The 143,591-nt window shown below is 44.2% G+C and overlaps 8 protein-coding genes and 2 long non-coding RNA genes across 17 annotated transcripts in view; 5 read left to right on the forward strand and 5 right to left on the reverse strand.

The window, feature by feature from the left end:
• Positions 1–24,968: 24,968 nt before the first annotated feature.
• fbxl15 (F-box and leucine-rich repeat protein 15) lies at positions 24,969–29,442 on the reverse strand. The gene is made up of 6 exons (XM_055936897.1): positions 29,295–29,442; positions 28,840–28,999; positions 28,217–28,719; positions 26,539–26,686; positions 26,157–26,241; positions 24,969–25,442 (listed from the first exon to the last, which is right to left on the reverse strand). The coding sequence occupies exons 1-5, from the start codon at positions 29,318–29,320 to the stop codon at positions 26,200–26,202; spliced, it is 879 nt and encodes a 292-aa protein (XP_055792872.1). The 5' UTR covers positions 29,321–29,442; the 3' UTR covers positions 24,969–25,442; positions 26,157–26,199.
• A 126-nt stretch (positions 29,443–29,568) lies between these two features.
• Positions 29,569–32,164, forward strand: gpx9 (glutathione peroxidase 9). Its single transcript, XM_055936930.1, has 5 exons — positions 29,569–30,583; positions 30,751–30,844; positions 31,253–31,383; positions 31,499–31,629; positions 31,838–32,164. The coding sequence occupies exons 1-5, from the start codon at positions 30,449–30,451 to the stop codon at positions 31,893–31,895; spliced, it is 549 nt and encodes a 182-aa protein (XP_055792905.1). The 5' UTR covers positions 29,569–30,448; the 3' UTR covers positions 31,896–32,164.
• Positions 32,165–33,197: 1,033 nt separating this feature from the next.
• Positions 33,198–41,761, forward strand: ndufb8 (NADH:ubiquinone oxidoreductase subunit B8). Its single transcript, XM_055936919.1, has 5 exons — positions 33,198–33,352; positions 35,933–36,059; positions 36,493–36,592; positions 40,829–40,984; positions 41,596–41,761. Exons 1-5 carry the CDS (start codon positions 33,241–33,243, stop codon positions 41,686–41,688), a joined length of 588 nt encoding a protein of 195 aa, XP_055792894.1. The 5' UTR covers positions 33,198–33,240; the 3' UTR covers positions 41,689–41,761.
• A 13,679-nt stretch (positions 41,762–55,440) lies between these two features.
• On the forward strand, positions 55,441–84,347 carry sec31b (SEC31 homolog B, COPII coat complex component). 7 transcript variants are annotated; one of them, XM_055936714.1, is made up of 25 exons: positions 55,442–55,553; positions 56,717–56,831; positions 57,288–57,411; positions 57,527–57,722; positions 57,919–58,014; positions 58,504–58,644; positions 60,638–60,780; positions 61,151–61,250; positions 61,424–61,585; positions 61,942–62,130; positions 63,027–63,260; positions 64,045–64,212; positions 64,429–64,564; positions 64,804–64,982; positions 66,328–66,454; positions 66,833–66,978; positions 67,146–67,319; positions 68,089–68,274; positions 68,603–68,813; positions 71,591–72,010; positions 75,176–75,231; positions 75,578–75,763; positions 78,266–78,385; positions 78,535–78,606; positions 81,239–84,347. In XM_055936714.1, exons 2-25 carry the CDS (start codon positions 56,753–56,755, stop codon positions 81,416–81,418), a joined length of 3,825 nt encoding a protein of 1,274 aa, XP_055792689.1. In that variant the 5' UTR covers positions 55,442–55,553; positions 56,717–56,752; the 3' UTR covers positions 81,419–84,347. The 7 variants fall into 7 exon arrangements, 4 of the variants coding, with proteins under 4 accessions (XP_055792708.1, XP_055792689.1, XP_055792699.1 ...); XM_055936724.1 differs by having other exon boundaries at positions 61,978–62,130; XR_008761059.1 differs by lacking the exons at positions 75,176–75,231; positions 75,578–75,763; positions 78,266–78,385; positions 78,535–78,606; positions 81,239–84,347 and adding exons at positions 72,798–74,358; positions 74,393–75,169 and having other exon boundaries at positions 55,441–55,553.
• LOC129864246 (uncharacterized) lies at positions 64,969–65,359 on the reverse strand. 2 transcript variants are annotated; one of them, XR_008761211.1, is made up of 3 exons: positions 65,274–65,359; positions 65,143–65,226; positions 64,969–65,048 (listed from the first exon to the last, which is right to left on the reverse strand). It is a non-coding gene; the product is annotated as an uncharacterized LOC129864246 (long non-coding RNA). The 2 variants fall into 2 exon arrangements; XR_008761216.1 differs by having other exon boundaries at positions 65,024–65,095.
• LOC129864241 (uncharacterized) lies at positions 65,656–66,112 on the reverse strand. The gene is made up of 3 exons (XR_008761210.1): positions 66,049–66,112; positions 65,774–65,858; positions 65,656–65,726 (listed from the first exon to the last, which is right to left on the reverse strand). It is a non-coding gene; the product is annotated as an uncharacterized LOC129864241 (long non-coding RNA).
• A 9,245-nt stretch (positions 84,348–93,592) lies between the features above and the next one.
• Positions 93,593–107,100, forward strand: scd (stearoyl-CoA desaturase (delta-9-desaturase)). The gene is made up of 6 exons (XM_055936863.1): positions 93,593–93,775; positions 94,053–94,313; positions 94,976–95,106; positions 98,103–98,308; positions 100,969–101,201; positions 102,110–107,100. Exons 2-6 carry the CDS (start codon positions 94,082–94,084, stop codon positions 102,313–102,315), a joined length of 1,008 nt encoding a protein of 335 aa, XP_055792838.1. The 5' UTR covers positions 93,593–93,775; positions 94,053–94,081; the 3' UTR covers positions 102,316–107,100.
• Positions 107,101–112,123: 5,023 nt separating this feature from the next.
• dnajb12b (DnaJ heat shock protein family (Hsp40) member B12b) lies at positions 112,124–128,522 on the forward strand. The gene is made up of 9 exons (XM_055936817.1): positions 112,124–112,321; positions 112,809–112,980; positions 115,594–115,739; positions 115,958–116,131; positions 116,321–116,388; positions 117,953–118,062; positions 123,973–124,145; positions 127,016–127,172; positions 127,608–128,522. The coding sequence occupies exons 1-8, from the start codon at positions 112,189–112,191 to the stop codon at positions 127,135–127,137; spliced, it is 1,098 nt and encodes a 365-aa protein (XP_055792792.1). The 5' UTR covers positions 112,124–112,188; the 3' UTR covers positions 127,138–127,172; positions 127,608–128,522.
• A 962-nt stretch (positions 128,523–129,484) lies between these two features.
• Positions 129,485–131,693, reverse strand: ddit4 (DNA-damage-inducible transcript 4). Its single transcript, XM_055936910.1, has 3 exons — positions 131,538–131,693; positions 130,981–131,244; positions 129,485–130,794 (listed from the first exon to the last, which is right to left on the reverse strand). Exons 2-3 carry the CDS (start codon positions 131,186–131,188, stop codon positions 130,289–130,291), a joined length of 714 nt encoding a protein of 237 aa, XP_055792885.1. The 5' UTR covers positions 131,189–131,244; positions 131,538–131,693; the 3' UTR covers positions 129,485–130,288.
• An 11,165-nt stretch (positions 131,694–142,858) lies between these two features.
• anapc16 (anaphase promoting complex subunit 16) overlaps positions 142,859–143,591 on the reverse strand; it is a 4,144-nt gene continuing 3,411 nt past the window's right edge. Inside the window, exon 4 of the mRNA XM_055936940.1 lies at positions 142,859–143,410. Coding sequence (XP_055792915.1) covers positions 143,301–143,410 — 110 coding nt within the window. The 3' untranslated portion in view covers positions 142,859–143,300. The remainder of the gene's footprint in view (positions 143,411–143,591) is intronic.

The raw sequence follows: 143,591 nt of genomic DNA on the forward strand, positions 1-143,591 counted from the left end.
GTCTAGGTCTACATATTCTCTATACCAGTTATAGAACACTGTCTAGGTCTACATATTCTCTATACCAGTTATAGACCACTGTCTAGGTCTACATATTCTCTATACCAGTTATAGACCACTGTCTAGGTCTACATATTCTCTATACCAGTTATAGAACACTGTCTAGGTCTACATATTCTCTATACCAGTTATAGACCACTGTCTAGGTCTACATATTCTCTATACCAGTTATAGAACACTGTCTAGGTCTACATATTCTCTATACCAGTTATAGAACACTGTCTAGGTCTACATATTCTCTATACCAGTTATAGAACACTGTCTAGGTCTACATATTCTCTATACCAGTTATAGAACACTGTCTAGGTCTACATATTCTCTATACCAGTTATAGAACACTGTCTAGGTCTACATATTCTCTATACCAGTTATAGAACACTGTCTAGGTCTACATATTCTCTATACCAGTTATAGAACACTGTATAGGTCTACATATTCTCTATACCAGTTATAGACCACTGTCTAGGTCTACATATTCTCTATACCAGTTATAGACCACTGTCTAGGTCTACATATTCTCTATACCAGTTATAGGACACTGTCTAGGTCTACATATTCTCTATACCAGTTATAGACCACTGTCTAGGTCTACATATTCTCTATACCAGTTATAGAACACTGTCTAGGTCTACATATTCTCTATACCAGTTATAGAACACTGTCTAGGTCTACATATTCTCTATACCAGTTATAGAACACTGTCTAGGTCTACATATTCTCTATACCAGTTATAGAACACTGTCTAGGTCTACATATTCTCTATACCAGTTATAGAACACTGTCTAGGTCTACATATTCTCTACACCAGTTATAGAACACTGTCTAGGTCTACATATTCTCTATACCAGTTATAGAACACTGTCTAGGTCTACATATTCTCTATACCAGTTATAGAACACTGTCTAGGTCTACATATTCTCTATACCAGTTATAGAACACTGTCTAGGTCTACATATTCTCTATACCAGTTATAGAACACTGTCTAGGTCTACATATTCTCTATACCAGTTATAGAACACTGTCTAGGTCTACAGATTCTCTATACCAGTTATAGAACACTGTCTAGGTCTACATATTCTCTACACCAGTTATAGAACACTGTCTAGGTCTACATATTCTCTACACCAGTTATAGAACACTGTCTAGGTCTACATATTCTCTATACCAGTTATAGAACACTGTCTAGGTCTACATATTCTCTATACCAGTTATAGAACACTGTCTAGGTCTACATATTCTCTATACCAGTTATAGAACACTGTCTAGGTCTACATATTCTCTATACCAGTTATAGAACACTGTCTAGGTCTACATATTCTCTATACCAGTTATAGAACACTGTCTAGGTCTACATATTCTCTATACCAGTTATAGAACACTGTCTAGGTCTACATATTCTCTATACCAGTTATAGAACACTGTCTAGGTCTACATATTCTCTATACCAGTTATAGAACACTGTCTAGGTCTACATATTCTCTATACCAGTTATAGAACACTGTCTAGGTCTACATATTCTCTACACCAGTTATAGAACACTGTCTAGGTCTACCTTTTCTCTATACCAGTTATAGACCACTGTCTAGGTCTACATATTCTCTATACCAGTTATAGACCACTGTCTAGGTCTACATATTCTCTATACCAGTTATAGGACACTGTCTAGGTCTACATATTCTCTATACCAGTTATAGACCACTGTCTAGGTCTACATATTCTCTATACCAGTTATAGAACACTGTCTAGGTCTACATATTCTCTATACCAGTTATAGAACACTGTCTAGGTCTACATATTCTCTATACCAGTTATAGAACACTGTCTAGGTCTACATATTCTCTATACCAGTTATAGAACACTGTCTAGGTCTACATATTCTCTATACCAGTTATAGAACACTGTCTAGGTCTACATATTCTCTACACCAGTTATAGAACACTGTCTAGGTCTACATATTCTCTATACCAGTTATAGAACACTGTCTAGGTCTACATATTCTCTATACCAGTTATAGAACACTGTCTAGGTCTACATATTCTCTATACCAGTTATAGAACACTGTCTAGGTCTACATATTCTCTACACCAGTTATAGAACACTGTCTAGGTCTACATATTCTCTATACCAGTTATAGAACACTGTCTAGGTCTACATATTCTCTATACCAGTTATAGAACACTGTCTAGGTCTACATATTCTCTATACCAGTTATAGACCACTGTCTAGGTCTACATATTCTCTATACCAGTTATAGAACACTGTCTAGGTCTACATATTCTCTACACCAGTTATAGAACACTGTCTAGGTCTACATATTCTCTATACCAGTTATAGAACACTGTCTAGGTCTACATATTCTCTATACCAGTTATAGAACACTGTCTAGGTCTACATATTCTCTATACCAGTTATAGACCACTGTCTAGGTCTACATATTCTCTATACCAGTTATAGAACACTGTCTAGGTCTACATATTCTCTATACCAGTTATAGAACACTGTCTAGGTCTACATATTCTCTATACCAGTTATAGAACACTGTCTAGGTCTACATATTCTCTATACCAGTTATAGACCACTGTCTAGGTCTACATATTCTATGTCACGAAACGGCTCGAAGTTCGTAACAAAAAGGGAGACAACGTGGAGATAAAGAATAACTAAATATATTTATTAACTGAAGTAAACTAAATACAATTAACAATGGTGTGTGTAGTCAGTAGTGTAAGTGAGTGTTTGCGTGCATAAATGTGATAATGAGGGGTGTTGAAATGTGCCAAAGCAAACAAACTAAACAGCCACAAAAATGCCACAACCAAAATCGATCAGTGTGTCTGCATGGAGAGAGTCTCCTCAATAAATCGGGAAGAGGTGTATTTATCCCAGGACACACCCGAGCCCGGGTGGATTGCTACCTTTGGCACAGGAAGCAACCTTTAAGAGGAAAGAATTAAACGAGACCAGAAGGGAACAGACAGGAGCGATAGAACAGGACAATACCATACCTAAAATAACAGTGGTCAGTCAGTTGGACATTCAGGAACAGGGTGCACGGGAGAAGGCGTCAGCAACGACATTCAGTCCCCCTGATGTGCCGCACATCGAGACGGAATGCTTGTAGAAATAAACACCATCTCATTATCCTCTGGTTAGGACACATCATGGACCTCAAGAAGGTGAGAGGATTATGGTCAGTGTAGACCGTAATAGGTACTAATCCCGACCCGACATAGACCTTGAAGTGTTGTAGCGCCCATATGAGTGCTAGCACTTCTTTTTCCATGACTGAGTAGTTCAACTGATAATGGTTCAACTTTTTGGAAAAGAAACAGGCCTCTTAACACCAGACACATCTGCTTGCAGCAAAACTGCACCTGCCCCCATATGACTAGCATCCACCTGCAAGGTAAATGACAAATCCACACGAGGAGGAGGCAACCCCGGAGTTAAGGTAAGCAACCTATTGCATCTTCAAAAGCTTGTTGACAAAGAGAAGACCATACGTAAACAGCCTCAGCCATTTCACCGGCAGTGTACAGATGTCTCTGGAAATCACACACATGTGATAACAGGGACTGGGGGGCTCGGGAGACTTCCAGTCATCCTGGAGAACAGATAGAAGTCCACGCATCCTGTGTCCAAACACAAGGTCATTTGGACTGAAACCCGTGCTCTCCTGTGAAACCTCCCTATCGGCTAACAGTAACCAAGGTAACCCCTCCTCCCGATCCATCTCAGAACAATAAGCGCTCAAAGACTTAAGTGTTTGATGGAAACGTTCCAGCGCTCCTTGACTTTGCGCGTGATAGGTGCTAGACAAATTGTGTTAAATATGGAGCTGTTGGAGAACCTGACCAAACAGACTAGAGATGAAATTAGATCCTTGATCACTCCGAATAACCTTAGGGAATCCAAACAGTGAGAGAAACTGAGTCAAAGCTTTTAGCACAGACTTAGTTGTGATAGTCAGGAGAGGATAGGCAGCAGGAAACCTAGTGGCCTGACACATCAAAGTGAACAGGTAACTACTACCCTTTTTAGAACGAGGCAGAGGACCAACAGTTAATAATCAGATAGTCAAAAGGTTGGCTGAGTACAGGAATAGGAAACAGTGGTACCGGTTTAATAGCTTGATTAGGTTTACCAGTTAATTGACAGGTGTGACAAGTTTTGATGAACTCAGAAACATCCCTCATTAACCTAGGCCAAAAGAAATGTCTTACTATGCGATTGCAGGTTTTCCTCATAGCCATATGTCCAGCAACATCGTTGTGGGAAGTTGTCAACACCAACTCACAAAGCTTAACTGGTACAACAACCTGACTAATTGCCTCCCCCACAAAACCCACTTTCTCATCAGGACATCCTCTTGGAGAAAATAGCCATGGGCAACATCTCCCAACGGTTCCACAGGCACAATTTGGTCACGCAACTCTTTTAATGTGGGGTCAGCCCGTTGCTCCTTGCTTAGATCAGAGCGGGGTACAGATAACAGGATAACAGGAAAAGTAGTGACAGATTTCTTTGTGCCATTCTCGTTAGCGGGCGCAGTGACCAGGTCACCACGGCTCATAGAACGCGTCACTGCACACGCCGAGAACACCTCTGGGAAACTCTGCACACTCATCAGGAATCCCTACAAATGACGGCTTAGCAGAAACCACTAGAGATGGAAACACGACAGGCCACACGCTCACCAGCCAAGGTAAGGATAACGTCGATACCCTCAATAGGCAACGAAGGACACACCCCCACAACAACCTCACCTTTCACCAGCCCACAATCCAACATCGGTATGCAATGGAACTGACAGAGTGTTCAAACCTATTCCCCTAATTAGAACACTCTTCCCCGAATCATTCTCAGCAGAGAAGGGTAACACAGACTCTAACACAAACGACTCAGAAGCACCTGTGTCTCAGGATCTTCACTGGCACTAGGTCCTTACTTCCTAACATAGACACAAAACCCTCCGTAATGAAAGGTAAATAGTCTGGGTCAATAGGGACTTTCACATGCCCCTGGGCATGAGACTGTCAAGGGTGAACTGATGTGGGACAGGCGCTGCTAACGCCGTAGGCTTAGATTTAACATAAGCGCAAGTACTGAATTTACCCTTAACCCTGAGAACCGGACAGTCGTTTTTCCAATGACCTGAACCTTGACAGTAGTGACACTCTTGAACAAGGTCAACTTTACCACAGGAGTCAGGCTCAACCCTAGTTGAATGAAACACTGCCCGTGAACCAGAGTATCTCGGTGAGCAAGGCCCAAATCTCTCTGAATACAGGGCTCTGCAAAGACACGTGAGGCAAAACATACTCGTCCGCCAAAACCACAGCTTCAGCGACAGTCTTTACTTTTGGTTCGTTAATGTACGTGGCTATACGATTAGGGATTGTGTCCTTAAATTGATCTAGCATAATCAGATCCCACAGCCCTTGGAAAGTCATAACTGCAGAGGCGGAACACCATCAATTAAACTGTGTAGAGAACTCTCGCGCAAACTCAACATGAGTCTGTTTATCATCCCTTTTTAAAGTTCTCGTTGGCGGTAAGCCTCAGGAACCAATTTGTAAATCTGTAACAGCCATTTTAACCTTATCATGATTTACACTGTCGGCTACACTAAGAGCTGAATATGCTTCTTGCTCTTTACCAGTCATCACACACTGCAACATTAAAGTACGGTCAGACTCAGGCCAACTCCTAGCGTCAGCAACACACTCAAACAACGAAAATAATGTCTCAGGATCCAGGCCAACTCCTAGCGTCAGCAACACACTCAAACAACGAAAATAATGTCTCAGAGTCCAGGCCAACTCCTAGCCTCAGCAACACACTCAAACAACGAAAATAATGTCTCAGAGTCCAGGCCAACTCCTAGCCTCAGCAACACACTCAAACAACGAAAATAATGTCTCAGAGTCCAGGCCAACTCCTAGCGTCAGCAACACACTCAAACAACGAAAATAATGTCTCAGGATCCAGGCCAACTCCTAGCGTCAGCAACACACTCAAACAACGAAAATAATGTCTCAGGGTCCAGGCCAACTCCTAGCCTCAGCAACACACTCAAACAACGAAAATAATGTCTCAGAGTCCAGGCCAACTCCTAGCGCCAGCAACACGCTCAAACAACGAAAATAATGTCTCAGGGTCCAGGCCAACTCCTAGCGTCAGCAACACACTCAAACAACGGAAATAATGTCTCAGGGTCCAGGCCAACTCCTACCATCAGCAACACACTCAAACAACGAAAATAATGTCTCAGGGTCCAGGCCAACTCCTAGCGTCAGCAACACACTCAAACAACGAAAATAATGTCTCAGGGTCCATCTCATTACATTTTGGCAACAACCGTAAGTTCCCAACAATATCAAATGTGTCCGGGGCACGACCAAAAGAGGAGCGACCCCTAGGTAAATCTGGGTCACCTCCCCAGAGCAAACTCTCCCCTGAGAGCTTTCCTTCCCTAATCAACTCTAGCCGCTCTTGTTGCAGCTTGATTTTAGCACACTCCAAATCCTGTTTAAATGCCCATTCTTTTTCCTACTTAACACGATCATGCTCTAGCTGTAACAGAAGCAGTTATTTCTGCTGTTCAAAAAGACTACTAGGGCTAACAGATGGAGCGGTCATTGTAACGTTACTGGGAGACAGTGAGTCCTCGGCAGAGGCTGCCCCAGTGGGAACTTCAAGAATACCACTCTCCATCAGATTGGCCTTCAATATTGACCTAATAGAAATGTAGACGTTTATCACTAATTTCAACCATGTAGTGTTCAGCCATCTTCAGCTGTTCTTTGGTACATCATTCTAACAGTTCCTCTAATGGAAAGCGAATGAACTCATCTACGTAAGATGCCATTGTCAAAAGTAAATACAAAGAAGTAAATCCTGCTCTTCCCCTCTGCTGAGCACACCAGACCACAAGAGAAATGACAATCACTTGCCATGCGGTAGCAGAGAGAACAGTCTATGACGAGGGTGGCTGGAGTCTTTGACAATTTTTAGGGCCTTCCTCTTATTCCTCGCTTGGCCCCAGTGATGTACTGGGCCGTACGCCCTACCCTCTGTCAGAGGTGGTACCAAGTCATTGTTTTACAAGTCACAAGTAAGTCTCAAGTCTTAGCACTCAAATCCGAGTCAAGTCTCTAGTCAAGACCGTCAAGTATCAAGTCAAGACTCAAGTCCTAAACTTTGAGTTTCGAGTCCTAAAAAAGTCATAATATGCTCTTCACCAAATGTAATACCATTTGATATTTTTAACAAGAGTAATAGTTAGTATATTACATTTACGCAAATCATGAATGCTTTTAAAAATATCTCTATATTTATTACTTTCCAAATAAACGTTATTACTTTCCAAATACATGGGTAGCCATGAGAAAGACCCCCCCATAGTGATCGACTATTGAGGAAAGTCGACCGACAACGACGAGACAGCCTATAGGGAGGAGGTCAGAGACCTGGCCATGTGGTGCCAGGACAACAACATCTCCCTCAACGTGAGCAAGACAAAGGAGATGATTGTGGACTACAGGAAAAAGAGGAGGACGACCCCATTCTCATTGTCGTGCCCTCTTCACGACTGTCTTGGTGTGCTTGGACCATGTTAGTTCGTTGGTGATGTGGACACCAAGGAACTTGAAGCTCTAAACCTGCTCCACTGCAGCCCAGTCAATGAGAATGGGGGAGTGCTCAGTCCACTTTTGTGACTTGTGACTTGTCCTGGCACCACATGGCCAGGTCTCTGACCTCCTCCCTATAGGCTGTGTCGTCGTTGTCGGTGATCAGCCAACCACTGTTGTGTCATCGGCAAACTTAATGATGGTGTTGCAGTCGTGCATGGCCATGCAGTCATGAATGAACAGGGAGTACAGGAAGGGACTGAGCACGCACCCCTGAGCGGCCCCTGTGTTGAGGATCGGCGTGGCGGATGTGTTGTTACCTACCCTTACCACCTGGGGGCGAATGAATAGCATTCTCACATAGGTGTTCCTTTTATCCAGGTGGGAAAGGGCAGTGTGGAGTGTAATAGAGATTGCATCATCTGTGGATCTGTTGGGGCGGTATGCAAATTGGAGTGGGTCTAGGGTTTCTGGGATAATGGTGTTGATGTGAACATGTGGAGTGCCATTCTCTATAAGCATGCTGAAAGTCTGTTGCTAATTTGTTTACAGAGAAGTACCATTGTATTTGGTCAAACACCATTTTTTCCAACAGTTTGCTAAGAGTTGGCAGCAAGCTGATAGGTCTGTTGTTAGAACCTGTAAAGGCCGCTTTACCACTCTTGTGTAGCGGAATTACTTTGGCTTCCCTCCAGGCCTGAGGACAACAACTTTCCTCTAGGCTCAGATTAAAGATATGACAGATAGGAGTGGCTATAGAGTCAGCTACCATCCTCAGTAGCTTTCCATCATGGCGATGCCAAGAGGTTTTATTGATCGATAACAATAATTTTTCCACCTCTCCGACACTAACTTTACAAAATTCAAACTTGCAATGCTTTTCTTTCATTATTTGTATTTTTATGCATGAATACAACTGCTCACTGTTCATTGTCGTCATTTCCTGCCTAAGTTTGACCACTTTGCCAATGAAGTAATCATTAAAATAATTGGCAACATCAAATGGTTTTTTGATGAATAAGCCAACTGATTCGATGAAAGATGGAGTTGAATTTGTTTTTCTGCCCATAATTTAATTTAAAGCACTTCAAAGTTTTTTTTCTCCATAATTCTTTATGTCATTGATATTGGCTTCACTACAGTCCCGGGTTCGAATCCAGGCTGTATCACATCCGGCCCTGATTGGGAGTCCCACAGTGTGGCACACAATTGGTACAGTGTCGTCCGGGTTTGCCCGGGGTAGGCTGTCATTGTAAATGAGAATTTGTTTTTAACTGACTTGCCTAGTTAAATAAAAACAAACCAAAAAATCACAATATAGTTTCTTCTTCTTGTAGAGTTTAGTCACATCATTTCTCAATTTGCAGTAAGTCAGCCAGTCAGATGTGCAGCCAGACTTATTAGCCACTCATTTAGCCCCATCTCTTTCAACCATACAGTTTTTCAATTCCTCATCAATCCATGGAGCCTTAACAGTTCTAACAGTCAGTTTCTTAACAGGTGCATATTTATCAATCATTTATTTGATCAATTCATCAAGCGCAGTGTCTGGATGCTCCTCATTAATCACATCAAATATTTTCAACATTATCCACATATTTTGTATGATCTCTTATACACTATTTTAGGCCCAGCTGTTGGAACTTTGGCTTTCCTGGATATAGGCACTATATTGTGATCACTGCATCCAATGGGTACGGATACAGCTTTAGAACAAAGTTCTACAGTATTAGTAAAAAGGTGATCGATACATGTGGATGATCTTGTTCCTGTAGTGTCTGTAAACACCCTGGTAGGTTGATTAATAACCTGAACCAGATTACAGGCACTGGTTAGAGTGAGAAGCTTCCTCTTGAGCAGACAGTTTGATGAAAACCAGTCAATTTTCAGGGCCCCAAGAAAAGTAGATCTCTCTGTTTACATCACATACACTATCAAGCATTTCACACATATTATTTAGATACTGACTGTTAGCACTTGGTGGCCTATAGCAACACCCCAGAAGAAAAGGCTTTAGATGTGCCAAGTGAACCTGCAAACACTTCAATAACACTTGCCATAAGACCTTCTCTAAGCATTACAGGAATATGGCTCTGAATACAGCAACACCTCCCCCATAAGAATTTCTGTCTCTTCTATAGATGCTATATCCTTGTATTGCTACTGCTGTATTAAATGAACTATATAAGTGACTCTCAGAAATGGCTAATATATGAATGTTCTCTGATGTCAGCAAGTCATTGATATCAGGAACCTTATTTCTAAGGCTACGTATAATACTATGGGCTATTTTCAGCCCTTTCCTGGGGAGCTTATCAGAGATAGACATAATACTGAAGAGCAAACAAAGCAAAACATAGACATTCAGCAGTCCATTAATCAGTTGGTGTGTGTGTGTGTGTGTGTGTGTGTGTGTGTGTGTGTGTGTGTGTGTGTGTGTGTGTGTGTGTGTGTGTGTGTGTGTGTGTGTGTGTGTGTGTGTGTGTGTGTGTGTGTGTGTGCGTGCTGCGGGGTTGAAGCTACGACCCCATAGGCTTGACTCGCTCATCCCTTCCAGCATCCTGGGAGGGAGGATGGACAATGAGCCTGTCATAGCGGATGTAAGCAATGTCCCCACGCACTCTGGCAGCTTTCATGGCTGGGATCAGATCTTTCCTCTTCTGGCGCACAGCTTCAGGATAGTCTTTGTTGAGGAAGATATACGCTCCTCTCAAGATCTTGGCTCTTTCCAGAAAAGCTACCTTGTACTTGAACCTCAGGAACTTGACCACTATCGGCCTGGGTCTATCACCTGGGCCAGTGGTGGGTTTTCAAGTCCTGTGGGCACGCTCCACATCAATCTTCCTGTGGTCCATACGGTGCATTTAGCATGTATTCAGACCCCTTGACTTTTTCCACATTTTGTTATGTTACAGCCTAATTCTAAAATGGAGTTAATAGTTTTTTTGTCTCATCAATCCACACACAATACCCCATAATGACACCACAATACCCCATAATGACACCACAATACCCCATAATGACAAAGCAAAAACACGAAATTGTTGAACATTTATTTAAAAAATACAAAAAATCAAATATCACATTTACATAAGTATTCAGACTCTTTACTCAGTACATTGTTGAAGCACCTTTGGCACCGATTACAGCCTTGAGTCTTCTTGGGTATGACGCTACAAGCTTGGCACACCTGTATTTGGGGAGTTTGTCCCAATCTTCTCTGCAGATTCTCTCAAGCTCTGTCAGGTTGGATGGGGAGCGTTGTGGCACAGCTATTTCCGGTCTCTCCAGAGATGTTCAATCGGGTTAAAGTCTGGTCTCTGGCTGGGCCACTCAAGGACATTCAGAGACCTGTCCCGAAGCCACATCTGCATTGTCTTGGCTGAGTGTTTAGGGTCGTTGTCCTGTTGGAAGGTTTAACCTTCACCCCAGTCTGAGGTCCTGAGCGCCCTGGAGGAAACATGCACCATCCCTATGATGAAGCATGGTGGTGGCAGCATCATGCTGTGGGGATGTTTTTCAGTGGCAGGGACTGAGAGACTAGTCAGGATTGAGGGAAAGGTGAACAGAGCAAAGTACAGAGAGATCCTTGATGAAAACCTGTTCCAGAGTGCTCAGGTTGTCAGACTGCTCATGATGCATTTGTAAGATATTTTATTGGAGAATCAATGGATATAACATTCATTTATAAGTCCAAAACTGTATGTAGCAACTAAGGATTTTAACTTGAAAGTGAAAGTTTATTAATTAAGTCATCGGATGAATCCCGGAAACCAAAGATGTAACTACAATTCATGTCCACAAGGTAGACTCAGAGCAGAGATAGTGAAATGTTTTCTGTTGGCCAGTGTCTAATTCCCCTAATGTGACCTTTGATCTTCCTTTTGCTCAGTGTCTAGATCCCCCAATGTGACCTTTGATCTATAAAGTCAGCAGGAAGTACATGATAGACTGCATTCCAAATGGTACCACATTCTCTATGCAGTGCACTACTTTAGACCAGAGACCACGGGGTTCTGGACAGAATAGAGTGCCATTTAGGACACATGCAGAGTGTGTAAAGTAGCATATCACCCTACTCTACCTAGCAACATGATGACAACTACTGATCTGTCAATCAGATGAGCAAAGAGAGGGAGGCTTCTACAACCCCTGAACAGCCAATCAGATGAGCAAAGAGAGGGAGGCTTCTACAACCCCTGAACAGCCAATCAGATGAGCAAAGAGAGGGAGGTTTTGACATATTCGGCAGATCTTAAAATCACAGCTAACAAATGTATGATGCTTAATATAGATTTATTGAAGGATTACAGTTAAACAGGTGAGCCATACAACGTTTCCACCATGAAATCACATCGTCATCGTTTATCAATCACATCATTAATACTGATGTACAATCAGAAGATTTGGACGGTACATTCAGAAGATATGGACGGTACATTCAGAAGATATGGATGGTACATTCAGAAGATATGGATGGTACAATGGATGGATATATTGTGATGTGCAGATCTGCATCCGTTGGTAATAATGGCAGGTGATGTCAGGTGACGTGTGAGTTCCATAGTGGTCCATTCAATATACCTTATGGCAACACACACACACATATATATATATTACTGTAACTTTTTATAATGCTATAATACTAATTTGTACAAACACTTGTTTCTAATTGGTTGTTGTATCAGTGGAGGCAGGATTAAAGAACCCAGGTGGTGGATGCAGATCAGATGTCCAGGATGTGATGTCATAAAGTCAGGAGGGAAGGTAAATACATGACTTTACTTTCAGATGTCCAGGATGTGATGTATTTACCCTCCCTCCTGACTTTATGACATATACTTTACTTTCAGATATCCAGGTCACACAGACATCTCACCTCTCAAAGAAAGAGTAGGACTTGCAGGTGCTTATCCACAATGCTGATGGCGCCACCATCTACGACTCATGATACGTTTGAGACGTCGGAGACGCCTGATCAGCCGCTGGTTGATACGTCTGAGATTCCAGTAAATCCTGTGAAATCTGTAACGCCATCCCCAAAACAGATTTTGCAACTTCTCTGATTTGGGTGTCCCCTGCATCTCCTGTAGTAATCCTACGGCAGCTGCCTCTGTACATATGAAATATTCATATCAATATCAGCTGTCATACTGTACATAGTATAAGAGACATCATTATCTGGTAGTGTGTCAGGACATGTACACACTAGTTCCAGCTAGGTATTGACTGCTCAGCAAGCTACATTATTATCATTACAGGTAGTAGTAAAGTTAGTATCAATGTACTATGTTGTAGAGAGATTAACTTACCGTCATTTTGAGCCTCTAGTTCTTCTTGAGGCAAAGAGTCTTTTCAGAGAAAGATTAAACAAAAGTTATTAAAAATGAAACACAAGTGTCTACTTTCAATATTATTTGTAGACAGACAGACAGACAGACAGACAGACAGACAGACAGACAGACAGACAGACAGACAGACAGACAGACAGACAGACAGACAGACAGACAGACAGACAGACAGACAGACAGACAGACAGACAGACAGACAGACAGACAGACAGACAGACAGACAGACAGACAGACAGACAGACAGACAGACAGACAGACAGACAGACAGACAGACAGACAGACAGACAGACAGACAGACAGACAGATAGATAGATAGATAGATAGATAGATAGATAGATAGATAGATAGATAGATAGATAGATAGATAGATAGATAGATACAGACTCCGTGAGCATAGCCTTGCTATTGAGAAAGGCCGCCGTAGGCAGACATGGCTCTCAAGAGAAGACAGGCTATGTGCTCACTGCCCACAAAATGAGGTGGAAACTGAGCTGCACTTCCTAACCTCCTGCCCAATGTATGACCATATTAGAGAGACATATTTCCCTCAGATTACACAGATCCACAAAGAATTCGAAAACAAATCCAAATTTGATAAACTCCCATATCTACTGGGTGAAATTCCACAGTGTGCCATCACAGCAGCAAGATTTGTGACCTGTTGCCACAAGAAAAGGGCAACCAGTGAAGAACAAACACCATTGTAAATACAACCCATATTTATGCTTATTTATTTTCCATTGTGTACTTTAACCATTTGTACATTGTTACAACACTGTATCAATGTACTATGTTGTAGAGAGATTAACTTACCGTCATTTTGAGCCTCTGGTTCTTCTTGAGGCAAAGAGTCTTTTCAGAGAAAGATTAAACAAAAGTTATTAAAAATGAAACACAGGTGTCTACTTTCAATATCAGCTGTCATACTGTACATAGTATAAGAGACATCGTTATCGGGGAGTGTGTCAGGACATGTACACACTAGTTCCAGCTAGGTATTGACTGCTCAGCAAGCTACATTATTATCATTACTGGTAGTAGTAAAGTTAGTATCAATGTACTATGTTGTAGAGAGATTAACTTACCGTCATTTTGAGCCTCTAGTTCTTCTTGAGGCAAAGAGTCTTTTCAGAGAAAGATTAAACAAAAGTTATTAAAAATGAAACACAAGTGTCTATCATTATTATTTGTAGATAGATAGATAGATAGATAGATAGATAGATAGATAGATAGATAGATAGATAGATAGATAGATAGATAGATAGATAGATAGATAGATAGATAGATAGATAGAAAACCAAGAGAAACATACACACTTACCCTGCTTGTCAGCAATAGATAGATAGATAGATAGATAGATAGATAGATAGATAGATAGATAGATAGATAGATAGATAGATAGATAGATAGAAAACCAAAAGAAACATACACACTTACCCTGCTTGTCAGCAATAGGATCAATCTCTGCAGAATCCAGTTTCCCGGGCCCACTGACAGCCACATCTGTCAGAGAGGACATACAGTACATTTTTTATTTTATTTTTATTTCACCTTTATTTAACCAGGTAGGCTAGTTGAGAACAAGTTCTCATTTGCAACTGCGACCTGGCCAAGATAAAGCATAGCAGTGTGAACAGACAACAACACAGAGTTACACATGGAGTAAACAATAAACAAGTCAATAACATGGTAGGAAAAAGATAATCTATATACAATGTGTGCAAAAGGCATGAGGTAGGCAATAAATCGAATAATTACAATAATTACATATTATTGAACTGTATTAAAACGATGCATCTTCTACATACTCATAAACACCCTTCTCTTTAAAACACACAAACAGCTTTGTTTTCGTGCATTTTCAGGACTTTTTGTGGAGTACAAATGTATTCCCATTCAAAATCTTATTTTTCCTAAGACTAAACCTAACCCTGACCCTAACCTTAATCTTAACCCCAACTCTAACCTTAACCTCAAACCCTAAACCTAACCCTTAAACCTAAAATAGCATTTAAACAAATTCAGGACATGAAAAAAGTTCTGACGTTTCAACATTTTTCTTGTTCTCCTACCTTGTCGGGACATTCTAGTGACTTGTCGGGACATTCTAGTGACTTGTCGGGACATTCTAGTGACTTGTCGGGACATTCTAGTGACTTGTCGGGACATTCTAGTGACTTGTCGGGACATTCTAGTGACTTGTCGGGATATTCTAGTGACTTGTCGGGATATTCTAGTGACTTGTCGGGACATTCTAGTGACTTGTCGGGACATTCTAGTGACTTGTCGGGACATTCTAGTGACTTGTCGGGACATTCTAGTGACTTGTCGGGACATTCTAGTGACTTGTCGGGACATTTTAGTGACTTGTCGGGACATTCTAGTGACTTGTCGGGACATTCTAGTGACTTGTCAGGAAATTCTAGTGACTTGTCAGGAGATTGTGGTCCTGATAAGGTAGGAAAAAATGTACACAGACAACACACACACTAGACATACCTTCCTTAGCGTTAACCTGGTTGAGCTGGTTTGCCAACAGGAAAGCCAGCAGAGTGACCAGCACTAACACACCCTGGTGCGTCATCCTTTCCTACACAAAAAAACACCCCCATCCAGGTTGGACAATAAGTCAATCAATTAACACACCAATCAACCAATCAATTAATCAAATTAATTTCTAAATCCTTTTTTTACATCAGCATTTGTCACAAAGACATTTTACAGTAACCCGGGCGTTCCAGACTCCAAAGAACACGCAAAGCAGAAGCGGACACACATTGTCTAGAAAACCCTTCCTCCTAGGACAACAATAATAATGAAGTTCAACTAACCTGGAGATTCTGGAGTTGGTAGAAGCAGACTGCGATGTGGTCCAGAGAATGAGTTGCCTCTCTGCTGTTACGTCTTTTATCCTACCTGTCCAGGTCATTTCCATTACCCCAACCCACTAAGCATTTCCCTAAGAACACATGATTTTGGCTAATCTTGGTACAAAAACATGATGTAAATTGATTCTTCAGAAAACCTATGCAAACTCGCTCCAGGTCATCAAATAAGTCAACACTCAATGCACACAATGTCACTCCCTATACGCTTAGAAAATAATATCTAGATACAACTTAAAGGGGTTTTATTGCATTCTTAATATACGAGACCCCTAAAAGATCTACATAGAACCATTTTAGCTAAACAACAACTGTAACAATGTCTTTTAAAGACAACAAGTGCTTATTGGGCAAATGTATTAATGTTTTCAATAAACATTTTCAGATGAAATATATCTTAATTGTTTAATTGCCTGTTACGTGAACAGTGTTTCAGAGGGTTGGGTGCTGTCTGTGGCAGGAAATATACACATTTCCACTGACAATAAAGGTCTGTTTGAGGGGATGTTAAATTTGAGACAGACACAACACCCTTGACCTTGATGGTGAAGAACAAAAGATGCCAATGGCTGGGACATATAGTATGCAGACTATCACCAAAACACAGCCTGCAATTATCCTATACACAGTACACCGGATGGGAAGAGAAATCCAGGACGTCCAAAAGAGACGTTCTGAAGAACGACCTGGTGTAACTGTTATATCAGACCTGCAGTGTCTTCTGGTCCAGACAACCTGGTGTAACTGTTATATCAGACCTGCAGTGTCTTCTGGTCCAGACAACCTGGTGTAACTGTTATATCAGACCTGCAGTGTCTTCTGGTCCAGACAACCTGGTGTAACTGTTATATCAGACCTGCAGTGTCTTCTGGTCCAGACAACCTGGTGTAACTGCTACATCAGGCCTGCAGTGTCTTCTGGTCCAGACAACCTGGTGTAACTGTTATATCAGGCCTGCAGTGTATTCTGGTCCAGACAACCTGGTGTAACTGCTACATCAGGCCTGCAGTGTCTTCTGGTCCAGACAACCTGGTGTAACTGTTATATCAGACCTGCAGTGTATTCTGGTCCAGACAACCTGGTGTAACTGTTATATCAGACCTGCAGTGTGTTCTGGTCCAGACAACCTGGTGTAACTGTTATATCAGGCCTGCAGTGTCTTCTGGTCCAGACAACCTGGTGTAACTGTTATATCAGACCTGCAGTGTGTTCTGGTCCAGACAACCTGGTGTAACTGTTATATCAGGCCTGCAGTGTCTTCTGGTCCAGACAACCTGGTGTAACTGTTATATCAGGCCTGCAGTGTGTTCTGGTCCAGACAACCTGGTGTAACTGTTATATCAGGCCTGCAGTGTCTTCTGGTCCAGACAACCTGGTGTAACTGTCTTTTTTTTCACCTTTATTTAACCAGGTAAGCCAGTTGAGAACAAGTTCTCATTTGCAACTGCGACCTGGCTAAGATAAAGCAAAGCATTTGACACATACAACAACACATGGAATAAAAAAACATACAATCAATAATACAGTAGGAAAATCTATATACAGCATGTGCAAATGAGGTAGGATAAGAGAGGTAAGGCAATAAATAAGCCATGGTGGCAAAGTAATTACTATATAGCAATTAAACACTGGAATGGTAGGATGTGCAGAGGATGAATGTGCAAGTTGAGATTCTGGGGTGCAAAGGCGCAAGATAAATAAATACACTGCTCAAAAAAATAAAGGGAACACTTAAACAACACAATGTAACTCCAAGTCAATCACACTTCTGTGAAATCAAACTGTCCACTTAGGAAGCAACACTGATTGACAATAAATTTCACATGCTGTTGTGCAAATGGAATAGACAAAAGGTGGAAATTATAGGGAATTAGCAAGACACCCCCCAAAACAGGAGTGATTTTGCAGGTGGTGACCACAGACCACTTCTCAGTTCCTATGCTTCCTGGCTGATGTTTTGGTCACTTTTGAATGCTGGCGGTGCTCTCACTCTAGTGGTAGCATGAGACGGAGTCTACAACCCACACAAGTGGCTCAGGTAGTGCAGTTCATCCAGGATGGCACATCAATGCGAACTGTGGCAAAAAGGCGGAGGTACCGGTCCTGCTGCTGGGTTGTTGCCCTCCTACGGCCTCCTCCACGTCTCCTGATGTACTGGCCTGTCTCCTGGTAGGGCCTCCATGCTCTGGACACTGCGCTGACAGACACAGCAAACCTTTTTGCCACAGTTCGCATTGATGTGCCATCCTGGATGAACTGCACTACCTGAGCCACTTGTGTGGGTTGTAGACTCCGTCTCATGCTACCACTAGAGTGAGAGCACCACCAGCATTCAAAAGTGACCAAAACATCAGCCAGGAAGCATAAGAACTGAGAAGTGGTCTGTGGTCACCACCTGCAGAATCACTCCTGTTTTGGGGGGTGTCTTGCTAATTGCCTATAATTTCCACTTTTTGTCTATTCCATTTGCACAACAGCATGTGAAATTTATTGTCAATCAGTGTTGCTTCCTAAGTGGACAGTTTGATTTCACAGAAGTGTGATTGACTTGGAGTTCCATTGTGTTGTTTAAGTGTTCCCTTTATTTTTTTGAGCAGTGTACATACAGTATGGGGATGAGGTAGATTGGATGGGCTATTTACAGATGAGCTATGTACAGGTGCAGTGATCTGTGAGCTGCTCTGACAGCTGGTGCTTAAAGCTAGTGAGGGAGGTAAGAGTCTCCAGCTTCAGAGATTTTTGCAGTTCGTTCCAGTCATTGGCAGCAGAGAACTGGAAGGAGAGGCGGCCAAAGGAAGAATTGGCTTTGGGGGTGACCAGTGAGATATACCTGCTGGAGCGCGTACTACAGGTCGGTGCTGCTATGGTGACCAGTGAGCTGAGATAAGGCGGGGCTTTACCTAGCAGAGACTTGTAGATGACCTGGAGCCAGTGGGTTTGGCAACGAGTATGAAGCGAGGGCCAGCCAACGAGAGCATACAGGTCGCGGTGGTGGGTAGTATATGGGGTTTTGGTGACAAAACGGATGGCACTGTGATAAACTGCATCCAATTTGTTGAGTGGAGTGTCGGAGGCTATTTTGTAAATGACATCGCCGAAGTCGAGGATCAGTAGGATGGTCAGTTTTACGAGGGTATGTTTGGCAGCATGAGTGAAGGATGCTTTGTTGCAAAATAGGAAGACGATTCTAGATTTAATTTTGGATTGGAGATGTTTATTGTGAGTCTGGAAGGAGAGTTTACAGTTTAACCAAACACCTGGGTATTTGTAGTTGTCCACAAAATCTAAGTCAGAACCGTCCAGAGAAGTGATGCTGGACGGGTGGGCAGGTGCGGGCAGCGATCGGTTGAAGAGCATGCATTTAGTTTTACTTGCATTTAAGAACAGTTGTAGGCCACGGAAGGAGAGTTGTATGGCATTGAAGCTTGTCTGGAGGTTAGTTAACACAGTGTCCAATGAAGGGCCAGAGATAAACAGAATGGGGTCGTCTGCGTAGAGGTGGATCAAAGAATCACCAGCTGCGAGAGCTACATCATTGATAGATACAGAGATGAGAGTCGTCCCGAGAATTGAACCCTGTGGCACCCCCATAGAGACTTGTCCAGATGTGCGAGTGCCTTTTTGAATTTGTACCCCCAAGAGACTGCCAGAGGTCCGGACAACAGGCCCACCGATTTGACATTCTGAACTCTATCGGAGAAGTAGTTGTTGAACCAAGCGAGGCAATCATTTGAGAAACCAAGGCTGTTGAGTCTGCCAATGTTGTGATTGACAGAGTTGAAAGCCTTAGCCAGGTCGATGAATACGGCTGCACAGTAATGTCTCTTATCGATGGCGGTTATGATATCGTTTAGGACCCAGAGCGTGGCTGAGGTGCACCCATGACCAGCTCTGAAACCAGATTGCATAGCGGAGAAGGTACGGTGGGATTCAAAATGGTCAGTAATCTGTTAACTTGGCTTTCAAAGACCTTAGAAAGGCAGGGTAGAATAGATATAGGTCTGTAGCAGTTTGGGTCTAGAGTGTCTCCCCCTTTGAAGAGGGGGATGACCACGGCAGCTTTCCAATCTATGGGAATCTCAGACGATACAAAAGAGAGGTTGAACAGGCTAGTAATAGGGGTTGCAACAATTTTGGCAGATCATTTTAGAAAGAGAGGGTCCAGATTGTCTAGCCCGGCTGATTTGTAGGGGTCCAGATTTTGCAGCTCTTTCAGAACATCAGCTATCTGGATTTGGGTGAAGGAGAAGTGGGGGAGGTTTGGGTGAGTTGCTGTGGGGAGCGCAGGGCTGTTGACCGAGGTAGGGGTAGCCAGGTGGAAAGCATGGCCAGCCGTAGAAAAATGCTTATTGAAATTCTCAATTATTGTGGATTTATCGGTCGTGACAGTGTTTCCTAGCCTTAGTGCAGTGGGCAGCTGGGAGGAGGTGCTCTTATTCTCCATATACTTTACAGTGTCCCAAAACTTTTTGGAGTTTGTACTACAGGATGCAAATTTCTGTTTGAAAAAGCTAGTCTTAGCTTTCCTAACTGCCTGTGTATATTGGTTCCTGACTTCCCTGAAAAGTTGCATATCACAGGGGGTATTCGATGATAATGCAGAACGCCACAGGATGTTTTTGTGCTGGTCAAGGGCAGACAGGTCTGGAGTGAAACAAGGACTATATCTATTCCTGGTTCTACATTTTTTGAATGGAGCATGCTTATTTAAGATGGTGAGGAAGGCACTTTTAAAGAATAACCAGGCATCCTCTACTGACAGAATGAGGTCAATGTCATTCCAGGATACCCCGGCCAGGTCGATTAGAAAGGCCTGTTCGCTGAAGTGTTTTAGGGAGCGTTTGGCAGTGATGAAGGTTGGTCGTTTGACCGCAGACCCATTACGGATGCAGGCAATGAGGCAGTGATTGCTGAGATCTTGGCTGAAAATAGCAGAAGTGTATTTGGAGGGCGAGTTAGTTAGGATGACATCTATGAGGGTGCCCGTTTTGACGGATTCTGGGTTGTACCTGGTAGGTTCATAGATAATTTGTGTGAGATTGAGGGCATCAAGCTTAGATTGTAGGATGGACGGGGTGTTAAACATGTCCCAGTTTAGGTCATCTAGCAGCATGAGCTCAGAAGATAGATGGGGGGGCAATCAATTCACATATGGTGTCGAGGGCACAGCTGGGGGCAGAGGGTGGTCTATAGCAAGCGACAACGGTGAGAGACTTGTCTCTGGAAAGATGAATTTTTAGAATTAGAAGCTCGAATTGTTTTGGTACAGACCTGGATAGTAAGACAGAACTCTGCAGGCTATCTTTGCAGTAGATTGCAACACCGCCCCCTTTGGCAGTTCTATCTTAGCGGAAAATTGTATAGTTAGGGATAGAAATTTCAGGGTTTTTGGTGGTTTTCCTAAGACAGGATTCAGACACAGCTAAGACATTGGGGTTGGCAGAATGTGCTAAAGCAGTGAATAAAGCAAACTCAGGGAGTAGGCTTCTAATGTCAACATGCATGAAACCAATGCTTTTACGGTTACATAAGTCAACAAATGAGAGCACCTGGGGAGTGGGAGTGGAGCTAGGCACTGCAGGTCCTGGATTAACCTCTACATCACCAGAGGAACAGAGGAGAAGTAGGATAAGGGTACGGCTAAAGGCTATACGAACTGGCCGTCTAGCATGTTTGGAACAGAGAGTAAAGGGAGCAGGTTTCTGGGCACGATAGCATAGATTCAAGGCATAATGTACAGACAAAGTTATGGTAGTAACTGTTATATCAGACCTGCAGTGTGTTCTCTGACAAGATAAACCAATATAAGACAATATCATTAGTTCCCAGTAAACCACCAACCTGGTAAGATGAACAAAGTGATGAATAAATAAATGAGTTAACGTCACAACAGGTCTTTAATTGACCGTGTTCCCAGCACACTGAAGACCACACAGCTTTATGACCACAGCCTCTGTCATCACAACCCTAGAAGACTGTTATGACCCAGATGAATCCACATCCATATGCAAAACAACATGTCAAACAGGCGTGTTCTGGCCTGTAGCACATAGAATAAACATACGTTACAATCACCTTTGGCAGCGATTACAGCCGCGGGTCTTTCTGGGTAAGTCTTAAGAGCCTTGGATTGTACAATATTTACCCATTATTCTTTTTTCAAAATTCTCCAAGCTCTGTCAAGTTGGTTGTTGATCAATGCTAGATGGACACTTTCAAGTCTTGCCATATATTTTCAAGCCAAACCTTTAACTAGGCCCCTCAGGAACATTCAATGTCGTCTTGGTATAGAACTCCAGTGTAGATGTGTGTTTTAGGTTATTTTAGGTCCAGCTCAAAGGTGAAGTCATCTCCCAGTGTCTGGTGGAAAGCAGACTGAACCAGGTTGTCCTCTGACTTTGGCTGTGCTTAGCTCCTTTCTGTTCATTTTTTTATCCTGAAAAACTCCACAATCTAGGCAAGTCAGTTAAGAACAAATTCTTATTTACAATGACAGCCTAGGAACAGTGGGTTAACTGCCTTGTTCAGGGGCAGAACGACAGATTTTTATTCTTGTCAGCTCGGGGATTCAATCCAGCAACTTTTCGGATACTGGTCCAATGCTCTAACCTCTAGGCTACCTGCCGACCCCAAAATCAAGGAAGATCATCAGGCAATAAATATGTATGATGTTCTATGTGCTTTCAATGATGATGTTCTCCCCGTCATTTCGTGCTGATTTGATGCCTGATCCCAGACAGCACACAAACCTCTGCCCAACGTAGGCACGATGTAACCTATATACATTACGCATTGGGAAGATGCAGTTTAGACATACATCATTTCTACATCGTCCAGGCATCAACATTCTATTCTCAAAAGCATAATAGGTTACTCTGCCTCGGGCATTAAGCCTTAGCCAACCCACAAGAACACCTCAAAATACACAACATTGTTCATATACAGTATTTGGTTACCTCGGGAGTGTCTCTGTATGTTTGTGCATTTGCCTTCAGATATTTACTGGCATAATATTACTGTGAGGAGGTGTAACACTGGATCCTCCAGCTAGTCAGAGAGCTGTCAGCATGTGAGGGTTCCTGAAGTAGGACCAACAGTATTAAAGTTCAAGTTGATTTCATTCAGCCTGTTGCTTGAGCCTGTCTGGAGTGCCAGATGGGTGAGTGGGGTTTGCACTTTTGGGACTATTCCATTGCACCAGGCAAGCTAAATCAAGCACAGCATTTAAAAGACAACAGGCACAGGGCTGGTGCCATCCCCTACTGCCATTGTGGCCTTGAGCAAGGCATTTAACCCCTAAACTGTTACACGGGTAAGGCTGTAATACTGACCCTGTGTTGCTCCCAGCCTGGTGCATTAACAATCAGGAGATTGAGTACTGTGACATTAAAAATACCCACTTCTCAATTCGCAGTGAAGCATTGTGGGATAATTAGAAGTACAGTGGCACCTTCCATGCCTGAATTTAAGTACGTTTTCAAACCATTTCACTTGAAGTTCACCGATGTGCACATGCATATGTTTGTTACAGGCAGAGAACATTCCTTCTGGTTGTAATGTTATGTTTACACAAAGAGAAGTCCTGTTCCTTCCAACTGCCACCCAGAGATAATGTAGTACGATAGCAAGACAAAGCTCATAGGTTATAGATAGAACTTTATATTCTCAGATAGACATGATTGGATGGTCCTCATTACACATAGAATACAACCGTTTTCAATACTGCAACTCAGTGAAACAATACAATGTGGGGTGATCAGCCAATCACATTAAAATGTACTTTACACTGCAAGTTCTTCTCATGTTTCTTCCAAGATGTAAAACTGGGATTGTAATATATGACTATTGAAAAAAAAAAAAAAGAAATGTGTCCTTCTTCATAGCCTACCATATGACAAAACTTATTGAACTAATGTCGTTTTACAACTAGTCCTACATGTTTTCAGACGTTCAAAATGGAAAACCAGATTTCCTGAAGTAAACAGGCAAAAGGAGGATTTCAAGATCATGGTATTGTCACGTTCTGACCTTTAGTTCCTTTGTTTTTGTCTTTATTTAGTATGATCAGGGCGTGAGTTGGGCAGTCTATGTTTGTTTATCTATGTTTTTCTATTTCTGTGTTTGGCCTGATATGGTTCTCAATCAGAGGCAGGTGTTAGTCATTGTCTCTGATTGGGAACCATATTTAGGTAGCCTGTTTTGTATTGTGGGTGATTGTCTATGTTTAGTGTCAGCACTATTTGTTATTTAGCTTCACGGTCGTCGTTTATTGTTTTTGTATTAGTTTCGTTAAGTGTTCTCTGTCTATTAAAATCAAGATGAACACATACCAAGCTGCATATTGGTCCTCCGATCCTTCAAACTTTTCCTCCTCACACGAGGAGGAGGAGGACAGCCGTGACAGGTATCCAGATTCTTACAACATGTTAAAATGACATTTTAACAAAATGGTGGGCCAGGCCTGAACTGATCAGCTCAACTACCATTAAAAAGGATATTGTAAGAGCATAGTTTCAGTCAATGTAAGGTCAATGACTCCCGGGTGGCGCAGTGGTCTAGGGCACTGAATCGCAGTGCTAACTGCGCCACCAGAGTCTCTGGGTTGGCGCCCAGGCTCTGTCGCAGCCGGCCGCGACCAGGAGGTCCGTGGGGCGACGCACAATTGGCATAGCGTCGTCCGGGGTAGGGAGGGTTTGGCCGGTAGGGATATCCTTGTCTCATCGCGCTCCAGTGACTCCTGTGGCGGGCCGGGCGCAGTGCGCGCCAGCCAAGGGGGCCAGGTACACGGTGTTTCCTCCGACACATTGGTGCGGCTGGCTTCCGGGTTGGAGGCACGCTGTGTTAAGAAGTAGAGCGGCTGGTTGGGTTGTGCTTCGGAGGACGCATGGCTTTCGACCTTCGTCTCTCCCGAGCCCGTACGGAAGTTGTAGCGATGAGACAAGGTAGTAATTACTAGCGATTGGATACCACGAAAATTGGGGAGAAAATGGGATAAAAAAAATTAAATTTAAATTTAAAAAAAAAGGTCAATGCAAACACACAATATAAAACGTTTATTTACCTAATATAAAAAGTTCACCTAGCTAATCTGAATGGAACATTTAGAGGTGTATGTATCATACATTTAGCAGAGTAACATGTCAATAAACACACAAAAACTCAACAATATGCTCTTATAGTTACGTCTTCTCCTTTGGTTGGAATGGTCCTTTTCTAAAGCTATAGATCACAAGAACATCTAAAGTGTTGTTAGGGTGTGATGAAATACAAATAAATACTGCAGGAATCTTTTGGACTCATGACGGCGTTACTGAAAAGTGCATGGCTTCCTTCAGTCTTTTCCTAAGTGCATAATTATAATCTGCAACATCACTGTAATAAATAAGAGACAAGTTCTACAATATATTTCCCATATACATCCGTTTTTGTTTGTCCTTGAATTGCTTAAGTGACGTCCCAGCACACAGGGTGTGTTTCAATTGAAACAGGTCATTCTCCTCGTGGAGGAAAACCTGCAAAAAAACAATACCGCTGGTTACATAGACTGCAGAACATTAGAGTCCAATATTCTGTCCTTTGTCCCTAAGTATGCACTGCATTTACTGGTAATTACTGGTATAATAAACATTGTGGAAACTGTCTAGCCCGTACCTTCACCTATCCAATACTTTATATGGGGAGTGGTGAACAAGTGCACACTTCAGGAGATTTGTAGTTACATAACATTGATACTGCATGAATACATAGGATTACACACCTAAACAGGTATTTAGAGCAAAAAGATTCAAATATTTAGCTGATTTTGAGAAGCGTCAGCTAGCGAGCTAGCCTACCTGTTTTCAGTTGGTTGGATGAGTAATACAGATGTTCCTTTAGCCTAGCTAGCCTACCTGTTTCCAGTTGGTTGATGAGTAATACAGATGTTCCTTTAGCCTAGCTAGCCTACCTGTTTCCAATTGGTTGGATGAGTAATACAGATGTCATTTAGCCTAGCTAGCCTACCTGTTTCCAGTTGGTTGGATGAGTAATACAGATGTCATTTAGCCTAGCTAGCCTACCTGTTTCCAGTTGGTTGGATGAGTAATACAGATGTCATTTAGCCTAGCTAGCCTACCTGTTTCCAGTTGGTTGGATGAGTAATACAGATGTCATTTAGCCTAGCTAGCCTACCTGTTTCCAGTTGGTTGGATGAGTAATACAGATGTCATTTAGCCTAGCTAGCCTACCTGTTTCCAATTGGTTGGATGAGTAATACAGATGTACTTTAGCCTAGATCTGGAGGTTGATGAAGGGAGCGAACCCCACCACATCCTGCAGTATCACCAGGGAAATAGACAGAGAACAACAATACATTATAGATGATACTTCAAATCCTTTCAGATGGACATTTTGTTTTGTATGGTCCTTACAGTACAATTGCTTCCATCAATGCCTCAGTGAAACAATACAAGACGCTGTGTGTTCAGCCCTTCACATTAAATGTATAGGACGCCGGATGTTCTTAAGTGTTAAAACTGGGGGGGTGATATGTGATTATTCAAATACACTAATTGTTGTGTTATTAATGACAGTAATAATTGTACATGAGTGTGTCCTTCGCCCTCATACCTGCAGCAGCACAAGGGCCCTCTGTAGTGGTGGCGCCACGTCAATCTCAACGTTCCTCTTCCGCAGGGGGTCCAGGCTGGACTCAGTCACGTTGTGACAGTGGTTCACCTTCAGAGACTGCAGCTTGGGGCAATACTCTGCAACAGTCCTGCACGCACGCACATACACACACAGCAGGACCAAAAGGTGTAAGGACAGGTTAACCAGTGAATATCAAAGTAGGAGTGCCAGTCTCCCCTTCATCCAAAGCAAGCTGGAGCAGGACATACTCTGCAACCGTCCTGGACACAGCACGAAGAGGGTTCTTACAGGTGTGCCATTTCAGATCTAAAACATGTGTCATGACGTTACCCTGTTGGGTGAGGTTTATGACCCCCCACCATAAATACCTTTTCCCCTTTTCTCTCTCACTACTCTACAGAATAGACTCTTGGGAAGCCTTTCTGTAACAGAGATAGCATGGTAACATCAAAAGGTTGGGGAATGGAACAATATTTCTGTAATCCAACTAGTTGAAAATGTCCGTTGTTACTTAAAGAATATGATGTCAGATCAGTTGTCTTCTGAGACATTATTACTGATGATAGGACGGCATAAATTATATCTTGAAAAGTCTACACATTCTAGTCATCAGATTCACATGGAATTGTTATGCAATTTAAATGTTTAAATATGAAACTATTTGTGAAAATATTAAATGTAATTTTATCTTTCTAAATGAGAGAATTGTTTTCATAAGTCATTTTATGCTCACTCGGTGGCCACGCCCAACTGAACAGACATTGGTTGGATGGAGAGGGATGAAACATGCCCTTCTCTTCCCCAGTATAAAGCCCCCGTGACACAATTCACATGAGACTAAGCAAACCCCAGCGTGAGCTGTGGTTGAGAATGGTTGAATATTCACTCTACATAACGAAATGTACATGAGACCAGATCCCGCTCTTTCATTCAAACCCAAGCCCCTTTCTTTGTGTAACCAGCCGTCATATCGGTTTCGTCCACTAGGGACTTTTTCTTTTATGACATGATTAGTAATCGACGTATGATCCATCCTATGTAATTCTGTGTGATTATTTAGGTATTTAGTAAATAAATAATTTAGCCAATTACTGTATTGCTGATTCAACTTGTTAGCCAGGGTTCGTGAAGATAACCAAGAATTTTATGATGTTGAGATGAGACTGAATAAGGTAACGATTAATAATTGACTGCTATTGATATAAAAGATCTTCAGACCTTTAAGAGTTTATTCATCAAACGTTAGGTAATCGATTTGATAAAATAGCCTGTCATCTCATTTAATTATACTAGAGACACGACAAATGTCACTGTAAAATGTCAGCCCAGAGCGAGACATACAGGTGGAACATGACTAGAACCCGACTAGTATATGAACCTGACTAAGTATATGAACCTGACTAGAACCTGACTAGTATAAGAACCTGACTAGTATAAGAACCTGACTAGAACCTAAATAGTATATTAACCTGACTCGTATACAGACCTGACTAGTATACGAGCCTGACTAAGTAAATGAACCTGACTAGAACCTAAATAGTATATAATCCTGACTAGTATATAGCTAACGCATATTAGCAAAATACAAACAAACAAACACACAGAGAGAGAGAGGATACCAATGATTTGAGCAGTCAGTGTATCAAAACAACAATACCTGATGGAGTCGTTCCTAACCCTCAGGCAGCCTGTCAGGTCCAGCTGTTCCAGCTCCCTGCAGTTCTTGGCCACTTCCTCCACAGACACGTCTGTAATGTTGGCGTTGACCGCCACAGACAGCGACCTCATCTTCAGACACTTCTTGGATAAATAGCAGATGGCCTCGTCTTTGAGCTGGCGGCAGGCGGTCAGGTCGATGGACCTCAGGCCCCCACAGTGGTCAGCCAGGCTGCGTATGGACAGGCTGTCCACCCATTCACAGTGGGCCAGGCCCAGGTGCTGCAGGTGTGTGCAGCTCAACGACACGGCTACTAAGGAGTGACGGGTCAGCCGGTCACACCCCCTCATGTCTACTCTCAGCAGGTGCTGGTTCTGGCCAATCACAGGCAGCAGCTCCGTGTCTGTCACCCAATCGGAGCAGTTCTGGACGGACAGGTTCTGTAGGACTTTGTTGTCGCTTAGTATGTTGCAGAATGCCTCCTTGGGAAGGCTATGCCCTATCTGTGAACATTACAGGAGTGTGATCTTACACTATTTAGCCTAATACCCAGTTTGAGCATTTAAGTACAAGAAACTGTAAGGAAATCCTGAAATAAATAGAATGGATCATGTGTGGCCTACCTGTGTGAGGTCAAAGGTGCGACAGTTGGCCAGGTACACCTGGATGAGGGCATAGAACTGCTTGCTCACTCTCTGTAGCCGCACCAGCTGGCGTAATGGCAGGTAACAGAAGATGTGTGTTACCAACACATCCTCCCAGGGCAAATCCAAAAGGTGACATCTGCCAACAGACATTTCAAACTTGATCAACAAGTTATTAATGGACAAATTTAGCACAGTCACACATCAACGTCTGCCTCGCGTTCGAACTAGCTCTACAAAGATTGATAGCTAGCTAGCTCAACCGTAAAGCATAATGTGATGATTCTGCAAGACAGCGCAGGACATGCATTCTCCAACTGCCGCAGCAAGCTACAGTAGTAAGAATAGGTAACTAACGGTTAGCTAGCTAGTTCTGCTGACGTTTTTTTTGTAACGTTAAAACAAAAATACATGTGTGCTTACAAAATACATACTTGCAACACTCTGTTTCCGCATCCATTTTGAATCAGCAGAAATATGCGAGATAGCCAACAAACTGTCGTTGTACATGTAGCTATTTTATGAGCCTTGGTTGAAGCTTTCTGGCTCAACGACAGCTTTTATGGCTGTTTTCCCAAACTTCCGGGTTCGTACACTGGGTACGTTCCAGAACGCAGAGTCAACCTCTCTGCGTAGGAATAGGGAATCTATATCTCAGTAAATGTGTTTGTTTTGGGAGAAATAAAGCTGAGAAAAATAATACATTGGAGTAATTATTGATGGTCTTTGACAAGTATGTGCGATGTTTTGGTAAAAATATACGACCGCGCGTTAGGATCCAGGTGACATTCGACGCCTGTGGATTTTACCGATACGCACCCCCGGTCAATGTCTGTAACACGAGAGGAATAATATATTTGCTGTAACCGCTCCAAATAAGGAAAAGCATTGCTTTTCTTTTGTCATATTGGCAACTGTAGGAATGACTTGATCAGTTCTTTATCAGAGGGAATAATTTTTATTATCCAATGGTTGCTCACAATGTGAAGAGCTTTGATTCATGTCAGAAAAATGGAAAGTGTTCTACAAATGCAATGTATTATGTATGGCAAACAAAAGGTATAGGCCAAGCTTTGACACAGCAATAACCAACAGGCTCAATTAATTAAATATTAAATTCCATCTAAGCTTTGGCTATGTTGATCATTCTTAATTCTCTACCATGTAAAAAATAATCAATAATCTGACGATATAGTACTTTCTTTTTATTGTAAAATAGATCACATGTCCTATAGTGACCCCAGGAACAGCACCAATATTAGTTTACTATGGTTCTACAGTATTTCCAATATATGCATAGATTTTTTTTACATACCTGTCAAGTGAATAATGAGAGATAACCGATGACTAACTGTCACTAACATGATCTGCATACCCATGCAAACTGCTGAACAAATAACCATCCAGTCAATTCATCTCTTAGCATGCAGTGACACAATGGAGTCAACCATGCTGAACAATTGCTGAGCCTATAGTTATGGTTCTCTGAATGAGGAGGACCAACAGGGTGGCTAGGTGAATACCCACCGCTGACTGACTGCTCTGCTCTGGATATAGGCTACAAGCTAAAGAAGAAGTATAACCTCTAATGGCGTGCGTTAAATCAATCTATGATTTCAGCGCTGAGACCTTGGACGGTCAGAGCGTTCCTCTCAGTATCTACAGGGGCAAGGTGCTCCTCATTGTCAACCTGGCCACCTTCTGAGGGTCAACAATAGAGGAGGTAGGCTAACGATGATTCATGGTGCTAGCCTATACAGGCTAAAAGCCTCATGCTGGTCAGCTGCCATTGGCCGAACTTTTGATTGTGTTGTAGTATTAGAGATATTCTACAGTCAGCCCAAGGTGGAATGTTTAGGTGGTGTTCTAATTGTATGTGTCATCTAACAGTACCACAGAATGAATGCACTCATGGAAATGTTTGGTGACCACAACTTCACTGTCCTGGGATTCTCCTGCAATCAGTTTGGTCTTCAGGCACCTGGTAAGAGAGTCTTTTTGAAATAACAATAAAGGTTTTTTATCTGTTGTAATTTATAGGCCTACTTTGTCTCTAGGAGTAATGCTAAGTATCAAAGCGCTCATGTGTGGGCTCCCGAGTGGCGCAGCGGTCTAAAGCACTGCATCTCACTACAGACCCTGGTTCAATTCCAGGCTGTATCACAACCAGCCGTGATTGGGAGTCCCATAGGGCGGCGAACAATTGGCCCATTGTCGTCCGGGTTAGGGGTAGGCCGTCATTGTAAATAAGAATTTGTTCTTCACTGACTTGCCAAGTTAAATAGTCTGCTTGTTAGTCATGCGTGATGAAGAGACCAGTCTGTTTTATGAATGCCTCTGTTTCAGAACTAATAAGCTCACTGGTCTGTTACATTGGTTGTTGTTTCTTCAGAGGTAAATCATGAAACCCTCAACCTTCTCAAGTATGTAAGGCCAGGTGGGGGGTTTGTCCCCAAGTTCCCTGTGTTTGGCAAGATCGAGGTCAACGGGTTGAACGAAGAACCTCTTTTCGCCTATCTCAAGGTAGTATATTTGACATGTCCTCATGCACTATTATGTACTGCACTCTGGGGGCAAGTTGAATACCTTATGGACATTAGACCTCACTAATAGCATTTGTTCATGTCTTGTACAACAGGAGTCTTTGCCCTATGTGAACCCTGTCATAGGAGATATAAAGAGGCTCTACTGGTCACCCATCAAAGTCAATGACATTCGCTGGAACTTTGAGAAGTTTCTAATCGATTCTGATGGGGCGCCTTTCAGGCGGTAAGTTAAACACATGAATGAAAAATGACTTGACAGTGTGTGTATATATATATATATATATATATATATATATATATATATATATATATATATATATAAAATGTATCAATCATTCATGCATTCATTCATATAATTCATTCATTCATTTACAAATAAGATTTGAAAATACTTAATGTCCTATTCTATAATAGCCTCTCCTTTTCCCCAGTTATGAACTTCATGGCCCTACTGAGAACGTGGAGAAAGACATCGCAGGCCTACTATAAATGGAGTCATCTGTTCCCTTTATGGTTGTCAAGAAAGTGGGTCCTTCACCAGCAGAGGCAGAGTGACGATCCCTCAGTAAATGCAGACTAAATGCAGCTGAGCTGGATCTGATGAGGAAGGGAGAAGGACTCTGAGTTTCAGTGCATTCACTCAGAATATCAGATCCCTCCAGCCCCTGTTGGTGATCAGTAGGCCTATCACTATGGTCTCAATATAACTAATTACTCCCTTTTGTTATTGTTGCAAAACAGAGGAAGTGAATAAATCTTTTGGCTGAAATCTTAAAATGTGTTGTCCATTTAATTGTTTAACATTGTTAAAACAACATTTGTAGGCTACAGTAGGAGAAACCCAAGTCTCCAGCTGCATAGAAACTCAAACCTACTTGTATGGAAGGATATACAATATCCAAAGAATATACACAATTTAACTGAGCACTGTGGATGTTTGAGGATAAAATACAATTCACTATTTGGATTGTTTTATGTTTGACGTTTCTATACTTTGACGTTTTTCTGATCAAAGAGACTGCTATTCTGAAAGAATACTCCCTTTTTTAAGGTGGTAAGATGGCAGACAAGAAAGAAAAGTGAAATATGTTTTGAGTGAATATAGAATGGAGGATTTCACAGAACCTTTGGAAAAGCTACAGAAGGAAATTGAACGTGACGAGAGTGAGGTTGAATTAACTGTGGTGGCAGGTGGTGTGGTGATGGAGCTTGGCATCATGTGTAAAAGGGATACGGATATGTCCTCCAGTAGGGATACGTCCTCCAGTAGGGATCCGTCCTCCAGTAGCTCAGAGATGGAACCTGAGAGTGAGGATGCAGTATGGTGAGGACCGCCGACTTTGAATAAAGAAGAATCTGGTCCAGTAGGAGTCACATTTTTGGAGAAAGTGGACGCTTGCCTTTTGGCGGATCCATTTGTATTTTCAGGGTGGGTGAGAAAGGATGAAATAAACTAGTAGTGGACTTGTGATATTTTTGTGTTTCTTCTGATCAGAGGGAGCAGACGCTCCGTGTCACGCAACTTGAGTCAAGATCTGTTTCTTGATTTGCTCTTAGGAACAGGACACCATTGAAAGGAGTGATTTCTGGGGTAGCGTTAAGTGTGGAGATAGAGCGGTTGAAGATTCCTGGTGTTTGTGACGCCCGTCGTGTAGGTAGGCTGTGACTGGCTTCACACTCCAGTACAATAGATGGCAGTGTATGCAACTTCAAGTTGGATGCAATCCACCAACCAAATCCCAAAGAAGAAGAAGAGTCGACGAGAAAAAATGAGAAAAAACAAACATTGGATTTCCCGTAGTTATCACCGGACGCATGCGTATTTCACCGTTCAATGTCACCGCAACAATTGAACATGGCTGCCGTGGGTTTCAGAAATTGGGCTCGAGCTCTTTCCAAGGGGAAACAGCCAGGCTTCTCGGCGCTTTTCTCTCAAGTCAGAGCAGGTTGGTTCATGGATCGTTATGGTTTTTGCGATATCGTTGTACAAATGTAAAATGCCTGCATCAAGTTGGAATGGAAGTTAGAACATGCTAGGCAAAGTGTCGCTAACCTTGAGCTAGCCTACAACAGAGCCTCATCTCGTTCAGTGGTTTACTAACGTTAGTAAAAGCGTCATTCAGTAGTATGTAGTTAGCTGTCTACGATCAAATATTAAGCTTGATCTCATACCCGGCTACCTGGCCAGCCAACGTTACTGTCTTTGGATAACGTGTGTGTGTGTGTGTGTGTGTGTGTGTGTGTGTGTGTGTGTGTGTGTGTGTGTGCGCGTGTGCGTGTGTGCGTGCGTGCGCGAGAGAGATATCTATATATATATATATATATATATCTGTCGTGGCCAAAAGTTTTGAGAATGACACAAATATACATTTTCACCAAGTCTGCTGCCTCAGTTTGTATGATGGCAATTTGCATATACTCCAGAATGTTATGAAGAGTGATCAGATGAATTGCAATTAATTGCAAAGTCCCTCTTTACCATGCAAATGAACTGAATCCCCCAAAAAACATTTCCTCTGCATTTCAGCCCTGCCACAAAAGGACCCGCTGACATCATGTCAGTGATTCTCTCGTTAACACAGGTGTGAGTGTTGACGAGGACAAGGCTGGAGATCACTCTGTCATGCTGATTGAGTTCGAATAACAGACTGGAAGCTTCAAAAGGAGGATGGTGCTTGGAAGCATTGTTCTTCCTTGGAAGCATTGTTCTTCCTGTCAAACATGGTTACCAAGTGTAACAGTATAACTTTAGTACATCCCCTCGCCCCGACGCGAACCAGGGACCCTCTGCACACATCAACAACTGACATCCACGAAGCGTCGTTACCCATCGCTCCACAAAGGCCACGGCAACACTACTTCTAGGTTTCAGAGCAAGTGACGTAACTGATTGAAACGCTAGTAGCGCGTACCCGCTAACTAGCTAGCCATTTCACATCTGTTACACTCACCCCCCTTTCAACCTCCTTTTCCACAGCAACCAGGGTCAACAGCATCAATGTAACAGTATAACTTTAGTACGTCCCCTCGCCCCGACCTCGGGCGCGAACCAGGGACCCTCTGCACACATCAACAACTGACACCCACGAAGCGTCGTTACCCATCGCTCCACAAAGGCCACGGCAACACTACTTCTAGGTTTCAGAGCAAGTGACGTAACTCATTGAAACGCTAGTAGCGCGTACCCGCTAACTAGCTAGCCATTTCACATCCGTTACACTAGGAAACACGTGCTGTCATCATTGCTTTGCACAAAAAGGGCTTCACAGGCAAGGATATTGCTGCCAGTAAGATTGCACCTAAATCAACCATTTATCGGATCATCAAGAACTTCAAGTAGAGCGTTTCCATTGTTGTGAAGAAGGCTTCAGGGCGCCCAAAAAAGTCCAGCAAGCGCCAGGACCGTCTCCTAAAAATGATTCAGCTGCGGGATCGGGGCACCACCAGTACAGAGCTTGCTCTGGAATGGCAGCAGGCAGGTGTGAGTGCATCTGCACGCGAAGTGAGGTGAAGACTTTTGGAGGATGGCCTGGTGTCAAGAAGAGCAGCAAAGAAGCCGCTTCTCTCCAGGATAAACATCAGGGACAGACTGATATTCTGCAAAAGGTACAGAGATTGAACTGCTGAGGACTGGGGTAAAGTCATTTTCTCTGATTAATCCCCTTTCCGATTGTTTGGGGCATCCGGAAAAAAAGCTTGTCCGGAGAAGACGAGGTGAGCGCTACCATCAGTCCTGTGTCATGCCAACAGTAAAGCATCCTGAGACCATTCATGTGTGGGGTTGCTTCTCAGCCAAGGGAGTGGGCTCACTCACAATTTGGCCTAAGAACACAGCCATGAATAAAGAGTGGTATCAACACATCCTCCGAGAGCAACTTCTCCCAACCATCCAGGAACAGTTTGGTGACGGACAATGCCTTTTCCAGCATGATGGAGCACCTTGCCATAAGGCAAAAGTGATAACTAAGTGGCTCGGGGAACAAAACATCGATATTTTGGGTCCATGGCCAGGAAACTCCCCAGACCTTAATCCCATTGAGAACTTGTGGTCAATCCTCAAGAGGCGGGTGGACAAACAAAAACCCACAAATTCTGACAAACTCCAAGCATTGATTATGCAAGAATAGGCTGCCATCAGTCAGGATGTGGCCCAGAAGTTAATTGACAGCATGTCAGGGCGGATTGCAGAGGTCTTGAAAAAGAAGGGTCAACACTGCAAATATTCACTCTTTGCATCAACTTCATGTAATTGTCAATAAAAGCCTTTGACACTTATGAAATGCTTGTAATTATACTTCAGTATTCCATAGTAACATCTGACAAAAATATCTAAAGACACTGAAGCAGCAAACTTTGTGAAAATTAATATTTGTGTCATTCTCAAAACCTTTGGCCACGACTGTGATATATATATTTTTAAGCAATTCCTAACGTTACTCTCAAACGGCTAGTTAGCCTACAATCACACTCTCCGGTTGATCATGGGGATAAATGGTGCTGTATTGACTTCTTTTAATGTTGTATAGCCTCTGGACCTTCCAAGGGCATGCTGCCAGGGCCATACCCCAAGACGCCCGAGGAGAGAGCAGCTGCAGCAAAGAAGTACAACATGAGGGTGGAGGATTATGAACCAATCCCGGATAATGGCGAGGGGTAAGGACGCGGGGTACCATGGGATAAGGAAGTACAACATGAGGGTGGAGGATTATGAACCAACCCCGGATAATGGCGAGGGGTAAGGAAGCGGGGTACCATGGATAAGGAAGGACACACATGCCATTGTTTTCCTGTCATCTATACACCACCCCATTACAGCAGGAGCTATGTTCCTTTACCAGACAACTAGCAAATTGATTTGGTAATTCAACCTGTGGGTTGGACTCACTGAAATGACTGAGGCTCTGCATCCCAAACGGTATACAATTCCCTACATAGTGCACTAGTTTTGACCAGAGCCCTATGGGATGCACTATATATAGGGTATGAGAGCAAATATTGGACCGCAATGGGAGTTGAACGTTTCAGGATTTGTGCATTACCTAACGTAATTCACCCACACACTTTGTTTCCTGTTGTGTTTCTGTAGGTATGGAGACTACCCACAATTGCCAGACAGATCCCAGCATGAGAGAGACCCCTGGTATTCCTGGGACCATCCAGACCTGAGGAGGAACTGGGGAGAGACGGTAAGATAGAGGAGGAACTGGGGAGAGACGGTAAGATAGAGGAGGAACTGGGGAGAGACGGTAAAATAGAGGAGGAACTGGGGAGAGACGGTAAGATAGAGGAGGAACTGGGGAGAGACGGTAAGATAGAGGAGGAACTGGGGAGAGACGGTGAGATAGAGGAGGAACTGGGGAGAGACGGTAAGATAGAGGAGGAACTGGGGAGAGACGGTAAAATAGAGGAGGAACTGGGGAGAGACGGTAAGATAGAGGACGAACTGGGGAGAGACGGTAAGATAGAGGACGAACTGGGGAGAGACGGTAAAATAGAGGAGGAACTGGGGAGAGACGGTAAGATAGAGGAGGAACTGGGGAGAGACGGTAAGATAGAGGAGGAACTGGGGAGAGACGGTAAGATAGAGGACGAACTGGGGAGAGACGGTAAGATAGAGGACGAACTGGGGAGAGACGGTAAGATAGAGGACGAACTGGGGAGAGACGGTGAGATAGAGGAGGAACTGGGGAGAGACGGTGAGATAGAGGAGGAACTGGGGAGAGACGGTGAGATAGAGGAGGAACTGGGGAGAGACGGTAAAATAGAGGAGGAACTGGGGAGAGACGGTAAGATAGAGGAGGAACTGGGGAGAGACGGTAAGATAGAGGAGGAACTGGGGAGAGACGGTAAAATAGAGGAGGAACTGGGGAGAGACGGTAAAATAGAGGAGGAACTGGGGAGAGCCGGTGAGATAGAGGAGGAACTGGGGAGAGACGGTAAGATAGAGGAGGAACTGGGGAGAGACGGTAAGATAGAGGAGGAACTGGGGAGAGACGGTGAGATAGAGGAGGAACTGGGGAGAGACGGTGAGATAGAGGACGAACTGGGGAGAGACGGTGAGATAGAGGAGGAACTGGGGAGAGACGGTAAGATAGAGGAGGAACTGGGGAGAGACGGTAAAATAGAGGAGGAACTGGGGAGAGACGGTAAGATAGAGGAGGAACTGGGGAGAGACGGTAAGATAGAGGAGGAACTGGGGAGAGACGGTAAGATAGAGGAGGAACTGGGGAGAGACGGTAAAATAGAGGAGGAACTGGGGAGAGACGGTAAAATAGAGGAGGAACTGGGGAGAGACGGTAAGATAGAGAAGGAACTGGGGAGAGACGGTAAGATAGAGAAGGAACTGGGGAGAGACGGTAAAATAGAGGAGGAACTGGGGAGAGCCGGTAAGATAGAGGAGGAACTGGGGAGAGACGGTGAGATAGAGGAGGAACTGGGGAGAGACGGTAAAATAGAGGAGGAACTGGGGAGAGACGGTAAGATAGAGGAGGAACTGGGGAGAGACGGTGAGATAGAGGAGGAACTGGGGAGAGACGGTGAGATAGAGAAGGAACTGGGGAGAGACGGTGAGATAGAGAAGGAACTGGGGAGAGACGGTAAAATAGAGGAGGAACTGGGGAGAGACGGTGAGATAGAGGAGGAACTGGGGAGAGACGGTGAGATAGAGGAGGAACTGGGGAGAGACGGTAAAATAGAGGAGGAACTGGGGAGAGACGGTAAGATAGAGGAGGAACTGGGGAGAGACGGTAAAATAGAGGAGGAACTGGGGAGAGACGGTAAGATAGAGGGCGAACTGGGGAGAGACGGTGAGATAGAGGGCGAACTGGGGAGAGACGGTGAGATAGAGGAGGAACTGGGGAGAGACGGTGAGATAGAGGAGGAACTGGGGAGAGACGGTGAGATAGAGGAGGAACTGGGGAGAGACGGTGAGATAGAGGAGGAACTGGGGAGAGACGGTGAGATAGAGGAGGAACTGGGGAGAGACGGTGAGATAGAGGAGGAACTGGGGAGAGACGGTGAGATAGAGGAGGAACTGGGGAGAGACGGTAAGATAGAGGAGGAACTGGGGAGAGACGGTAAGATAGAGGAGGAACTGGGGAGAGACGGTAAGATAGAGGAGGAACTGGGGAGAGACGGTAAGATAGAGGAGGAACTGGGGAGAGACGGTAAGATAGAGGAGGAACTGGGGAGAGACGGTAAGATAGAGGGCGAACTGGGGAGAGACGGTAAGATAGAGGGCGAACTGGGGAGAGACGGTAAAATAGAGGAGGAACTGGGGAGAGACGGTAAAATAGAGGAGGAACTGGGGAGAGCCGGTAAGATAGAGGAGGAACTGGGGAGAGACGGTAAGATAGAGGACGAACTGGGGAGAGATGGTAAGATAGACGTGGGGTATATTTCTACACACTGACTGACTAATAGGGTTGTCAAGATACAGTATCAGATCTCACAATACTTACACTGAACAAAAATATAATGTTGGTTTCATTAGCTGAAATAAAATATCACAGAAATGTTTAATATGCACAAAAAGTGTATTTCTTTCCAATTCTGATACATTTGTTTACATCTCTGTCAGTGAGCATTTCTTCTTTTCCAATATAATCCATCCACCTGATAGGTGCGGCATAGCAAGATGCTGATTAAACAGCATGATCATTACAAAGGTGCACCTTGTGCTGGGGACATTAAAAGGTCACCAAAATGTAAAGTATTTTCACACAACACAATGTCACAGATGTCTCCATTTTTGAGGGAGTGTGCAGTTGGTATGCTGACTGCAGGAATGTCCACCATAGTTATGTAAATTTCTCTACCATAAGCCGCTTCAATGTCATTTTAGAGAATTTTGCAGTACTTCCAACCGGGCTCACAACCGCAGACCACGTGTAACCACGCAAGCCCAGGACCTCCACATCCGGCCTCTTCACCTGCGGAATCGTCTGAGACCAGCCACCCGTACAGCTGATGAAACTATGGGTTTGCACAAACAAAGAATTTCTGCACAAGCTGTCAGAAACCATCTCAGGGAAGCTCATCTTTGTGCTTGTTGTCCTCACCAGGGTCTTGACCTGACTGCAGTTTGGTGTCGTAACTGACTTCAGTGGGCAGATGGCCCCTGGGAAAGAGGGGGTGGTGTGCTCTTCAAGGGTGAATATTGGTTTCAACTGTCCTGGGCAGATGGCAGACAGCGTGTATGGCGTTGTGTGGGCGAGCGGTTTTCTGTTGTGAACAGAGTGCCCCACGGTGGTGATGTGGTTATGGTATAGGCAGGCAGGCATAAGCTACGGATAATGACCACAATTGCATTTAATCAATGGCCATTTTGAATGCACAGAGATACCGTGATGTTATCCTGAGGTCCATTGTCGTGCCATTCATCCGCCGCCATCACCTCATGTTTCAGCATGATAATGCACAGCCCCATGTCACAAGGATCTGTACACAATTCCTGGAAGCTGAAAATGTCCCAGTTCTTCCATTGCCTGCATATTCACAAGACATGTCACCCATTGAGCATGTTTGGGATGCTCTGGATCCACGTGTACGACAGAGTTTTCCAGTTCCTGCCAATATCTAGCAACTTCCCCCAGCCATTGAAGAGGAGTGGGACAACATTCCATAGGCCACAATAAACAGCCTGATCAACTCTATGCGAAGGAGATGTGTCGCGCTGCATGAGTCAAATTGTGGTCACACCAGATACTGACTGGTTTTCTGATCCACACACCAACCTTTTTTCGTTAAAGGTGTTTGTGACCAACAGATGTATATCTGTATTCCCAGTCATGTGAAATCCATAGATCACGGCCTAATGAATTTATTTCAATGACAGATTTCCTCATGAACGGTAACTCAGTCAAATCTTTGCATGTTTGGTTTATTTATTTTTCCAGTGAATATTAAAAATAAAAGACATTACCTACAAGTATCGTGACTACACAACTGACTAATAAGACTATATATTAGGTCTGGGACAATACCAGTATCCCGATACTTGTTTAGTATCGTGACAAGAAAACAACACAAAGCGGATTAACTAATTTAGGAAAACAGCGTTAATGTTGGAAACAGACATGTTACCCAGAGTCACATTTTGTATTTATTTTCCAAGCTATAGCACACAACCTTTGACACAAAGCAGGTTTTCTAAAAGAACCAAAGAGTTGGCGCTGCTTCGTGTAAATGTTTTGCCATGGGGAAAATATTACAATACTGGTATCGTTACAGCCCTACTGTATATTGTTCACAGTACGCCACTTGTTTACTGTAAAGTATTGTGTACATGTATGTACGTAGACATTTGAAATGGCAGGGCGTGAATGTGTGTGAGTTATGAATCATTGTTTGCTCATGTATTTCCCCCCCCCCCGGACTCATTTACAGTGGGTTCTCGCCCCTGTTGCATGTTTTCGTTCCAGATCCACTGGGATTTTGACATGTTCATCAGGAATCGGGTGGACACGTCGCCCAGCCCTGTGGACTGGCACACCATGTGCAAACATCTGTTTGGTTTCCTTGGATTCATGCTGCTGATGTTCTACCTTGGAGAGAAGTTTCCATCTTACCAGCCTGTGGTAAGTATTGCATTGAGCAAAGCATCAGTCTTTTGTCTCCGTTGTAATCGCTGTTGTAACCCCTAAGATGTCACAGACCAGAAGATAATGTAATTATATGCTTTCCTGTTGTATTTAAACCCTTTCCCATTTTGGTATGTCAAGACCTTTTTTACTATGACATCTGGATTTGAAAAGGACTTATCCAATAACAGCCTTTGGGTCTACCCCTCATATGTGTCCCGTGGACACTAATATTGGATTTTACAGTTGGAGCAACAGATCTGATCCCTGAATACAGTTTAATGACGGGTGTACACGGAGTCGGAGATGAGGCTACTGCTGTTAGTGTTCTCATTTGTTTCCTTGCCCTGCTACCAATTCAATAGAGTGAAGACATGCATTGGTAACTGAAGCGCAATTATCATATTCCACTATATTTTGCCATTTCATTTCCTATCTTATGATAGCTTTCTGGTATTTATTGAAGACCATTGAGCACCTCACACACTCACCAAACACCTGTTTTTAAAAAGTAAAAAAGGTCTTCAAATGTCCTCTTCTGTAGGAAAGGTGAACAGGTACATCCTGTCTGATACCCTCTGTTAGGTCATCACTGTTCTCTATTCCAGGCACCCAAACAGTATCCTTACAGCAACCTGCACCTAGAGAGAGGAGGGGATCCCGAGAAACAGCCTGAAGAAGTCAAACATTTTAACATTTAAATATCTGCTTCTCTAAATGTGTATATTTCTGTCTAATAAAGAGATTTTAGTGTGACTTCAGTCACATTCCTGATCTTTGACCTATATGTAACAGTTTAACTTTATGGCGTCCCGACCCGGGCGCGAACCAGGGACCCTCTGCACACATCAACAACAGTCACCCACGAAGCATTGTTACACATCACTCCACAAAAGCCGCGGCCTTTGCAGAGCAAGGGGAACCACTACTTCAAGGTCTCAGAGCAAGTGACGTCACCGATTGAAAGGCTATTAGCGCGCACCACCGCTAACTAGTTAGCCATTTCACATCCGTTACATATATCTTATTCTTTGGAAAGCTACTCCTTCTAAATCCTTTTTAAGATTGAATGGCTTTTCAAACTTTAAAACGTGCAGACAACTCTGGAATAGGTTGCTTGCGTACAACTTTTTGATATCACTTATCCGTGTCGTCGCCTGCTTCCCGTGGCTCTCCTTTCCTCGAGAGACAGAGAGAGAGAAAACACACTAATGCAGCAGAGGAAAGATGCAGAGGGAGAGAGAGCTTAGTGGGACTGGAGATCAGTGGATAGTCCTACAGCCAATTGACATGGTAAATACATGGCTAATTAATTAGGCTACATGGTAAATAGTCAATTACTTGTTTGTGTATTTAAATGAAGTCCTTTATATCATAGTGCATTATGGGGCTACGTTATATTTAATTTAGGGTGACTATCATTTAAAGGATACTATCCCACTACTGTAAAACGCTGCGCTGTGGAGTCATCGTACGTCTGGGTCTTGTCCCCTTAATGTTTTTGATGGGTTTGACAATTAAAAATACAATGTGAAAACAAGGCTGTTTAGGATATCAAATTATATTTTGTGTGAATGAATTTACTTCTGCCAAATATTTTTTCTACATTGAAGACCATTCAAAAAGCCTACAAAAATTATAAGATTACATCCTTAAATGCTGCGTCACTTTCATAGTGCATACAGTCACTACTACGCTCAATTTCAACTTCTAAACTTCTTTGACTAACATAAAAATAGTGACTTCAGAATGTATTCACACCCCTTGACTTTTCCCACGTTGTTAGACTGAATTTAGATTGTGTCACGAGCGTACAAGCAATATCCCATAATGTCACAGTGGAATTATGCATAACGAGTCATAAGTTGCATGGATTCCTTCTGTGTGCAATAATAGGGGTTAACATGATTTTGTAATGACTATTTCATCTCTGTACCCCACACATACAATTATCTGTAAGGTATCAGTCGAGCATTTGAATTTCAAGCACAGATTCAAACAGATACCCATCTACCAATAGGTGCAAAGGGCACCTATTGGTAGATGGGTAAAATTAAAAAAGCAGACATTTGAATATCCCTTTAAGCATGGAGAAGTAATTAATTACACTTTGGAAGGTGTATCAATACACCCAGTCACTGCAAAGATACAGGCCTCCTTCCTTACGCCGTTGCCGGAGAGGAAGGAAACCACTCAGGGATTTCACCATGAGGTCAATGGTGACTTTAAAACAGAGTTTAATGACTGTGATAGAAAACAGGATGGATCTACAACATTGTAGCTATGACAGACGGAAAAGAAGGACAGAATGTACAGATTAAATATATTCCATAACATGCATCCTGTTTGCAATAAGGCACTAAAGTAAAACAGCAAATAAATGAACCTTATGTCCTGAATACAAACTGTTATGTTTTTCTCAAATCCATCACTGAGTACTGTAGCGAAAAGTAAAAGAGATCAGACCCCTCCCCTAGAAATCGGGCCAGGGAACTGCCACAACGGAAATCAACCAGCAGGGGGAGCCAAATGAACAAGACCTAAAAGAGCTATACATAAAACAAGAACCAATCAGCATGAAGACTGAGGGAGCGTGGTATGAACCGCTCGACCAAACCGAAGCCCCAGCGGAAGAAGACTTTTGGGCATCAGTGCTGAAAGACTTGACATTGGACTGAGTCCCACCAAACTTTGGGTATATTGCAAGAGAAGTCGTAGTGGCAACTACAAGAGAAGTAGTAGTGGCACAATGTGACAAATTGATTGCACTCCCAAGTGTCTTCCCCCAAACTGAGTGTCTAAGAGAGGTATAAAAAGAAGGAGAGGTCAGTGCCTAGGGCATGATCCTCGCTCTACATGATTTGGATATCATAGAGAATCATCAGACAAGGTAAACTACTCTTCGCTATACTCTGCTTGTATTGACTACTTTGACATTGAGGCACGAGCAATATATTGACTGGTATATCTTGAAAATTGTGTTGTATCCTGGAAAACCACTCCATTTAAAAAGAGTAAAAGGACACGGTTGTGTAGGAGAGAAACCTCCTGGAGAGCAACAAGTTCTATCTTTTGGAGTACCAGAGACAATTTCAGTTTAAAGGATTGAAAAAGCCTAGATATAAGTAAGCCTCGTAGAGAGCCAAGAGTCATCAAAAAGGGGTCAGTATCTAGGCAGTAGACAGTGAAAAGTGTAACCATAAGAAATTTGGAGACAATAAGAGATTTAAATATTATACACAGCAGAGGCTGCCAATATTACTCTTATAGACACCAGTTTCGGGAAGGACCAAGGGAATAGAGTTTTAAGGTAAATATATTGTTATTTGCTTTGTTTAAGAGTTATAAGAAGTGTTTAAGCTGATTGTATTTGCAATAGTATCTGGCATAGCATAACGCATTAAGGATTGATTGAGCATTATTGATGTATTAGGACTGTATAACCATTTAGCTGTAATAACGTGTATAAGACAAAAAACAGAGTGACTTAATAAAAGCTTGAAACTTTGACAACTAGGCCAGAGAAACTATCCGGAGAGTAAACGCCTTTGACACTCTCGCTAAACGGAAAGTGACCCTGGTTATAGGTTAAAGTGATAGCACTAAAGAATATTTCATTGTGTGGACAATAATATATCTTTGGAAAAGTCAAACATATAACAATACTAGTTTCCAAGTGACTACTAGCTGACGAGCATAATTACTAACGGAAGATTAGTTATTAGGCATTGATATAGAAGAGAGGAAGACACAAGGTAAGGGAGTATAGGAAGAATCTATAAAAATAAAGTACTCATCTATCCAAGGCCCCATACTAGACCGGGGAAATAAGGGAGTGACAACGTGAACGAAGGAACAAACCCAACTCACGCGAAGGACCAGTACGAATAAACAGAAGGGTTGGTAGGGCCGCACGGCTAGGCCCTCGTTACACCGAGGTAACTCAAATCCTAAAGTACTCTGCCTAGCCAGAGGACGGGATAGAGGCTTTTGCTGCAGGCTACGGGCAAAAGTCAGCACCGTGACAGTACCACTCTTCATATTTTGCTGCATTATGTTATGGCCAATGTTCCCTCAAAGCAATTTCGGCACTGAAAAAATATCAGGCCTGTTGAGCGCAAACTTGAATGTTGTGAACATTTTGTGTAACTTCCAGCACACGTTTACTGTGAACACTGAGGCTGTACCCGCTTTAAGTTACAGTTTTACTGTGAACACTGAGGCTGTACCCACTTTAAGTTACAGTTTTACTGTGAACACTGAGGCTGTACCTGCTTTTAGTTACAGTTTTACTGTGAACACTGAGGCTGTACCTGCTTTAAGTTACAGTTTTACTGTGAACACTGAGGCTGTACCTGCTTTAAGTTACAGTTTTACTGTGAACACTGAGGCTGTACCCGCTTTAAGTTACAGTTTTACTGTGAACACTGAGGCTGTACCCGCTTTAAGTTACAGTTTTACTGTGAACACTGAGGCTGTACCTGCTTTAATTACAGTTTTACTGCTTTAAGTTACAGTTTTACTGTGAACACTGAGGCTGTACCTGCTTTAAGTTACAGTTTCACTGTGAACACTGAGGCTGAACCTGCTTTAAGTTACAGTTTTACTGTGAACACTGAGGCTGTACCCGCTTTAAGTTACAGTTTTACTGTGAACACTGAGGCTGTACCTGCTTTAAGTTACAGTTTTACTGTGAACACTGAGGCTGTACCTGCATTAAGTTACAGTTTCACTGTGAACACTGAGGCTGAACCTGCTTTAAGTTACCGTTTTACTGTGAACACTGAGGCTGTACCCGCTTTAAGTTACCGTTTTACTGTAAACACTGAGGCTGTACCCGCTTTAAGTTACAGTTTCACTGTGAACACTGAGGCTGTACCCGATTTAAGTCACAGTTTTACTGTGAACACTGAGGCTGTACCCGCTTTAAGTCACAGTTTCAGACAGTGGTCAAGTAGGCTACTGTGGCTATTTGATCATAATGTAGGCCTACCAGAATGGCCTACCATCAAAAACAATGAAGAAAATGCATTCCATAACATTTTAACATGGAAATAGCTGTTCTATAATTGTGTACGGTACCAACCAATGTGTGGTGTCCAATGTAGGCCTACATTCCATCAGACTTTTGAAAAAATATACAGGGCTTGACATTAACCTGTTTATCCACTTGTATTTCAGATGAGGTGACTGAAAATGTTGTGTTTGATGCAAGAAATTACTTTACAAAATAAAATGCATTATTATTCTCATTCCATTATTACAAAGAATCAAACAAATTATGCTACTCTCTGCCTATTGGCTACTTAGCTTATTTAAGCATGCCTCAAAATACAACACTGCCCCTTTAAGACATAACAAAGCTCTTTACCAGACTGGCTTTTCAAAGATGTCTAGAAATGCACAAGTTTTGTGCTCTTGTAGGGAGCAATCACTGCCTCATTGTTAACTATAAATGATCTATAAATGAGCTAATAAATCACTAACTAGCAAAGGATATAAACAAATGTACACACATGCAGCTCTCGCTTTGATCTCAAAACAAGCGCATCTACTCAAGACCACTCATGCTGTAAACACAGTCCAGTTCAAAGTGAACGGCACAGATATGGCAATGGTCTATTTGCATATAGGCCTACTGCAGCTCTGATTGGTTAGGCCTCACCGGTCTGTGTGTAGAGTATGGGCTGAGTGGTGCTTGTCTGTAACGGCTGGTGCTCTCCTCATCCTCGGATGAGGTGAGGAGAGAAGGATCTTCAGACCAAAACGCAGCTTGCGGGAAATAAGCCATCTTTTTATTTATAACAACGATGAAGATGGCAACACGAAAACAAACACTTTAACAAACTTACAAAATAAGAAAACGACGTAGAACGAAACCTGCACATAAACTTACATAACTAAACATAAACTCACGTACAGGAAACAGACGACATCGAAACGAAACGAAACAAACAAACGCTACAGTCCCGTGTGGCACGAACATACATACTGACACGGAAGACAATCACCCACAACGAACACTGTGACAACGCCTACCTAAATATGACTCTTAATTAGAGGAACGCCAAACACCTGCCTCTAATTAAGAGCCATACCAGGTAACCCAAAACCAACACAGAAACAGAAAACATAGAATGCCCACCCAACCTCACGTCCTGACCAACTAACACACATAACAACTAACATAAATAGGTCAGGAACGTGACATTACCCCCCCCACAAGGTGCGAACTCCGGACGCACCAGCACAAAGTCTAGGGGAGGGTCTGGGTGGGCATCTAACCACGGTGGTGGCTAAGGCTCCGGGCGCGGTTCCCACCCCACCATAATCCATCCTAGCTTCCTCCCTCCAAGAATGTCCACCCTCTTTTTTCCCCCACAAAATCCTCTTAATAACATACCTAATAAGGACAACACCGGGACAGAGAGATAAATCAAGACAGAGGGATAGATAAGAATATAGAGGTAGATGAAGATAGAGAGGGAGATCAGGATAGAGGGGCAACTCCGGACTGAAAGGCAGCTCCGGACAGAGAGACAGCTCTGGACTGATGGGCAGTTCTGGGTATCTAGCCTTTTCAGGCTGAAGGGCAGCTCATGGCTGACTGACGAATCTCGACGCTCATGGCTGGCTGACGGCTCTCGACGCTCATGGCAGGCTGACGGCTCTCGACGCTCATGGCAGGCTGACGGCTCTCGACGCTCATGGCAGGCTGACGGCTCTCGACGCTCATGGCAGGCTGACGGCTCTCGACGCTCATGGCAGGCTGACGACTCTCGACGCTCATGGCAGGCTGACGGCTCTGGCTGCTCATGGCGCTCTGACGGCTCTGGCTGCTCATGGCGCTCTGACGGCTCTGGCTGCTCATGGCGCTCTGACGGCTCTGGCTGCTCATGGCGCTCTGACGGCTCTGGCTGCTCATGGCTCGCTGGCGGCTCTGGCTGCTCATGGCTCGCTGGCGGCTCTGGCAGATCCTGTCTGGTTGGCGGCTCTGGCAGATCCTGTCTGGTTGGCGGCTCTGGCAGATCCTGTCTGGTTGGCGGCTCTGGCAGATCCTGTCTGGTTGGCGGCTCTGGCAGATCCTGTCTGGTTGGCGGCTCTGGCAGATCCTGTCTGGTTGGCGGCTCTGGCAGATCCTGTCCGGTTGGCGGCTCTGGCAGATCCTGTCCGGCTGACGGCTCTAGCGGCTCCTGTCTGGCTGACGGCTCTAGCGGCTCCTGTCTGGCTGACGGCTCTAGCGGCTCCTGTCTGGCTGACGGCTCTAGCGGCTCCTGTCTGGCTGACGGCTCTGTAGGCTCATGGCAGACGGGCGGCTTTGCAGGCTCATGGCAGACGGGCGGCGTTGCAGGCTCCTGGCAGACGGATGGCTCAGACGGCGCTGGGGAGACGGATGGCTCAGACGGCGCTGGGGAGACGGATGGCTCAGATGGCGCTGGGGAGACGGATGGCTCAGATGGCGCTGGGGAGACGGATGGCTCAGATGGCGCTGGGGAGACGGATGGCTCTGGCCGGATACGGTGCACTGTAGACCTGGTGCGTGGTGCCGGAACTGGAGGCACCGGGCTAAGGATAAGCACCTTCCTACTAGTGCGGGGAGCAGGGACAGGGCACACTGTATTCTCAAAGCCCACTCTATAACTGATGCGTGGTACCGGCACTGGTGACGCCGGGCTGAGGACAAGCACATCAGGATTAGTAGGGGGAGAAGATACAGTTTGTACAGGGCTCTGGAGACGCACTGGTAGCTTAGTGCGTGGGGCTGGAACTGGAGGCACCGGGCTAGATACACGCACTACAGGGAGAGTGCGTGGAGGAGGAACAGGGCTCAGGATACGCACTGGTAGCCTAGTGCGTAGTGTAGACACTGTAGGTACTAGGCTGGGGCGGGGAGGTGGTGCCGGAAATACCGGACCGTGGAGGCGTACTGGCACTCTTGAGCATTGAGCCTGCCCAACCTTACCTGGTTGAATACTCCCGGTTGCCCGACCAGTGCGGGGAGGTGGAATAACCCGCACCGGGCTATGTAGGCGAACCGGAGAAACCATGCGTAAGGCAGGTGCCATGTATGCCGGCCCGAGGAGACGCACTGGAGACCAGACGCGTTGAGCCGGCCTCATGACACCTGGCTCAATACCCAATCTAGCCCTCCCAGTGCGGGGAGGTGGAATAACCCGCACTGGGCTATGCACTCGTACAGGAGACACCGTGCGCTCTACTGCGTAACACGGCGCCTGCCCGTACTCCCGCTCTCCACGGTAAGCCTGGGAAGTGGGCGCAGGTCTCCTACCTGCCCTTGGCCCACTACCTCCTAGCCCCCCCCCCAAGAAATTTTTGGGAATTACTTACGGGCTTTTCGGGCTTCCGTGCCAGACGCGTTCCCTCATAGCTCCGGTTCCTCTCTCCGGTAGCCTCTGCACTCCCCAGTGCCTCCAGCTGCTCCCATGGCTTTTCGGGCTTCCAGCCACGTCTCCTTGCTGCCTCCTTAAACCACCGCTCCTGGGCTTTAGCTGCCTCCCTCTCTTCCTGAGAACGGCGATTTTCTCCTGCCTTAGCCCAGGGACCTTCTCCATTCATTATCTGCTCCCATGTCCAGAAATCCTTGTTTTTCTCCTGTCCCTTACTCCATTTATTTTTCCCTTGCCGCTTGGTCTTAGCGTGGTGGGTGATTCTGTAACGGCTGGTGCTCTCCTCATCCTCGGATGAGGTGAGGAGAGAAGGATCTTCAGACCAAAACGCAGCTTGCGGGAAATAAGCCATCTTTTTATTTATAACAACGATGAAGATGGCAACACGAAAACAAACACTTTAACTTACAAAATAAGAAAACGACGTAGAACGAAACCTGCACATAAACTTACATAACTAAACATAAACTCACGTACAGGAAACAGACGACATCGAAACGAAACAAACAAACGCTACAGTCCCGTGTGGCACGAACATACATACTGACACGGAAGACAATCACCCACAACGAACACTGTGACAACGCCTACCTAAATATGACTCTTAATTAGAGGAACGCCAAACACCTGCCTCTAATTAAGAGCCATACCAGGTAACCCAAAACCAACACAGAAACAGAAAACATAGAATGCCCACCCAACCTCACGTCCTGACCAACTAACACACATAACAACTAACATAAATAGGTCAGGAACGTGACATTGTCAGTGACGTAGAATCCTACACTGATGTGTTCTGCCTACAACACAATGTCTTGCCTAGTTTGTTTTGTTTCGGTATGTTGCATTGAAAGTGGCTAATTTTGTATTGATTCGATGACAATTCCCACAGTAAAGGGAAACGTTGATAGTGTTAACTAAGGGAGAAAACTTGAGGAAAGTTGAGTTTTTTAAAATTTATTTTACCGTTATTTTACCAGGTAAGTTGACTGAGAACACGTTCTCATTTGCAGCAACGACCTGGTGAAGTTCAATCTCGTGTTTCTCTGCGCAAACTGTATGGCGGGACTGGGGCGCCCGCCCACGCGCGCAGTTTAGAGGGAACATTGGTTATGGGTACGCTTGTCATTGGCAAGGACTAGGGACATTTTTTAGGATAAAAATAAATGGAATAGAGGTCAGCGCAGGCAAAATCTTAGAGAAGAACATGGTGGTCTGCTTTCTAACAGACACTGTGAAACCAATTCACCTTTCAGCAGGAGAACAAAAGCTCCCGAGTGGCGCAGCAGTCTAAGGCACTGCATCTCAGTGGTTCGATCCCGGGCTGTATCACACATCTGGCCGTGATCAGAGTCCCATAGGGCAGTGCATAATTGGCCCAGTTTCGTCCGGGTTAGGGGATGGTTTGACCGGGGTAGGCCGTCATTGTAAAATAAGAATTAGTTCTTTAACTGACTTGCCTAGGTAAATAAAAGGTCAACAATAAACTAAAACACAAGGCCAAATATATACTGGAGTTGCTTACCGAAGGTGGGAGAGTAACAGTGGAAGCAGAGGTGATGCTTGATTCTGTTGGCGCGAGTGAAGATAGAGGAAATGACTGGAATACTGTAACATCTAATGGAGCTAAAAGGCCTGAAGTTGTAAATCAAGATAAGCCTTGGTATGATAATGCCTCATTCCTTGTTCGAGTGCGATTCATGAACAAGGATGTTTTTTTTGGGGGGGGGGAACCCGTTTATGGTCACAAAGTAGGTGAAGGATGCATTGGGAGAAGTTGAGTCAGTCAGTGTGACCAGGAGTGGTGAGTTGTTGATTTCATTTGTGTAAAAAGAACAAAAGCAGAAAGTGTGAATGCTATGATTATTGGAGTAGGGCACTGATAAGCAAGATGGCGCCGATAGAGATGGCAGCTTCGCTTCAAGTCCATATAAGCATTTCGCTAACACTCGCAATAACATCTGCTACTCATGTGAATGTGACCAATAACATTTGATTTGATAATAGGTGTCATCTGGTGTGTCGATGGAGATTGAGGCTTCATGGTTTAAGATGAACATGCCAGGAAGAGTTGATTCACGTCACTTAACCCACACTGTGAATGGAAAAGAAGGAGAAATGGCTTTGTATTATTGATGTTTGATGAAGAAGTTCTCCCGACCCATGTAAAGCTGGGATTTAGGAGATATGTGGTGGGATCTGATGTACAAAAGCCACTTTAATGTCATAAATATAAAAAAGGCCACTTGTCAAGTGTTTGCAAACGGAATAGAGTCTGAGGATGCACGGTGTGGCCATTGTGATGTAAATCACGTTCCAGAGTTCCCTGAGTGCCCTGTTAGGGTGAAGGAGGTCAAAGTAGGAAGGGTCAGGGCTGTCGAGAAGGTGTCCTATGCTGAGGCAGTGAAAATTGCCGAAGCAGCGGGTAGAGATGATGAAGCTATGGCAGAGGATGATCTCCAACAGTCTGTGGATGTCAGTCAATTGAGAGATCCTGAAATACTAATCGTAGAGGAGGTGGATTTTGTTGTGTTTATTGAGCAGGTGATTAAATGTACATGACAAACTAACAAAATATCGAAGAAATTGTGAAAGCTGCTAATAGGTTCTTAGATCTCCAGGATTTCACAGCTGGCATTTCCCAGAAGGGAGTGGGATTATCCAGTGTTGACGAGTGGGAAGGATGTGGCAGTAAAAGATGAGAAGAAGGCAGAGATGATGGCCAACGCATTTGTCCAAGTGCAAAGCTCTGTAAATTTGTCAGAGGAGGCGAGAGAGAACAAGAGAGTGCTGGATAGGAGGGAGGATGTAAAGGATGTGTTGAATGCACCAGTTACCATGGCAGAGGTAGAAAGGGCAATAAGTAAGGCAGGGTTAACTTCACCTGGGAAAGATGAGATGTGCTATGTTATGTTGGCCCATCTTAGTGATGAAGCACTGGATAAGGTATTGATGTTGTACAACAGCGTGTGGGAATAGGGGAAACTACCAGACAGCTGGAAGGAGCACTAGTGGTACCAATCCGGAAGCCAGGGAAGGACAGGACATACTGGGTCAGCATTTGTAGTGCAGGAATGTGGGGTGGCAGTCAGGAAACGTATTACAGATATTTTGGCTGTATATACGGCAGAGCTGATGGCCATACTGTTGGCCTTTCAGTGGCTGGAGGAAGTCAAGCCAGACAGAGTAGCTATTTGCTCTGATTCATGTGCAGTGTTCATGAGCCTTCAGTCCTTTAGGTCATGTAGAAGACAAGACCTGCTGTATGAGGTGCTACAAACCCATGGCAGGATTAGACAGATGGGTATACAGATAAGATTTACTTGGTCCCAGCCCATGTGGGGGTGGAGGGGGACGAGGCAGTTGATGTACTGGCTAAACAAGCACTTAGTAGTGGGGATGTTGATGTTGTAGTTTCAATGAGCAAGGCAAAAAGCCTGATATGGACAGTGATGGTGCAGAGATGGCAGGAGCAGGCAAAAAGCCTGATATGGACAGTGATGGTGCAGAGATGGCAGGAGCAGGCAAAAAGCCTGATATGGACAGTGATGGTGCAGAGATGGCAGGAGCAGGTTAAAAGCCTGATATGGACAGTAATGGTGCAGAGATGGCAGGAGCAGGTTAAAAGCCTGATATGGACAGTGATGGTGCAGAGATGGCAGGAGCAGGTTAAAAGCCTGATATGGACAGTGATGGTGCAGAGATGGCAGGAGCAGGCAAAAAGCCTGATATGGACAGTGATGGTGCAGAGATGGCAGGAGCAGGTTAAAAGCCTGATATCGACAGTGATGGTGCAGAGATGGCAGGAGCAGGTTAAAAGCCTGATATGGACAGTGATGGTGCAGAGATGGCAGGAGCAGGTTAAAAGCCTGATATGGACAGTGATGGTGCAGAGATGGCAGGAGCAGGTTAAAAGCCTGATATGGACAGTGATGGTGCAGAGATGGCAGGAGCAGGTTAAAAGCCTGATATGGACAGTGATAGTGCAAAGATGGCAGGAGCAGGCAAAAAGCCTGATATGGACAGTGATGGTGCAGAGATGGCAGGAGCAGGTTAAAAGCCTGATATGGACAGTGATGGTGCAGAGATGGCAGGAGCAGGTTAAAAGCCTGATATGGACAGTGATGGTGCAAAGATGGCAGGTTAAAAGCCTGATATGGACAGTGATGGTGCAGAGATGGCAGGAGCAGGTTAAAAGCCTGATATGGACAGTGATGGTGCAGAGATGGCAGGAGCAGGTTAAAAGCCTGATATGGACAGTGATGGTGCAAAGATGGCAGGTTAAAAGCCTGATATGGACAGTGATGGTGCAGAGATGGCAGGAGCAGGTTAAAAGCCTGATATGGACAGTGATGGTGCAGAGATGGCAGGAGCAGGTTAAAAGCCTGATATGGACAGTGATAGTGCAAAGATGGCAGGTTAAAAGCCTGATATGGACAGTGATGGTGCAGAGATGGCAGGCTAAAAGTCTGATATGGACAGTGATGGTGCAGAGATGACAGGAGCAGGTTAAAAGCCTGATATGGACAGTGATGGTGCAGAGATGGCAGGAGCAGGCTAAAAGCCTGATATGGACAGTGATGGTGCAGAGATGGCAGGAGCAGGCAAAAAGCCTGATATGGACAGTGATGGTGCAGAGATGGCAGGAGCAGACTAAAAGCCTGATATGGACAGTGATTTCATTTATTTCAAGTACAGAGGAAAGTCAGAGAGGGGAGGTCGGCAGGAAGGGACAGAAAATAGGAGGCTATTTTTACAAGATTATGGATGGGATATAGCCGGTTGAATAAGACCTTAAATGTGATAGCATCCTGTTGGATGAAAGCATCCAACAGGAAAGTGTGATTATTGCCAGGAAACAGAGACTGTGGAGAATATATTGCTAGTGTGGGCAGTATCAGAGGGAAAGAGAGGCTGAGATCTAGTATGAGGGAGAAGGGGATACAGGAAATTAGTTTAAAGAGTGTATTGTGTAGAACATCATTAGATATAGTCTCAAATATTTTAGATCTTTTTTTTGTTGAGTAATGGGGCTGGCAGGTAGGGTTTAGTTTCTCCGTCTCTGGCCCACACTCCAGTACAGTAGTTGGCGGTAACGCACCATCATGTTGGATGCCAACCGTCGATAAACCCCCACAGAAGAAGAAGACAAAAAAGAAGAAGAAGAAAGGCCGTGACTGGCCTCACAGCCTTTTGCAGTACAGTAGGTGGCGGTGATGCACCTTAAAAGTTGGATGCTATCCGCCAACCCAATCTCAAAAAAGAAGAAGAAAGAGTTGCTTACCAAGACAACAATGAATCAAAGATTTTACAAGTAAACCAAGATAGACCACCTCCTCTCGTTTCCAATGGGAACAAATGAGCCAAGCATGAGCTAGCGAGATCCTATTGGCGTGTTCTTGCACACATCTGCGTTATGTCCGTTAGGGAACCCGTACTCTGTGAAGTGAGCGTATGCAATAACTCAATTCGCCTTTGCGCCGCTTCTAAACAACGCAATTTTTTTTTAACTTTTGCAAAGGGCAAAGTCTGCAAAACTTAGGCCACTCTTTTCATAACATATTATAGTTTTGGGAACAGAAAACTGTATTGAGATCAAACGTTTCATCGATAAGAAAATGTGTAGAATATCGGCTAAAATCCATCTGGTTCCATCGTATCCCGCTTCCCGCCATCGGGCTTCCTCTCACTACCATATATTGTACAGGTGTGCAAAACTCTTACAGATTTACCCAGAAAGACTCACAGCAGTAATCACGTCCAAAGGTGATTCTGACTTGTATTGACTCAGGGATGTGAAGACTTATGTAAATTAGATATCTATATTTCTATTTTCAATACATTAGTAAAAATGTCTAAAACATCTTTTCATTATGGGTATTGTGTGTAAAAAAAAAAAAAAAACACAACATGTGGACTAAATCAAGCGGTATGAATACTTTCTGAAGGTACTGTACGTTAAGAGTAGAGACAATCTTTGCTGAACTGAAAACATTGCAAAACACAGCTACAGGTCAAATCAAGATACTGACTGCTGTGATATTTGATACCATGTCGGCCACCGTAGAAGAGCATAAACATCCATGATTACGTTGGGAGTGCCCGGTGGTTTTCTACATCATTTGTAGCTAGAAAGATTGATAATCATCAATTCCGACGTATGTATTTTATATTTTTATATGAAGATATGGGGGTACTAATAATATAGTGTTAGAATATATTTATTCTAGCTTTTAGCTAGTTTACTAGATTTATAAGCTGAACGACACGTCTGCATGATTTAGCTGTCAAGCTAGCATTAGTAGCTCTAGCAGAAGCCAATGACACGTATCGGTAACTAGCCTAGCTATCTACCGTTAGCTATCTAAAGAAACTGGTTGAACCAGGGATGGTTTATAGCTAATAGCTCAACTAGCATTACCTATCTAGCTAACATTATAGAACATATACATTACGGCGAAGAAAAGCCGTTAGCAGACGTGTATTACTAGCTAACCAAATGATGGATGTTAGCTAGCTCAACGTTTTCCCATCACCCAGCAGCTATCCATCTAACGCTATCTAACGGTACGCTCGCTTCTCGTGTTGTTGATTCATGAGACGTGATTGGAATTGATTCTTCTAACGTTAGTAAATTATGTTTCATGTTATTTACCATACCCACACTGTAACGCCCTACAATATTTTGTTTTGATTATTCAGAAACGATTAACGTTTGACAGTTAGCTGTAGGTGGGTTCTTAGTGTTTAGAAGTTGCCTAGTCCCATATGACATCCATTACTGGCCAATGCAATGCGCGTACCTTGGGTTTTAAGAAGTCAACTGAGAGAGACCTACCTGAATTTTTCCGATAGAAACTCTCGTTTTCGTTGCAAAACTTTTTCAGTTTGGAGGAAAACATTTTGCAACAGAATTTACGTAATGAATGACCAGGGGTCATAACTTCAGGGGTATGTTCAACATAGCCAAAAACATTTCGAAATGTTTTCGGCTATGTTAAACGTTTTAGTCAAGGGAAACGGTGCTAAAGAGAAGAACGGTGTGATTATGGTGGCTCAGAGGGCTATTGTGTATGGTGGGCTGCACAATATTGTGCGATTAGCTACAAATGGTCACACTGGTGATGTATCTCAGTGTGTCACACCCATATTGATCAGCGTACACCCACCAAACAGCAGCAAACAGACCTCAAAAGCTGTTGAAGAATGGTGCGCACCGTTTGGTGCATACCATTGCTACACAATGTAGCAAACGTTGAACTGAACTGAATGCACCCCACTATTGAAACGTCATTAAAAGTGCTTGTTTTCCATTATTTAGGACTTTGATAGAGGCATCCTATCCCAATAGAGGAAGATGAGGCTGAAAGAGATCCAGAGGACAGCTCATCCAGCATGGAGTCCTGCCCCCCACCACCCTATCTGCCTGGCTTTAGGTAGGGCACAAATGTTACCTGTATCAGGCCTGTACATACCTGTCCTGCACTAACTCTAACTCTTCTACCTAACCTTAGGTAGGGTAGAACTGTTTTGTGTATCAGGACTGTCATGCACTTATACAGTAAATAGTTACAGATGTTTAGGCATTCTTGCCAGTAGCCTCCCAGATATGTTTATGCTATCTAGCCAACTTGCCTAACTTGGCAAGTGTGCATAAACAGATTTGGGAGCAGGCTTCTAAAATCAGGAGTGATGTTTTTTTTTGTTTTTGTTTTTTTTTCAACTTTATTTAATAACCAGGTAGGCAAGTTGAGAACAAGTTCTCATTTACAACTGTGACCTGTAACCTGTAACTGATGATAACAGGCTTCACTTTGAGTTCTGAATAACATACTCTTGAGTTCTTGTGATTTATTAGATTTCTTTCTTGGTCTGTTTGTGTTGACCAACAGGCACGTCAGCTCAGCAGCTGGATGCGTCGTTCAACACCACTGCCGCCTTGGAAATATTCCAGGTGGATTTTGCCGATCCTTCCCTGGACATGAAACTCAAGGGGTCCCTACCTACTTCTAACAGGTAAGTAACAAAATGAGCTGCTAACCCAATACTATACGAGTTATCAAGTTAATATATTATTGTATCAATACGTATGATTCAACCTATAAAATGTGATTTGATATCTGTGCCCAAGGCTGCATAGTCTGGTGTGGGTAAACTTTGGAGCAGGAGAAGACGGTTTGGGAGGGAGACTGATTGGAGGCAGTGATAATGGCACGGTAACGGTGTATAGCCCAGAAGCCATCGTAACATCAGGGGAAGAGGCAATTATAGGACAGTCTGACAAACACACTGGGCCTGTCAGAGCACTAGACTTCAACCCCTTTCAGGTAATAATGGTAGCAGCCCGTCAAGTCTTTAGCCAATTCTCACTTGTAGTTTGGCATGCAATTTAAAATAGCTACTAAATTACATTAAATGAAGCTTTTAATATGAACACTTAAAGGATATGTTCAATCCAATGTTCTGTACAGTGTCATATTCCCCTCATGTGTTGTTTTCTCATTTGAATGTACTCTCTCTCAGAGTAATCTGTTGGCGTCAGGGGCAAACGATTCAGAGATCTACATCTGGGATCTGAACAATTTCAGCAATCCAATGACACCCGGGACAAAGTCACAGGTAAATGTCTCTGGGGAAGTTTGTCCCGTTCTCTTCTGTTTCCATTGAACTTCTTCTCTAAATCAAAATGGTGGGTATTCCAGGGTGATTTAAATCCCTGGAATGAGTCTTCATTGAATTTTGAACCCTTTTCTCCATGTTTCCCCTCTTTGTAGCTTTGTGAGGTAAGAGTGAAAGCCTGTGTGTGTGTGTGTGTGTGTGTGTGGTTGTTGTGTGGTGGCTTTAACATGTGTGGGCTGGTGGGAATGTTAAATAACATAACACTTCCCCCTATCAAGATGTTACTGAAGTCTCAAAGAAATAGCCTGTGGCGATACTCTTCCACAGTGTGGCAGTGTTGGGAATTTTGGCTTTGCTTTTTGATGTGTAATAACACTTTTCTTTTTTGTTAATCTCTAAAATGTGTGCCGTGACATTCTCCAATCAATAATTCCTGGAGGAATATCTATATTTGTAACAGTGCTGTTCCTTCTCTCCCCGTCCACCTAGCCTCCTGAAGATATCAGTGTAGTGTCGTGGAACAGACAGGTCCAACACATCCTGGCCTCTGCAAACCCCAGTGGGAAAGCAGTGGTCTGGGACCTGAGGAAGAACGAGCCCATCATCAAGATTGGTGACCACAGCAACCGGGTGAGTACAGTAGATTGGTGACCACAGCAACCGGGTGAGTACAGTAGAGAGGTGACCACAGCAACCGGGTGGGTACAGTAGATAGGTGACCACAGCAACCGGGTGGGTACAGTAGATTGGTGACCACAACAACCGGGTGAGTACAGTAGTCTGGTGACCACAGCAACAGGGTGGGTACAGTAGATTGGTGACCACAGCAACAGGGTGGGTACAGTAGATTGGTGACCACAGCAACCGGGTGAGTACAGTAGATTGGTGACCACAGCAACCGGGTGAGTACAGTAGATTGGTGACCACAGCAACCGGGTGGGTACAGTAGATTGGTGACCACAGCAACCGGGTGGGTACAGTAGATTGGTGACCACAGCAACCGGGTGGGTACAGTAGATTGGTGACCACAGCAACCGGGTGGGTACAGTAGATTGGTGACCACAGCAACCGGGTGGGTACACTAGTCTGTCCTGAGGAACCACTGTGAGACTGGACTGTATCATGTTAGCTCCCCTCTCATACTGACTCTAGTCAGAAGTTAACCGTGTGACATGGATACCAGAAGTTAACACACAACATGGCATGTAGAAATGTTGAAAGGCTGTTGTGTTGTAGATGCTCTGTTCAGGGATGCTCTGGTCTGATGTTGTGTTGTAGATGCTCTGGTCTGATGTGGTGTTGTAGATACTCTGTTCAGGAATGCTCTGGTCTGATGTAGTGTTGTGTTGTAGATACTCTGTTCAGGGATGCTCTGGTCTGATGTTGTGTTGTAGATGCTCTGTTCAGGGATGCTCTGGTCTGATGTTGTGTTGTAGATGCTCTGTTCAGGGATGCTCTGGTCTGATGTTGTGTTGTAGATGCTCTGTTCAGGGATGCTCTGGTCTGATGTTGTGTTGTAGATGCTCTGGTCTGATGTGGTGTTGTAGATGCACTGTTCAGGGATGCTCTGGTCTGATGTTGTGTTGTAGATGCTCTGGTCTGATGTTGTGTTGTAGATGCACTATTCAGGGATGATCTGGTGTGGTGTAGATGCACTGTTCAGGGATGCTCTGGTCTGATGTGGTGTTGTAGATGCTCTGTTCAGGGATGCTCTGGTCTGATGTTGTGTTGTAGATGCTCTGGTCTGATGTTGTGTTGTAGATGCTCTGTTCAGGGATGCTCTGGTCTGATGTAGTGTTGTAGATGCTCTGTTCAGGGATGCTCTGGTCTGATGTTGTGTTGTAGATGCTCTGGTCTGATGTTGTGTTGTAGATGCTCTGTTCAGGGATGCTCTGGTCTGATGTAGTGTTGTAGATGCTCTGTTCAGGGATGCTCTGGTCTGATGTTGTTGTAGATGCTCTGTTCAGGGATGCTCTGGTCTGATGTAGTGTTGTAGATGCTCTGTTCAGGGATGCTCTGGTCTGATGTAGTGTTGTAGATGCTCTGGTCTGATGTTGTGTTGTAGATGCTCTGTTCAGGGATGCTCTGGTCTGATGTAGTGTTGTAGATGCTCTGTTCAGGGATGCTCTGGTGTGTTGTAGATGCTCTGTTCAGGGATGCTCTGGTCTGATGTAGTGTTGTGTTGTAGATACTCTGTTCAGGAATGCTCTGGTCTGATGTAGTGTTGTGTTGTAGATACTCTGTTCAGGGATGCTCTGGTCTGATGTTGTGTTGTGTTGTAGATGCTCTGTTCAGGGATGCTCTGGTCTGATGTAGTGTTGTAGATGCTCTGTTCAGGGATGCTCTGGTCTGATGTAGTGTTGTAGATGCTCTGTTCAGGGATGCTCTGGTCTGATGTTGTGTTGTAGATGCTCTGTTCAGGGATGCTCTGGTCTGATGTTGTGTTGTAGATGCTCTGTTCAGGGATGCTCTGGTCTGATGTAGTGTTGTAGATGCTCTGTTCAGGGATGCTCTGGTCTGATGTTGTGTTGTAGATGCTCTGTTCAGGGATGCTCTGGTCTGATGTAGTGTTGTAGATGCTCTGTTCAGGGATGTTCTGGTCTGATGTAGTGTTGTGTTGTAGATGCACTGTTCAGGGATGCTCTGGCACCCTGAGGTGGCCACACAGTTGGTCCTGGCCTCAGAAGATGACCGCATGCCAGTCATTCAGATGTGGGACCTGCGCTTTGCCACGTCCCCTCTCAAAGTTCTGGAGAACCACACAAGGTGAGCCTTTGGGACATTGTGCCACACATTGCTTTAAATGGAATTGTTATGTATGATGGTGATGATATTGTCTCTGTTATGGCAGGTGCAGCTAAATACTTCATGTTTCTACCTCCAACAGTGCAGTAATATCTAACAATAGTAATCCACATAATAATTTTTGGGGATGGGATGTGCTACTTTAATTGTCTATGTCGTTTGTTGTGTTTTTAATGGTGTATGTATTAAGTGGTTCAATCACATTTCCTTTTTAGGGATTAATAAAGTATAATTAGTTCTTCTAGCTCGGCGGCTGTTGTGTTTCATAGTTGAAGTTAAAAGAGAAAGCCTCGACTGTCGGTGATGATGGCTTGATGTTTTTCCTCCTCAGGGGACTTCTGTCCATAGCGTGGAGCCAAGCAGACCCAGAGCTGTTGCTCAGTAGTGCTAAAGACAACAGGATCCTCTGCTGGAACCCAAACACTGGAGAGGTACCTGCTTTTCGGCTCTGTTCTTAAGGCCTCCGCGTCATGTGGTGTATATGGCCTCCATCACAAGGCCCCCGCCATCTTTCCCTGCCCAGGGTTTCTTCAGATGCCTCTGTTGTCTAGGTGATCTGTCTCTACAATGTCGTGGTGATCCAATCTCTCTCCCGTCTCTCTAGGTGATCTATGAATTACCAACCACCAACCAGTGGTGCTTTGACATCCAGTGGTGTCCCAGGAACCCAGCGCTGCTGTCGGCGGCCTCGTTTGACGGGTGGATCAGTGTTTACAGCGTGATGGGAGGAAGCCTGGAGGCCCAGCAGCAGAGCAGGGCTGATCAGGTAGAGAGCCTCCATCTGTCTTACAGCTCTATCTGTGGCCATGTCTATTTACTGTCGAAAGGAAACCACCCACAATCCCATGTTGCCACTGGAAGTCGCTCTGGATAAGAGTGTCTGCTAAATGCTAAAACGTCAAAGGTTCCCTCTTTCCTGTGTAGTGCACTACTTTTGAACAGGGGCCAAAAGTAGTGCACTATTTATGGAATAGATGTGATTTGATTGTTGTAACATTTTGGCATAGGCGTCTAGCCTAGTGTTGAATGTGGTTGCTACTGCTGCTATAATGGTAGGGTATGGTTGTAGACCTCATTTAAAGACCTCTGCTCATTTCTCTTACCTTTTTATATAATATTTAGATTGGAATGCAGTCTTTGTGTGGTACTTTGCCACAGATCTCCTCGTCCTTTGACACCATGGATCCGTTTGGGACAGGCCAGGTGCTGCCCCCTCTGCAAGTTCCCCAAGCCACCCCTCAGACCACCCTGGTCGCTCCGCTGAAGAAGCCCCCCAAGTGGGTTCGTAGGCCCGTAGGAGCCTCATTCGCTGTAAGTACAATGCACTTGACTTTTTTTTGTTGCTTTTTATATCCATCTTTTGTATTTTAGAAGGTAAATAACATAAGTAAATGCCTATTGTGAGGAACCCCAATACGTTTAAGCAGTAAGGCATGACAACCTGTGGATTATGGTGTAAACACACGGTTAAAGTGTATTCTTAGGCATGACAACCTGTGGATTATGGTGGAAACACATGGTTAAAGTGTGTACTTGGGTATGACAACCTGTGGATTATGGTGGAAACACACGGATAAAGTGTGTACTTGGGCATGACAACCGGGTGGATTATGGTGGAAACACACGGTTAAAGTGTGTACTTGGGCATGATAACCTGTGGATTATGGTGGAAACACACGGTTAAAGTGTGTACTTGGGCATGACAACCTGTGGATTATGGTGGAAACACATGGTTAAAGTGTGTACTTGGGCATGACAACCTGTGGATTATGGTGGAAACACATGGTTAAAGTGTGTACTTGGGCATGACAACCTGTGGATTATGGTGGAAACACACGGTTAAAGTGTGTACTTGGGCATGACAACCTGTGGATTATGGTGGAAACACATGGTTAAAGTGTGTACTTGGGCATGACAACCTGTGGATTATGGTGGAATCACAAGGTTAAAGTGTGTACTTGGGCATGACAACCTGTGGATTATGGTGGAAACACACGGTTAAAGTCTATTCTTAGGCATGACAACCTGTGGATTATGGTGGAAACACACGGTTAAAGTGTATTCATAGGCATGACGTAAAGTGTTACTCTTCGGTCACGCTCTACTTATAAAGGGACTATATGTGCTTATGACAAGTCTTACAGTGTATTATAACGGACTGCATCATAGTAATAGTACATTTTCCCCCCATCCTCTTCTCCTTGTAGTTTGGTGGGAAGCTGATCACCTTTGAGAGTCCTAAGGCTCCGGCCCAGAGCCCACAGCCCGTCCCTGTCCCCAGGCAGGTGTTTGTGAGCCAAGTCACCACGGAAACAGAGCTCCTCCTACGTTCCAGGGAGCTGCAGGCTGCTCTGCAATCTGGATCCTTGTCAGACTACTGCCAGGCCAAGATCCACAAGGCTCCCACAGACTCTGAACAGGACATATGGAAGTTTCTCCTGGTAGGTGTTATGACACTGCACAGTGGCATGAACGGTTCATTTTAAAGGAATAATGGACGATTTTGGCAATTAAGCAACTTTTCTACATACCCCAGGGTCAAACAATGTAATATTATAGAGACAGTGTGATATTTTGGCATTTAATCCCTGTTTCTACTCACCCAGAGTCACATGATCTCATGGATACCATTTTTGCCTCTGCATGCAGTTTTGAAGGTAGTTTCGGGAGCCATTGCTAACTAGCGTTAGCACAATGACTGGAAGTCTCCTGGAACTGTTAGCATGCTAAAATGGTATCGATGAGTTCATCTGACCCTCGTTAAGTAGAAACGTTGCTTAATTGCCAAAATGTTTTTTAAAAAGTCCAGTTATCTGTGACGTCTGTGGTCCTGTCTGTCCTTCAGACTGAACAGTAGTAGGACTCACAGAACACCCATGGAGATGACTCATTTCCATGAACAGTAGTAGGACTCACAGGACACCCATGGAGATGACTCATTTCCATGAACAGTAGTAGGACTCACAGGACACCCATGGAGATGACTCATTTCCATGAACAGTAGTAGGACTCACAGGACACCCATGGAGATGACTCATTTCCATGAACAGTAGTAGGACTCACAGGACACCCATGGAGATGACTCATTTCCATGAACAGTAGGCTTCTCTGTACAATGTATTTGGGTAGAACGTCACTCAGGAGCCAAATCCCGACATATGATGAACACAAGTTCTGCAAGGGTTGTTTAGGTTCCTAATGTTGTCCACCTCCTGACGTTTGCAGGTCAACTTTGAAGATGAAGCCCGGGTCAAATTCCTGAGACTTTTGGGTTTCAGCAAAGTGGATTTAGAGAGAAAGATATCCACCTGCTTGGGGAAGAACGTGCAGCCTAACGGATATGGAGTGGATGCCAACGATCTGGCTGAGAAGATACAGCTCCTCTCTACTCAGGTCAGTCCAGGAACTACCTCTACATAGCCCGTTCTCTTTTATAGTACTCCTAATTCTAGTCTAGACTGCATATCTTCCACCGTCCACTAGAGGGCAGTGACGAGTATCAGCAGTGATATGTGCTCTCTTTTTCATAACAACATGAATCCTGTCACCTTTTTTATATTATCACCAGTAACCTTCCATAAAAGTACGTTGTCCTCGTTTTGTTTCCAGAGGTCAGAAGAATCTGGGGATGCGGTCGACTCCACCAAGACTCCGGGTTCATCCTCCCCATCTGACTTTTTCAGTCAGATCCCACCACAACCACAGGACAAGGAGAAGATCAGCTTCCAAATCCCTGTCTCAGCAGGTACTGCTTGTCTTCTGTTCAGTATCACAGCAGTTGGATGTGACTTCAGCTCTCTCTTCCTGTGAAATCTAAACAGTACGGACTGGTTTCCCGGACACATAACAAAAAACACGTTCAATGTAAAACCTTTTTAGTCCGGCGTTAGGCTTAATATGAATCTGTTGTCCTGGTAACTGGCCCTTTATATGCCTGTAACTCTCCGTATCTCATTCAGTTGCTTTATGCCTCTGTTGTGGCAGATGCAGATGGTCTGATCAGCCAGGCTCTGCTGGTGGGAAACTTTGAGGGAGCGGTGGATCTGTGTCTGAGCGACGGGCGATACGCTGAGGCCATCCTGCTGGCTATCAGTGGAGGACAGGAGCTACTGCAGAAGACCCAGCAGACATACCTGGACAAGCAGAGAAACAGCATCTCTATGGTAAGACGGGGGACATACCTGGACGAGCAGAGGAACAGCATCTCTATGGTAAGACGGAGGACATACCTGGACGAGCAGAGGAACAGCATCTCTATGGTAAGACGGGGACATACCTGGACGAGCAGAGGAACAGCATCTCTATGGTAAGACGGGGATATACCTGGACGAGCATCTCTATGGTAAGACGGGGACATACCTGGACAAGCAGAGGAACAGCATCTCTATGGTAAGACGGAGGACATACCTGGACGAGCAGAGGAACAGCATCTCTATGGTAAGACGGGGATATACCTGGACGAGCATCTCTATGGTAAGACGGGGACATACCTGGACAAGCAGAGGAACAGCATCTCTATGGTAAGACGGGGACATACCTGGACGAGCAGAGGAACAGCATCTCTATGGTAAGACGGAGGACATACCTGGACAAGCAGAGGAACAGCATCTCTATGGTAAGACGGGGGACATACCTGGACGAGCAGAGGAACAGCATCTCTATGGTAAGACGGGGATATACCTGGACGAGCATCTCTATGGTAAGACGGGGACATACCTGGACAAGCAGAGGAACAGCATCTCTATGGTAAGACGGGGACATACCTGGACGAGCAGAGGAACAGCATCTCTATGGTAAGACGGAGGACATACCTGGACAAGCAGAGGAACAGCATCTCTATGGTAAGACGGGGGACATACCTGGACGAGCAGAGGAACAGCATCTCTATGGTAAGACGGGGGACATACCTGGACGAGCAGAGGAACAGCATCTCTATGGTAAGACGGGGATATACCTGGACGAGCATCTCTATGGTAAGACGGAGGACATACCTGGACGAGCAGAGGAACAGCATCTCTATGGTAAGACGGGGGACATACCTGGACGAGCAGAGGAACAGCATCTCTATGGTAAGACGGAGGACATACCTGGACGAGCAGAGGAACAGCATCTCTATGGTAAGACGGAGGACATACCTGGACGAGCAGAGGAACAGCATCTCTATGGTAAGACGGGGACATACCTGGACGAGCAGAGGAACAGCATCTCTATGGTAAGACGAGGACATACCTGGACAAGCATCTCTATGGTAAGACGGAGGACATACCTGGACAAGCAGAGGAACAGCATCTCTATGGTAAGACGGGGAACTTTTGAACCGGTGCCAATTTGGGACTTACCCACACGACTATTTGATTTATATTATATTTGTTTGACTTGATTACTAGCTAGCAAAGTTAGTTTCGTTCAGAATATAGTAATTTTATATCAACAGTGCAAAATAATCTGATTTACTGAGTCAACATGAATAAATCCAACATGGTTAAGTCTACTATCGACCGTCCTCAGCTGATCTCATCCGTGGTGACCCAGAACTGGGGAGACATGGTGCAGAGCTGTGACTTGGATAACTGGAAGGAGGCCCTCGCTGCTCTCCTGACCTACGCTCATCCCAAACAGTTTGCTCATCTGTGTGGTAAGAACACCAGGATGTTGAGGATTGTAACAAAGGAATAAGTAAACCCTGACTTGCTTTTACCTTGAGTTCAGCACTTATTTCTGCAGTCACTAGAAATCTATTTCACAAGAGAGACTTGATTGTACCTGATGGTCTCTTCTGCTTCCTGTTCCTAACCCCTCCCTCCCTTTCTCCTGGTAGGACTATAACCGATCTCTATGCTATGTAGCTCTTCTGCTTCCTGTTCCCAACCCCTCCCTCCTTTTCTCCTATATAGACTATCTGGAGGGTGAGAGGACTCTGTCTGCAAGCATGTCTCTGTTACATCTTCTATCTAACCTCTACTACTCTCTCTCCCTCTCTTCCTTGCTCTCCCTCCCTCTCCTGGTACTGTAGAGACCCTGGGGTCGCGTCTGGAGGGGGAGAGGACAGAGAAACGCTGTCTGCAGGCATGTCTCTGTTACATTTGCTCTGGGAACATTGAAAAACTAGTGGAATGCTGGGCCCTGCAGAGGGACTGCTCATCTCCCCTGGTTTTAGAGGTAACAAATAGTTTATCTATATATTTATCCTTAATTTAACCATGGAAGTCACTTTTCCAAGTGAACCCTTAGTGTTATGATGTGATAACTGGCCACAGATACTATCTGTATTGACGTCGTAGGAACCAGGTAGTAAACGTTATGTCGTCTGTGTGATTGACCGCCAGGACTTGGTAGAGAAGATGATGGTTCTGCGTAAGTCTGTGGAGCGTCTGAGGAACAGCGAGGTGGTTGTACAGAGTCCTATCCTGGCTGACAAGCTGACTCACTATGCTGGTCTCCTAGCTTCACAAGGCAGCCTGGCTACAGCCCTGTCCTACCTGCCAGACTCCTCAGACCAGGTAAACACAACCTCCACTACTGTTCAGATACCTTATCAACTAGGACATGTTTAAACGTGTCATCATGCTTTACATTTACATTTACATTTAAGTCATTTCGCTGACGCTCTTATCCAGAGCGACTTACATTTAACCTTTTTTATTTTTATTTAACTAGGCAAGTCAGTTAAGAACAAACTCTTATTTTCAATGACGGCCTAGTGGGTTAACTGCCTTGTTCAGGGGCAGAACGACAGATTTGTACCTTGTCAGCTCGGGGATTTGAACTTGCAACCTTTCGGTTACTAGCCCAACGCTCTAACCACTAGGCTACCCTGCCGCCCCTTTAAAGACGCCATGTTTTCTCTCTCCTGGATTGTGTTCAGACCTGCATTTTAATATGGAAGTTGTGCTTCGTTGATCTTGCCTGGTGAAAGGGAACTAATGATGTAGTCCAGAAAGGGTATTTCCCACCATCTGTTACTCCAGAGGGCTGTACTGCAAAGCAGGATCAATGAGTTAGCCAGCTTACTTTGATAAACAACCAGAAATTACTACAGATTTTCTGGTTCGTTAACAAAGCTAAACGTCCATGTGTTCTTGGCTGTTGAGTCAATAAAACCATGCCCATTTCAAGTTTATTATGATAATATTTAGGCGAGTTAGCCGGCTAACTCCCTGGTTTATAATTTACCCCTCAGGCAGGCTGACGCATCAAACTGTTTGAAATATTTCAAGTACTATTATATCTGTGTTGTGGTTTTGTTCTGTGGTGTTTGTCTTCCTGCAGGCTTGCATCATGATGATGAGAGACCGGCTGTTCCACGCCCAGGGAGGGGGAGGAGCCGCGGGGGATCAACAGCCCCCACCGTTCCCTTACAACGTAGTCAGGGTGACGGGGGGCGACCCTGACCCCGCTCAGGCCCCTGCTGTCCCCGCCCAAGCACAACCACCAGCACAGACAACACAGACACCGGTATTTAGGAATTCATGCATTTTATTTGACACTTTTGCCTCAGACATGAGAATGCAACAGTACACACATAAAAATGATTGAGGATTATAAAACACAAAAGTAAACAGATGCATTTCCATTGATTTATACATTGATGAATCAAATCTCCACTTGAAGACATCGTAGCAGTTGCTAGAGTACATGTTGTGAAACATTAGCTTGGTGTATTGTTCTGCTCTCATGTATGTTTCTGTGGCTGCGTTCCATTCTACTTTTGAAGTCGTCCACTATAAAGGGAATAGGGTGCCGGTTCGGACGCCGGCTGTGTATAAATGATGTTTCTCTCCAGGGGCCCTACCAGCCTCCACTTCCTGTGATGCCAGTGGCTGGCCAGCCTCCTATGACTACAGTCTTCACTCCTCAAGCTGTTACTAACTCCAGAGGGCCACCTCCTCCTTCGTATGGTGGTCTGCCACCCTCCTCCCATGCTCCTCCACCTAGTGGGCTGCCACGTACAGGACTACGACCAGCCTACCCTCAACATCCTGCCACTGCCCCAGGTAGGCACTCGCCCTCCGTCGAGGAGGTAGGCACTCGCCCTCCGTCGAGGAGGTAGGCACTCGCCCTCCGTCGAGGAGGTAGGCACTCGCCCTCCGTCGAGGAGGTAGGCACTCGCCCTCCGTCGAGGAGGTAGGCACTCGCCCTCCGTCGAGGAGGTAGGCACTCGCCCTCCGTCGAGGAGGTAGGCACTCGCCCTCCGTCGAGGAGGTAGGCACTCGCCCTCCGTCGAGGAGGTAGGCACTCGCCCTCCGTCGAGGAGGTAGGCACTCGCCCTCCGTCGAGGAGGTAGGCACTCGCCCTCCGTCGAGGAGGTAGGCACTCGCCCTCCGTCGAGGAGGTAGGCACTCGCCCTCCGTCGAGGAGGTAGGCACTCGCCCTCCGTCGAGGAGGTAGGCACTCGCCCTCCGTCGAGGAGGTAGGCACTCGCCCTCCGTCGAGGAGGTAGGCACTCGCCCTCCGTCGAGGAGGTAGGCACTCGCCCTCCGTCGAGGAGGTAGGCACTCGCCCTCCGTCGAGGAGGTAGGCACTCGCCCTCCGTCGAGGAGGTAGGCACTCGCCCTCCGTCGAGGAGGTAGGCACTCGCCCTCCGTCGAGGAGGTAGGCACTCGCCCTCCGTCGAGGAGGTAGGCACTCGCCCTCCGTCGAGGAGGTAGGCACTCGCCCTCCGTCGAGGAGGTAGGCACTCGCCCTCCGTCGAGGAGGTAGGCACTCGCCCTCCGTCGAGGAGGTAGGCACTCGCCCTCCGTCGAGGAGGTAGGCACTCGCCCTCCGTCGAGGAGGTAGGCACTCGCCCTCCGTCGAGGAGGTAGGCACTCGCCCTCCGTCGAGGAGGTAGGCACTCGCCCTCCGTCGAGGAGGTAGGCACTCGCCCTCCGTCGAGGAGGTAGGCACTCGCCCTCCGTCGAGGAGGTAGGCACTCGCCCTCCGTCGAGGAGGTAGGCACTCGCCCTCCGTCGAGGAGGTAGGCACTCGCCCTCCGTCGAGGAGGTAGGCACTCGCCCTCCGTCGAGGAGGTAGGCACTCGCCCTCCGTCGAGGAGGTAGGCACTCGCCCTCCGTCGAGGAGGTAGGCACTCGCCCTCCGTCGAGGAGGTAGGCACTCGCCCTCCGTCGAGGAGGTAGGCACTCGCCCTCCGTCGAGGAGGTAGGCACTCGCCCTCCGTCGAGGAGGTAGGCACTCGCCCTCCGTCGAGGAGGTAGGCACTCGCCCTCCGTCGAGGAGGTAGGCACTCGCCCTCCGTCGAGGAGGTAGGCACTCGCCCTCCGTCGAGGAGGTAGGCACTCGCCCTCCGTCGAGGAGGTAGGCACTCGCCCTCCGTCGAGGAGGTAGGCACTCGCCCTCCGTCGAGGAGGTAGGCACTCGCCCTCCGTCCAGGAGGTAGGCACTCGCCCTCCGTCGAGGAGGTAGGCACTCGCCCTCCGTCCAGGAGGTAGGCACTCGCCCTCCGTCGAGGAGGTAGGCACTCGCCCTCCGTCCAGGAGGTAGGCACTCGCCCTCCGTCGAGGAGGTAGGCACTCGCCCTCCGTCGAGGAGGTAGGACTCGCCCTCCGTCGAGGAGGTAGGACTCGCCCTCCGTCGAGGAGGTAGGACTCGCCCTCCGTCGAGGAGGTAGGCACTCGCCCTCCGTCGAGGAGGTAGGCACTCGCCCTCCGTCGAGGAGGTAGGCACTCGCCCTCCGTCGAGGAGGTAGGCACTCGCCCTCCGTCGAGGAGGTAGGCACTCGCCCTCCGTCGAGGAGGTAGGCACTCGCCCTCCGTCGAGGAGGTAGGCCCTCGCCCTCCGTCGAGGAGGTAGGCCCTCGCCCTCCGTCGAGGAGGTAGGCCCTCGCCCTCCGTCGAGGAGGTAGGCCCTCGCCCTCCGTCGAGGAGGTAGGCCCTCGCCCTCCGTCGAGGAGGTAGGCCCTCGCCCTCCGTCGAGGAGGTAGGCCCTCGCCCTCCGTCGAGGAGGTAGGCCCTCGCCCTCCGTCGAGGAGGTAGGCCCTCGCCCTCCGTCGAGGAGGTAGGCCCTCGCCCTCCGTCGAGGAGGTAGGCCCTCGCCCTCCGTCGAGGAGGTAGGCCCTCGCCCTCCGTCGAGGAGGTAGGCCCTCGCCCTCCGTCGAGGAGGTAGGCCCTCGCCCTCCGTCGAGGAGGTAGGCCCTCGCCCTCCGTCGAGGAGGTAGGCCCTCGCCCTCCGTCGAGGAGGTAGGCCCTCGCCCTCCGTCGAGGAGGTAGGCCCTCGCCCTCCGTCGAGGAGGTAGGCCCTCGCCCTCCGTCGAGGAGGTAGGCCCTCGCCCTCCGTCGAGGAGGTAGGCCCTCGCCCTCCGTCGAGGAGGTAGGCCCTCGCCCTCCGTCGAGGAGGTAGGCCCTCGCCCTCCGTCGAGGAGGTAGGCCCTCGCCCTCCGTCGAGGAGGTAGGCCCTCGCCCTCCGTCGAGGAGGTAGGCCCTCGCCCTCCGTCCAGGGCCGTGTTCAGCAGCTGTCTGGAACTGACCCTGTGTTGTAGAATGCTTACTGACTTTATCTCGTTGTTTTTCTAGCCTGTGTTTTTGTTCTACCTTGTTATTTTTAGTGCTACATTGATATTGATTGCTGCATTGTTGGGTTTGGAAGCTTGTTAGAAAGGCATCTCACTGTACTTGTGTATGTGACATTTAAAACTTGAAACATGTTTGTTGTACATAATATATTTCTATCTGAACGTCATATACAAGCTGTGCCGTGCTGAACCAGGTACGACTCTGTCACCTCCCAGACACGACTCCAGACTGGTCTTGATGTAACATGTCTTCTGTCTGCTCAGGGTTCTCTCCACTCCAGCCATTCCAGCCACAACAGCAGCCCATGTCTGCAGGACTAGGTGGCCCCGGCCTCTCTGCCTTCCCTCCAGGACCTGCTATGCCAGGCTCCAACCTGTCTGGACCTCCCCTGCCTCCCTTCTCTGCCCCTGGCAGCCTCCCCACCATGCCCAGCCCAGGGCTACCTCCGTCAGGCTTCACCCCCACCTCGCTCCCTTCAGGCCCCATGCCACCCAGCTACCAGCAGCCTGGGGCCCCCGTCGGCATGTACCCACCAGGGGGGTCTCACCTTCACAGCCAGGGCCCACCTGCAGGTCCCCCCTCTGGTCCGTACCCTCCCCTGGGACCTGGGTACCCACAAGGAGGTCCTGGAGCCCCGGCCGTCAAGTCCTTCTCTGCTCCGTCGGTTGCTCCTCCTCCTACAGGTACTGACCATGATGCAAGTGGTGTGTTGCGTCCCAAATGCCATCCTATGTCTGATATAGTGCACTACTGTTGACCGGGGCTCGTACGGTCAGTAGGACCCTGACCGGGGCTCGTACGGTCAGTAGGACCCTACTGTTGACCTGGGCTCGTACGGTCAGTAGGACCCTACTGTTGACCGGGGCTCGTACGGTCAGTAGGACCCTACTGTTGACCGGGGCTCGTACGGTCAGTAGGACCCTACTGTTGACCGGGGCTCGTACGGTCAGTAGGACCCTACTGTTGACCGGGGCTCGTACGGTCAGTAGGACCCTACTGTTGACCGGGGCTCGTACGGTCAGTAGGACCCTACTGTTGACCGGGGCTCGTACGGTCAGTAGGACCCTACTGTTGACCGGGGCTCGTACGGTCAGTAGGACCCTACTGTTGACCGGGGCTCGTACGGTCAGTAGGACCCTACTGTTGACCGGGGCTCGTACGGCCAGTAGGACCCTGACCGGGGCTCGTACGGCCAGTAGGACCCTGACCGGGGCTCGTACGGCCAGTAGGACCCTGACCGGGGCTCGTACGGCCAGTAGGACCCTACTGTTGACCGGGGCTCGTACGGTCAGTAGGACGCTATAAAGGGAATGGGGTGTCATTTGGGACACAGGCGGATGGTGGATTCTTGTTTGACACTTGTCTCTCTTATAAATACTAAATCATGTGTAGTGAGATTTGAGAAGTGAATAACGTAATGTTAATTTATAAATGCTTTTGATTGAGCTGTCCCCCTTGTTTAACTTTCAGGGTACTTCCCTTGGCTGAGTACTCCCCTTGTTGACGATGATGAAGGTGACAGTGAGAGAGACAGACAGGGATAGGTTTGGATGTGGTGGGATAAGACTGTGTTAATGCAGACAGGGATAGGTTTGGATAAGACAGTGTTAATGCAGACAGGGATAGGTTTGGATGTGGTGGGATAAGACTGTTAATGCAGACAGGGATAGGTTTGGATAAGACTGTGTTAATGCAGACAGGGGTAGGTTTGGATAAGACTGTGTTAATGCAGACAGGGATAGGTTTGGATATGGTGGGATAAGACTGTTAATGCAGACAGGGATAGGTTTGGATAAGACTGTGTTAATGCAGACAGGGATGGGTTTGGGTAATACTGTGAATGCAGACAGGGATAGGTTGGGATACGACTGTTAATGGAGACAGGGATAGGTTTGGATATGGTGTGATAAGACTGTGTTAATGCAGACAGGGGGAGGTTTGGATATGGTGGGATAAGACTGTTAATGCAGACAGGGATAGGTTTGGATATGGTGGGATAAGACTGTGTTAATGCAGACAGGGATAGGTTTGGATAAGACTGTGTTAATGCAGACAGGGATAGTTTTGGATAAGACTGTTAATGCAGACAGGGATAGGTTTGGATAAGACAGGGATAGGTTTGGATAAAACTGTTAATGGAGACAGGGATAGGTTTGGATGTGGTGGGATAAGACTGTGTTAATGCAGACAGGGATAGGTTGGGATACGACTGTTAATGGAGACAGGGATAGGTTTGGATAAGACTTAATGGAGACAGGGATATGTTTGGATAAGACTGTTAATGGAGACAGGGATATGTTTGGATAGGTTGGGATAAGACAGGGATAGGTTGGGATAAGACTGTTAATGCAGACAGGGATATGGTGGGATAAGACTGTGTTAATGCAGACAGGGATAGGTTTGGATAGGTTGGGATAAGACAGGGATAGGGTGGGAAGAGACTGTTAATGCAGACAGGGATATTGTGGGATAAGACTGTGTTAATGCAGACAGGGATAGGTTGGGATAAGACTGTGTTAATGCAGACAGGGATAGTTTTGGATAAGACTGTTAATGCAGACAGGGATAGGTTTGGATAAGACAGGGATAGGTTTGGATAAAACTGTTAATGGAGACAGGGATAGGTTTGGATGTGGTGGGATAAGACTGTGTTAATGCAGACAGGGATAGGTTTGGATAAGACTGTGTTAATGCAGACAGGGATAGGTTTGGATGTGGTGGGATAAGACTGTGTTAATGCAGACAGGGATAGGTTGGGATAAGACAGGGATAGGTTGGGATAAGACTGTGTTAATGCAGACAGGGATAGGTTTGGATAAGACTGTTAATGCAGACAGGGATAGGTTTGGATAAGACAGGGATGGGTTTGGATAAGACAGGGATAGGTTTGGATAAGACAGGGATAGGTTTAGATAAGACAGGGATAGGTTTGGATAAGACTGTTAATGCAGACAGGGATAGGTTTGGATGAGACTGTTAATGCAGACAGGGATAGGTTGGGATAAGACTGTGTTAATGCAGACAGGGATAGGTTTGGATAAGACTGTTAATGCAGACAGGGATAGGTTTGGATAAGACAGGGATAGGTTTGGATAAGACAGGGATAGGTTTGGATAAGACAGGGATAGGTTTGGATAAGACAGGGATAGGTTTGGATAAGACTGTTAATGCAGACAGGGATAGGTTTGGATGAGACTGTTAATGCAGACAGGGATAGGTTGGGATAAGACTGAATGCAGACATGGATAGGTTGGGATAAGACAGGAATAGGTTTGGATAAGACTGTTAATGCAGACGTAGAAAGGTGTTTGCTTGTGCCGTCACATGATTTTACAGCAACATGTTGAACCGGTCTTTGATTTATAACAAACAATGTAACGATGTAGTGAATTAATCCATGCTAAATCACTGTTGTTGGTGATTTACATTTACTATTTTAATACCTAAGTATCTGTTTTTTAAGTTTATGATATTTGAGTACTAAAAAATGTCAATTTACCACAGTATTAGGCTATGCCAAGTAGTGAAAATAATGCAACAACAATAATGTGTTATTATTGTCAGTCCGTGTGTCCAATCTAACTGCACTGTGATGCTGCCTGGCCGTGGCCTGCTGTCTGAAGTGACCTGCTGCCTGGCCGTGGCCTGCTGTCTGAAGTGACCTGCTGCCTGGCCGTGGCCTGCTGTCTGAAGTGACCTGCTGCCTGGCCGTGGCCTGCTGTCTGAAGTGACCTGCTGCCTGGCCGTGGCCCGCTGTCTGTTGAAGTGACATGGCTTTGGCTGCTGTCTGGATTCTTAAAAAGCCACAAGTGTCTTGTAGCTGACTATTCATCTTTCACTATCTATAGGACAAGATGGCTGGAATGACCCACCAGCAGTACGAGGGGGTTCTAGGAAGAAAAAGGTATCTCCACTGGATAAATGACCTTCATACCGGATTCCCCATCCTCTCTGATAACATGGACTAGCTCAGACTGGAGAAATGTGGACCAGTTTCAATTTGTCCAACCCAGTCCAGGACCAGTAGACCATCTTGATAATGTTAATATCTACAATCTTAGTTGTATGTAAACCAGTATTCAGTGAATCTATGTTCTCCAGATGTTGGAGACTGTCTTTGGTATTTCAGTACTTTCACGTGTTTAAACATGCATTAAGATCTTAGCTGTATATTAACCAGTATAAGGTGAAGGTTTTATGTCTGTAAGAAACCTGCTAGTGTGTGAATCTGTGTTCTGTCCGTGTCTCAGGTTGCCCCAGACAACTACACCCCTCCTGCTCCCATCACCGCCCCTGTTATGGGGGGTTACCCCATGGAGGGCCATCATCAGCCCCAAGGACAGCAGGGCCACGACCCCAGTCGCACCCAGCAGGGCCACGACCCCAGCCGCACGCAGCAGTTCCCCCCAGGGGCCCCTCAGGAGCCCAGCGTACAGGTCAGTGACAACCTTGTCTCAAGCCCTTCTGTGTTTCTCCATGCCCAGTTCTGGAGCCAGAATACAGTGGGATTTCTGGTAGCATGAGACTAGTGCCAACCTAACCCAGTACCATTTACTTTCTTATTAAAGGCCTGGCAGCCTGACCTCTAACCCCTAAAGTCAGGATACCATTTACTTTCTCTAACCCCTAAGGGTCAGGATACCAATTACTTATAGGTAGGCAGATCACTAACCCCTAAGGGTCAGGATACCAATTACTTATAGGTAGGCAGACCTCTAACCCCTAAAGTCAGGATACCAGTTACTGATAGGTAGGCCGACCTCTAAGCCCTAAAGTCAGGATACCAGTTACTTATAGGTAGGCCGACCTCTAAGCCCTAAAGTCAGGATACCAATTACTTATAGGTTATACTCTTGTGAATTCATGAATGGTTTTTACTAGATTACTTGTAGTTTTTCATGTTGTCTGTCTGTCTGTAATTTTTTGTAATGACTTGGTGCTGGCTATCTTGGCCAGGACGCTCTTGAAAAAGAGATTTTAAATCTCAATGAGGCCTTCCTGGTTAAATAAATAAAATAAATAGGTAGGCAGACCTCTAAGCCCTAAAGTCAGGATACCAGTTACTTATAGGTAGGCCGACCTCTAACCCCTAAAGTCAGGATACCAGTTACTTATAGGTAGGCCGACCTCTAACCCCTAAAGTCAGGATACCAGTTACTTATAGGTAGGCCGACCTCTAACCCCTAATGTCAGGATACCAGTTACTTATAGGTAGGCCGACCTCTAACCCCTAATGTCAGGATACCAGTTACTTATAGGTAGGCAGACCTCTAACCCCTAAAGTCAGGATACCAGTTACTTATAGGTAGGCCGACCTCTAACCCCTAAAGTCAGGATACCAGTTACTTATAGGTAGGCCGACCTCTAACCCCTAAAGTCAGGATACCAGTTACTTATAGGTAGGCCGACCTCTAACCCCTAAAGTCAGGATACCAGTTACTTATAGGTAGGCAGACCTCTAACCCCTAAATTCAGGATACCAGTTACTTATAGGTAGGCCGACCTCTAACCCCTAAAGTCAGGATACCAGTTACTTATAGGTAGGCAGACCTCTAACCCCTAAATTCAGGATACCAGTTACTTATAGGTAGGCCGACCTCTAACCCCTAAAGTCAGGATACCAGTTACTTATAGGTAGGCCGACCTCTAACCCCTAAAGTCAGGATACCAGTTACTTATAGGTAGGCCGACCTCTAACCCCTAAAGTCAGGATACCAGTTACTTATAGGTAGGCAGACCTCTAACCCCTAAAGTCAGGATACCAGTTACTTATAGGTAGGCCAACCTCTAACCCCTAAAGTCAGGATACCAGTTACTTATAGGTAGGCCGACCTCTAACCCCTAAAGTCAGGATACCAGTTACTTATAGGTAGGCAGACCTCTAACCCCTAAAGTCAGGATACCAGTTACTTATAGGTAGGCCGACCTCTAACCCCTAAAGTCAGGATACCAGTTACTTATAGGTAGGCCGACCTCTAACCCCTAATGTCAGGATACCAGTTACTTATAGGTAGGCCGACCTCTAAGCCCTAAAGTCAGGATACCAGTTACTTATAGGTAGGCCGACCTCTAACCCCTAAAGTCAGGATACCAGCTACTTAGAGGTAGGCCGACCTCTAACCCCTAAAGTCAGTATACCAGTTACTTATAGGTAGGCAGACCTCTAACCCCTAAAGTCAGGATACCAGTTACTTATAGGTAGGCCGACCTCTAACCCCTAAAGTCAGGATACCAGTTACTTATAGGTAGGCCGACCTCTAACCCCTAAAGTCAGGATACCAGTTACTTATAGGTAGGCAGACCTCTAACCCCTAAATTCAGGATACCAGTTACTTATAGGTAGGCCGACCTCTAACCCCTAAAGTCAGGATACCAGTTACTTATAGGTAGGCCGACCTCTAACCCCTAAAGTCAGGATACCAGTTACTTATAGGTAGGCCGACCTCTAACCCCTAAAGTCAGGATACCAGTTACTTATAGGTAGGCAGACCTCTAACCCCTAAAGTCAGGATACCAGTTACTTATAGGTAGGCCAACCTCTAACCCCTAAAGTCAGGATACCAGTTACTTATAGGTAGGCCGACCTCTAACCCCTAAAGTCAGGATACCAGTTACTTATAGGTAGGCAGACCTCTAACCCCTAAAGTCAGGATACCAGTTACTTATAGGTAGGCCGACCTCTAACCCCTAAAGTCAGGATACCAGTTACTTATAGGTAGGCCGACCTCTAACCCCTAATGTCAGGATACCAGTTACTTATAGGTAGGCCGACCTCTAAGCCCTAAAGTCAGGATACCAGTTACTTATAGGTAGGCCGACCTCTAACCCCTAAAGTCAGGATACCAGTTACTTATAGGTAGGCCGACCTCTAACCCCTAAAGTCAGGATACCAGTTACTTATAGGTAGGCAGACCTCTAAGCCCTGTGTGTCCCTTCAGCTCCTCCAGGCGCTGCCGGCTGAGAGGGTGGAGCAGAGAGAGATCCCTGCAGAGCACATGGTCCTCAAGCAGACCTTCGACAGCCTGGTTCAACGCTGCCAGCTAGCCGCACAAGACCCAGTAAGTCTTTACACAGGACAGTAGTATCAGCTCTTGTGATTCAAAAGACAGAATTTCTACCCATTTATCTGCATAAGACACACAGAGCCATTCTGAAGGTGCTGCTGTTGGAGTCTGACATCCTAATATTCTATATATTTCTTTCTCAGCAAACAAAAAGAAAACTTGACGATGCATTGAAACGCCTTGGTTACCTGTATGACAAGCTGAGAGAGCAAACGGTGAGTACATGTAGCAGATACTCTACCACGGGGCCCAGCCTTAGAGTTCACAAATCTGCTGTTTCAAAACACACACCTTCAAAATCTGCTTTTTAAACCATTTCACCTGCGTTTTATATTCAAAGTCAGCTGAGTTTTTTTTGTGGCTTCAATAGAGTGATCAGGGATAGTTATAGTTAGCTATAGTTTTCCTTCACAGAAAATACATTAGTGCAACACATTCTGGCAGAAAAATAGCTTCATTTTCATCAGATGACAACAAAAGTGGAACGCCATTTGGCTGGCAGCCACACAAGTAAATGAGTTTACAATTAAAAAGCACTGTCTTTTTTTGCTAAAACCGATGCATGGGCATCATATTTCTGTTTAGCTTAGAAAGAATGTAGCCAGCTACATTTCCCAATGTTTTGCTTGAAGTTAATCTTGTATTTTACCAGAGAAAAGTTGGCTACACTGGTAAAAAGTGGAAAGTAGCTCCACATCAGTCAGAGCGCTATCGGCTGATAGATCGCCGTTCCTGAATTCTCATCCGAGTGGAGAAGGGCAACTGAAGCACAAAATGAGTCTGATGCCGAGCAGAAATTACAATACGAAGCGTTTTACATTTGCTGTACAAAACACAGCAAGATATTTCTTATTTGTTTTATCTTTTTTCCTGCGTGAAAATCACACCATTTTGTATTAACGCGACTCCTGTACCATGATGTCATTTTAACCCAGTCAAGTTACTCCACTACATAACAGGCCCAGTCAAGTTACTCCACTACATAACAGACCCAGTCAAGTTACTCCACTACATAACAGGCCCAGTCAAGTTACTCCACTACATAACAGACCCAGTCATGTTACTCCACTACATAACATACCCAGTCAAGTTACTCCACTACATAACATACCCAGTCAAGTTACTCCACTACATAACAGACCCAGTCAAGTTACTCCACTACATAACAGACCCAGTCATGTTACTCCACTACATAACATACCCAGTCAAGTTACTCCACTACATAACAGACCCAGTCAAGTTACTCCACTACATAACAGACCCAGTCATGTTACTCCACTACATAACATACCCAGTCAAGTTACTCCACTACATAACATACCCAGTCAAGTTACTCCACTACATAACAGACCCAGTCATGTTACTCCACTACATAACATACCCAGTCAAGTTACTCCACTACATAACATACCCAGTCAAGTTACTCCACTACATAACAGACCCAGTCAAGTTACTCCACTACATAACAGACCCAGTCATGTTACTCCACTACATAACAGACCCAGTCAAGTTACTCCACTACATAACAGACCCAGTCAAGTTATGTAGTGGAGTAACAGACCCAGTCAAGTTACTCCACTACATAACAGACCCAGTCAAGTTATGTAGTGGAGTAACAGACCCAGTCAAGTTACTCCACTACATAACAGACCCAGTCAAGTTATGTAGTGGAGTAACAGACCCAGTCAAGTTACTCCACTACATAACAGACCCAGTCAAGTTACTCCACTACATAACAGACCCAGTCAAGTTATGTAGTGGAGTAACAGACCCAGTCAAGTTACTCCACTACATAACAGACCCAGTCAAGTTATGTAGTGGAGTAACAGACCCAGTCAAGTTACTCCACTACATAACAGACCCAGTCACGTTACTCCACTACATAACAGACCCAGTCAAGTTACTCCACTACATAACAGGCCCAGTCAAGTTACTCCACTACATAACAGACCCAGTCATGTTACTCCACTACATAACATACCCAGTCAAGTTACTCCACTACATAACAGACCCAGTCAAGTTACTCCACTACATAACAGACCCAGTCAAGTTACTCCACTACATAACAGACCCAGTCAAGTTACTCCACTACATAACAGACCCAGTCAAGTTATGTAGTGGAGTAACAGACCCAGTCAAGTTACTCCACTACATAACAGACCCAGTCAAGTTATGTAGTGGAGTAACAGACCCAGTCAAGTTACTCCACTACATAACAGACCCAGTCAAGTTACTCCACTACATAACAGACCCAGTCAAGTTATGTAGTGGAGTAACAGACCCAGTCAAGTTACTCCACTACATAACAGACCCAGTCAAGTTATGTAGTGGAGTAACAGACCCAGTCAAGTTACTCCACTACATAACAGACCCAGTCACGTTACTCCACTACATAACAGACCCAGTCAAGTTACTCCACTACATAACAGACCCAGTCAAGTTATGTAGTGGAGTAACAGACCCAGTCAAGTTACTCCACTACATAACAGACCCAGTCAAGTTATGTAGTGGAGTAACAGACCCAGTCAAGTTACTCCACTACATAACAGACCCAGTCAAGTTATGTAGTGGAGTAACAGACCCAGTCAAGTTACTCCACTACATAACAGACCCAGTCAAGTTATGTAGTGGAGTAACAGACCCAGTCAAGTTACTCCACTACATAACAGACCCAGTCACGTTACTCCACTACATAACAGACCCAGTCAAGTTACTCCACTACATAACAGACCCAGTCAAGTTACTCCACTACATAACAGACCCAGTCAAGTTACTCCACTACATAACAGATTGTAAAGGAAATGTGTACATGCCTATAGTAACTTAAATTCTCCCCTCATCCTGTAGCTGTCTAACAACATCCTGGGGGGTTTACATGAGATCAGCCGCTGTGTGGCGGGCAAGAACTACCAGCGTGGCCTAGAGGTCCACACTGCTGTGGTCACCAGCAGCAACTTCAGCGAGATCCAAGCCTTCATGCCCATCCTCAAAGTGGTCATGACCATCGCCAACAAGCTGGGCGTTTGACCACTGATCCCACACCAAGGCTTCTAGAATAAACCTCATTTCCTATCATGCTCTACTTTTGAACAGATCCTATGGGCTCTTTACAGGCCCTGTGGGATCTGAGGGCACCGAGGGCCCTATGATCTATGAAGGGCCCTCGAGGGCTCTATGAGGGCCCCGAGGGCTCTTGTCAAAAGTAGTGCCCTATATAGGGAGTAGAGTGCCATTTGGAACACTCCAAAACACACCAAGATAAAATAGCCTTCAGTGTTATCATATGGGTGGATCACAATGTTATAGATTAGATATTTATTTCTCTTTCAGCTGTTGAAATGTGCTTTGATAAAAAAACATGATTGTAGATGTGTGGTTTTCGCTTGACTAAAGCCGACTGATTGAAAGGTTTCTGACTTGGCTGATGAGAGGTGTTCTTCTCTCTGAGAAGATGAGTTACTGTGGTGGTTTATCAACAGCAAAACACCCAATATTATTAAACAAGTTGAGTCCTTTAGCTTTTTGATGGGAAGATACCTGATGTTAAATATATATATATGGGGGTTACTGATGTGGGATGATGTAGATGGCTGAGGATTTAAATGTCATGTGTTTGAGAGTGGAGAAAGATACGCCATGTCTCTGAACAATGTGGGCTTGGATTCTTTGGCTGTCAGTGGGATGTGTTACCATGTTTATAACTACTGAGGGAAGACTTGGGAGAGCGAGGTTGTGTTATCCACCTTCCTACCTCATCTTTCCTTAACAAACCACACAACGTCCAGCTGCTTTTAGAATAGTTAAGAAGAGTGAATGAGTTATATACACTCTTGTTATACATACTGTACCACAGTGCTGATATTGGTACTTGTTCACTGACAGACCAGTGTGTTCTACATACCAGTGTGTTCTACATACCAGTGTGTTCTACATACCAGTGTGTTCTACAGACTAGTGTGTTCTACAGACTAGTGTGTTCTACAGACTAGTGTGTTCTACAGACTAGTGTGTTCTACAGACCGGTGTGTTCTACAGGCCGGTGTGTTCTACAGGCCGGTGTGTTCTACAGGCCGGTGTGTTCTACAGGCCGGTGTGTTCTACAGGCCGGTGTGTTCTACAGGCCGGTGTGTTCTACAGGCCGGTGTGTTCTACAGGCCGGTGTGCCATCTCTTAGTTTGTTACGTTTTCAGACCAAAGCACTGCAACAACTAGCTCTGATCCAGGGTGTTACGTGCAGCTTGTTGACTCAGAGCTGTGTCAGCACCTGCACATTACGCCCTGGTCCAGAGCTATGCAACAACAGAATGTAGTTTGATGATTCTTGTGGTGTTGCTGGATTTTTATAGTCAGTCCTCGTTAGTCACTATAGAGTGGCCCACTGCTGTCAGCTAGCTTGTGTGATTGAGAACTGTGTGTGTCCTGGTTGTTGGCTTTGCCCCCTGTTTATAGTGTGCTGGCGTCTGTTGTGTTTAAACTGTAATAACCACACCACTAAACAGCTTTGGTGTGGTTACACTTGACATTTCATGCTGATTTGAAGAACGTGGCAGTTATCGACTGAAATATGATTTATGGCAAAGAAACTCATGAATAATTCTCTTGAAATATTTTTGTGAATTGGAAGTGGTGCGTAAGCTACACTCCCCCTATTTTTTGTTGTTGTGTACGATTTCCCTGTTTAATAAAGAATTAGTATTTCCCCGTTTTTAATAATGAATTAGTAATTCCCTGTGTTTAATAAGGAATTAGCTATTCCCCCTGTTTAATAAGGAATTTAGACATTTCTTATTTGACCTGTTGCATCCTATATTTAGTTTCTAATTGTGCATCGCCATAGAAACGACCTTCTCACGCCACCTTGTTCTTTTTCGGGAGGGGGTTTGTGCCCAAACAATGATCACACCAAAGCTGATCCATTCTAGTGATCACACCAAAGCTGATCCATTCTATTGTTTTGTTCTCATTGGGAGAGGCCTATGATTACTTATGTACTAAATATGAGTCTAGATCTAATGTGCTAATTCAAATTAAATGTTTGAGAGCTGGAGCAGTGGAAACGCGTTCTCGAGTGATGAATCACGCTTCACCATCTGGCAGTCCAACGGACAAATCTGTGTTTTGTCGGATACCATGGAGAACGCTACTTGCCCGACTGCATAGTGCCAACTGTAAAGTTTGGTGGAGGAGGAATAATGGTCTGGGGCTGTTCTTCATGGTTCGGGCTAGACCCCTTAGTTCCAGTGAAGGGAAATCTTAATGCTACAGCATACAATGACATTCTAGATGATTCTGTGCTTCCAACTTTGTGGCAACAGTTTGGGGAAGGCCCTTTCCTGTTTCAGCATGACAATGCCCCTGTGCACAAAGCGAGGTCCATATAGAAATGGTTTGTCAAGATCGGTGTGGAGGAACTTGACTGGCCTGCAGAGCCCTGACCTCAACTCCATTGAACACCTTTGGGATGAGTTGGAACGCCGACCTCGAACCAGGCCCAACATCAGTGCCCGACCTCAATAAAGCTCTTGTGGCTGAATGGAAGCATGTCCCCGTATTAATATTCCAACATCTAGTGGAAAGCCTTCCCAGAAGAGTGGAGGCTGTTATAGCAGCAAAGGGGGGGGACCAACTCCATATTAATGCCCATGATTTTGCAATGAGATGTTCAACAAGCGGGTGTCTACATACTTTTGGTAATGTAATTTACTATCTGATGTGCTATGTTAAACCCTGTTGTGATTTAGTTTAATTCTGTACTATAGGTTGGTTGAAGATATGTCAGTAAAACAGGTTGGCCAGAGAGAGCAAACAGAGAACATCATGTGGCAGCAGAAGGCATTGAAGTACCTCACCCAGTGCTCATTATTTGTTGCACAAATATTTATACAATCCATTGATGCTTACATTGCCATCTTTTGCTGTATATATTTTTGTTTTGAAATAAAAACATTTGAATTCAGACTTGTATAAATAAGCAAATGTGTCAATGTTTAGTGCAGAAAGTGTATAAAGGGATGATTGTGTTAGGGTGATTCTTCAGCAGAGTAATGTACATGTGGGTCTACAGGAGAGAAGGGGAATGAATTAATGAATGGCACGAGAGACTTAACAACAGCAGTTCAGGCTGAACTGAACTGAGTGGTGAGTATGGACCAACAGCATGGAACCAACCAGTGTGGAACCGACTGGTGTGGAACCTGGCAGTGTGAGCTTAACATATAAGGAATACCTTTTTGTTAAATTTTATTTTTTTATAAAATCCCCAAAATTGACCTGAGGACATAGAAATGCCCGTAGTTGCAGAATCACCCAATTACGAGACAGTGATACTATGAATGTTCGGACTTGTCATGTTGTGTCTTGCCAGGTAGGTGACGCCAAAACTCAGCTATAGCCATACAACAAAGCTGGAGGATTTAAGGTGGGAACACGTCACCCCACTATCAAAGATTTCTATAACTAACCCAAGATATACCACAGCCTGTCCTTTCCAATGGGAGCAAATGAATCATAGTGGGCAGAACACGGAAGAAGGTGGGCAGAGCCAAGCTTGAGCTAGTGAGATCCTATTGCCGTGTTCTAGAGTTTATTTGCATATTTCTGTTAAGGGAACGCCTACTCTGAAGTGTACGTGTACAATAACAAAATTCGCCCTTGCACTCCTAAACAACGGCATTTTTAAAACATTTGGCAAAGGGTAAAATCTACAAAACATCTAATATGTTTGTTACAGACTCTAGTTTTGGAAACAGAAAACCGTATGGAGATCAAATGTTTCATCGATGAGAAAATGTGCAGATTGTAGGACAAAATCCATCTGGCTCCATCTTCTCCCACAGCCGGCTATTGGGGTTCCTCTCATCACCATATTTGGTAATGAGTGGAAACGCCAACCGGTTTCTTCACATTTATACAGCCAGTGAAATATCTGGCTCATTGTTCCATCTGTGCCACTATCATCCAAGGGGAATGTAAATGATAGGTACGGTTCGGTTTAGGGTAGGGACGTCCCAATGAGCTCATATAGGAATGACCGGAAATTATAAATTGGATATATATATATTTTTTTTACATCAGACGTGATGCCTTGCTAAGGTTTTCACTCACTTTGCAGTCATGTCGTAGGATTGGTCAGAGGGGAACACATGTTGAAGAACTGCTGCTGATTGGTTGTGTTGAATCAGACGACGTTAACTGTTGTGCGGGTGATTTTACCAGGTGAACCGCCCTAGTGCCATTATGACCTAAAGTAACCTCTTCTTGACAAGGTGATGTAACCATAACCTCCATCAAACACAATGCATATGTAATTATCCTAGATTCACCAATGGGAAATGAACACAGTTTTATTGTGTTGGTGGGGTGTGTCAGAGTCATATGGTTATATCCCAAATGGCTCCATATTCCCTATATAGTGCACTACTTTTGAATAGAGGGCCCTGGTCAAGTTAAGCACTATATCGGCAATAGAGTGCCATTTGGGAAGCATCATATATCTCCATTCATAGTCCTACCCAGACATGATTCCTAGAGCTCTAGCCAGCTTTGCATTTTAGGGAACCCTTCACTTGCAATTTACTGAGAGCTTTGGCCTCAAAGACAAAGCTAGCACAGCCATGGATCTGTTTAGTAATAAAATAAAAATGTATTTGCGCCGAATACAACAGGTGTAGACCTTGCCGTGAAATGCTTACTTGCTAGCCTAGTGGTTAGAGCATTGTGCCAGTAACCAAAAGGTTGCTGTATCGAAGTCCCGAGCTGACCAGGTAAAAATCTGTTGTTCTGCCCCTGAGCAAGGCAGTTAACCCACTGTTCCCCACTGGCGCCGAAGATGTGGATGTCGATTATGGCAGCCCCCCCGCACCTCTCTGATTCAGAGGGGTTGGGTTAAATGTGGAACCCACATTTCAGTTGAATGCATTCAGTTGTACGACTGACTAGGTCTCCCCCAATCCAGTTGAATAATAAGCCTACTCCAGTGCTTGACTTGGGATGAAAGAAGTGCAGCAGCTGTCTTTTTCCAAGTTGGTTCATTTGTTGTTGTTTTTTTTCAACTAAATTCACAAATTAAATGATGCTGTAGAGACCTTAGATTATTCACTGTTAAGGGTTCATACACATTTTCCATGACTTAACCACATTACCATTACTATTATTTAATGAAAAAGTTACCATTATTGACTCTGGAAGACTGCGGTGTCTTATCCCATGTAGACCGTTGTGCCATTGATCAAGGCACTTAACCTCCACAAAGTAGAACTGTACTCTTAGTCACATGTGGTCAACCCTCCATTTGGAGAGCTCCTGGGTGTCCAGGCTTGGCTTTTGATCTATCTCTGAAACACCCAAGTCTGCTTATCAAGGTCCTGTTGAGCAGCTGATTTTTAGGCTACAATGTGGTTAGACCAGGGCTTGAACAAAAGCCTGCACACCCAGTAGCTATCCTGCGGTGGTGCAAAGTACTTAAGTAAAAAAAATACTTTAAAGTACTACTTAAGTTGTTTTTTGGGGGTGTCTGTACTTTACTATTTATATTTTTTATAACTTTTACTTTACAAAATTCCTAAAGAAAATTATGTACTTTTTACTCCATACATTTTCCCTGACACCCAAAAGTACTCGTTACATTTTAAATGCTTAGCAGGATAGAAAATGGTCCAATTCGCACACTTATCAAGAGAACATCCCTGGTCATCCCTACTGCCTCTGATCTGGTGGACTCACTAAACACAAATGCTTTGTTTTTAAATGATGTCTGAGTGTTGGCGTTTGACCCTGGCTGTATATAAGAAATTTCTATAAAGAATTTTGTATTATTGGTACTTTTACTTTTGATACTTAAGTATATTTTAGCAATTACATTCACTTTTGATACTTAAGTATATTTAAAAATACTTTTAGACTTTTACTCAAGTAGTATTTTACTGGGTGACTTTCACTTTTACTTGAGTCATTTTCTATTAAGGTATCTTGACTTTTACTCAAGTATGAGAATTGAGTACTTTTTCCACCACTGCATCCTGGAGGATGGTTGCCACCCTTGATATAAAATATTGCAACATTACAACCAAATACTTTTGTTTGTTTCAATGAATCAGGGATCAGATGGATAGGGTAGGATACTTCAAAGCAAGGTATCTAAAGCCTTGTTCTTGCAGGCCTTAATGCTCAAATCAGTTTTGTTTTTCAAATCCGTTTTGGACTACTGACTGTCCAAACAGCGTGGCCAAATCGGATTTGTGTGTGTTCAGACAGCAGTCATTTGCAGACAAGGCTACCCTAGTCGTCATAGTAACAACAGGTGTATGCCATAGTGGTGTAGGCTGATTGGTGGTGGTGCTTGTGCTTCCTATCCCTCAGACGTCATGTAGCAAGCTAAGATTATGCAAATAAATAGGATTTGAGTCACTACAAACTGCCAATGTGAACACGGCTTAACTGTTTCTATTTAAGGCTCAAATATTCATATTTGATATCTATGCACAGCATAGGAAGCTGCTGAGGGGAGAACGGATCATAATAATGACAGGAACGGAGAAAATGGAATGGCATCGAACACCTGGAAATCATGGAAACCATGTATTTGATGTGTTTGATACCATTCCATTGATTCCACTCCAGTCATTACCATGAGCCTGTTCTCCCCAGTTAGGGTACCACCAATCTCCTGTGATGCACAGCAAGTCATTTGTCAATTCTTACCATTTTTGTTGTCGCAATTACACGGCTACGGTTTAATAGAGGGTAATCCCAGTTTTCCAACGGTGCAGATTTATTTAGGCTAGTGCCGGTGGAAAGTTGACAACGACATTAATGCTTAGTTATAATTAACTAGCGAGATAACTGCTACACGTTGTTTTGAATCTACACTGAACAAAAATATGAATGTGTAACGGATGTGAAATGGCTAGCTAGTTAGCGGTGGTGCGCGCTAATAGCCTTTCAATCGGTGACGTCACTTGCTCTGAGACCTTGAAGTAGTGGTTCCCCTTGCTCTGCCACGGCCCTTGCAGAGCAAGGGGAACCACTACTTCAAGGTCTCAGAGCAAGTGACGTCACCGATTGAAAGGCTATTAGCGCGCACCACCGCTAACGAGCTAGCCATTTCACATCCGTTACAAATGCAACATGTAAAGTGTTGGTCCCATGTTTCATGAGCTGAAATAAAAGATCCCAGAAATGTTCCATATGCACAAACATATTATTTCTCTAAAATTTTGTGCACAAATTTGTTTACATCCCCGTTAGTGAGCATTTAACCATTGCCAAGATAATCTATCCACATGACAGGTCTGGCATATCAAGAAGCTGATTAAACAGTAAGATCATTGCACAGGTGAACCTTGTGCTGGGGACAATAAAAGGCCACTCTAAAATGTGCAGTTTTGTCACACAACACAATGTCACAGATGTCTCAAGTTTTGAGGGAGTGTACAATTGGCATGCTGACTGCAGGAATGTTCACCAGAGCTGTTGCCAGAGAATCTAATGTTCTCTACCATAAGCTGCCTCCAGAATTTGGCAGTACGTCCAACTGGCCTCATAACCGCAGACCATGTGTAACCACGCCAGCCCAGGACCTCCACATTCGGCTTCTTCACCTGCGGGATCGTCTGAGACCAGCCACCCGGACAGCTGAGGAAACTGTGGGTTTGCACAACCGAAAAATGTCTGCACAAACTGTCAGAAACCGTCTCAGGGAAGCTCATCTGTGTGCTCGTCGTCCTCACCAGGGTCTTGACCTGACTGCAGTTCGGTGTCATAACTGACTTCACAGGGCAAAATGCTGTGCATAATGGATGAATCCCAGTTTCAACTGTACCGGGCAGATGTCAGACAACGTTTAGGGTGTCGTGTGGGCGAGCCGTTTGCTGATGTCAACGTTGTGAACACAGTGCACAATGGTTGTGGTAGGGTTATGGTATGGGCATGCATAAACTGTGGACAACGAACACAATTGCATTTTATCGATGGCAATTTGAATGGACACAGATAACGTGACGCGATCCTGAGGTCCATTGGCGTGCCATTCTTCTGCCGCCATCACCTCATGTTTCAGCATGATTATGCACGGCCCCATGTCACACGGATCTTTACACAATTCTTAGAAGCTGAAAATGTGTTTGTTCTTCCATAGCCTGCATTCTCACCAGACTTGTCACCCATTGAGCATGTTTGGGATGCTCTGGATCTATGTGTACAATAGCGTGTTCCAGGTCCCGCCAATATCCAGCAACTTTGCACAGCCATTAAAGAGGAGTGGGACAACATTCCACAGTCCACAATCAACAGCCTGATCAACTCCATGAGAATGAGATTCTTTACTTTATTTCTTTACTTACCTACGCACACACACACACACACACACACACCTTTTTTTCACACTATTTGTTAGAGCCTGTAAGTAAGCATTTCACTGTAAGGTCTACCTACACCTGTTGTATTCGGCGCACGTGACAAATACATTTTGATTTGATTTGAGATGTGTCTTGCTGCATTAGGTAAATGGTAGTCACACCAGATACAGGGGGCACAACTTTGGTTTTAGAAGTGGGGGGGACATACAGTTTAAGTCGGAAGTTTACATACACCTCAGCCAAATACATTTCAAATCAGTTTTTCACAATTCCTGACATTTAATCCTAGTAAAAATTCCCTGTCTTACGTCAGTTAGGATCACCACTTTATTTTAAGAACGTGAAATGTCAGAATAATAGAAGAGAGAATGATTTATTTCAGCTTTATTTCTTTCATCACATTCCCAGTGGGTCAGAAGTTTACATACACTCAATTAGTATTTGGTTGCATTGCCTTTAAATTGGTTAACTTGGGTCAAATGTTTCAGGTAGCCTTCCACAAGCTTCCAACAATAACTTGGGTGAATTTTGGCCCATTCCTCCTGACAGAACTGGTGTAACGGAGTCAGGTTTGTAGGCCTCCTTGCTCGCACACCCTTTTTCAGGTCTGCCCACAAATTTTCTATAGGATTGAGGTCAGGGCTTTGTGATGGCCACTCCAATACCTTGACTTTGTTGTCCATTTTGCCACAACTTTGGAAGTATGCTTGGGGTCATTGTCCATTTGGAAGATCCATTTGCGACCAAGCTTTAACTTCATGACTGATGTCTTGAGATGTTACTTCAATATATCCACATCATTTTCCTCCCTCATGATGTCATCTATTTTGTGAAGTGCACCAGTCCCTCCTGCAGCAAAGCACCCCCACAACATGATGCTGCCACCCCCATGCTTCACAATTGGGATGGTGTTCTTCAGTTTGCAAGCCTCCCCCTTTTTCCTCCAAACATAACAATGGTCATTATGGCCAAACAGTTCTATTTTTATTTCATCAGACCAGAGGACATTTCTCCAAAAAGTACGATCTTTGTACCCATGTGCATTTGCAAACCATAGTCTGGCTTTTTTATGGAGGTTTTGGAGCAATGGCTTCTTCCTTGCTGCGCGGCCTTTCAGGTTATGTCAATATAGGACTCGATTTACTGTGGATATAGATACTTTTGTACCTGTTTCCTCCAGCATCTTCACAATGTCCTTTGCTGTTGTTCTGGGATTGACTTGCACTTTTCGCACCAAAGTACGTTCATCTCTAGGAGACAGAACGCGTCTCCTTCCTGAGCGGTATGACGGCTGCGTGGTCCCATGGTGTTTATACAGATGAACGTGGTACCTTCAGGCATTTGGAAAATGCTCCCAAAGATGAACCAGACTTGTGGAGGTCTACAATTGTTTTCTGAGGTTTTGGCTGATTTCTTTTGATTTTCCCATGATGTAAAGAGGCACTGAGTTTGAAGCTAGGCCTTGAAATACATCCACAGGTACACCTCCAATTGACTCAAATTATTTCAATTAGCCTATCAGAAGCTTCTAAAGCAATGACATCATTTTCTGGAATTTTCCAAGCTGTTTAAAGGCACAGTCAACTTAGTGTATGTAAACTTCTGACCCACTGGAATTGTGATACAGTGAATTACAAGTGAAATAATTTGTCTGTAAACAATTGTTGGAAAAATGACTTGTGTCATGCACAAAGTAGATGTCCTAACCGACTTGGCAAAACTAGAGTTTGTTAACAAGAAATTTGTGGAGTGGTTGAAAATATAGTTTTAATGACTCCAACCTAAGTGTATGTAAACTTCCAACTTCAAATGTATATATATATTATTTATTTTTTTAATTCATTATTTTGTCAAATCCAGAGAGATAAACACTCCAAACAGCCTCCCTAACCGCTCGGATGCGTCTGCATGGTCCTAAAGCACACCTCACCAATGTTTGTATCACATTCCAAAGACACACTGGGGGAATGTGGTGGGGACATGTTGCGCCCCTGCCAGATACTGACTGGTTTTCTGATCCACACGGTATCTGTGACCAACAGTTGCATATCTGTATTCCCAGTCATGTGAAATCCATAGATTAGGGCCTAATGAATTTATTTCAATTGACTGATTTCCTTATATGAACTGTAACTCAGTAAAATCTTTGAAACTGTTGCATGTTGCGTTTATCTTTTAGTTCAGTGTAGTTAGTCTGTTGTCTGTCATTATTTGATACCTGCTGCTGAATTGCCGCGCTCTTTCTCCTCGGGCAACAGATCACTCATATTGGCACACGTGCAGCATACGCAGTCACGCAATGAATGGTCATTCCGGTAATGGCTGATATGTCGATTTTTAAGTGATTGATCACATTTAAAAGTGTGCCTTCATTAATTATATTAACAAAAATTATGAAACTAATTTAAATTACCTTTCATGACCTTAAAAACCCAAATTTGACACTTGGATCAGCGCATCATGCCATTCAGGCTGGCGCATTTTCAATCTGCACAATCTGGAACAGCCTACAGTCATGCACAGTTTCACAGACTAGCGGCAAATCAATTTAAACAACGCAGAATCAGGAAATGAATGCCCAATTTTCATTGCTATTCAATGCAGATCCCGCCCGTCATTCCGCTTTGATCACCGTGTTTTGCCTAGGCGTGTGACTCTGCGCCTGAGACATGCTACTTTGTTTTATAGAGGAGCTGGTTTGCAATTACCAAAAAATGTGAAGTCTGGGTACGGCGCTCTGGACAGCTCCGGCCCAAGTCAAGCAATCTTAGACATTATCTCTCACTGCATTCCCATCATTGCAGGGCAACGGTGTGGGTGTGGGTGTGGCTGTATCAATGGACAAAGTATTCTTCTCTTTCTTCAGTGTATGAATGAAAATGGTGATATTAAAAAAGATATGATGAATGAATCAAGCACATAAGAGATAAGCCTATTATCACAAAGCTCATGAACCACCGAAGCCACTGAAATGTGGTGTGACATTCTGAGGCTTCCTGTGGCATTCATCATATGGGTGTGGGAAGCACAGCACTAGACGTGGTAACATCACTTGGCATAGCTGAAGAAGAGAGGGGGAGAACGACTGTAGCCTACCTACTATCTAATGGCTGAAGATAGTGCCCCATCATGTTGACAGTGACGCCATCACTGATGATCCAAACCAACCGTTTGGTTCTTATAAGATGTTTTTATTCTGGGCTACTGGTATTGTCAGTATTGCATTCCATTTCTAGAGTGCCAATCCAATCAAACGTATCCAATCAAACATAAACTATTTGTGTAAACCTGTACAATAGACTATTATTGATCAATATTGTATTAATGAGATGTGACTAAAGTAGGCCTACACTTTCTCCATCCAATATTTATCTTTGAGGGGGGGGGGGGGGGGGGGGGGGGCTGTGTAATAACCCAGAACTGTACTTGTAGTCATAAATCAAATCACACTTTATTTGTCACATGCGTCGAATACAAGATGTGTAGACCTTACCGTGAAATGTGGATTTACAAGCTCTTTTAACCAACAGTGCAGTTCAAGAAAGAGTTAAACAAATATTTACCAAACTAAAGTTTTAAAAAAAGATCAAAAGTAACACAATAAAATAACAATAACGAGGCTATATACAGGGGGTACCGGTACTGAGTCAGTGTGCGATGGTACAGGTTAGTCGAGGAATTTTGTACATGTGACTATGCATAGACATGAAAACCAGACTGTCGTATATTATTATGTAAATGATGAGAATATTCTATAACAAGTTCTTATAACAACGTGAACGTCAGATAACAGGGCAACCAATGACACGTAGCGAGAAAGGTGGTATCAAACCCAGCTTGTCCAATTACAGTCTCGCAAATATCTTCTCCAAACCCGTAGCACCTAGCAAGGTAAACCGCTTCAGCAACACTGTAAGTTAGGTCATCACAGTGCCAGATATTATTTTCAATTCAGTGCCCATTTAACACCATTTGAAACTTGGTTCTGGCATATTTGTTCGCATCAATCAACACAAGTAGTCTTCATAAGGTACGTTTGCTATTTTATGTAATATAATACTGGGACTTTTCATCCACCATTAGCTAGCTAACGTACGCGGTGTCTTGATGCCAGTGTTCAGCATCACCCAGCAACAGACAGGTGTTGTTATCATCGTGCAACGTTAACCACGATTTCGAGTGACATTAGCTACAAATGCCAGTTTCTGCAGAAACGTTACATTTAATTCACATTCATGCCACTATTTTATGACTGTTGTGTTGTCTCAATATTTTGAAGGTAACAAAATGTCTGCTTTCGTTGCCAGTTTCATTCATCAACAAAATCACAGCGAAGATGACTGACACAGAGATAGAGGGTCCGGGGAGACACGGGAACGGTGATGTGCTCGCAGAATCGGCGACAAAAAGAGATGATGTGTTTGATGAAACGTACAAAGAGAAAGAAGGTCCTAAACCTTCAATGATAATCGTGTGGAAAAATATCATATTGATGACTTTCTTGCACATTGGAGCCGTGTACGGCATCTCCCTCGTCCCATCTGCTCATGTTTTGACCTGGGCTTGGTGTAAGTATGATAAAGCTAACCCACTTGTTATTTCAAATTAACTGAGTTTTACATTCAAATTGTTTCTATGGCGTAGTTAATTTTCACATCGGATTGGGCCCGCAGCACAGCTGGATTCGCCAGTCTTCAGTGCTGCGTAGCGCAAGCTCCCAGCCTCTTTCTCTCTCCCCTGCTGGTGAACACGGATGGTTGTCATTTCTCTGCAACTGTAATACTATAATAACCAGACATGTAGAAAGTTCTAGAAACAATGGTTATTATGCATTCATGAAAAAGTCCTAACCAAATATGATTATTGTAACCCGGAGATAAGCTCCAAATGAATGATTCTATGGAAAAGAGACATTCTAATCTGTGACCCTACCACTCCGTTTCACGGTGTATATTATTATTAATGTTCACTATCGCTCGTTTATACCCTGTTATGGAATAGCAGACCTTTTTTTCTGGATTAGATGGCAAACAAATGAATGAATATTTTAGGAAAAACAGAAAGTACAGGACCCATTCTTGATCTCTGCTACTTGATGCTATGCATGTTTATGATCGTGTTTCCACTGTTTATCATGCAAATGATTCTGCCCGAGGAGCTGTTGTCATGTGACCTCTAAATAGATTTTGTTCCTCTATCTTCCTTGTTCTCTCTCTCTCTTTCCACACAGCTGTGTTTTGCTTTTTAACAAGTGCTTTAGGAGTGACTGCGGGGGCTCACCGGCTATGGAGCCACAGGTCCTACAAGGCCTCGTTACCTCTCAGAATCTTTCTTGCCACTGCCAACTCCATGGCCTTTCAGGTAAAACATGTCTTTCCCACTTCACCTTTATTTAACCGGGTTGAACATCAGAAGACAGACAGTAGCGGTATACACACAAAAACCTCTTCATTTGTTATGATGAACAAACTTTCCCGGAGTATCATTCTGTTAGCCTGGTCTAGCAGACGACTGCATGCACTCAGAATGTGAGCTGTCGCGAGATCAGGCTGTAATGTAGAAAGTTCATTCAAATTATGCTAATTTACAGTGCCTTTGGGAAATATTCAGATCCCTTGACTTTATCCACATTTTGTTACGTTACAGCCTTATTCTAAAATTGATTAAATATATATGTTTTAATCCTCAGCAATTTACACACAATGCCCTATAATGACAAAGCGAAAACAGGTTTTGAGATATTTTTGCAAATGTATTTATTAAAAAATATATATATATTTGCGTAAGTATTCAGACCCTTTACTATGAGACTCGAAATTGAGCTCAGGTGCATCCTGTTTCCATTGGCCGTCCTTGATATGTTTTTACAACTTGATTGGAGTCCACCTGTGGTAAATTCAATTGATTGGGCATGATTTGGAAAGACCCACACCTCTATATAAGGTCCCACAGTTAACAGTGCATGTCAGAGCAAAAACCAAGTCATGAAGTCGAAGGAATTGTCCTTAGAGCTCCGAGACAGGATTGTGTTGAGGCTCAGATCTGGGGAAGGATACCAAAACATTTCTGCAGCATTGAAAGTCCCCAAGAACGCAGTGGCCACCATCATTCTTAAATGGAAGAAGTTTGGAACCACCAAGACTCTACTTAGAGCTAGCCTCATGGCCAAACTGAGCAATCGGGGGAGAAGGGCCTTGGTCAGAGCTGTGACGAAGAACCTGATGGTCACTCTGACAGAGCTATAGAATTCCTCTGTGGAGATGGGAGAACCTTCCAGAAGGACAACCATCTCTGCAGCACTCCACCATTAGTCCTTTATGGTAGAGTGGCCAGACGGAAGCCACTCTTCAGTAAAAGGCATATGACAGCCTTTTGTGCTGTTGTCTGTGCCCAATAAGGTTTGTACCATGTTTTGTGCTGCTACCATGTTGTGTTGCTACCATGTTGTTGTCATGTTGTGTTGCTACCATGCTGTTTTGTCATGTGTTGCTGCCTTGCTATGTTGTTGTCTTAGTTCTCTCTTTATGTAGTGTTGCGTCCTTTTGGTAGGCCTTCATTGTAAATAAGAATTTGTTCTTAACTGACTTGCCTAGTTAAATAAAGGTTAAATACAAAATAAATACATACAAACAGCCTGCTTGGAGTTTGCCAAAAGAACTTGAAGACTCAGACCATGAGAAACAAGAATCTCTGATGAAACCAAGATTAAACTCTTTGGCCTGAATAACGTCTGGAGGAAACCTGGAACCATTCCTACGGTGAAGCATGGTGGTGGCAGCATCATGTCTGGAGGAAACCTGGAACCATCCCTACGGTGAAGCATGGTGGTGGCAGCATCATGTCTGGAGGAAACCTGGAACCATCCCTACGGTGAAGCATGGTGGTGGCAGGATTATGTCTGGAGGAAACCTGGAACCATTCCTACGGTGAAGCATGGTGGTGGCAGCATCATGTCTGGAGGAAACCTGGAACCATCCCTACGGTGAAGCATGGTGGTGGCAGCATCATGTCTGGAGGAAACCAGGAACCATCCCTACGGTGAAAAATAGTGGTGGCAGCATCAGGTTGTGGGGATGTTTTTCAGTGTCAGGGACTGGGAGAATAGTCAGGATCGAGGCACAGATGAACGGAGGAAAGTACAGAGAGGTCCTTGATGAAAATCTGCTCCAGAGTGCTCAGGACCTCAGACTGCGGAGAAGGTTCACCTTCCAACAGGACAACAACCCTAAGCACAGCCAAGACAACACAGGAATGGCTTCGGGACAAGTCTCTGAATGTCCTTGAGTGGCCCAGCCAGAGCCCGGACTTGGACCCGATCGAACATCTCTGGAGAGACCTGTAAATAACTGTGCAGTGACATTCCCCCATCCAACCTGACAGGGCTTGAGAGGATCTGCAGAGAAGAATGGAAGAAACTCCCCAAATACAGGTGTGCCAAGCTTGTAGCGTCATACCCAAGAAGATTCAAGGCTGTAATCGCTGCCAAAGGTGCTTCAATAAAGTACTGAGTAAAGGGCCTGAATACTTATGTAAATGTGATATTTCCGTTGTTGTTTTTTCATACATTAGCAAAAATGTATTTTTAAAAAACATATGTTTTTGCTTTGTCATTACGGGGTATTGTGTGTAGATTGATTAGAATTATTTTTTAAATCAATTTTAGAATAAGGCTGTAACCTAACAAAAGTTTGGAAAAAGTGAATGGTTCTGAATACTTTCCCAAGGCACTGTATATGTCACATGCAATGGGATGTATTTTTGTAATGTAATTTGAGTTGACAACACAGCAAAGATTGAAAGGTACACTTCCTGTTTTTATTTCCTGGATTGGTCTAGTTTGAAGATAACAAAGTTTAGGCCAATGTAATAATTCCATGCAGAAGCGTTTGAAAATAAACAAATTCATTGGACCAGCGCCACGTTGCTGATTCTACAGGATTAGCGAGTAAAAATGACTGGAAGTGAATGTTAGCAGTACTGAAAGTTCACCTTGAAAGTGTAGATTAAACACAATCATAGTTCATTTCAGCTAACTACTCAGTAAATACAGAATAACTGTCGTTCTGGTCATTTAAACGTTTTTCAAATGATCTACATCCGCATGATGACTTGATGTCCCGACCGCTGGTCACGTGTTCAATGCTGATCCTGTAGAATCAGCAACGGTCTGGTCCAATGAATTTGTTTCTTTTCGAAACGCTCCGCATGGAATTATTCCCCTGTCTTAACCAGTATATTAACGACCTAGGCATGGGTACACTCAAAATGGCTGCCAAGTCCACCCATAATGCCATCAGGCCCATTCTATGGATTCTATGTTTAAACATTTGTCTTTGTGCTCCCCCACCCCATTACAGAATGACATCTATGAATGGGCTCGGGACCACAGAGTTCACCACAAGTTTTCAGAGACCGATGCCGACCCCCACAACGCCGTCCGAGGGTTCTTCTTCGCCCACATCGGTTGGCTCCTGGTGCGTAAACACCCGGACGTCATTGAGAAGGGGAAGAAGCTGGAGCTCAGTGACTTGAAGGCTGACAAAGTTGTCATGTTCCAGAGGAAGTATGTATTCCTTCCTGATGATCATTTTAAACCCTATTTGTTGAATTTTCTCTCTTCCATAACTGTTTCTGTTCACTCCATAATCTGTGATGACACTCCCCACTAAACCTGTCCTATTCATAGTTAGATCATCAATATGAAGGTTTGAGAAGCCTCTTCACAATGGAGATCTGGAACATCCATAACTCGCATGTTGTGTATTTATAACTGAATAATGTGATCATCTGTCAAAGAAGAGGCTGCCAGCTGAGACAGTGTTGCTGTGTTGGGTCCTGTAGAGAGAGACTGTTAGACTGACAGTCTATCTGCTGTGTTGGGCCCTGTAGAGAGAGGTCTATCTGCTGTGTTGGGCCCTGTAGAGAGAGGTCTATCTGCTGTGTTGGGCCCTGTAGAGAGAGGTCTATCTGCTGTGTTGGGCCCTGTAGAGAGAGGTCTATCTGCTGTGTTGGGCCCTGTAGAGAGAGGTCTATCTGCTGTGTTGGGCCCTGTAGAGAGAGGTCTATCTGCTGTGTTGGGCCCTGTAGAGAGAGGTCTATCTGCTGTGTTGGGCCCTGTAGAGAGAGATCTATCTGCTGTGTTGGGTCCTGTAGAGAGAGGTCTATCTGCTGTGTTGGGCCCTGTAGAGAGAGGTCTATCTGCTGTGTTGGGCCCTGTAGAGAGAGGTCTATCTGCTGTGTTGGGCCCTGTAGAGAGAGGTATATCTGCTGTGTTGGGTCCTGTAGAGAGAGGTCTATCTGCTGTGTTGGGTCCTGTAGAGAGAGGTATATCTGCTGTGTTGGGTCCTGTAGAGAGAGGTCTATCTGCTGTGTTGGGCCCTGTAGAGAGAGACTGTTAGACTGACAGTCTATCTGCTGTGTTGGGTCCTGTAGAGAGAGGTCTATCTGCTGTGTTGGGTCCTGTAGAGAGAGACTGTTAGACTGACAGTCTATCTGCTGTGTTGGGTCCTGTAGAGAGAGGTCTATCTGCTGTGTTGGGCCCTGTAGAGAGAGGTCTATCTGCTGTGTTGGGTCCTGTAGAGAGAGGTCTATCTGCTGTGTTGGGCCCTGTAGAGAGAGGTCTATCTGCTGTGTTGGGTCCTGTAGAGAGAGGTCTATCTGCTGTGTTGGGCCCTGTAGAGAGAGGTCTATCTGCTGTGTTGGGTCCTGTAGAGAGAGGTCTATCTGCTGTGTTGGGCCCTGTAGAGAGAGGTCTGTTTGTTGTAACTTTAATGTGTTACAGAGTTAATGTTTAAGTTAATTCATTGAGCTGTATCTAAAGATATTTCTTTACAGTTATTTACATATGTAATTGTATTGAATTACGCTTTTGACTGCAAGTTCCAGAATGCCTTGCGACAGGAAGTAGAGAGTGAACACGCTAGTTAAGTGCAATTAATAGGTGATTGATAGCTCCTTTGCGCTAGCAGCTTGCTGGCATTGCTCTGTAGAATCTAAAGTTGTTAAATGTAACGTGATCAAGAATTATTGCTAAAAGAAGCTTTCATATCAAACCCGACGTCCCGAGTCATTACTTTGAAGATAGTTATTCTATACTGTTAAACTGACAGTCTATCTGCACAGATACGTGGATACGTACACACATGATAACATATGCACTATACACACACGTACACATGGATTTAGCATTGTAGATATGTGGTAGTGGAGTAGGGGCCTGAGGGCACACACTTAGTGTGTTGTGAAATCTGTTATGAATGTATTGTAGTGTTTTTCATATAACTGCCTTAATGTTGCCGGACGCCACGAAGAGTAGCTGCTGTTACACTGACAGTTTGAATAGACATGTATCATCTGTGCTGCCTCCGTATGATGGGTATTACAAGATGTCATGGAGGATATGTCTCTGTACTCTGGTCTTCTCCACAGGTATTACAAGATGTCATGGAGGATATGTCTCTGTACTCTGGTCTTCTCCACAGGTATTACAAGATGTCATGGAGGATATGTCTCTGTACTCTGGTCTTCTCCACAGGTATTACAAGATGTCATGGAGGATATGTCTCTGTACTCTGGTCTTCTCCACAGGTATTACAAGATGTCATGGAGGATATGTCTCTGTACTCTGGTCTTCTCCACAGGTATTACAAGATGTCATGGAGGATATGTCTCTGAACTCTGGTCTTCTCCACAGGTATTACAAGATGTCATGGAGGATATGTCTCTGTACTCTGGTCTTCTCCACAGGTATTACAAGATGTCATGGAGGATATGTCTCTGTACTCTGGTCTTCTCCACAGGTATTACAAGATGTCATGGAGGATATGTCTCTGTACTCTGGTCTTCTCCACAGGTATTACAAGATGTCATGGAGGATATGTCTCTGTACTCTGGTCTTCTCCACAGGTATTACAAGATGTCATGGAGGATATGTCTCTGTACTCTGGTCTTCTCCACAGGTATTACAAGATGTCATGGAGGATATGTCTCTGTACTCTGGTCTTCTCCACAGGTATTACAAGATGTCATGGAGGATATGTCTCTGTACTCTGGTCTTCTCCACAGGTATTACAAGATGTCATGGAGGATATGTCTCTGAACTCTGGTCTTCTCCACAGGTATTACAAGATGTCATGGAGGATATGTCTCTGAACTCTGGTCTTCTCCACAGGTATTACAAGATGTCATGGAGGATATGTCTCTGAACTCTGGTCTTCTCCACAGGTATTACAAGATGTCAGTGGTGCTGATGTGCTTCTTCATCCCCATGTTTGTTCCTTGGTGCCTGTGGGGAGAGAGCCTGTGGTTGGGCTACTTCGTGCCAGGTCTCCTGAGATACACCCTGGTACTGAACGCTACCTGGCTGGTCAACAGTGCTGCCCACATGTGGGGCAACCGGCCCTACGACACCAACATCAACCCCAGAGAGAACAAGTTTGTCACCCTTAGTGCCATAGGTATGTTAGCTACCTCTTGCCATTTTAAAAGATCTTAAAACTTCATTAAGTCGCTCCTTTATAACATGCAGTTATATCGTAGATGACTCTATACTGGGGCCTCCTGAGTGGCGCAGTGGTCTAAGGCACTGCATCGCATTGCTAGCTGTGCCACTAGAGATTCTGGGTTTGAGACCAGGCTCTGTCGCGACCGGGAGACCCATGGGGCGGCGCACAATTGGCCCAGCGTCGTCCGGGTTAGGGGAGGGTTTGGTCGGCAGGGATGTCCTTGTCCCATCGCTCTCTAGCGACACCTGTGGCGGGCCGGGTGCAGTGCACGCTGACACGGTCGCCAGGTGTACAGTGTTTCCTTCAACACATTGGTGCGGCTGGCTTCCGGGTTAAGAGGGCATTGTGTCAAGAAGCAGTGCGGCTTGGCGGGGTCGTGTATCGGAAAACACACGGCTCTCGACCTTCGCCTCTCCCGAGTCTGTAGGGGAGTTGCAGCGATGGGACAAGACTGTAACTACCAATTGGCGAGAAAACAGGGTAAATGAATGACTCTGTACTACACAGTTATCTCAGAACAGTAGCCTAACAGAACGAGCGTTGACTTCTGCTCCTGTAATTACCTTCCTGAGTGGCATTGAACATGGAATATGTTTTTACCTGCTGTCAGTTTACTTTGATTCTACCTGTTTGTCAAAGAGATCGAAAAGGGGATTTGTTATTCATTGTAGAGCAGAGCAAGTTTATGCAGACCATGAATTTTAGGTTTTGAGTTCCCAACTCTGTGCTTGACAGAAAATAATATTTATAGTAGCTCTATATCAAACCATGTGTGGGTGTTCACATCTAACAAGATATCTTGTATATATTATTCTGTGTAGATAACGGTTAGACTAACTATGGTTTCCTGTCACTTTCAGGTGAAGGATTCCATAACTATCACCACACATTTCCTTATGATTATGCATCGAGTGAGTTTGGCTGCAACCTGAACCTGACCACCTGTTTCATCGACTTGATGTGTTTCCTCGGCCTGGCAAAGGACCGCAAGAGAGTGTCCCCTGAACTAGTGCTGGCCCGGGCTCAGCGCACTGGGGACGGAAGCACCCGGAACCGGAGTGGCTAGGAGTTTTTCCCCCAATCTCAAAAAAGCTCCAAAACAAAACCAATGTAAAAGAAAATATATATAAAACCGACAAAAGTTTTAGTTTGCAGTGTAATTTTGAGAGATGCTTCTCTAATCTTGTAGCTACAGTCAAAGCTTCACTCTTCTCCTTTGTGAGCGATACATTTCCTCAAAAGTTCTTAAAGATTCATGTTCGCTTTTAAAATAGGGACTTTAATCACCTCATGTTCTACTGTTTCATTTCAACTTCGCTTCAGCAAATAGTCTGTTGTGTGAAATGGTACAAATCTGTCTGTTGCCAAAGCTGGTATGCTGCCATTGGTCAAGCCTTCCTCAGTAGGCTGGAGGAGGTTTTCCTGAGCTGTGAATGCTTCTTCTGCTGCAATGATACATTGATGTTGCATAGGCAATCAATCCAGAGTTTCTTAAACTGCAGTCAAGTATTAAAGGAGAGATTTGAAAAATAAGAAAGCTTTAAAAAAAAATATAAGAAACATTTTAAACTTGTTGTTGTGACACCTTTAAATCTCCATCTTGAAGTGAAGCTGTCTGTCGTGTCCATAGCTTTCATGTAATGTGAGTCATGTAAGCAAAACAGATACTTTTCTAGTCTTCAAGTAACTGTCCAGTGAAAATATATATTTTAAAGTTCATATTCTGTTTACTCATACCCAAATAATGTTGCGGACTCGTCCTATACTTGTATTTGTGACCAAAGCATAAATTGTAATGAAGAAAAAAACACTTCAAAAACCACACTTCAAACTTGTATCTCAAACAGACGGTTTAAAAAATGCTTGCTATTTCCTCGTAGAGGATGATGTTCTGGCCAATCAGCGGTCTACTCGCGTTAATACTTTTAATGACCGGTATATACGGCCACCATTCCGAGGATGATGTTCTGGCCAATCAGCGGTCGACTCGCGTTAATATTTTTAAGGACCGGTATATACGGCCACACCATTCCAACACAGAAAAGCTGCTTTTTAACAGACTTAATTATTATTTTTTTAAATAGGAAGGAAAACTATTTTACTCATATTATAATTAATTACAAGTCACATTTCATAAAAATCTGGAAACAGTGGACAGTTACTTTAATACTCAATGATTACTGGATATTAATAAAGGAATAGAGTCCTGAAACGTGGAAAACCATGTTCCATTTCATAGAGTATATGAGATTTATTAGGTTTCAACTGACTTGGTTCTTATTCAACATTGTTACAGTTTACAGCAAAGTGTTTAAATTATACAGAAGGACTCTTTAGTTTATTGAGAGGGGTCACAGTGGAACTGAATAAAGCACAGATATGACGGTACTGTCACAAAAAGAGATTAGAGATTTTATACATTTTAGAAAACAAATTAAGAATACATGCTTTCCCCTCCCTAGATTTTCAACCAGGTTAGAGCTAAAAATATATATATAGTAAAATATATTTTTGAATGTGCTGTTTCTTATAGAAGCAGGGCTGACTAACCACATCTGGGGCCCTAGGCAAGAGTATCTTGAAGCCCCCTCCCCTCATGGCAGTGGAGCAAGACATTTTTAAAGCTAACTTCCTGCAGTTGTACACATTTTGCCATGGGGCAGAGATAAAAATGTACCGTTTTAAAGCTAATGGCTCAGTTGGTAATCCGGCCATGAATATTAAACAGTTCTCTGCCTATGCCATGCTACTGTAGGCTGTGTGTACCTTTTTGCAAGATATTTGTAGTCTACAGCACTTTTTAATTTAATTGACAAAAAGACAACTCAGTAAAAAATTATTAGTTGATAATAGTTAAAGGTGAATGTAAAATGTAGTTGTTAGGATTAAGGCCATAAAATCTACTTCTGAATCCCTGAAGAGGGACCTGCAGTATTTCTTTTTAACCTTTATTTAACTAGGCAAGACAGTTAAGAACAAATTCTTATTTTCAGTGACGGCCTAGTGGGTTAACTGCCTTGTTCAGGGGCAGAACGACGGAGTTGTACCTTGTCAGCTCGGGGATTTGATCTAGCAACCTTTCAGATACTGGCCCAACGTTCTAACCACTAGGCTCCCTGCCCCAGTATCCCCAGTATCATAACATTTAACTTATTGATAACACGGTTATATAAGGAGCTAATCCACATTTAGTTTAAAACATTCACCAACTACTATACGGTACATTTCTTCCATACCTTCCTCTCTGCCATAACATGAAAATGTCGGTTGATTTTCTCGTAATATTTGATAATAAATCTAACTGCCAAAATAATAACACTTGAGTAAATGAGGGATACAAAGTGTATTGAAGCAGGTGCTTCCACACAGGTGTGGTTTCCTGAGTTAATTAAGCAATTAACATCTCATTATGCTTAGGGTCATGCATAAAAATGCTGGGCAGGCCATTATTATGGTTACCATGGCTATGTCCCCATAGTATGACAATGCCCCCATCCACAGGGCACGAGTGTTTTGATGAGCATGAAAACGATGTAAACCATATACCATGGCCGTCTCAGTCACCAGATCTCAACCCAATTGAACACTTATGGGAGATTCGGGAAGCGGCACCTCGTTTTACACCACCGCCAACAAAACACCAACTGGTGGAATTTCTCCTGGAAGAAGGGTGTCGCATCCCTCCAACAGAGTTCCAGACACTTGTAGAATCTATGCCAAGGGGGAAGCTGTTCTGGCTCGTGGTGGGCCAGCGTCCTATTAAGACGATGTTGGTGTTGCTTTTATTCAGTCAGTTACCTCTATGTACCCATAATGTGCCGTTGGTTGGACATGTCTAGTGCAGCCATACCATAGAGTCATTATTACCCCCTTGTAGCTGGATAATGCTGTTTAGCAAGCTCCTTAGGTCATAAGATTGTACAAGATTTTTAAACGTTTTCAGACATTTAGCAGACGCTCTTATCCAGAGCAACTTACAGGAGCAATTAGGGTTAAGTGCCTTGCTCAAGGGCACAGAGGCATATATTTCTTTCGCCTAGTCGGGACTGGGATTTGAACCATTGACCTTTCGGTTACTGGGCCAACGCTTAAAAGTGTGGTCTTTGTCATCACCTAAACAACTGCCCTGATTTCCCTGACACTAGCTAAATAAAGTCAATTAGTTGTTACCTGAGACAGTCGTATAGCATGCAAAAGATAACATTGACAGGAAGGCATTCTTGGTGATGTGTATTCCTCAGTGAGGTAGTAACACATGCAGTAAGCCCAGGTGTTATTTGGTCAATAGAAGAACCTTTGGATGTTCTACAGAGGCTCAGATTGTGACTTAGGAGATTGTTCAGTAGGGGAGTTACTTTTCATTCAACTTGATTCTGTTTGTATGTTAACTTGACAAAAATGTTCTGTATGCATTTATTGTGTATCTTTTGCCATTGTGGTTTTCATTTACTGAAAGAAAATGGCATGAAAATGTATTGCTTTTAGTACTTTTTTCCTTTGGCAATTGCACAGGACTTCTAAAATGGACAGAATTATTTGAGCACCTTTTTAATCGATTTTAAAGGTCGAATGCAGCTATTTTTATCGCAATATCTATCATTTTTGGGTAACAATTGAGTACCTTAATGTGATTGTTTTCAATTAAAATGGTCAAAAAGAAACAACAAAAATAGCTTTGTAGCAAAGAGACATTTCTCAAGGAAATGTTTAGCTAGAATTGTCTGGAAGTGGTCTGAGTGGGGAGGGGAAAGTGAAAACTAGCTGTTATTGGCAGAGAGGTTTGGAACTCTCTTTCTTATTGGTCTATTAACAAATCATTTACTACATGGTGATGTCACCATGTAAGGCCAAAACTCCCTCTCACCAAAACAGGCTGAAATTTCAGGCAGTCTTTTCAAACAGCTCTTACACTAAAAGGAAATATATATGTAAAACACAGGAAATCACGTTGTTGACCGTACCGGACCTTTAAAAAGACTGAGTCAGGATACTCTACTACTGCCCAATGCCTTATGACTACTTCAATCCATTCCTGATCCTTTCTGTGTTCACATCCCATTTAGTTTTGTTAAAAACAGCCAAAGTGAAAGGCAGAAATTACATGTACCACAATGCAGATCTAAGTGTTTTAGTTCCATCAGATATGAATAAATTGGTGGTTTACTGTATTTAATGTACTTTAGTGGACAATGGCCGAGTCCGATAGACGTGCCAACCTGAAGGAGGGATACAGAGACAGGACATGGCATCTGCATGGAACTTTTGAACAAAAAGGGGCTTTAATGTCTGGTCCCAGTTCCAGATCGGTGTGTGCTGTATATTAAAACAGCTGTAGGAGTTGGCTATACAGCGCACATTGATCTGGGAACAGGATACTTTAATGTGAAATGCTAGTGAGAACTAATCGTAGAGTTTACTGAACTCTGAATTATTACAAGTCATTCAAATACTTCTCTTGCTGTATTATACAACGATCCCAAAATAAATATTGTTAATTCTGTCCTGTTGAGGGAAGCAAAACTGTTATCATTCTTATGTTCTGGTATATGTAAAATGTGAAATATATTCTGAAGTAAAATTCAGAGATATTTTCAATAAATGTATAATTAAATGAATTGTTGTTGCTCTACTGTTTGCAGTGCAGTTATTTTTCCAGTATTCTTGAAATGCCTTAGCAACAGTCTGACACATTTTGCGAGGAATGTTGTAATGCACTGTAAACAGAAGATTTTCTACAGGTGGGAAATATACTGTGTTGAAGATACTGTATGTTCCTGTATTTAAATGCCACATTGATATGAATTAATATATTGTTCAAATGCCCAGTCAAATAAAAATACATTGTACCTTTTGTCTAATCTGTAAGTAAAGTTGTAAATATTATATAATAATCCCAATAATAACAGATTTGATAATAAGAGAAAGCACAATCAACACTTCAAAGATGAGGGGAAATTAACTGAGTCATGTATTCACCAGGTCGCACTGTTTCAAAACCTTTTGCAACAGAAAAGGAAAACAAACGTTTCTTATTGGACAAGTTACAGTAGATCAGTGGTTCTCAAACTTTTTATAGTCCCGTACCCCTTCACACATTCAACCTCCAGCTGTACCCCCTCTAGCACCAGGGTCAGCACACTCTCAAATGTTGGTTTTTGCCATTGTAAGCCTGCCACACACATACTATACAATACATTTATTAAACATAAGAATGAGTGTGAGTTTTTGCCACAACCCGGCTTGTGGGAAGTGACAAAGAGCTCCTATAGGACCAGGGCACAAATAATAATAATCAATAATAAAACCTTATTTGTTCATCGAAAATTGTGAATAACTCACCACAGGTTAATGAGAAGGGTGTGCTTGAAAGGATGCACATAACTCTGCAATGTTGGGTTGTATTGTAGAGAGTCTCTGTCTTAAATAATTTTCCACACACAGTCTGTGCCTGTATTTAGTTTTCATGCTAGTGAGGGCCGAGAATCCACTCTCACATAGGTACATGGTTGCAAAGGGCATCAGTGTCTTAACAGCACGATTTGCCAAGGGAAGATACTCTGAGCGCAGACCAATCCAGAAATCTGGCAGTGGCTTCCGATTAAATTAAATTTTCACAGAACCGATTGTTGCAATTTCGATGAGGCTCTCTTGTTCAGATATCGATAAGTGGACTGGAGGCAGGTTATGAAAGGTGTCACGTTCCTGACCTATTTCTGTTAGTTTGTTGTATGTGTTAGTTGGTCAGGACGTGAGTTTGGGTGGGCATTCTATGTTTTCTGTTTCTATGTTGGTTTAGGGTTACCTGGTATGGCTCTTAATTAGAGGCAGGTGTTTGGCGTTCCTCTAATTGAGAGTCATATTTAGGTAGGTTGTTTCACAGTGTTCGTTGTGGGTGGTTGTCTCCTGTGTCAGTGTTTGTCGCACCATACGGGACTGTTCGGTTTGTTTTGTACATCGTCATTTTGTGTAGTCTATTTTTCCCTGTTCGTGCGTTCTTCGTGTTTATGTAAGTTCGTAGTCCAGGTCTGTCTACACCGTTTGTTGTTTTGTTAGTTTATAGTCAAGTTCGTGTTTTCGTGTTTTCTTTTAATAAATTATGTGTTCACAACCCGCTGCGCCTTGGTTCCATCACTACTCCTCCTTTTCGGTTGAAGAGGAGGAGGACCACCGTTACAAAAGGGATAATTATATAATGAATCCAGTTGTTTGTGTCATCCATTTTGGAAAGTACCTGCGTATTTGCGCACCCAACTCACTCAGGTGCTTCACTATTTATCACATTTGACATTGTCGTAAGCTTGAGTTCATTTGCACACAAAAAAATCGTACAATGATGGAAAGACCTGTGTGTCGTCCTTAATGCAGACAGAGAAGAGCTCCAACTTCTTAAAACTTCTTCGGGATCGGTGTCCCTTCCATGGGACGGTTGAGCTAACGTAGGCTAATGTGATTAGCATGAGGTTGTAAGTAACAAGAAAATTTCCTAGGACATAGACATATCTGATATTGGCAGAAAGCTTAAATTCTTGTTAATCTAACTGCACTGTCCAATTTACAGTAGCTATTACCGTGAAAGAATACCATGCTATTGTTTGAGGAGAGTGCACAATTTTGAACATGAAAAGTTATTAATAAACAAATTAGGCACATTTGGGCAGTCTTCACACAAAATGTTGAACAGAAATACAATGGTTCTTTGGATCAGTCTAAAACTTTGCACATACACTGATGTCTTCTAGTGGCCAACATCTAAATTGCACCTGGGCTAGAATAATACATTATGGCCTTTTATTTTATTATTTTTTATTTTTTTTATCCCCTTTTCTCCCCAATTTTCGTGCTATCCAATCGCTAGTAATTACTATCTTGTCTCATCGCTACAACTCCCGTACGGGCTCGGGAGAGACGAAGGTCGAAAGCCATGCGTCCTCCGAGGCACAACCCAACCAAGCCGCACTGCTTCTTTAACACAGCGTGCCTCCAACCCGGAAGCCAGCCGCACCAATGTGTCGGAGGAAACACCGTGCACCTGGCCACCTTGGTTAGCGCGCACTGCGCCCAGCCCGCCACAGGAGTCGCTGGAGCGCGATGAGACAAGGAAATCCCTACCGGCCAAACCCTCCCTAACCCGGACGATGCTAGCCCAATTGTGCGTCGCCCCACGGACCTCCCGGTCGCGGCCGGCTGCGACAGAGCCTGGGGGCGAACCCAGAGACTCTGGTGGCGCAGTTAGCACTGCGATGCAGTGCCCTAGACCACTGCGCCACCCGGGAGGCCCACATTATGGCTTTTCTATTGCATTTTAAAAATTCTGGTACAAAAAAATACAAAAGAAGAGTTGTTTTTTTCTTTGCATTATCTTTTACCAGATATATTGTGTTATATTCTCCTACATTCCTTTCAGTAGCCAACTTTCACATTTACACAAACTTCAATGTGTTTCCTTTCAAATGGTACCAAGAATATGCATGTCCTTGCTTCAGGTCCTGAGCTACAGGCAGTTAGATTTGAGTATGTCATTTTAGGCAACAAAAAAAAATAATTAAGAGGCGGATCCCAATTAATCAGAGCCTCAATTTTGACCGCATATAGCTGTGGAAAGTCCCTGTAATCCTAGATTCTGATCATTCAGGTGAGAAAAAACATCACCCAGATAGGCCAGTCGTGTGAGAAACTCTTCCTCATGCAAGAGGTCAGACAAGTGAAAATGATGGTCAGTAAAGAAAACTTTAAGCTCTTCTCTCAATTAAAAAAAACGTGTCAATACTTTGCCCCTTGATAACCAGCGCACTTCTGTATGTTGTAAAAGCGTTACATGGTCGCTGCCAATATCATTGCATAGTGCAGAAAATACACGAGAGTTCAGGGGCCTTTCTTTAACAAAGTTAACCATTTTCACTGTAGTGTCCAAAACGTCTTTCAAGCTGTCAGGCATTCTCTTGGCAGCAAGAACCTCTCAGTGGATGCTGCAGTGTACCCAAGTGGCGTCGGGAGCAACTGCTTTCACGCACGTTACGACTCCACTATGTCTCCCTGTCATGGCTTTTACGCCATCAGTACAGATACCAACATGAGCAGTAGCCTCGTTTGGCTACGTACAGGCGGTTAGTGGAATTCCCGTGAGAGAGTAACGGGTAATGTGATTGGATGTTAATTATTTGACTAGGCTACCTGTATTTGACACTGTGTTGTTATTTCGCTGAACAGTAAATGGTTTAAAAAAATGTTGGCAGTGAAACGAGGCTACTCAGGCGAGAGAAAAAACCTCACCCAAATGTATAGCCCCGTTGGAAAATATTATTATTATATTATATTCGGGGCGGCAGCGTAGCCTAGTGGTTAGAGTGTTGGACTAGTAACCGGAAGGTTGCAAGTTCAAATCCCCGAGCTGACAAGGTACACATCTGTCGTTCTGCCCCTAAACAGGCAGTTAACCTACTGTTCCTAGGCCGTCATTGAAATTAAGAATTTGTTCTTAACTGACTTGCCTAGTTAAATAAAGGTTAAAAAAAATAGAAAATAAATATTAAATGTGAATCACATTTTTATTTTGCGGTTAAAATCTCTAGACAAATATACAGGTCAGTTTGCTAATCTCTCCCTCAACGTCAACAAAAGGAAGGAGTTGATCGTGGACTACAGGAGACAGCAGAGAGACCAGGTCATGAGATCAGGAAAAACTCCAGGCCCGAGAAAAGACACGTACTAATTTTGCCACACCACTGTTGAACACGTGGTGCCACCTCTGGCTCATTCTGACGCCTTAATATCTTGTTCTTTATTATTATTATTTTTTTTACCTTTGGATGATGTGTGTATTGTCATTTGTATTGCTAGATATTGCTGCACTGTTTGAACTAGATACATAAGCATTTTGCTGGACCTGAGATAAAACTGTAAGTAGCCATACTTCAATTAGATTTGATTCCACTTAAAACATCATCTGGCTCCATCATGGGGCCCCATAAGGGCTATTCAATTCAAATGGCTTTATTGTCAAAGCAAGTGAAATAGACAATAAACAAAAGTGAAATAAACAATACAAAATTAACAGTAAACATTACACTCACAAAAGTTCCAAAGGAATAGAGACATTGTTGCAACGAGTACAAAAGGGAAAATAAATTAAAATAAATATGGACTGTATTTACAATGGTGTTTGCTCTTCACTGGTTGCCCTTTTCTTGCTGCTGTGATGGCACACTGGTATTTCACCCAATAGATATGGGAGTTTTCGAATTCTTTGTGGGTCTGTGTAATCTGAGGGAAATATGTGACTGACTTGCCTAGTTAAATAAAGGTAAATAAAAAAAATGGTCATACATTTGGCAGAAGGTTAGGAAGTGCAGCTCAGTTTCCACCTCATTTTGTGGGCAGTGTGAACGTAGGCAGACCTGGCTCTCAAGAGAAGACAGGCTACGGAGGCCTCTCAATTTTTATTTTTTTATTTCACCTTTATTTAACCAGGTAGGCAAGTTGAGAACACGTTCTCAATTACAATTGCGACCTAGCAAGGCTATGCGCACTGAGTCTGTACATAGTCAAAGCTTTCCTTAATTTTGGGTCAGTCACAGTGGTCAGCTATTCTGCAACTGTGTACTCTCTGTTTAGGGCCAAATAGCATTCTAGTTTGCTCAGTTTTATGTTAATTCTTTCCAATGTGTCAAGTAATTATATTTTTGTTTTCTCATGATTTGGTTGGGTCTAATTTTGCTGCTGTCCTGGGGCTCTGTTTGTGTTTGTCAACAGAGCCCCAGGACCAGCCTGCTTCTCCAGGTTCATCTCTCTGTAGGGGATGGCTTTGTTATGGAAAGTTTGGCTCCATCTAGTAGGCAATACCAACATGACCACACCACTACATAATGCGTGACGTCATTAGAAAGCGCCCTACAACGGCTATTAGCGTTATTTTTTTATTTACCTCAAGCTGCGTCCCGCAATGGAAGTAAACAGGGACGAAGCAGAGCGTTGCATTGACATTGCAACTGCTGCATTAACAAACAATCAAGCAGAGAAGGCCGTTAGATTTCTAGAAAAGGCACAGAAACTTTTTCCGACGGATAAGGCGAGAGGTAAGAGACGGCCGCTTGAGAAGCGACATGAATGTCAGCTAGCATCCAGGGTATATTTTTTTCTGGGAAATTGAGGGCCCGCTATAGTTGCGTTAATACGTTACCCTTCTCACTGCTATAGCTAGCTAATTATCGCCGATTTGTCATATAAAACATCTAATCTGGCTCGATTTTGCATTGTCACTGTTGTAGTTGTAGTATACACAGTCCGTTTAATTCTGCTGGTTATATTAGCTAGCTAGCGAGCTACCTAACGTTAAACTGTGTAGTCAGTACATTCAGTTGCACCCAATCTCATGTTGCTAGCTAAATACAAACGGTGTAGCTGCATAGTTAGCGGTCTTTGACGCTGTTACTTCGAATAATTCACAAGAGGGAGATGTCATCAGTGATTTGCCCCCAATGGGCCTGTTCAGTGGAGACGTTTCTGGGGGAAACTACGATACTCAAATGTTCCTCTAAATGTTGCTCTATCTGTATTTTCCAGCACTGCTGGACTTAATTGCAAGAAATGGTTTCACCCCTGGTCATGACAACCAGTCAGGATCCAGTGATGGCACTGGGCCAAGGCAGCGAAGAGCTGGAGATGAGGACCAAGGAGAGAAGGCCTCTCAGACAGCCAAATCCTACACCTCAGATCAACTGGACGCTGTCAAGAAGTAGGATGCATGGAATTTACTATCATCGCAATTATTATCATATAAAATGTAATTGCAAGGAAAGTGAAGGAAAAGGATACTTAGTCAGTTGCACAACTGAATACATTCAACCAAAATGTATCTCCTGCATTTACCCAACCCCTCTGAATCAGAGAGGTGCATTTAACCCACCCCCTCTGAATCAGAGAGGTGCATTTAACCCACCCCCTCTGAATCAGAGAGGTGCATTTAACCCACCCCCTCTGAATCAGAGAGGTGCATTTAACCCACCCCCTCTGAATCAGAGAGGTGCATTTAACCCACCCCCTCTGAATCAGAGAGGTGCATTTAACCCAACCCCTCTGAATCAGAGAGGTGCATTTAACCCACCCCCCCTGAATCAGAGAGGTGCATTTAACCCACCCCCCCTGAATCAGAGAGGTGCATTTAACCCACCCCCTCTGAATCAGAGAGGTGCATTTAACCCCACCCCCTCTGAATCAGAGAGGTGCATTTAACCCCACCCCCTCTGAATCAGAGAGGTGCATTTAACCCACCCCCTCTGAATCAGAGAGGTGCATTTAACCCCACCCCCTCTGAATCAGAGAGGTGCATTTAACCCACCCCCTCTGAATCAGAGAGGTGCATTTAACCCACCCCCTCTGAATCAGAGAGGTGCATTTAACCCACCCCCTCTGAATCAGAGAGGTGCATTTAACCCCACCCCCTCTGAATCAGAGAGGTGCATTTAACCCCACCCCCTCTGAATCAGAGAGGTGCATTTAACCCACCCCCTCTGAATCAGAGAGGTGCATTTAACCCACCCCCTCTGAATCAGAGAGGTGCATTTAACCCACCCCCTCTGAATCAGAGAGGTGCATTTAACCCACCCCCTCTGAATCAGAGAGGTGCATTTAACCCAACCCCTCTGAATCAGAGTGGTGCATTTAACCCAACCCCTCTGAATCAGAGTGGTGCATTTAACCCACCCCCTCTGAATCAGAGAGGTGCATTTAACCCACCCCCTCTGAATCAGAGAGGTGCATTTAACCCACCCCCTCTGAATCAGAGAGGTGCATTTAACCCACCCCCTCTGAATCAGAAAGGTGCATTTAACCCACCCCCTCTGAATCAGAGAGGTGCATTTAACCCACCCCCTCTGAATCAGAGAGGTGCATTTCACCCACCCCCTCTGAATCAGAGAGGTGCATTTAACCCACCCCCCCCTGAATCAGAAAGGTGCATTTAACCCACCCCCTCTGAATCAGAGAGGTGCATTTAACCCAACCCCTCTGAATCAGAGAGGTGCATTTAACCCCACCCCCTCTGAATCAGAGAGGTGCATTTAACCCCACCCCCTCTGAATCAGAGAGGTGCATTTAACCCCACCCCCTCTGAATCAGAGAGGTGCATTTAACCCACCCCCTCTGAATCAGAGAGGTGCATTTAACCCACCCCCTCTGAATCAGAGCGGTGCATTTAACCCACCCCCTCTGAATCAGAGAGGTGCATTTAACCCACCCCCTCTGAATCAGAGCGGTGCATTTAACCCACCCCCTCTGAATCAGAGAGGTGCATTTAACCCCACCCCCTCTGAATCAGAGCGGTGCATTTAACCCCACCCCCTCTGAATCAGAGAGGTGCATTTAACCCACCCCCTCTGAATCAGAGAGGTGCATTTAACCCCACCCCCTCTGAATCAGAGGTGCATTTAACCCCACCCCCTCTGAATCAGAGAGGTGCATTTAACCCACCCCCTCTGAATCAGAGAGGTGCATTTAACCCACCCCCTCTGAATCAGAGCGGTGCATTTAACCCACCCCCTCTGAATCAGAGAGGTGCATTTAACCCACCCCCTCTGAATCAGAGCGGTGCATTTAACCCACCCCCTCTGAATCAGAGAGGTGCATTTAACCCCACCCCCTCTGAATCAGAGCGGTGCATTTAACCCCACCCCCTCTGAATCAGAGAGGTGCATTTAACCCACCCCCTCTGAATCAGAGAGGTGCATTTAACCCCACCCCCTCTGAATCAGAGGTGCATTTAACCCCACCCCCTCTGAATCAGAGAGGTGCATTTAACCCCACCCCCTCTGAATCAGAGAGGTGCATTTAACCCACCCCCTCTGAATCAGAGCGGTGCATTTAACCCCACCCCCTCTGAATCAGAGAGGTGTGAGGGGTTGCCTTAATCGACATCCATGTCATCGGTGCCCGGGGAGCAGTTGTTGGGGGTTAAATGCGAAAGGTCGCTGGCTCGGATTCAAACAGATTTTTTTATTCAACGTTCTTACCCGTTAGGCTACCTGTCATCCTATGTTCCTGCTGAGCTGGGACCACACGTATATATTTTTGTAGTTGTTGATAAAAGCATCTGCTAAATGGCATGTTATATTGAAACTGCTTCTAAAACATTAACATCAAACATATGTTTAACTCCCACTTTCCACATTGAATCTTCCCTATCGGAAAAATGAAAATATCTTGGAAACAATTGAGTGTTTTGTCTTTATAGTTTTCTTCTTCTGTCTTTACAGAATCAAACAGTGTAAGGACTTCTATGAGATTCTTCTTCTGTCTTTACAGAATCAAACAGTGTAAAGACTTCTATGAGATTCTTCTTCTGTCTTTACAGAATCAAACAGTGTAAGGACTTCTATGAGATTCTCGGAGTGAAGAAAGATGCGTCTGAAGATGATCTCAAAAAGTCATATAGAAAATTAGCGTTGAAATTCCATCCTGACAAAAACCACGCCCCGGGTGCCACTGAGGCATTTAAAGGTACGCCCCCGAACCAGACTTCTTTTCTTCATTATTTGAATGCGATAACCATACAAAGGAGCCGGTTTGCCGGACACAGATTAAGCCTAGTCCTGGACTAAAACGTGTTCAACTGAGAATGCGTTCTAGTCTAATCAGTGTCCAGGAAACCGCTCCAATGAATTGTATATAATTTAATGCAATTGGAAGGTACCCAGAAGGTGTTTGTTTTCCCCCAGCTATTGGAAATGCCTATTCCTGCTTGAGTAATGCTGACAAGAGGAAACAGTATGACCAGTGTGGTGAGGAGAAGAGACATCCGTCAAGACAGGGACAGACCAACGGAGACTTCCAGGCTGATATTTCACCTGAGGACCTCTTCAATATGTTCTTCGGAGGGGGTTTTCCAGCAAGTGAGTGACACACACACACACACACACACACACACACACACACACACACACACACACACACACACACACACACACACACACACACACACACACACACACACAGTCACTAGAAACCATTGTATCTACATATTTTACTGACACCTCCACTGCTAATGCTCTATCTACTGGTTGTCTGTTTTGCTTCTCAAGGCAACGTTCATGTATACAGAAATGGGCGTTATCAGAGGCCAGCGGGACAACAGGGACAACAGAGAGAGGTATGCCAGTGTTTTTTTTTGTGATTGCACATTTTCCAGTTCAGGTTATTAAGTAGATACATTTAGCCATTTTTCTAATGGTTTTCTAATGTACGTTAGTTAGCCTGCTGTACAGCAGGGGGAGTCCTTGTTGTTTTTGCACTGCAAACTGAGAATGGTCTACTTGGGTAGAACTGTATTGTTACACTACGTGACCAAAAGTATGTGGACACCTGCTTGTCCAACATCTCATTCCAAAATCATGGGCATTAATATGGAGTTGGTCCCCCCCTTTGCTGCTATAACAGCCTCCACTCTTCTGGGAAGGCTTTCCACTGGATGTTGGAATGTTTCTGTGGGGACTTGCTTCCATTCAGCCACAACAGCATTAGTGAGGTGGGGGCACTGATGTTGGGTGATTAGGTCTGACTTGCAGTCGGCGTTCCAATTCATCCCAATGGTTTTTGATGGAGTTGAGGTTAGGGCTCAGTGCAGGCCAGTCAAGTTCCACTTCTACACCGATCTCGACAAACAATTTCTGTATGGACCTCGCTTTGTGCACAGGGGCATTGTCATGCTGAAACAGGAAAGGGTCTTCACCAAACTGTTGCCACGAAGTTGGAAGCACAGAATCGTCTAGAATGTCATTGTATGCTGTAGCATTAAGATTTCCCTTCACTGGAACTAAGGGGCCTGGACCATGAAAAACAGCCCCAGACCATTATTCCTCCTCCACCAAACTTTACAGCTGGAACTATGCATTGGGGCAGGTAGCGTTCTCCTGGCATCTGCCAACACCAGATTCGTCTGACGGACTGCCAGAAGGTGAAGTGGGATTCATCACTTTAGAGAACGCGTTTCCACTGCTCCAGAGCCCAGTGGCGGTGAGCTTTACTCCACTCCAGCTGACACTTGGCGTTGCGCATGGTGATCTTAGGCTTGTGTGTGGCTGCTCGGCCAGGGAAATCCATTTCATGAAGCTCCTGACAAACAGTTCTTGTGCTGACGTTGCTTCCCGAGGCAGTTTTGAACATGGTAGTGAGTGTTGCAACCGAGGACAGACACTTTTTATGCTCTATGGGCTACATCGCTCGGCGGTCCTGTTCTGTGAGCTTGTGTGGCCTACTACTTCATGGCTGAGCCGTTGTTGCTCCTAGACGTTTCCACTTCAATATAACAACACTTACAGTTGACCGGGCAGCTCTAGCAGGGCAGACATTTGACGAACTGACTTTTTGGAGAGGTGGCATCCTATGACAGTGCCATGTTGAAAGTTACTGAGCTCTTCAGTAAGGCCGTTCTACTACCAATGTTTGTCTATGGAGATTGCATGGCGGTGTGCTCAATTTTATACACGTCAGCAACGGGTGTGGCTGAAATAGCCGAATTCACTAATTTGAAAGTTTATCCACATACTTTTGTACATATAGTGTATGTGAAATTAGCCTGTGCAAAGTGGATTGCTAGGCTTAAGACCGGTAGTTGGTTTTGCAGTGTTATCAGTTAACTCAAACAAACCTGTATAGTTTACCATGTCAGTTTGTCATTGTTGTGTCTAACAAACATGTGTGTTGTGATTTTTCAGGGAGGCTTTGCGCTCTTTGTCCAGCTGCTGCCCATCGTCATCCTGGTGGTTGTGTCAGCTCTCAGTCAGATGATGGTCTCCACCGCCCCCTACAGCCTCAGCTTCAGGCCGTGAGTCTAACCCCTGACCTCCCCCCACCTGGATAATCACCTCATGGAGTAGCCTGGTCTTTATTTATTTATTTCACCTTTATTTAACCAGGTAGACCAGTTGAGAACATGTTCTCATTTACAACTGCGACCTGGCCCAGATAAAGCAAAGCAGTGCTACAAAAACAACAACACAGAGTTACACGTGGGATAAACAAACGTACAGTCAATAACACAATAGAAAAATCTATATACAGTGTGTGCAAATGTAGAAGATTAGAGAGGTAAGGCAATAAATAGGCCATAGAAGCAAAATAATTACAATTTAGCATCAACACTGGAGTGATATATTTGCAGATGATGTGCATGTAGAGATACTGGGGTGCAAAAGAGCAAGAGGATAAATAACAATATGGGGATGAGGTAGTTGGGTGTGCTATTTACAGATTGGCTGTGTACAGGTACAGTGATCAGTAAGCTGCTCTGACAGCTGATGCTTAAAGTTAGAGAGGGAGATATAAGTCTCCAGCTTCAGGGATTTTTGCAATTCGTTCCAGTCATTGGCAGCAGAGAACCGGAAGGAAAGGCAGCCAAAGTAAGTGTTGGCTTTGGGGGTGACCAGTGAGATATACCTGCTGGAGCGCGTGCTACGGGTGGGTGTTATGGTGACCAGTGAGCTGAGATAAGGCCGGGCTTTACCTAGCAAAGACTTATAGATGATCTGGAGCCAGTGGGTTTGGCGACGAATATGTAGCGAGGGCCAGCCAACGAGAGCATACAGCTCAGTGGTGGGTAGTATATGGGGCTTTGGTGACAACGGATGGCATTGTGATAGACTACATCCAGTTTGCTGAGTAGAGTGTTGGAGGCTAATTTGTAAATTACTTCGCCGAAGTCGTGGATCGGTAGGATAGTCTTACGAGGGTATGTTTGACAGCATGAGTGAAGGATGCTTTGTTGCAAAATAGGAAGCCGATTCTAGATTTAATTTTGGATTGGAGATGCTTAATGTGAATATGTAAGGAGAGTTTACAGTCTAAACAGACAGCCTAGGTATTTGTAGTTGTCCACATATTCTAAGTCCGAACCGTCCAGAGTAGTGAATCTAGTCAGGGGTGCGGGCAGTGATCGGTTGAAGAGCATGCATTTAGTTTTACTAGCATTTAAAAGCAGTTGGAGACCATGGAAGGAGGATTGTATGGCATTGAAGCTTGTTTGGAGGTTTGTTAACTTCTCTAGGCTATATGGGATGGTAGCGTCCCACCTGACCAACATCCAGTGAAAGTGCAGGGCGCCAAATTCAAACTACAGAATTGTAAATATTTAACATTCTTGAAAATACACATGCAATATGTCAAAATAAAGCTTAACTTGTTAATCCAGCCGCGATGTCAGATTTCAAAAAGGCTTTACGGCGAAAGCAAACCATGCGATTATCTGAGGACAGCACCCCACCATACAAATACATACAAATTATTTTCAACCAGGCAGGTGGCGACACAAAAGTCAGAAATAACGATATAATTCATGCCTTACCTTTGAAGATCTTCTTCTGTTGGCACTCCAATATTTCCCAGAAACATCACAAATGGTCCTTTTGTTCGATAAACTCCTTTTTATATCCCCAAAATGTCAATTTATTTGGTGCGTTTGATTCAGAAAAACACCGGTTCCAACTCGCCCAACATGACTATAAATGATCTAATAAGTTACCTGTAAACTTTGTCCAAACATTTCAAACAACTTTCCTAATCCATCCTTAGGTATCCTAAAACATAAATAATCAATAAAATTTAAGACTGAATATACTGTGTTCAATAGGGGATAAAATCAAAGTGGAGCGAGCTACAGGTCGTGCGCCCCAAACAGGTCACTTGGCTTGACTCTCATTCTGTACTTCTTCATTTCTCAATGGAAAAACATCAAACAATTTATAAAGACTGTTGACATCTAGTGGAAGCCATAGGAACTGCAACCAGGTGCATCATAAATCTAGTTTACCATAGAAAACTAATTGAAAACACAGTCAACTAAAAATTCCTGGATGGTTTGTCCTCAGGGTTTCGCCTGCCAAATACGTTCTGTTATACTCAGACATAATTTTAACAGTTTTAGAAACTTTTGAGTGTTTTCTAACCAAATATATGCATATGCATAGCTTCTGGGCCTGAGTAGCAGGCAGTTTACTTTGGGCACGCTTTTCATCAGGACATCAAAATACTGCCCCCTATCCCAAAGAAGTTAACACAGTGTCCAAAGAAGGGCCTGATGTATACAGAATGGTGTCGTCTGCGTAGAGGTGGATCAGAGAATCACCAACAGCAAGAGCTACATCATTGATATATACAGAAAAGAGTCGGCCCAAGAATTGAACCCTGTGGCACCCCCATAGAGACTTCCAGAGGTCCAGACATCAGGCCCTTGAGTCTGCCGATAAGAATGAGGTGATTTGACAGTCGAAAGCCTTGGCCAGGTCGATGAAGATGGCTGCACAGTACTGTCTTTTATCGATGGCGGTTATGATATCGTTTAGGACCTTGAGCGTGGCTGAGGTGCACCAATGACCAGCTCGAAAACCTGATTGCATAGTGGAGAAGGTACGGTGGGATTCTAAATGGTCGGTGATCTGTTTGTGAAACTTCTATAACCGTTTGGGTCTAGAGTCTCTCCCCTTTTGAAGAGGGGGATGACCCAGACAGCTTTTCAATATTTGGGAATCTCAGACGATACGAAAGAGTGGTTGAACAGACTGGTAATGGGGGTTGCAACAATTTTGGCAGCTAATTTTAGAGAGGGTCCAGATTGTCTAGCCCGGCTGATTTGTAGCGTTTTCAGAACATCAACTTTCTGGATTTGGGTGAAGGAGAAGCGGGGGCGGACTTGGGCAAGTTGCTGCAGGGGGTGCAGAGCTGTTGGCCGGGGTAGCCAGGTGGAAAGCATGGCCAGCCGTAGAAAAATGCTCATTGAAATGATCGCTCATCGTAGATTTATCGGTGGTGACTGTGTTTCCTAGCCTTAGTGCAATGGGCAGCTGGGAGGAGGTGCTCTTATTCTCCATGGACTTTACAATGTCCCAAAACTTTTTGGAATTAGTGCTCAGTCTGCAAATTTCTGTTTGAAATAGCTAGCCTTAGCTTTCCTAGCTGACTGTGTCTATTGGTTCCTGACTTCCCTGAAAAGTTGCATACCAAGGGCTATATCTCTTCTTAGTTCTACTTTTTTTGAATGACGCATGCTTATTTAAGATGATGAGGAAAGCACTTTTTAAAGAGCAACCAGGCATCCTCTACTGACGGGATGAGGTCAATATCCTTCCAGGATACCCGGGCCAGGTCGATTAGAAAGGCCTGCTCGCTGAAGTGTTTTAGGTAGCGTTTGACAGTGATGAGGGATGGTCGTTTGACCACGGACCCATTACGGACGCAGGCAATGAGGCAGTGATTGCTGAGATCCTGGTTCAAGACAGCAGAGGTGTATTTAGAGGGCAAGTTGGTCAGGATGATATCTAAGAGGGTGCCCATGGTTACGGATTTAGGGTTGTACCTGGTAAATTCCTTGATAATTTGTGTGGGATTGAGGGCATCTAGCTCAGATTGCAGGATGGCCGGGGTGTTAAGCATATCCCAGTTTAGGTCACCTAACAGTACGAACTCGGAAGATAGATGGGGGGAAATCAATTCACATATGGTGTCCAGGGCACAGCTGGGGGCTGGGGGGGGGGGGGTCTATAACAAGCGGCAACGGTGAGAGACTTGTTTCTGGAAAGGTGGATTTTTAAAAGTAGAAGCTATTTGTTTGGGCACAGACCTGGATAGTAAGACAGAACTCTGCAGGCTACCTCTGCAGTAGATTGCAACTCCGCCCCCTTTAGCAGTTCTATCTTGTCGGAAAATGTTGTAGTTGGGGATGGACATTTCAGGGTTTTTGGTGGTCTTCCTAAGCCAGGATTCAGACACGGCTAGAACATCCGGGTTGGCAGAGTGTGCTAAAGCAGTGAATAAAACAAACTTAGAGAGGAGGCTACTGATGTTAACATGCATGAAACCAAGGCTTTTACGGTTGCAGAAGTCAACAAATGAGAGCGCCTGGGGAATGGGAGTGGTGCTGGGTGCTGCAGGGCCTGGATTAACCTCTACATCACCAGAGGAGGAGTAGGATAAGAGTACGGCTAAAAGCTATACGAATTGTTCATCTAGTGCGTTCGGAACAGAGAGTAAAAGGAGCAGATTTCTGGGCGTGGAAAAATAGATTCAAGGCATAATGTACAGAGAAGGTTATGGTAGGATATGAGTACAGTGGAGGTAAACCTAGGCATTGAGTGATGATGAGAGAGGTTTTGGGAATGTTCCAAACAGGATGAATGAAAATCTGGAATTTTGCAACCCTAGCTGTGCTGTCTTAAAGTCGTATAGTCAGACATTTGACTATGATGTATTATTAAGCAACTTCCGCCAAAGTAATGCAATCATTTGATGATTCTTCTTTCTTTGTATTACAAAATGCTGAACTGCCTTGGATGGGATGGATTATCCTCCAGTTGCTATGTTATCCTGCTATAACAATGCATTTCACAATTTGGTAATCCTCTAGTAATGATTATTTCTGGAAATTGTTTGGGAAGGTGGTTTTTCAGCAGTTTCTTTTGTGTTTGCTAGATGCATTAGTTTGACTGAGGTGGAGAGATGGCACCCTATTCCCTATATAGTGCATTATCCCTATGGGTTCTGTTCAATGGTAGGACACTAAATAGGAACTAGGGTGTCATTTGGGACACCACCTGGTAGTCTTTAGGGAGGTCACAGGTCATAGATTGACTTTAGGGAAAAGTAGTCGTCAGCAGGGGCTCTTTGGCCCGTGGTTAAGACCCGGCGATGGCTGGCCCGTGGTTAAGACCCGGCGATGGCTGGCCCGTGGTTAAGACCCGGCGATGGCTGGCCCGTGGTTAAGACCCGGCGATGGCTGGCCCGTGGTTAAGACCCGGCGATGGCTGGCCCGTGGTTAAGACCCGGCGATGGCTGGCCCGTGGTTAAGACCCGGCGATGGCTGGCCCGTGGTTAAGACCCGGCGATGGCTGGCCCGTGGTTAAGACCCGGCGATGGCTGGCCCGTGGTTAAGACCCGGCGATGGCTGGTAGGCTTGGGCAGTATACCAGTGTATTTAGAAAAAGCCACAGTATGGTTTTTCAATACCGTCAAAACTATTTATTTGTAATTTCTCAATAAATGTGAATATTTGTAACCACTTTTTAAATGAATACCTGCAGTCAACTTGTGCAATAAGGGAAAGTGTGATACCTAGTCAGTTGTACATCTGAATGTATTCAACTGAAATGTGTCATTCTTATTCAGTCCAACCCCTCTGAATCAGAGACGTGCGGGCCACTGCCTTAATCAACATCCACGTCATCGGCGCCCGGGGGAACAGTGGGTTAACTGTCTTGCTCAGGAGCAGAACGACAGATTTTTACCTTGTCAACTCGGGGATTCAATCCAGAACCTTTCGGTTACTGGCCCAATGCACCTAACCACCAGGCTATCACCACCAATACTCTACTCCTCTGTCTGTCTGTTATCACCACTGTTACTGTCGTGTGGGAGACTATAGTGATTGTGTCAGAGAGTAGTCTACTGTCATATCCCACGATAAAGGGATTGGTGTTGCTAGGTTGGATCATGTGAAGCTGCTTCACTGGGTTGGCAGGTAGCCTAGTGGTTAGAACGTTGGGCCAGTAACTGAAAGGTTGTTAGATTGAATCCCCGAGCTGACAAGGTAAAAAAAATCTGTCATTCTGCCCCTGAACAAGGCAGTTAACCTACTGTTCCTAGGCCGTCATTGTAAATAGGAATTGGTTCTTAACTGACTTGCCTAGTTAAATAAAATAAAAATTCACTCATTACGCTGTCTCTCTGTATCTATCTCCATCAAATGCAGGTCTATTGGACACACCCATAAGAGGTACACAGAGACCTTGAGGGTGCCGTACTATGTGGGAGACCACTTCTCCAGGGAGTACACCGGAGTGAATGTGAAGACTGTGGAGAGGAGTGTGGAGGATGACTACATCTCCAACCTCAGAAACAACTGCTGGAAGGAGAAACAACAGAGTACGTTCCCTTCATAGTATGAGAATAACATGGTCATTTAGCAGACGCTTCCGTGGCTTCTAGAACGCTCAGAGTAGGTTCCCTTCATAGTATGAGAATAACATGGTCATTTAGCAGACGCTTCCGTGGCTTCTAGAACGCTCAGAGTAGGTTCCCTTCATAGTTATGAGAATAACATGGTCATTTAGCAGACGCTTCCGTGGCTTCTAGAACGCTCAGAGTAGGTTCCCTTCATAGTATGAGAATAACATGGTCATTTAGCAGACGCTTCCGTGGCTTCTAGAACGCTCAGAGTAGGTTCCCTTCATAGTATGAGAATAACATGGTCATTTAGCAGACGCTTCCGTGGCTTCTAGAACGCTCAGAGTAGGTTCCCTTCATAGTATGAGAATAACATGGTCATTTAGCAGACGCTTCCGTGGCTTCTAGAACGCTCAGAGTAGGTTCCCTTCATAGTATGAGAATAACATGGTCATTTAGCAGACGCTTCCGTGGCTTCTAGAACGCTCAGAGTAGGTTCCCTTCATAGTATGAGAATAACATGGTCATTTAGCAGACGCTTCCGTGGCTTCTAGAACGCTCAGAGTAGGTTCACTTCATAGTATGAGAATAACATGGTCATTTAGCAGACGCTTCCGTGGCTTCTAGAACGCTCAGAGTAGGTTCCCTTCATAGTATGAGAATAACATGGTCATTTAGCAGACGCTTCCGTGGCTTCTAGAACGCTCAGCGTGGACACCTGTTCAGTATGTTGGTCCGTGTGGGAATCGAACCCACAACCCCAGCATCATACTCTTAGAACTGCAACTGCTGGAAGCAGAAGTAGGTTGATGTTCTAACTAGCTCTTCTCCGTTGACCTTTTTGTCTGTCTTTGGATGATGAAGTTCTATTGATTAATCTCCAAATCAAATGTTATTGGTCACGTACACGTGTTTAGCAGATGTTATTGTGGATTTAGTGAAATGCTTGTGTTTCTAGCTCCAACAGCGCAGTAATATCTAACAATTTCACAATACACACCATACACACAAATCTAAAGGAATGGAATTAAGAATATATAAATATATGGACGAGCAATGTCAGAGCGACATAGACTAAGATACAGTAGAATAGTATAGAGTACAGTATATACAAATGAGATGAGTAATGCAAAACATGTAAACATTATTAAAGTGGCCAGTGATTTCAAGTCTATGTATATAGGGCAACAGCCTCTAATGTGTTAGTGGTGGCTATTTAACAGTCTGATGGCCTTGAGATAGAAGCTGTTTTTCAGTCTCTCGGTCCCTGCTTTGATGCACCTGTACTGACCTCACCTTCTGGATGATAGCGAAGTGAACAGGCAGTGGCTCGGGTGGTTGTTGTCCTTGATGATCTTTTTGGCCTTCCTGTGACATCGGGTGGTGTAGGTGTCCTGGAGGGCAGGTAGTTTACCCCCGGTGATGCGTTGTGCAGACCGCACCACCCTCTGGAGAGCCCTGCGGTCAGTTCCACATGGCTGGCTACTTTAAAATGGATGTCTACTGGAGGGGTGTTTAATGATTTAGTTTGGAGGCTTCAGGTGTTCTGATCCAAACTAAACCGGCTGTGTCCTGTGTGTTTGGCTGTTTCACACAGACAGTTTGCTATAACGTAAGATGGATAACACAGTACCAGAAACTCATATCCTCTGTGAAGAAATAGCACTACTTCACATGCAGAGGAGGCTGGTGATGGGAGGACGGCTCATAATAATGGCTGAAATACAGTGAATGGAATGTAGGGACCTAAAAAATATATATATTTTTTGCCTGATTCAGTTTTTTCCATTTTGTTTTCCCAGGTTTCAATTTCCCAGTTTAATGTTTTTGCTCTCAATCACTTTTAAAAAATGTAACGTCCAAATTCAGTTATTTTCTAAGTCCACAACAATGCTTAAACCACACCAGGAGAACACTTTGAGGTCTGGGAAAAATGTGATCCATTTTTGGGTGTAGTTACCATTTGAATTCCAGTGTAGATCTTGAAAGAGGCTGTTTGTTTTAGAGATGTTTTTGTAAAACAAAATACCCACAATAATAATCATCATCATATCGTTCTGCCAAGTAAGCATAGTCTACTTTGTAGTTAACATTTAATTTGAGAAGGATTTTGGATGTGTAAAACCTTTCCCATGTCTAGAAAGATAGCATCACCGCTAACGGTGAGTGGTAGACACCCGCACCACACATACAGACGGGGAATTCTTATTGGCTCTTCAGAAAGTTGCAGGAAATACCCATCGCTGATTTCATTCTGTTGAAGTCTTATGATAAACTTCATTTTCAATTAATTTAGTTGATTCCCTATTAAGTTCATTACATTGTTGAATTACGTTTTAATGTCTGGATTCCGTGATTCCGTCCTCATTCTCAACATGGCGGATTTTCTCGGACCCTAGGAATGGTACAATTCCATTTATTCTGTTCCAAAAATTACTATGAGCCTGTCCTCCTATTTTAAAGTGCCAGCCACCGCTGTTTACATGGCAAGGGAAAGGCACATGGCAGTTTTACATTATAACACATTATCATTCAGATGATTGGTTTTCTGGGCAAAATGCAAAGGCATAGGATACTCTTTTTAGCTTTTCTATTGTACTTCCTGTTATCTTATGTAACTTGTATTTTATTGGACGCCCAAGTAGGTGTTTGTCTTCGGCTACATCACAATTCTGTTCCCTTCTCCCAAGGTGTACACTTGCTCACTTTCTTGCATGGATTTAACAATAGTGGAAACTCACTCCAGACAATGCTTACAACAATCATATGCTTTTAAATCCATGACAAGGAGTGCAGACTTCTGGGAAATATTGGGGACTGAGCCATTGTACTTTGTTGTTGTGTTCCAGAGGAGGGCCTGCTGTATCGAGCTCGCTATTTTGGAGACAATGAGTTGTACCAGAGGGCTCAGAAGATGGGGACACCGAGCTGCTCCAGGCTGTCTGACATCTCTGTTTCCTTAGGTGGTTAAAAATAAAGGAAGGCTGTTGATCGCCACACTGATAGGTAAGAGCTCACCACTACAACAACCTGAATGGCACCCTATTCCCTATATAGGGCAAGGCAGCTCTAACCAACATCTCATCTCATTGGTTGGACTCCAGGTTAGCTGACTCCAGTTAGCTTTTGGAGAAGTCATTAGCCTTGGGGTTCACATACTTTTTCCAACCTATACTGTGATTGTTTAAATTATGTATTCAATATAGACAAGAAAAATACAATTTGTGTTGTTAGTTTAAGCAGACTGTTTGTCTATTGTTGTGACTTAGATGAAGATCAGATCAAATTTGATGACCAATTTGAGAAATACAGGTCATTTCAAAGGGTTCACATACTTTTTCTTGCCGCTATGTTACGAAGTCCGACCTAACTATGTAAGTTATGAGTCCCATGAACAGAGTACACATGTTGAAACTGAATTGTCTTTGCTCTCTCTTTTAGGTAGTTATCCAAAACTGCAAAAACAATTTTATTGCCTGTAAATACGTACGCTTTTCAACATTCGGGACTGTGACTTCACTGCACACCAAAACTCGGACAGACTCTCCTTGAGTTGGAGATCTCGTATGGCGAAGAAGAAGAGAATGACCTAAAGTCTTGTTGAGGAAGAATGAATACCCTCTTTGTTGATGATCATGGTGATGTGTCATGAAGTGACTGTGCTCTGTTACAAGCTGACTGTTTTACAAATGCACTGTTAGGGACTCCTGCTTTTACCCTCTTACGTCCTAAATGGCACACTATTTGCTATATAGTGCACTTTTTTCCCCCCCGGGCCCATAGGACTCTGGTCACAAGTAGTGCAGCATACAGAGAATATTGTGCTATTTGGGAGGCACCCTCAAGTCAGATGATGTAAGGGCGGTGTTATAATCAGGAAATACTCCGATCAGAAGTGGTTCATTATACATGTCCTCCTTTAGCGATTGATACTTCCGAGATATTCATCTTTTATTTCAATATGGTGAAAACATTGAAGAATGGTTAAGACCAATTGAAGCTGATGGCAGTTGGGTTTCCTGATTTATACTTTATATGTAAATTATGATTTTTACTATGCAGGGATTATATTTATATATTCTCCTATCAGAGTCAGTAAGGTAAACATACACCTCTCAAGACATGTACTGAGCAATTTTGATTTTGCAGATCTATGTATTTACAATGAGTGAACCCAGTGAATGAGAAAGTAATTTATTTATTGTTGGAATTCTAAAATATCAAATGTTTTTATTCAAGATTTTCTTCATTAGAACACAACGTCTATCTAATAAAGTAGGTCTTGCTCACGATGACACGTCCATATTATGTTTTTACTCAAACAGGGAAAATAAACATTCTACGTGCCCCATCTCATTCTTCTTCTCTCTCTCTTCTGTGTGTGTGTGTGTGTGTGTGTTTGTGTGAGAGGGAGGGGGGAGTTGGACAAGTGCCCAGACCAGTGAGTGCATTACTCATCAAAAAATTGGCTTGTACAACAGTGACTAGCTGCAGCAAAGACGTGAAGATGTGCACGTTTTCTACCAAATCAGATGTGCTGTTGTGTTTCCCAGGGACGGCTTCATTCCACAACGCTTCAGTATCTACGTGACAAAATTACAATATGTATTTAAAACCACAAGCAAATCAGTGGTGAGGAACTAGAAGTAATAACAATGAACATCTACCCTGGGGCTGGTTGGCACTATCTCACTGATACGCTACAGTTTTCTTTACATACTTGTCTCAGTACTTCACTGCCCCTTTCAGAACAAAGCCCACTAGAACAGATGCCTTCCAAGGAAATGTGTCTGTCCTCATATACACAGACCATTTCTTGGGATACTGCAATATATTTCTCAGTTTATGGTCAACACCTGTAGTTGACTTGCTGTATCGCTAGAGGGCGCTGACTCAAGAGAAAAACAAGTGGTGTTGCTCAGACAAAGGCCCTGCAATGAATGGAGAAGAAAAATGCGCCTGTGTTGCAAAGAATCCTGGTATCTAATGCTTTGTCGCTCATGTTCCAATTCATCTAATGATAAGCCTTTGCTACTCTGGCTGCTTTTACACAATACACAGGCAGATAAATGTGGATCATTTTGCCCAATTATTGGCAAAGATCTGATCTAACTGGTCAAAAGTCAAGCCCAATTAGTGTGGGGGGGGGAAAACTGAATTTTGCTGCCTGTGTAAAATGCAGCCAAGGTGTGCAACTATATATTGTTCTTGATTTAAAGAGGTAAAGTAGAGTTTCATTCAGTGATAGTTATCACAATACACTACACCCTCTCATAAGACATTCTGAAAGGTTTGGTCAAAGCAACAATGACAATGAGTTTTGTAAAAAATAATATTTATTATCTGAAGTTCATTAAATGGAAAGTATCAAGACAGTGTGGATATTTGAATATCAAATAAAATGATGCACAGATGAGTATGCAGGAGGACAAACCATTCTAAACTGGAAATAAAGAATCAAGTAAACTGACCTGTGGTTCACAGAATGGATGCTACAGACGGAGAAGCAAGTACTGGTAAGTAATGTTGGTCTCTAGCCAAACATGTCAATCTGGTCCCCTTACCATGGTGTACAATGAATTGCCATGAAGAAAAATATATATTACCACAGTTTCTAAATGGCCACATACAAACATTACCATACAGCTAGCTGCCATTGTCTGGTTTCAATAGAAACAGGTAAACATTTTTAACAATAAATGGAAAACCAAACCACCCATCTTTTATAAAATAGATATTAGTGGTTTGCAAAAGTGCCGGAAACTTCATTTTCAGTGTTTGGGTTAACGCCAATCTCTTAAGCACACTAAACTACTCACATACCATTTACTGTAGCTCCCCGCTCCTTTCTCTTAAGCACAAATGTTGTTCTCTTATTAACTTGTCACGTACCATTTACTGTGGCTCCCCTACACAGGGACACCAATCCGCAAATAATGTACATGTACACAGCAAAGTAATCGGCGGCTCATCTTAACAGTTAAGAAAATGTCCTAGAAATCATACATTTGACTAGAATCCAAAATGTTGATCACTAGGGCTCTGATGAGCGTTGTAGGTAGGACACTTGGTACAACAAGGTTTATTAGAAAAATATCTAAAGAAAGTCTCTTTGGTTTCTTTCAGCATTCTTCTATGAGCAACTCTTCAGAGCTGTACAGTTTCTTCTTGATCACTCTGAAGCCCGTGCTCAGTCTAATCGCCTGTCTCTTTACGGGACTGGATGGAGACTTTGTGGAGAAAAGCCCTTGGATTTTGGGCCACAGTCCTCCAGAATCGAGCCTCAGCACCAGTGTGAGCTGGAAGGTAGGGACGAGATATGGATCCACGGCGATCTGTTCCATACTCTGACACACCTCCCCCTGTTCCACACAGAGGTCTATGAGAGCCCCCCTCAGGCCGCAGGGCTCGCTGGCCGCCAGGTGAAGGAGCTCTTGGCCTATGTGTTCTAGAAGCTTCTCAGGGATGAGTAGTTTGGAACATCTCAGGGCACCGTCTTTGGCTTCCCTTAAGCTACTGGCAATTAGGTCCACAAGTTCCTTCAGAAGGGTCTCCTCCATCGAGAGGAGATCATCATATAACATGTTGTCGAAGTCATCAGATGAGGAGATAGAGGGAAAGTCAAACCCTGGAAGACAGAGGACAGTTTTAGTCATACAGAACGATCAGATAGATCTATCTTTTGTCAAACAACTAGCAATAGTAACCTGGTCTCAGATCTGTTTGTTTCTGTATTAATAGCCAACTCATATCCTCAATAAGACAGCACAAACAGGTCCGGGGACCAGTCTAGGTCGAGCTATTAAATATTTACCGGAATCTGAGAGATCAGTCCTGCTGCCATTGTCTGAGTCGGAGTCTATACTGTGACCGCTGCTATTGCCGTCTCCACTGAAGTCGGTTAACTTCTGCACCAGTTTCCCCCATGACGACCGTTTGGCGGTGGCGTCCATTGGGGAAGGGGATGAGTTGAAGCTGTCGAAGTCATGGACCATCATGGTTGTAGGAAGTGCAGGCATCATTTCCAAGTGGTCAAGTTCTTATAACTTTCCAAGTCTCAGGGATCATAGATCAGGTTCTGTTGAGAGAAATAACGGCAAAGATGAGAACACTGAATTTGAAATGAAGAGTAGCTAGCTACAGTAACGTTGACTAGCTAGAATTTACATATCAGACAACCTAACAATATAGCTAGCTATTCAGTGACTGACAGAGCTAGTTATCTATTCTAATAAACGTTTACCGAGTGGAGAAAAAGGCAGTTGACTAAGCTAACGTTAGTTTTAACGTTAGTTCTTTCATTCCCTTGTTCAAAGTTGACGCTCGAGACAATACGTTGAAATAATAGCCAGTGACAGGAATGATACTTACAAAGATATGTTGCTTGTCCAGTTAAAATCCGTTTATTTTTTTGTTGTAGCTGAGATTGAGGACAAAGGCTTCCCCGTCAATCCAGGCCGACTATACATGTACTTTTCCCTTCGCACAGCTGCTCAACTCTGCAGATATTCTGCAACGACAAAGCTGTTTAAATAGCCCTTATGCAGACGGCAGGACAGCACGCCCATTTCTCACTTTTCAGCCAATCCGAGGCAGGGGCACGTCATCGGTGTTCTATCTTGCCTGGTAACGGGCGGTTAAACACAGAGGGGGCAGAAGGAAGGAGGAAGAAAAGGGACATGGTGAGGGGGGGCTGGGACCCTCAAATGTCATTTCTGCTCGGGAAAAACACCAGCTACCGTCTTTGTTGCACGTAGGACTAGCCCGGACATAACCCGGACATCTTAAAACTCCACGCACTTGTTAATTTCCAAAAGAATAGGACGCAATACATTGACTAAGCAGAAGGTGTAACATTACGTCATGGGTTTGGAACAATGTATCTGATCCAAACTAAGCGCATTACATTGTACCATCTGAGTAGGCATAGTCCACTGCTTACTAAAACATAGTTTTAGATACAACATGCACTTTACCTGATACCCTAAAAAGAACTTACAGCAGCAGGGTCATCAATTTGGTGGTGCGTAGTTATGATTTTACTTGCAAGAATAACTGTCGTAAATGTTGTTTTGTCATCATTGGGTGGTGCATAGTTATGATTTTACATGCAAGAATAACTGTCGTAAATGTTGTTTTGTCATCATTAGGTGGTGCATAGTTATGGTTTTACATGCAAGAATAACTGTCGAAAATGTTATTTTGTCATCCCATGTACCCCCCCCCCCCCCCCCACACACACACACACACACACACACACACAGGCAATAGGCATTGAAACTGTCAGCTGCAGATAAACAAAAGAGCCGCAGACAATGGACACACTTCTGGTTATAATATAGCTTATATGTTTTTATGTTGCCTTTATATTATGTCAATTCATCAGTTGGTTACAGTAACAGTTCTTTATGTTATTCAGTGTAGTCCAAGTATGATGCAATGTTACTATGTTATGCTCAGCTGCTGTTATAGTACATACTGTATATTGTAACTTTGCATCTTCCACTTCCCACAGGATAGAATATTCTCTCTTACCATTTGTATAGCAAGGCAGAGCATTTACAGGTACATTGATCATTTATCAACAAATGACATTATATTAGTCAGACGTATTGCTGAACTGTCTGTAATACCTTATCTGTTGATCATGTTGCTGATGTCATCATAAAAGGATAACATGGTGCCTATTGAGTGTGAGGAACTGTTTCAGGAAGTGGGTAAGAACATTATCTTCATGCACAGAACATCATGTTCTGAAAGCAGGTAAACAAATGAGTTGGTTTTGTGTTTGGAGGATGCAGGGACACATTTTGCATAGTTCTGTGTTTTTTAAATTCATTGTCACATACACCGGATTAGGTGCAGTGAAATGTGTAGTTTTACAGGGTCAGTCATCGTAGTATGATAGGTGCAGTGAAATGTGTTGTTTTACAGGGTCAGTCATAGTAGTATGACAGGTGCAGTGAAATGTGTTGTTTTACAGGGTGGCATAGTAGTATGATAGGTGTAGTATGATAGGTGCAGTGAAATGTGTTGTTTTACTGGGTCAGTCACAATACTATGATAGGTGCAGTGAAATGTGTTGTTTTACAGGATCAGCCATAGTAGTATGATAGGTGCAGTGAAATGTGTTGTTTTACAGGGTCAGTCATAGTAGTATGATAGGTGCAGTGAAATGTGTTGTTTTACAGGATCAGCCATAGTAGTATGATAGGTGCAGTGAAATGTGTTGTTTTACAGAGTCAGTCATGATAGGTGCAGTGAAATGTGTTGTTTTACAGGATCAGCTATAGTAGTACAGCACCCATGATGCAAATTAGGGTTAAGTGCCTTGCTCAAGGGCACATGGACAGATGTTGCACCTTGTAGGCTTGGGTATTTGAACCAGCGACCTCTCGGTTACTGGACCAACGCTCTAACCGCTAGGCTACATGCCATGTCAACGCTCTAACCGCTAGGCTACATGCCATGTCAACGCTCTAACCGCTAGGCTACATGCCATGTCAACACTCTAACCGCTAGGCTACATGCCATGTCAACGCTCTAACCGCTAGGCTACATGCCATGTCAACGCTCTAACCGCTAGGATACATGCCATGTCAACACTCTAACCGCTAGGCTACATGCCATGTCAACGCTCTAACCGCTAGGCTACATGCCATGTCAACGCTCTAACCGCTAGGCTACATGCCATGTCAACGCTCTAACCGCTAGGCTACATGCCATGTCGCATAGTATTATTAAACCTTTATTTGGTCAGGGAAGTCATGCTGAGACGAGGGTCTCTTTTTCAGATGAGCCCTGCTTAAATACATCAAACATATATACAACATACAATATACAAAATATATTAAGAAAAATGTATCACATTTATCAACATAGATCATTACTGGTGATGGTTCTAGAACTCACCATTGACCTAAGGGCACAACACACTCTGATCATGACTCTGAACTGACCAAGGGGGACCAGAACATCTCATTTCAGAGAGCTCTGTGAGTTGTTCCACATAAAGGGCACAGAAAAAAAACAAAAGCAGCTTTTGGTCTCCAACTCTGTGGAGACCGAAGGGGCCTCCAGTGTTATCCAAGCCTGTAACCGGGTTTGGTCATTTGGAAGTCTAAATGTAATTAATGACGATCGATACATAGGACGTTTCTGCATGAGTGCTTTGTAAATGCACACAAGATAATGCTACTCTCTCCTTACATACAAAGAACTTCTACCCACTTTTTGAAACAAAGCACAGTGGCGAGTTCTAGAACCATCACCAGTAATAAACCTAAGGGCACAATGGTGAGTTCTACAACCATCACCAGTAATAAACCTAAGGGCACAATGGTGAGTTCTAGAACCATCACCAGTAATAAACCTAAGGGCACAATGGTGAGTTCTAGAACCATCACCAGTAATAAACCTAAGGGCCCAATGGTGAGTTCTATAACCATCACCAGTAATAAACCTAAGGGCACAATGGTGAGTTCTACAACCATGACCAGTAATAAACCTAAGGGCACAATGGTGAGTTCTAGAACCATCACCAGTAATAAACCTAAGGGCCCAATGGTGAGTTCTAGAACCATCACCAGTAATAAACCTAAGGGCACAATGGTGAGTTCTAGAACCATCACCAGTAATAAACCTAAGGGCCCAATGGTGAGTTCTAGAACCATCACCAGTAATAAACCTAAGGGCACAATGGTGAGTTCTAGAACCATCACCAGTAATAAACCTAAGGGCCCAATGGTGAGTTCTAGAACCATCACCAGTAATAAACCTAAGGGCCCAATGGTGAGTTCTAGAACCATCACCAGTAATAAACCTAAGGGCCCAATGGTGAGTTCTAGAACCATCACCAGTAATAAACCTAAGGGCACAATGGTGAGTTCTAGAACCATCACCAGTAATAAACCTAAGGGCCCAATGGTGAGTTCTAGAACCATCACCAGTAATAAACCTAAGGGCACAATGTAAAACAGCATCTACTGGTTTAAGTATAGTTGCTGCTGCAGGCATATAGATAATATCCCCAGAATCTAAAATCGACATAAAAGTGGCCTGGACAATATACTTCCTATTATCAAAAGTCAGACATGCTTTTGTTTCTGTAAAATAAACCAACCTTGAACTTTCAACTTCTTCATCACCTTAGTGACATGTTTTAATGACATTTTGTCATCAAGCCAGATCCCAAGATATTTGTAGGAAGGAACTCGCTCAATTTGTGTAGCGTTCAAACTAGTCATTACAAATTCATTTAAATCTGGATTATAGGACCTAGACAAAAAGCATGCGTTTGGTTTTGTTTGTATTTACCACCAACTTTAGATCCAATAGTGACCTCCACAGTGCTAGCAAATCAGATTGTAAACATGAAAAGGCTTGGCCAACTGATGCAGCAAAATTTATATTACAATTTTTTACAGCATTACTAATGTTTTTTTGATATAGATTGTAAACATTAGCAGGCCGAGTATGTAACTCAAGGATCTCGGGTTTGGCCCCATCTACCTTGATGGCCTGAGTTCTGTCATTGAGATAATTACGAAATCATCAGCAAGCATCAGTACCCAAGCCTATCAGGACAGCGTATTCAACAGAATAACATGGTCTACATTACCCTATCAGGACAGCTTATTCAACAGAATAACATGGTCTATATTACCCTATCACGACAGCTTATTCAACAGAATAACATGGTCTACATTACCCTATCAGGACAGCTTATTCAACAGAATAACATGGTCTACATTACCCTATCAGGACAGCTTATTCAACAGAATAATATGGTCTATATTACCCTATCAGGACAGCTTATTCAACAGAATAACATGGTCTACTGTATAAAAAGCTTTTGACAAGTCTACATACATGGCAGTACTATTCTTTCTATCATCTAAGACAACTGCAATAGCATTTACAACAAGCATGGTAGCCATAGTGGTGCTATCTAAACCCCATTATGCATTAGTCATATGTTTAAAGTACTTCTGACATCCTCCACATGTACACTAAACATGCTACTTGAAAAGAAAGTATGAGTAATCATAAAATATTGGACTCACAAAAATACCTCCTGATTAGGAACTAACTTAAATTATTTCGCATCGGCTCAGTAAAGTCACTTTTTACTGTCCCAAAATTAGCAAAATAAAATAATCGGCTGGTAAGCTACTGTGTTCTGTATCAGGCCTTAGTGCTGGTAGGAGAGCACATTCTCAACCAGGCTTCTGTGTTCTGTATCAGGCCTTACTGCTGGTAGGAGAACACATTCTCAACCAGGCTTCTGTGTTCTGTATCAGGCCTTACTGCTGGTAGGAGAGCACATTCTCAACCAGGCTTCTGTGTTCTGTATCAGGCCTTACTGCTGGTAGGAGAACACATTCTCAACCAGGCTTCTGTGTTCTGTATCAGGCCTTACTGCTGGTAGGAGAACACATTCTCAAACGGGCTTCTGTGTTCTGTATCAGGCCTTACTGCTGGTAGGAGAACACATTCTCAACCGGGCTTCTGTGTTCTGTATCAGGCCTTACTGCTGGTAGGAGAACACATTCTCAACCGGGCTTCTGTGTTCTGTATCAGGCCTTACTACTGGTAGGAGAACACATTCTCAACCAGGCTTCTGTGTTCTGTATCAGGCCTTACTGCTGGTAGGAGAACACATTCTCAACCAGGCTTCTGTGTTCTGTATCAGGCCTTACTGCTGGTAGGAGAACACATTCTCAACCAGGCTTCTGTGTTCTGTATCAGGCCTTAGTGCTGGTAGGAGAACACATTCTCAACCAGGCTTCTGTGTTCTGTATCAGGCCTTACTGCTGGTAGGAGAACACATTCTCAACCGGGCTTCTGTGTTCTGTATCAGGCCTTACTGCTGGTAGGAGAACACATTCTCAACCGGGCTTCTGTGTTCTGTATCAGGCCTTACTGCTGGTAGGAGAACACATTCTCAACCGGGCTTCTGTGTTCTGTATCAGGCCTTACTGCTGGTAGGAGAACACATTCTCAACCGGGCTTCTGTGTTCTGTATCAGGCCTTACTGCTGGTAGGAGAACACATTCTCAACCGGGCTTCTGTGTTCTGTATCAGGCCTTACTACTGGTAGGAGAACACATTCTCAACCAGGCTTCTGTGTTCTGTATCAGGCCTTACTGCTGGTAGGAGAACACATTCTCAACCAGGCTTCTGTGTTCTGTATCAGGCCTTACTGCTGGTAGGAGAACACATTCTCAACCAGGCTTCTGTGTTCTGTATCAGGCCTTAGTGCTGGTAGGAGAACACATTCTCAACCAGGCTTCTGTGTTCTGTATCAGGCCTTACTGCTGGTAGGAGAACACATTCTCAACCGGGCTTCTGTGTTCTGTATCAGGCCTTACTGCTGGTAGGAGAACACATTCTCAACCAGGCTTCTGTGTTCTGTATCAGGCCTTAGTGCTGGTAGGAGAACACATTCTCAACCAGGCTTCTGTGTTCTGTATCAGGCCTTACTGCTGGTAGGAGAACACATTCTCAACCGGGCTTCTGTGTTCTGTATCAGGCCTTACTGCTGGTAGGAGAACACATTCTCAACCAGGCTTCTGTGTTCTGTATCAGGCCTTACTGCTGGTAGGAGAACACATTCTCAACCGGGCTTCTGTGTTCTGTATCAGGCCTTACTGCTGGTAGGAGAACACATTCTCAACCGGGCTTCTGTGTTCTGTATCAGGCCTTACTGCTGGTAGGAGAACACATTCTCAACCGGGCTTCTGTGTTCTGTATCAGGCCTTACTACTGGTAGGAGAACACATTCTCAACCAGGCTTCTGTGTTCTGTATCAGGCCTTACTGCTGGTAGGAGAACACATTCTCAACCGGGCTTCTGTGTTCTGTATCAGGCCTTACTGCTGGTAGGAGAACACATTCTCAACCAGGCTTCTGTGTTCTGTATCAGGCCTTAGTGCTGGTAGGAGAGCACATTCTCAACCAGGCTTCTGTGTTCTGTATCAGGCCTTACTGCTGGTAGGAGAACACATTCTCAACCAGGCTTCTGTGTTCTGTATCAGGCCTTACTGCTGGTAGGAGAACACATTCTCAAACGGGCTTCTGTGTTCTGTATCAGGCCTTACTACTGGTAGGAGAACACATTCTCAACCAGGCTTCTGTGTTCTGTATCAGGCCTTACTGCTGGTAGGAGAACACATTCTCAACCGGGCTTCTGTGTTCTGTATCAGGCCTTACTGCTGGTAGGAGAACACATTCTCAACCAGGCTTCTGTGGTCTGCCAGAGAAAAGAAAAAAAAGTTTTTGGATGACAGCCAGGTATCACATATGCAGTGAAACAACACATGAAGAGAGATGGACGGACTGTACCAGTCAAGGAGATTGAACTGCTAGACAACAAAGGCACACAATGTGAACTGCAGCAAGACAAACAATGTGCTGTCATAAAATGACTGAAGGTTACCTTCAACAACCGTTGTCTCTATCTGATCAGGCATATAGATAGGTTACCGAAATCTGTAGAGGCAAGTTGGTTGTTTGAAATAACTTTTATTATATGTACTTTGTAAAATACAAATCTACCAACTGACACAGCAAGAGACACAAAGTGTAAAGAAACAGAAGCTTGGTTAAAAACAAGTTTTAACACAGCAAGAGACACAAAGTGTAAAGAAACATGAGTTTGGTTAAAAACAAGTTTTAACAGAGCAAGAGACACAAAGTGTAAAGAAACAGAAGCTTGGTTAAAAAACAAGTTTTAACACAGCAAGAGACACAAAGTGTAAAGAAACAGAAGCTTGGTTAAAAAACAAGTTTTAACACAGCAAGAGACACAACGTGTAAAGAAACAGAAGCTTGGTTAATTAAAAACAAGTTAAAAACAAGTTTTAACGTGACTAACTTTAGGACCCAGAAGTGTTCCACTCGGTTAGTCACACCCTTTTATTGAGAAAAAAAAAGAAGAAAAAAAGCAGCTTGTAAACTAGTACAGTACATTCTGTACAGTCAACCAACCACTGGACTTCCTCACTGCTCATTCAACTGAAAAACATTCATTCACTGGTGGAATCACCAAGTGCAGCACATTTCCTGACTTTAGATTCAATAAGACCCACCAAACACCAGGGTGAAAGAGACTGGATCTCTGCCAGGGCCACGCTCAGTAGACAAACACTGTGGAGGAACACCGCAGATAGAAAGGCCATAAGAATACAGCTGACATTTTAAAATGCTCTATTCTACTGGACATTACAGACAACATATACGTCCCAAAATACATGTCTATACTATTACAATATCCTGTAACATTGCACCCTGCTGACCAGACTCCTGGTAAACAATAGTCTGTCCCTGGACTGTACTAACCAGACCAGACCCCTTGAAAACAATAGTCTGTCCCTGGACTGTACTAACCAGACCAGACCCCTTGAAAACAATAGTCTGTCCCTGGACTGTACTAACCAGACCAGACCCCTTGAAAACAATAGTCTGTCCCTGGACTGTACTGACCAGACTCCTGGTAAACAATAGTCTGTTCCTGGACTGGACTGTACTGACCAGACCCCTAGTAAACAATAGTCTGTCCCTGGACTGTACTGACCAGACTCCTGGTAAACAATAGTCTGTCCCTGGACTGTAATGACCAGACCTCTGGTAAACAATAGTCTGTCCCTGGACTGTACTGACCAGACCTCTGGTAAACAATAGTCTGTCCCTGGACTGTACTGACCAGACCAGACCTCTGGTAAACAATAGTCTGTCCCTGGACTGTACTGACCAGACCTCTGGTAAACAATAGCCTGTCCCTGGACTGTACTGACCAGACCTCTGGTAAACAATAGTCTGTCCCTGGACTGTACTGACCAGACCTCTGGTAAACAATAGTCTGTCCCTGGACTGTACTGACCAGACCTCTGGTAAACAATAGTCTGTCCCTGGACTGTACTGACCAGACCTCTGGTAAACAATAGTCTGTCCCTGGACTGTACTGACCAGACCTCTGGTAAACAATAGTCTGTCCCTGGACTGTACTGACCAGACCTCTGGAAAAACAATAGTCTGCCCCTGGACTGTACTGACCAGACCTCTGGTAAACAATAGTCTGTCCCTGGACTGTACTGACCAGACCCCTGGTAAACAATAGTCTCTCCCTGGACTGGACTGTACTGACCAGACACCTGGTAAACTGTCTGTCCCCGGTAGTGTAGACAGAACACCTACAGTCTGGTAGTGTAGACAGAACACCTACAGTCTGGTAGTGTAGACAGGACACCTACAGTCTGGTAGTGTAGACAGAACATCTACAGTCTGGTAGTGTAGACAGATCACCTACAGTCTGGTAGTGTAGACAGAACACCTACAGTCTGGTAGTGTAGACAGAACATCTACAGTCTGGTAGTGTAGACAGAACACCTACAGTCTGGTAGTGTAGACAGAACACCTACAGTCTGGTAGTGTAGACAGAACATCTACAGTCTGGTAGTGTAGACAGAACATCTACAGTCTGGTAGTGTAGACAGAACATCTACAGTCTGGTAGTGTAGACAGAACACCTACAGTCTGGTAGTGTAGACAGAACATCTACAGTCTGGTAGTGTAGACAGGACACCTACAGTCTGGTAGTGTAGACAGAACATCTACAGTCTGGTAGTGTAGACAGAACACCTACAGTCTGGTAGTGTAGACAGAACACCTACAGCCCTGGTAGTGTAGACAGAACATCTACAGCCCTGGTAGTGTAGACAGAACACCTACAGTCTGGTAGTGTAGACAGAACACCTACAGTCTGGTAGTGTAGACAGGACACCTACAGCCCTGGTAGTGTAGACAGAACACCTACAGCCTGGTAGTGTAGACAGGACACCTACAGTCTGGTAGTGTAGACAGGACACCTACAGTCTGGTAGTGTAGACAGAACACCTACAGTCTGGTAGTGTAGACAGGACACCTACAGTCTGGTAGTGTAGACAGAACACCTACAGTCTGGTAGTGTAGACAGAACATCTACAGCCCTGGTAGTGTAGACAGAACATCTACAGCCCTGGTAGTGTAGACAGAACATCTACAGTCTGGTAGTGTAGACAGAACATCTACAGCCCTGGTAGTGTAGACAGAACATCTACAGCCCTGGTAGTGTAGACAGAACACCTACAGTCTGGTAGTGTAGACAGAACACCTACAGTCTGGTAGTGTAGACAGAACACCTACAGTCTGGTAGTGTAGACAGAACATCTACAGCCCTGGTAGTGTAGACAGAACATCTACAGTCTGGTAGTGGAGACAGAACACCTACAGCCCTGGTAGTGGAGACAGAACACCTACAGTCTGGTAGTGTAGACAGAACACCTACAGTCTGGTAGTGTAGACAGAACACCTACAGTCTGGTAGTGTAGACAGAACACCTACAGTCTGGTAGTGTAGACAGAACATCTACAGTCTGGTAGTGTAGACAGAACATCTACAGTCTGGTAGTGTAGACAGAACACCTACAGCCTGGTAGTGGAGACAGAACACCTACAGTCTGGTAGTGTAGACAGAACACCTACAGTCTGGTAGTGTAGACAGAACACCTACAGTCTGGTAGTGTAGACAGAACACCTACAGTCTGGTAGTGTAGACAGAACACCTACAGTCTGGTAGTGTAGACAGAACATCTACAGTCTGGTAGTGTAGACAGAACACCTACAGTCTGGTAGTGTAGACAGAACACCTACAGCCCTGGTAGTGTAGACAGAACACCTACAGTCTGGTAGTGGAGACAGAACACCTACAGCCCTGGTAGTGTAGACAGGACACCTACAGTCTGGTAGTGTAGACAGAACATCTACAGTCTGGTAGTGGAGACAGAACACCTACAGCCCTGGTAGTGTAGACAGAACACCTACAGTCTGGTAGTGTAGACAGGACACCTACAGTCTGGTAGTGTAGACAGAACACCTACAGTCTGGTAGTGGAGACAGAACACCTACAGCCTGGTAGTGGAGACAGAACATCTACAGTCTGGTAGTGTAGACAGAACATCTACAGTCTGGTAGTGGAGACAGAACACCTACAGCCTGGTAGTGGAGACAGAACACCTACAGTCTGGTAGTGGAGACAGAACATCTACAGTCTGGTAGTGTAGACAGAACATCTACAGTCTGGTAGTGGAGACAGAACATCTACAGTCTGGTAGTGTAGACAGAACATCTACAGTCTGGTAGTGTAGACAGAACATCTACAGTCTGGTAGTGTAGACAGAACACCTACAGTCTGGTAGTGTAGACAGAACATCTACAGTCTGGTAGTGTAGACAGAACATCTACAGTCTGGTAGTGTAGACAGAACACCTACAGCCTGGTAGTGGAGACAGAATGGTGGGGATTTTATTAACAAAACCTATTTGTTCTCCCCCTGTCCTTTGATGACTGACTGCCTGATGTTATTGTGTGTGTGTGTGTGTGTGTATCTGCATATTGAGAGCAGCTTTGAGGGCATAGACACATGGACGTACTCGTACTGTCACCCAGAACATCAGCCTGTTCAGTCCCCTCCCTTTAGGATGTGTGGGGAATAACAAGCCTGGCTGCTGCTGCAGATGTTATTGTGTTGCCCTACATTCTCATTGACCTTGGTATTTACAGTAATACAATTAGCCTGGGTCTATTGTTTTCAACTGTGTGATAACAAACAATCCATTGTAATAATGTAATAAAACTGTAAATAACTTGAATACAATAGATTCTGTATATTTTTATTTAAATATTTAATAAATGATAATCCAAGTACGTCATGTTTTCATTTTAATACATCGGAAGAGGATTCCATCTTATTTTGTTTATTTAAAAACCACTAGTAAAACATGAATGCATCAATTTCCCCACTGTGACATGATTAATTACTCAATTCATAGCTGTGATAAAGCTTTTTTTAGGTCACAACAATAGCTAGCTCTGGTCCAGGGTGTCCGTTCCTCCAGTTAGTGAAGGAACGTGCATTAACGACGACCTGGACCAGAGCTAAACATTGGCCAATACCAGGCAGGAACATCCTTCCTTGTGGGAATGACACGATAAATGACAATAAACAAAATGTGTTGGAAATAAAGTAGTGTTCTGCAGTCAATATGTTCCTCCAGTGGTAACCAGCTAGCGGCTACTGACCACGTCTTTATTTGACTTTAAGACGGAGTAAATCCCAAAAGCTGTTCGATTGGTTTGTAACGCCACTCATCTGCTTCTAGCTCTTCAACCAAACTGGCCAGTTTCTCCATTCTAGATACCTGTTGATCTAAAAACAAATCAGTGATATACGCTGTTAGATCAAGCATAGCATTATTTTGTATCCGTTACCAGAGTACTTTTTTCCTAAACAACAAATACATCCTAAATAGCACCCTATTCCCTATATAGTGGGCTACTTTTGATCAGGCCCATAGGGCTCTGGTTGAAAGTAGTCCACTATATATAGG

Source organism: Salvelinus fontinalis, chromosome 1 (genome assembly GCF_029448725.1).
Source record: "Salvelinus fontinalis isolate EN_2023a chromosome 1, ASM2944872v1, whole genome shotgun sequence".
Classification (NCBI taxonomy): domain Eukaryota; kingdom Metazoa; phylum Chordata; class Actinopteri; order Salmoniformes; family Salmonidae; genus Salvelinus; species Salvelinus fontinalis.

Excerpts from the sequence above, each read along its gene's own strand:
- fbxl15 (XM_055936897.1), bottom strand. The coding sequence starts at position 29,320 with ATGGATGCGGAAACAGAGTGTTGCAA. Across the intron at positions 26,687-28,216 it reads GTTAGGAACGACTCCATCAG|GACTGTTGCAGAGTATTGCC; the intron begins GTATTGTTGTTT and ends GCGTGCGTGCAG. Across the intron at positions 26,242-26,538 it reads GGGCCCTTGTGCTGCTGCAG|GATGTGGTGGGGTTCGCTCC; the intron begins GTATGAGGGCGA and ends GTGATACTGCAG.
- ndufb8 (XM_055936919.1), top strand. The coding sequence starts at position 33,241 with ATGTCACCGCAACAATTGAACATGGCTGCCGTGGGTTTCAGAAATTGG. Across the intron at positions 33,353-35,932 it reads TTTCTCTCAAGTCAGAGCAG|CCTCTGGACCTTCCAAGGGC; the intron begins GTTGGTTCATGG and ends AATGTTGTATAG. Across the intron at positions 40,985-41,595 it reads TTCCATCTTACCAGCCTGTG|GCACCCAAACAGTATCCTTA; the intron begins GTAAGTATTGCA and ends TCTCTATTCCAG.
- sec31b (XM_055936714.1), top strand. The coding sequence starts at position 56,753 with ATGAGGCTGAAAGAGATCCAGAGGACAGCTCATCCAGCATGGAGTCCT. Across the intron at positions 58,645-60,637 it reads TTGGTGACCACAGCAACCGG|ATGCACTGTTCAGGGATGCT; the intron begins GTGAGTACAGTA and ends GTTGTGTTGTAG. Across the intron at positions 78,386-78,534 it reads AGCTAGCCGCACAAGACCCA|CAAACAAAAAGAAAACTTGA; the intron begins GTAAGTCTTTAC and ends TTTCTTTCTCAG.
- scd (XM_055936863.1), top strand. The coding sequence starts at position 94,082 with ATGACTGACACAGAGATAGAGGGTCCGGGGAGACACGGGAACGGTGAT. Across the intron at positions 95,107-98,102 it reads CCAACTCCATGGCCTTTCAG|AATGACATCTATGAATGGGC; the intron begins GTAAAACATGTC and ends ACCCCATTACAG. Across the intron at positions 101,202-102,109 it reads TGTCACCCTTAGTGCCATAG|GTGAAGGATTCCATAACTAT; the intron begins GTATGTTAGCTA and ends TGTCACTTTCAG.
- dnajb12b (XM_055936817.1), top strand. The coding sequence starts at position 112,189 with ATGGAAGTAAACAGGGACGAAGCAGAGCGTTGCATTGACATTGCAACT. Across the intron at positions 112,981-115,593 it reads CAACTGGACGCTGTCAAGAA|AATCAAACAGTGTAAGGACT; the intron begins GTAGGATGCATG and ends CTGTCTTTACAG. Across the intron at positions 116,389-117,952 it reads AACAGGGACAACAGAGAGAG|GGAGGCTTTGCGCTCTTTGT; the intron begins GTATGCCAGTGT and ends GTGATTTTTCAG.
- ddit4 (XM_055936910.1), bottom strand. The coding sequence starts at position 131,188 with ATGATGCCTGCACTTCCTACAACCATGATGGTCCATGACTTCGACAGC. Across the intron at positions 130,795-130,980 it reads GACTGATCTCTCAGATTCCG|GGTTTGACTTTCCCTCTATC; the intron begins GTAAATATTTAA and ends TCTGTCTTCCAG.